Here is a 139,463-nt window from a genome sequence, read left to right as displayed (position 1 = left end):
AGATGCAGACAAGCCATCTGTAAGCAAGGGGCTTTGTCCTCCCAAATGATCCACTCATCATAAGATGAGTAGATGGTAGCTCTAATGCTTGGAACACCATACTTGGACTGTGGTAAGGCAAATTCTTTGTTCTATGCATGGCGATGCTGAAATAGCATTTCCTACTAATCCTTCAGACCCACGTGGACTCTACGCTTCCTCCACCCCCAATCTCCCCCAGCCAGACTCTGTGCTTATCTATTAGTCTCATTTGAATCTCTGCTTCACTTCCCAATCCAAGAACAACTAGTGTCGTTGACTTCTCTTCCTGGCTCTGTGCAAGAGTCCAGGTTCCTACAAGTCCAACCACACTTCCAGTAAGCCCTTGCTATTCATAGTGAAGTAGCTGTTGTGAAAATCTGTGTCCTTAACCAGTGTCTTTTCTTGTTTTCAGCTAAACAAGATGTTATCCAGTTATGAGAACTTTCTCAAAGCAAACATTCTCCAGTTTTTGTGAGTATCTTGCACAACACACACCAGGCCTCTGAGGAAGGCAACACCTGCCTCTGAGGAAGGCAACCCCTAGCTCTGAGAAATACTAGGCTTTTAAACATGCTGTGCATAGATTCTATTGCAGCTTGTATCTGTAAGCTATGCAGGGAAGAGGGTGAGCCTCAGGTGGGGAGTAACTCTATAGATAAAGTACTTCAGGTTGTCTTGCTTCCCTTCCCATCCAGATGGGATAACTTACCAAGTTACACAACAAACAGGTTGGGTACACCGTGATGGAAATTGTCTACTAGAACAGACAGTAGGTGGCTATTGGCTGACAAATGCCTTGGGGAATACCAAGTTCATGCTTTAAGCTGGTGTTCCTTTGGAATAGCCTCTCTAAAGCTATGTGACTTGTGTTTGCACAATACCTGATAGGATTGTATCATGCTACTAAACACTTCTAATCTAGCTGTCTCCCTGGCCTCTCACAGGAACGGCTCCATCATTGTTGAGAGTGAGGTTCTATTCCAGAGAGATGGCCCTGCTCCCACAAACTCTGACCTCATCCGTACAGTTGTCACAGAAGTGGAAAGGAAAATGGACACCTTTTTTGGCTGGAGAGTGGATGTCAATTCTGTCCGGTCAAATGGTAAGCACCTAGTCATTGTAACACAATACAGTGCCCAGCAGCAGGGTAGAGCTCCCACTACCACTCCTCCCCATTCCCAGATGGCCGCAGGAACAGTCAAGCCTGCCCTTCAATAACCAAGCCATGTGGCATGTGCCTCCCAGAGGTGGCTTCTGCAATCTCCACATTGATGGGAAGGGATGTTGTCTCTCAATTAGGCATAAGCCATATATTTGGAGACTACTGTACCATGTTTCTTTATAACCATCCAGTGTCATGTGTAAACGGCATTTGCTGCAGTAATAGTGATGGGGATGCTTTCACAGCACGCTGCATTTTGCTTCAAGGAAAATATCAGAGTAGCATGCCCTTCCTATGGGTTCTCCATCCCTGAGATGGAGCATGCCTCCTGCCACCTCAGATTTATTAGTACCCCATGCACTCTCCCCCTCTGGCCAAAACGTTACCTCCCCACAAATTAAAACAGTGGGTCTTCTAGTTTAGGCTTCAGGCCCAATCCCTGTGTACTGCTTGAAGATCGGCTCTCCAGCATTGGACAGACAAGGGGGAGGGTGGCAGAGTAATGGCCTGGTGTCCTGTCTAGGGAATGTTACTGCCCTTCTGCCTCCCTCTTCTCTAGGTTTCAGCCTTGAGAATCTAGAACCAGAAAAGCTGTTGGTCTCATTCACTGCTCTGAGACTTGGCTCGATTGCAGCATTCGGTGGTGTGGGTAGCCAGGGCCCTCTGGACCGACTAAACAATATGGTATGGTAACTCATATGTTGAATCATATGACAATGGACCAGTGTCTCCCTTTATCTCCTGTAAGGGAAGAATAACCTCCTCCTGGTTAAGGCATGGGAAATGTAGGCTCTTCTGTTACTTTGTGTATGTCCCTTGATATCTGCAAAGTGGGGATAATGCTTGACAATCTTGCAAGGCTGAGTGACTCACTAACTCTAGCAGAGGTCTTAGTGCCCTGCAAGTAGAGGCTAGTGAAGACCGTGCCACACAAATAAGAACCATATGGCTGTAGATAGTAAACAGACCACCAGAACTCCAATCTAGTTCCACTGGGGTGAAAGGAAACAGCAGCTCAATTGCATATCCAGGACTTCAAGAGACAAGAACAGATATTTAGGGGATGGAAACAGCAGCCTAAGTAACTGAATTAGGAATAAGGTTCCTGCTGAATAGTTGCTTTAGAAGATGGGTTGGGGAGGCTGGAGAAGCTGGGAAACAAATTGTCCCCTTTTCTTCTCTGTAGGTGGTTCAGTCTCTGGGGGCCCTGTACAAAGTGAAGAACTTCTCCTTTGTCAGATTCAGGTATGGAAAACTCAAGAGGTGATGGTTCCTTTCAGAGCTCTAGACCTTACTTGGAAGTGAAACATCCAGAAGCCGCCACTTAGCAGTGTGGGGGAGCCATGGGGGAGCTCTGGGCAGTGCTAGGTTAAGGGCAAAGGAGCCAAATAGCCTTCACTAGACTGCACAAGGCTAGACTGCTTTAGGGCACTGGTTTAGGGACCCTCTTCTGGGGTGAACCTAATAACCATTCAGCAGCTTCCAACTACCATTGACCACAGGCAGGGCCGGCACAACCCATTAGGCAACCTAGGCGGTTGCCTAGGGCACTACAATTTGGGAGGGGGGGGGAGGGTGGCAACTGCTGCAGTATTTTGGCAGCAGGACCTTCTGCTGCCTCTGTGGGGGGGCAGCATTTCGGGGCAGGACCTTCCGCCGCTTAGGGCGGCAGAAAAGCTGGCGGCGCTCCTGATCACAGGAGAGCAGGCCTGAGACTCCCTGAATTGTAGGGCATATAGAGAGCTTGCAATACATCTAGCTACCCATAAGATGTCACTAGTATTATCTCTCTGCCAAATACTCCTTCCCTAAGGAAGAGGCAATCCTGGGAGCTCAATGACTTGCTCCTGTTGCCACTTTTTGTAAGCTAAACACATCCTTGATGCGGGAGAGGGTGGAAGGAATGGAAGCAGCAAAGTGGAGGCAAGAATCCAACACTACATATAATTTCATTGTGTTCCATACATAGAACACTGAACCTTCAGGATAGCGGGAGTCATAAAATCATAGAATATCAGGGTTGGAAGGGACCTCAGGAGGTCACCTAGTCCAACCCCCTGCTCAAAGCAGGACCAATCCCCTAGACAGATTCCCCCCCCATCCCTAAATGGCCCCCTCAAGGATTGAACTCGCAGTCCTGGATTTAGCAGGCCAATGCTCAAACCACTGAGCTATCCCTTCCTGGATTGAAACAAACAGGTAGAAAGCAAAGGTCTCCATGCTGTGATGCTAACAGTACTCAGGAAAAGGTGCATCCTGTGAGAACTACCTTGTCACAATGCAACCTCCTGTAATGAAAGACATCTCAAATGCCTGAAGCAGCATGTTGGGCACTGGACTCATTCTAGTTCTAGCACTGGCTCCAACTTAGTCAATAGCGTCTGGCTCTATTGCAATAAAAATCCCTCCATACAAAAGCCAATTAAAGGATGAGTAGGGGCATGTATTAATCATCCAGTCTTGGATGCAACTGCTGTGAAATAGTCCCATGCAGGGCTCTTTTGTGTGTGTGTGTGTGTGTGTGTGTGTGTGTGTGTGTGTGTAATCCCACTCCCCAGATTCTCTCCCCCATGCTACTAAAAGTCCATAATATACACATGGAATTCAGACAATTTTTATCATTAAAAATAAAACCTTGCTTAAACCATGTAAAATACTTAACTCTCTCAAACAAAATTTAGCCATTTCCAAGATAGGCTAGTCTTGGTAAACTGACAAGAGATTTAGTGTTTTCCTGCAAATTACCCCAGTCTGTAAGTGTGGGGTTTTTGTTGTTCACGGGATCGAGTGGAAAAAGTACACTTTATGAGCTCCTGCTATTAGGGCAGCAGGTCCTGTGGGATCGCAGTCCTGCTGCGGGGCTCTATTGTGACTTCATAGCAATCCCTGCAGAGGCTATCAGACACTAGTGACTCTTCTGGGTGGCTGCAGTACTGTTCTAGTAACCAACTGAAATGTGGCAGCAAGTGTGCTGTCAAGCCTCCAAACCCTTGCTGGCTCTTACCTTTGTGCCCTGATAAAACTCTCTTCTCCTTTAGGGATATCAAAGGTGACCTGGAAATCCATGGTGAAGCCTACATTGACACACACGTCCATGCTGATGTCCACCAGGTTCTGCAAGCACTGAGGGGTCTTGTTAACTACTCTGTAGACTTGACAACTCTCTCTGTGGATGGTCAGTATCCTTCCCTCTGGTGCTGTTCCTCTTGGCTGGTAGAGGCCACTAAACATTTATCTAGCTCTGATCTCTTCTTCCAATTCCAGATTCAAGGCTTAGCTTGCAGGTTTTCCCCATTTCCTTCCTGATCAACAACAGGACAGTCAATGAGAAACTGCTGGATCACTCTTCTGTGGAACACCAGAACCTCACCAGGGACCTTGCTGATGTGGTAGGCATACCCAGTTTCCAGCCAGTGACCCCAGTGTAATCTGAGAGGCTTCTGGGGATGGAGAGGAGACCCTATAGAATCCCTCTTGAGATCTTTAGGGCAGAAAGGAGGAATCTAGAAAGCATTACTTCAAAGCTTCAGACTAATCCTAAATATAGGCCTTGGACTACTCCTCCTAGCAGATGGAGCACTCTTAACTTGGAATAAAATAGTTAGTGTTTTATCATAATGGGTGCTCCAAGCTTCTGGAAACACTAGTAATCCCCCAAGGTTCTCTAGTGAAACTTGTCCTCCTCAAGAGTCTGTCTGCTCTTTCTTGTTGCTCACTTAAATGATCACAAAAATCAAACAACTTTGTAAAATTCTATCACAACAAAAGCTTCAGCTGGAGGGTTGTGGTAGGGAAGGGGAGTTGCAATTAAACACAAGGTCAGCTACATGACTGCTTCTTAAGACTACACTATTGGAGCATGCTATGCTTAATCAGACTTTATAGTGTCTGAGCTTCAAAGCTTCCTAATGTGGTGTTCTGTAGGTGAGGATTTAGAATTCCAGGCTCAACCTAGAAGATTGACCTGGACTTAAGGCATCTGAGTTACTCCAGACATGTATGTCCTTGCTGGAGCTCCCACAACTCTAACTGGTGGGTGAAGCAACTCTTAAGCCTGGGTCTGACTCCAGCTGAGGAAAGTGGTCTGAATGGGGTTGAGCTGGAGACAGATGTTCTGAGTATCTTGTTGGCAGAGGCTTCACAATGGGACAAAATGCCTGTGGGAGGGGAACTAAATCAGTCTAACTCTGATCCACTCTTCCAGCTGATGCATGCCCTGAAGAAATACCAAGGCCTCCTGCAAGTGGTAATTCGAGACCTCCTGTGAGTAAACACTCTACTTTTGTGTAGGCTGGAAGGCCTCTTGTCTGCCTCCTACAAGATGCATTGATCCCCCTGGTGCCCCAGAAGTCTATCTGTATCGGATATACCCTACTAAGGTAGTGATTGGGAAGATGCCAGCTGAAAGTGGCTGACCAAAGCATTTATTTGTGGCACCTGTTTGTTTCTACATCCATTATTGAGATTCCCACCCTACAGTAATTGTGTTTCTGGATCCAAAAAGCATGCCTCCCTCTTCTACCTACTAAGTTCCCACCAACTTCAGTGAGCCTCTGGCTAGAAGGTAACCGTTCTCCATAAGAAGCAGTGGATCCTAATTCCCATGCTGCCTAGAGCCTGTGACAATTGGGTGTCTAAGACTGAATGATTCCAGGATGCAGCCCCTGGGTTAAAAGCCATGGGTCTGGCTTTCCTGTCCAGACAGCCTGTGGCTCTCTGGGTGACTGCTACTGTGCCTCACTGTAATCTATTGAAAGCAACAGAGGGTCCTGTGGCACCTTTGAGACTAACAGAAGTATGCTCCCTATACTTCTGTTAGTCTCAAAGGTGCCACAGGACCCTCTGTTGCTTTTTACAGATTCAGACTAACACAGCTACCCCTCTGATACTTGTAATCTATTGCTCTCTCCACAGAAGTGGCTCCCTGATCTGTCATGGCAATGTGGTATTCCAGCATCCTGCCCCAGCCAGTGCAGATGTTCTGCAGACTCTTGTTCTTTCAGTTGGTCCACATGATGTGTTGGCTGGGTCAGGCTTTCAGGTGGACCCATATTCCTTCACAGTGGCAGGTATGACAGCTTGGGGATCTAGCTGAAATACTAGATGTCTTCAGTGGGGTGTTGGTCAAGTTCTAAAGTCTTACCTAGCTGTTCTAACATGGCTGTAGAACAGACCTCCAGTCTGAAACTCCCATCTCCAAAGCACTAAACTTCAGGAGCAGAACCACAATCCACATGTGGATTGTATTATACTACTGTTTTACCTGGGGGGAAGCAGCAATTATTTCTTCCCCCTGCCACTCAAAACTAAGAGCTGGTCATGCTTCCTGTTGCCAATGGAGGCTCAAGCACCCTGCATAAGGTGGAACTCTAAATTGTTGGCTATGGCAGCTGGCCACACCACTGATTCAAACAGCCCACAGGGATTGGCTCCAAAGAACTATTGGCCTAATGTACCAGTTGAGACTCCTTTTCATGGAGAGGAAAGAGTACTAGACTGAGCTCCTGGTGGAAGGCAGGAGACTGGGGGAGGGTCTGTAGCAGAGAGACCAGTCTAGAAACTGCCCCTATAAGGGCTACATTCAAATAGCTTAGCTAAAAAGGCTGTGGTGATCACTAGATTGCAAGGGGGGGGTGAAGAGGTGCTACTAAAAAAGAATCTGACTTTCTTTGACAGGGCATTGCATAGTCGCTGTAGAACTAACGATCTCTCTTGACTCTAGATGATCAACTGGAACCTCCCTTTGTGTATCCAAGTTTCCCTGGATATGCTGTGCCAATTATTGTCATGTGTGGCCTTCTTATAATTGCCATTCCCATTGTGGCTCTGCTGGTAAGGTGGCAGTAATACTTAGTAAGCATAGCCTCTGGCAGAAGGCATGATATCTGAACTTTCTGTACGGTGGCTTTTTTCCCACCCTCTCCATTCACTTGTGGGTGAATACTCCTGTAACCAGGGATCTACCAACAGACATGGGGTATTAACCCCAAAACTCCTTGGAATGCAAAGGGATGGCAATCCCACAAATTGGCTTGAACAGTGGTGAGCATTTCTAGAGACCATCTTCTAACTGGCCCATGATGGTAATACTACATCTTGAACAACCATGAGGCACAAGCAGATGGCTGTAACTTGCTCTTGAGCAATGCAAGTGGAAACACATGTGTACTGGTCAACTTAACTTTAGTCTCCTCCTGGATAACTTTCAAATAGGGAATGAGGCCATCTTCAGATGTAGAAGCTAACTTAGCAGTAAAGCAGAGTTAACATGTACCACAGATTGCTCCATTTCTAGGTGGTAACTTTTTGCCTCTTGTACAAAAGTTGTATACTCAGACAGGCTTGTCCAGTAGCCTGGTCCACTGAGCCATTATGTGGGCTAGCCTACACAAGGGTGCATGTGGTTTAGAGCTCTCTATTCAGAGCAGCTGTCAGTCATTTCCTAGTCCCTGGTAATGCATCTCACTAGCCTGTTAACACCGATCTCTTCTTCTGACTAGTACCTGAATTCTGGGCTATTTGGCTGGCACGACAAGGCTATAATTCAGGGTGGGAGAGACCATGAAGCAGGGACACACACATTTGAACTGGATAACCAAGGATTCCGCTCTACCATTGAAGAGGCAAGTAACAATCCAGGGATGGGGGCATGTTTCCTTACTTAAATTCCGTGCCTAAGGTGAGCACAGACTATTATTGCTACCAGGCCCTAGAATACTCAAGTGGCACAAACAAGGGAGGTAACAGGTCTAGGGATGCCACAGTGTTGCTTCTTACTGGGCTTTCCAAAGTCCACTGCTCTTCGGAGCTTTCCTACCATGTCTCAGAGTTCAGCTTTGCAGATCTGTTAATACCCTCACTCATACAACTATTATCTGAATCTTCCTTTCCCCACTGAAGAGACTACTACCAAATCCCCATAGCTTCATACCTTTCCAATATTAAAATATGTGGTGATCCTTCCTTCCAAGCTGAGATAGCTGCTCCTTGCCTGGAGTAGGAATATGCTTTCTAGCATTGTGTGCTAACTCATTCCACATAATGCAATGTTAGACTTCTCCATATATGCCTTTCTCAAGAATAATGGAGTTCTCCCTCATGAGGTAGACTTGTCCCTCGGTAGCAAAAGGTCACTGAGTACAGGGTCCCAAAGAAAAGTCTCTTGGGGGCAGGAGAAAAGGATGCTATCTGGGGCACAGGCAGATCTCTAGGGGTGTGACTTAAACTCTCTCTTCTTTTGAACTGCAGGATGATGGCAGACATTCATACACACCTACAAAATACTCTGCCAGAGAGTGAAGATGCACCGTACAAGTTCTTCCTGGCTCATAGGCCTAAATTTCCAACCTGCTGTAGAAACAGGAAGGTTCCAAGCACTATCTCTGGGGGGTGGGGGTGTCAGCATTCCAAATGTAAATGATTCTAAAATCCCTTGGATGGTGCAAACTTTGTCATTTCATACAGCTGAGAATTCCTTGTCTGTATCCTGAATAAACTCCATCTACACTATAGAACTACAAAAGTAGCCACACTGGGTTCATTTTTCCACATTCTGGAGGGAGGTGGCAGCACCAGGTGCATCCTGGCTAACTTGTTGGTGGAAGAAGTGACACCACCTCCCTCCTTGAAGAGCATCAGTGCTGTAATAAAACAAAGGCCTGATCCCTCAGTGATGCTTAAATTGTGCACCACTCTCCTCTTCTTGAGGACTAGCTGCTCCTTCCAAGGGAACATGAGACAGACTTCTATCAACCCGAAATAACTCCTAGATGAAGGGCCTCTTGACCTAGCAAGAGTTCTGATTAGGTATTCAGTGTGAATAATGCCCCAGCTCTCCCTGACTTAAGCAGAAATCCCCCTGTGAGATAGGGAAGTTTTATTGTAAGCATGCATTTGACTTAATGTTTTAAGTTATGTTTTAAACTCTCCTACTTGTATCTTGGCTTGCTACTGAGTGTCTGTAGCTACAGTGCCAAAACATTGTCTTCTGATGGTTGCTGTGATTAAGAGGCTTAAGATACAGAAACCAGGTAACTCTGAACCAAGGGCAGTCTTGTGACTGCTTAAACTAGCTGAGCTCTCTGAGCAGGGAGGACGTCAGACCATCTCCCTCCCAGACTCTCTAGTAGCAGTACTAGTGCAGTCTCTAGGCAACTGCCTCTCAAACAGCTCCTTAAATGAGCTAAGATAAAGTTTCCCATCTCAGTTTCCTAGAAGCTTTGCTGTGGCACACAGACCTCCCTCCTTGGTCTGTCACTTCCTGCTTAGGCAAGCCCTCTAGAAGCTGCTAGCCTGCCCAAGTGAGGGCTCCTTTCCAGGCTCCCCTTTTAGCCAGAGGACACTCTTCCCTTTAAGAGCTACCCATGACTTTTCTCTGGAAGAGTTACTCTTCCAACTTGTAGGTCTGAGCAAATACAGAAGATCCAGCCCAGACTTGTTTTCATCTGCCAGGTAGACTCCTGCCCTAGTTAGCTTATTTGGTGGCAGTATCCCTGGGATGTGGAAATAGTGTCAGCTTGACTCACTATAAGGCCATGTCTCCTTAGCTGACATGTCCTTGAATGATAGGCACTTCCAACTGTCTGAGAAATGTCCCCTGTCAAACTAGGGTCACAGAAGCCAACAAGCATGTTCTGAGGAAGCAGAGAACTTCAGACTGGTGACCTAGATCAAGAGGGGTGATATTCCAGTACTTGGGATGCTTCCACTCTTAAAGGAATCTCCTCTTGTGCCCTTCAGAGAAACCACTTGATTACCTGGGTAATGTTGCAGTTACTTCTGCATCATGGACTGCTTGCATTTCAAACTCTCAGCCAAGCCTGTGCTTTCTTCTGAGAAACTACTTGGCTAAACATAATTATACAGAAGAATCTGCTTGCCCTTAGAAACTGACTCCTATTGTAGTCCTCCTTCTCCAGGCTGGGGGAAGGGGAAGAGTAGCAAACCATATGAGGCTGAATGTAGTAGGGTGACAGTCCACTCCTATTTCAAAGTGCCTGCTGCTGACATAACTTTCTCTGCCACCAGCAGGATTTCCCCCCCCCCTCACAGCAAAGTGGTTTAACTTGTGCCCCTTTTTTTATATGCGTATCTCTTATTTGTGGCAATAGTTTCAGAGAATGTGTGTACTTTGTGTGATTCTGAATAAACGGTCTAAGAATAAACTACTCTGTTGGCATGTGCTTATTGAGAGAGGTCTTAGAGTGGGTGAAGGGTAGCCCGAAGCTGACTGGCTAACAATGTTCCAGATTCACCTCCTTAAATGAGGGGCTGTCTATGGCAGCTCTTAACTAAAGGAGGCTTTATTAGCAGTGCTGTCTCCTTCCACAGAATCCTCTGCTCCCCACCATGGCAATGCACCCACCCCATACTACAGCAGAGGGGGCTGAAAGGAGCTTTGCAGCCAGGCATTCTATTCCTCCTTTAGCCAAGAATATCAAGCTCTGCAAAGCATTTGTTGGTCACTAAATCTTTAGCTGACTGTGGCCCTTTGCAGGGAAAACCTGTGGTGCTGGAAGTTTACAGTATTCCTGGTGACAAGTAGTCTAAGATGTCAGCACTTGAACAAACAGGGTACCTAAGAACCTTCTGGGGCACTGTAGCAAGGCGGTGGGATGCCCTGCTGACGGCCGAACCTCCCCTAATACCAATGTGGGCGGAGCCACCAGGTCCAGCGCCCGCCCCTCCAAGGTCACGGTCCCGACCTGGAAGTATAAAAGCCCGCCTGCAGAGCTCAGTGGAGGCCAGGCTGGCAGAGAGCAGACGTCCGTGGCCGAGCTCCCGCTTGGGAAACAGCCGCAGGCCGCGACCGGCCTGCTGGCTCACCGGGCCGGTCGAGCCTACCTCTCGCCCGGTACCCTGAGGAGGACAGGCCAAGCCTGCCCCGTGCCAGCTACCCCGAGGAGGAGCCGAGCTTGCCCTTCGCTACCTACCCAGAGGAGCCAATGCTGGTGGAGAGCACCGACGACACTAAGATGGCCCAGGTACCATACGAGGGGGAGAGTGGAAGTAGCCCAGGGGCAGCTGACCCCAGTCTGGCTGCTGCACTGCCAGAGCCAACGTCAGTGTGTTGCGGCCAGGATCCCCACTGACAGCAGCGAGTTTCTGCCGCTGCTGGGGCCCCAGGCTGGGACGCAGTGGAGTGGGAGGGCCTGCGTTCCCCCCCCCCCCCCCCCCCGCCACCCACTCCTTGGGTGGCAGACTCCCCCTGTTTCCCCTGGCCTAGAGAGGCTGGGTACCTGAGTGACTATTTGCTACTGACCCAGCCCCTGCTACAAGGCCTGGGCTGCTGTTTGACTATTTGTTTGCTGCCCTGCCCTGACCTAGGTCCTGGGCTGCTATAGACTTTGCCTCAGCCCTGGCTTAAGGGCCTGGGTTCTGACCTCTTGGCTCAGGCCCTGCTACGGGCCAGAGGCCCTAACTGTGTGCCTGTTGTCCCAGGCTGCCACTGGACCAGAGCAAGGTGGTGGGATACCCTACAGCCCCGCTGACGGCCAAACCTCGGCCGACCACTACTACAGGCACATATAAGGCTTATTGTAGTTGCACAAGGAAACATCTAGCAAGCAGCTCTACAGATGCCCCTTCCTGCTGAAGGGGCTGGTGGATATCTATCTCATAGAACTGGAAGGGACCCTGCAAGGTCATTGAGTCCAGCCCCCTGCCTTCACTAGCAGGACCAAGTACTGATTTTTTGCCCCAGATTCCTAAGTGGGCCCCCTCAAGGATTGAACTCACAACCCTGGGTTTAGCAGGCCTATGCTCAAACTACTTATCCCTCCGCCCAATGATACACCCAACTTTCCTCAGAGACAGAGGAAATCTGTACCCTCCTAGACCCAGTTATGAATCACACCCATGGCTGCCTGCATTCTGCCTGTTGCCCAGTAAAGCAGGAGAAATGCTAGTGTTGCTGAACTGTCCTTTTTAAAGATGGCTCTGGCTAGAGATGGAAGGTATTAAAGGAGAGGAGACACAGCACTTCAGTTCCCTTAACTGCTTTATTGAGTTGTCAGTTCCCTGGAACAGCCAGAGATCCAGGTGTTTTATACAGTGACTCCTAAGATCAGTGTGAAACCACAATCTTGCAGTAATATAGGGAGCGAGACTGGAGGGCACCAGCTTTAGCTGGCTGCTGCAAGTTGAGACAGCCAGGGGCATTTGGGGGATAGGAGAGAGTCTAGTGCCACCAGTGGGGCGGGCTGGGGGAATCTGGTGCTGTTTGGAACTGGCAGCAGGGAGACAGCTGGGAGCTGACAGCAGCAGGGTGAGCCTGGCACCATAGGTGCCAACTTCCCCTCTTCCCAGTGGATGCTTGACCCCCTGACCCTGCCTTTGCCCTGCCCCATTCCACCCCAAGTCCCTGCCCCTGCCTTGCCTCTTCTCCACCTCCTCCCCTGAGTGCAGTGTCCCTGCACCTCCCCCTCCCTCACAGAAAGTCTTAAGACCCACCAAACAGCTGTTGGCAGTGGTGTGGTGGGAAACACTGGAAGGGAGAGGGAGGAGCGGGGATACAGAGCACACAGGGACATTGGGGGGAGAAGGAGGCAAGGAGGAGGGAGCTTGGCTGCCAGTGGGTGCAGTGCACCCAATAATATTTCCCCATGGGTGCTCCAGCTCTGGAGCACCCACAGAATCAGCACCTATGCCTGGCACCATGCGTGAAGTCTGCTGGTGGGCTGTGGCCTGCAGGGGAGAACTCTAGCCTGGGTGTTTGAGTCCATTCCTGCTGTCTTTAGAACAGATCCAATTTGCAGAGGGGAAATATTGGGATGTTGCAGGGCTGGGGAAAAGGGGAGCTCCCTAGAACAGAGAAATCTATCACCCATCTCTGCTTAGGTCATCATCCTCTCTACCAGGCGTATGCTTTCTCAGGCTGTACTGGCCCAGATTAGCATCACAACCAAAGCACATTGGCTCGCCTTAGCCTCACTATACCTAGTAAAGAGAGGAATGGTGGGGAGGATGCTAGCAGCCCAAGGGGATCAGAGTAGCCCTGCCAGGCCTAACACACCTTCAGAGGGAATTCCAGGTCAGCCTCTGGGCATCCTTGGTTTTACCTGCCCTGAGCCCATGAGGCTGTGGGAGGTGCTGTTTGGGGACTAGCATCCCTCAGCATAGCCCAAATGAGGCAGAAGTATCATGGTTAAGCCTCATACACTGCCTCCAGTGCAGCTAATTGGGGCATGCTTGGCTTGGCTCCCAGGGCTTGTGCTGCTTCTGTGCACCTCTCTCCAGACCTTCCCTTGGTGATTTGCAGAAATCCTGCTTCCTCTTCCTTACCCTAAATAGTATCTGCAGGAGGGGAGGCAGGGCTGGCCCCTAGGCTGCTGGCCTGAGGTGGTCCAGCAGCCCAGGCAAATAAAACCTTCAAAGCAGAGGAAAGCCATCTAAGTATGGAAATATCTTCCTGCATCAGCTCTCTCTTCTTCCCCAATAGGCATGTGTCCAATAACCTTGGCACTGCCTTCTTTTTAAGCTGCATCTCTGGGGCCTGATTTCTGCTCTTCCACCACAGTAAAGCAAAAGACCACCTGGTTGTGAATCCATTCCTGTACCATTAATTGTCCAGTAAAGGCAGGGAAACCCCACCTGGCCTCTCTGCCCTGCCCCCAGCTTTGCTATGTACAGATCACTGGGACGTTGTGTGCTATCCTCCCACGTTGTGACAAAAGGTCAGTTTTGAAATTCCCATCGGGACTTGCAGGTGTAACAGCAACAGAGGAGAAGTCTGATTTCCTTCTCCTCTCACTTCTATGTAGTCACTGCATAAGGAAACCACCTGAGCATAACTCGCTCCCCAGCAGCTCCTGGGGCTGAGAGGCCCTGGGGTTTACCCTGAGAACAGAAGAGAGAAACATCCCGTCAGGTTCTGAGTCTAGACGGCTCCTTTGCATTTGCCTCTGAGCTCTAACTTTCCCTCGACAACAAGTTGTGTCCTTCCAGTGGGCAGGAAGCAGAGTCAAGAGCTCATCCCCACCCCAACCTCGGGGCAGAAGCCTCTCACTACAGAGAGATTAAGAGCAGGTGGATAAAATACTGGGACTCACCTCTGTTCTCCTCACCAAACCTTCTGGCCAAGGGCAGCCTGCCTTCCTCCTGCATCCTCTTTACCACCCCGACCGAGGTCTGCAGGAGGAGAGGCAGGGCTGGCCCATGGGCTGCTGGGCTCAGGTGAAGCAGCAGCCCAGGCCATAAAACCTGCAGAGCAGAGAAAAGCCATCTCCGTACGGAAATATCCTCTTCCTGCACCAGCTCTCTCTTTCCTACACTAGACAGGACCCCTGGCCTCGCCATCACCAGCCAGAACGCTCAGTTCCACCAGGAAGGTTTCAGGGGTAGGCTGGCATTCTACTGTGGTTTCCACAGTCATTACTTCGTACTGGGGGGAAGGGGGGGGGAAGGGTTGGTAAGGATTTTTGCTGGGTTTTGAAGGAATTACATTGGACTGCAATTATTCCAACAGGGGGAGGGACCTCCTCCCCCCTCCGAGTCTGTGAGCTGCTCCTGCAGAATGATAACCCTTTACCTTCCGCATGTCTTGCACGTGCGCCTTCCAGGATCCCCCTGAAAGGTCCCAGGCTGCCTCCTCCATCTGGATTAGGAGATCTGCTGTACCAACATGGATAGAGGCACTCAGCACCTGGGGAAACAAACATGGAGCCATGGATGCTGTCCTTCCTTCCAGGGTTAATGGTGGAGTGAGGGAGGGGGTTTGGGGCCCAGCTTGATGAGCAGCCCTTGCTTGGGGTTCGTAAGGGACCTAGACCAGTGCTCGCTCACCAGAAGCCGAGGCAGTTGTTCCTCAGGGGAAGTCATCACGTTCGTTTGATTTATTTACCGCCAGGCTCTCTCTTTGGAAGTGTCCTGGCATTGCCACCTATTACCTCAGTGACTGGCTGTGTCATTCCAGGGGGCAGGAAAGAGACCCCAGAGCCGAGCCCACCCCTCCTCCCGGAGCCACAGCTCTCTCCATCCAGAAGGGCTTAGCATGGCTGTATAACGTTACTGGCACGTGCCTACCTCTGTTGTCCTTGCCAGAGCTTATGGAGAAGGGCACCCAGCCTCGCTGTCGCTTCATCCTCCTGAGCAGTAGCAGTATCGTCAGAGCACGAGGCAGGCATGGAGGGTATTCTGCCGCCAAACTGCTCCGGCGCCGGGGCAACAAACTTTCCGAAGAGGAAGGTTGTCTCAGTACCGAGACGCCTCCTCCCTCACTTCCCTGTGCTGCGTAGTAAACCGGGTGTCACCTCCCGCACCCTGTGAGAGTGCCCCGGCCTTTCCCACCCACCAACCCTGCCCCAGCCGCAGGCAGGCCCCACTGGACGTGCTTCTGACACACATGCAGGGCTGGATTTATACCTTATGCGCCCCTAGGCACAGCATCTTCAGTGCCTCCCAGCATGGGCGGTGGGTATAATAGGCTTGGGAAAAGCTAAGCCTTCCCTGGAACAGCTGCTGCCACTTGCTGCCAAGACATCTGAGCCGTGGTGGCCCTGCCCCTTCCCCGAGGCCCCCACTGCCTGTTGCTGCTGTCTGCCGGTAAGTCCTCCACTCCATCACCACTCCCCCTCCGAAAATCCCCACTGCTTGCCCTGTCCCTCCTCCTCTAGAAGCCAGCAGCGGGCGGGTAGGGGTGTCTGGAGGGGGAGTGAGGCAGCTCAGGCGGGTGCTTGGGAGGCTGGCGACTTGGCCCAGCGCCAGCGGTCGGGGGGCCAATGGCTCTACTCGGGGGGCCGGTGCTCGGGGGGTTCCATGCCAGTTCTTAACTAAAGGAGGTTTTATTAGCAGCATTCTCCTCCCACAGAATCCTCTGCTCCTCACCATGGCAATGCCACCACCCCATACTACAGCAGAGGGGGCTGAAAGGAGCCATTTCATAGCTCTGCCCCAAGGCATTCTAGTCGTTCTTAAGCCAAGAATATCATGCTCTGCAAAGCATTTGCTGTCGGGAAAATCTGTAGCTGACTGTGGCCCTGCAAAGGGGAAACCTGTGATGCTGGGGGTTTATGGTATTCCTGCTGACAGATAGTGACTTAACATCTTAAACTACTTGTCAGCAGCTTGAACAGACAGTTTCCCTGAGAATCTTCTGGGGAACATCTAAGGCTTCTTGGAGTTGCTAGATGTTTGCTTGTGCCAAGCTGCGATAAAGATATCACTTCAGTAGGAGGGGGGATGGTGGAGGATACCTCCCCACACACAACTTTCCTCACCGCTATGGGAAATCTGGACCATCTTAGACCTGGTTATGATGATTCACAACTGTGGCTGGCTACATTCTGCCTATTGCCCAGTAAAGTAGGAGAAATGCGAGTGCTGCTGAGCTGTTCTTTCTAAAGATGAAACAGTCTAAGGATGAAAGGAGACAAGCAAGAGGAAACAAAGACACAAAGCAATTCAGTCCCTTTAACTGCTTTATTGAGCTGACGTTTCTATGGAGCAGACAGTGATCCAGGTGTGCTTTATACACAGTGACTCCTCCTAAGATCAGCGTGAAACCAGATTTTTGCAGTAGTACTTCTGAAAGTCCTCAAGGCATGTGAATGCTCTAGGCCACTCTCTCCATGCAGGTACTCTAGCAGGCAGTTCTGTAACACGGGCCAGCTATTCACACCAACAATGAGCAGAATCCCCAAGCAACTCAGCATCAAAGAAGGGTTTTGTTTGTTTAATAAAGTATGTGCTGAGATGGCCCCTGAGCTCTTGGCAGGCCCCCCTCCAGCTGCTGCTGTCCTGCAGGGAAGAGTGCCCAGTCAGAGGAGGCAAGACAGCTAATGGGATCAAAAGGGAGAGCAGCTGCTGACAGGAAGCGAGACTGTAGAGCACCAGCTGTAGCTGGCTGCTGCAAGTGGAGCCAGCCAGGGGTGGAGGGAGAGTCTGATGCTACCAGTGGGGCTGGCTGGGGGAATCTGGAGCTGGCTGCAGGGGTAGCCCAGTGTCACACATGGAGGCAGCTGGGGGATGACAGCAGCTGGGGGACCCTGGTGACATGTGTGAAACCTGCTGGGGGTTGTCATCCTCTCTCCCAGGCACATGCTTTCTCAGGCTCTCCTGCTTTAATGGTTCTGTCCAACAGGCCGTACTGGGCCAGATTGGCATCACAACCAAAGCTCCCCAGCTGGCCTTGGCCTCACTATGCCTAGTAGAGAGAGGAATGGTGGGCAGGGTGCTAGCAGCCCAAGGGGATCAGTGTGTGATGTAAGCACAGGTGCTCAGGGTAACCCTGCCAGGCCTAACACACCTTCAGAGGGAATTCCAGTTCAGCCTCTGGGCATCCTTGGTATTACCTGCCCTGAGCCCATGAGGCTGTGGGACATTCCAAGTGGGGCAGACACCCCATGAATGGGCCTCATACACTGCCTTCAGTGTAGCTAATTGGGGCATGCATGGCTCCCAGGGCTTGTGCTGCTTCTGTGCACCTCTTTTTACACTTTCCCTTGGTGATTTGCAGAAAACCTCTCTTTTCCTTGCCGGCCTCCTCTTCACTACTGTGAGAACTATCTGCAGGAGATAAGGCAGGGCTGGCCCCTAGGCTGCTGGCCTGAGGTGGTCCAGTAGCCCAGGCAAATAAAACCTTTAAAGAAGAGGAAAGCCATCTCAGTATGGAAATATCTTCCTGCATCAGCTCTTTCTTCTTCCCCTCTAGGCATGTGTCCAATGAACTTGTATGGGCACTGTTTTCTTTTTAAGCCTCATCTCTGGGGCCTGATTTCTGCTCTTCCACCACAGTAAAGCAAAAGACCACCTGGTTGTGAATCCATTCCTGTACCATTAATTGTCCAGTAAAGGCAGGGAAACCCCACCTGGCCTCTCTGCCCTGCCCCCAGCTTTGCTACGTACAGATCACTGGGACGTTGTGTGCTATCCTCCCACGTTGTGCCAAAAGGTCAGTTTTGAAACTCCCATCGGGACTTGCAGGTGTAACAGCAACAGAGGAGAAGTCGGATTTCCTTCTCCTCTCGCATCTCTGCAGTCACTGCATAAGGAAACCACCTGAGCATAACTCGCTCCCCAGCACCTCCTGGGGCTGAGGGGCCCTGGGGTTTATCCTGAGAACAGAAGAGAGAAACATCCCGTCAGGTTCTGAGTCTGGACGGCTCCTTTGCATTCGCCTCTGAACTCCAACTTTCCCTCGACAACAAGTTGTGTCCTTCCAGTGGGCAGGAAACAGAGTCAAGAGCTCATCCCCACCCCAACCTCGGGGCAGAAGCCTCTCGCTACAGCGAGATTAAGAGCAGGTGGATAAAATACTGGAAATCACCTCTGTTCTCCTCACCAAACCTTCTGGCAAAGGGCAGTCTGCCTTCCTCATGCATCATCTTTACCACCACAACTGATGTCTGCAGGAGGAGAGGCAGGGCTGGCCCATGGGCTGCTGGGCTGAGGTGAAGCAGCAGCCCAGGCCATAAAACCTGCAGAGCAGAGAAAAGCCATCTCAGTACAGAAATATCCTCTTCCTGCACCAGCTCTCTCTTTCCTACACTAGACAGGACCCCTGGCCTCGCCACCGCCAGCCAGAACGCTCAGTTCCACCAGGAAAGGGTCAGGGGTAGGCTGGCATTCTACTGTGGTTTTCATAGTCATTACTTTGTACTTGGGGGATTGGTAAAGATTTTTGCTGGGTTTTGAAGGAATTACTTTGGACTACAGCTGTTCCAGCAGGGTGAGGGCCCTCCTCCCCTCATCTGAGTCTGTGATCTGCTCCTGCAGCATGATAACCCTTTACCTTCCGCATGTCCTGCACGTGCGCCTTCCAGGATCCCCCTGAAAGGTCCCAGGCTGCCTTGCCCATCTGGTTTAGGAGATCTGCTGTTCCGACATGGATGGAGGCACTCAGCACCTGGGGAAACAAACAGTTCAGCCATGGATGCTGTCCTTCCTTCCAGAGTTAATGGTGTAGTGAGGGAGGGGGTTCGGGGCCCAAGTGGATGAGCAGCCCTTGCTCGGGGTGGGTAAGGGACCTAGACCAGTGCTCGCTCACCAGAAGCCGAGGCAGTTGTTCCTCAGGGAAAGTCATCGCGTTCGTTTGATTTATTTACCGCCAGGCTCTCTCTTTGGAGGTGTCCTGGCATTGCCACCTATTACCTCAGTGACTGGCTGTGTCATTCCAGGGGGCAGGAAGGAGACCCCAGAGCCAACCCCAACCCTTCTCCCGGAGCCACAGCTCTCTCCAGCCAGAAGGGCTTAGCATGGCTGTATAACGTTACTGGCACGTGCCTACCTCTGTTGTCCTTGCCAGAACTTATGGCCAAGGGCACCCAGCCTCGCTGTCGCTTCATCCTCCTGAGCAGTATCAGTATCTTCAGAGCACGAGGCAGGCATGGAGGGTATTCTGCCGCCAAACTGCTCCGGCGCCGGGGCCGCAAACCTTCCCGAAGGGGAAGGTTGACTCAGTACTGAGACGCCTCCTCCCTCCATCATCTCTCCCTTCCCTGTGCTGCATAGTAAACCGGGTGTCACCTCCCGCACCCTGTGAGAGTGCCCCGGCCTTTCCCACCCACCAACCCTGCCCCAGCCGCAGGCAGGCCCCACTGGATGTGCTTCTGACACATAGGCAGGGCCGGATTTGTACCTTACGAGAGAGCTGATCCCCACCCCAACCTCAGGACAAAAGCCTCTCGCTACTGAAAGATTAGGAGCAGGTAGATAAAATACTGGGACTCACCTCTGTTACCCTTGCCAAACCGCCTGGCCAAGTGCAGTCTGCCTTCCTCCCGCATCATCTTTACCACCCCAACTGATGTCTGCAGGAGGAGAGGCAGGGCTTGCCCATGAGCTGCTGGGCTGAGGTGAAGCAGCAGGCAAGACCATAAAACCTGCAGAGCAGAGAAAAGCCATCTCAGTACGGAAATATCCTCTTCCTGTACCAGCTCTCTCTTTCCTACACTAGACAGGACCCCTGGCCTCGCCACCGTCAGCCAGAACGCTCAGTCCCACCAGGAAAGGGTCAGGGGTAGGCTGGCATTCTACTGTGGTTCCATAGGCAGTGTCCAGGCATTGCCACCTATTACCAGTGGTTTCACCAGGAATTGAAATTAGGGGGGGTGTTCGAATTTACAGGGGGTGTGTGTCAGGGCCGATGAGGGGTGAGACTGTGAGGGTGAAGGTGGCATCATAGTAAAAACTGAAAAATGTTTCGTTACCATTTTATTAGATTTAACTCATGTTTTAAAATCATCGCACAAATTAAAGTTGGCTACTCAAGCCTTCTATGAAGCACTACGTCTACATCCTTCTTGGTTTCTTGTTATAATTTTGCACAACTCTGTTAATGAACTTCTTGAATGCAATGTGTTCATCTTCGGTGGCTTCTCGTGTGTCCGGTACTTCCATTCCTTCAATTGATATGCTCATTAGTTCATTCACATGATCAGGCAAAAGGCGACTTCTTTCAGAACACAAAATTCTATTCAATGATGAAAAAGAACGCTCAACTGTAGCTGTTGTGACTGGGAGTAGCAAGAGATGAATTCCTACTTCTTTCATCCCAGGAAACAGAACACAAAGATCGGGTCAAGCCACTAGTGATGATAAAAAAGAAGTTGAAGTCAAATCTTCATTCATTCGTCGTATGATATTCCACTCTGCGTTCAAATTCTCTATTCTGTCCTGATCACATGGCAGCCCCATTGCTGGTAGTGCCTCATTCCACTCAACTGTTGGTGTTTTATAGGACAGGCATCTGTAAAAGCTACGTAGAGGTTGAGTAGAATCTAGAAGTTGCTATTGTAGATTTTTAAGAATCAAGTCTGTGTACTTTTTCAGTTGTCTTAACAAACACTTCTTGTCTTCTTCACTTAAGGATTTAATATAAATGCCTTCATTAGTCAACTTCTGGACTGAAGTCTTTGCTTCTTCCAGTACTTTTTCAATGGATAGCTCTCTGATTGATCCAAATGTAGCTTCTATTGCTGGACAAAGATCTACTACTGTTGTAGCAGATGCCTGGATGGCATTGTTTAATGACCCAAGTGGTTTCAACAGTAGACTTACGAGAGAGAGAATGGCAATAGTCTTCTCTGAACGTAGTAGCAAAAGTAATCCACCAGCCTCACTACTTAGATCCATCCCATCTTGGTAGATACTTTCCAAAGCCAGTAATAACGGCTGGAGTAATTTTAAGACAACAGCCAAGGATCGCTCATGAGAAAGCCAGCGGGTTTTCCCAGGTTGGAGTAATTTGAACGTCAGTCCCAGTATATCTTCTATATTTTCCAAGATATTCAGTCTTTTTGGACTCTTGCTGAAAAAAGAATATAATGAAGACATTAAATTTATAGCTTTTTTAATGTCTTTTGAAGATTCTGCAGCTTGTACTAGTACTAGTTGGAGTAGATGGCCTCTGCAGTGTGTATAGGAGAGATTAGGGTTACACTTTTCTCTGAGCAAAGCTTGTACTCCACCATGTCTTCCAGAGAAGTTTGCAGCTCCATCAAATGCACAAGCAGCCATCTGTTTGGGGTCCAATTGACAAGCATTTAACTCTTCTAAGATGTGGGTTGTCAAGCCAATGTATCTTCTATAACTTGAACATCTAGAAATGCATCTACTGGCCTACCCCTGACATCAAGATAACGTACACAATGACTTAATACTTGATGCCCATTTGCATCGGTGCATTCATCAGCCATGTATGCAAATTTTTTGAATGTGGTGAGAGAGTTCTTCACTTTTTCAACTGTTGAGTCTTTCACTGTTGCACCGCATGCTTCTAGCCAGTCAGTTGAGTTTCTTGCAGAAAGATAGTGAGCATTTGCTAGTCTTGTTCGGAACCAGTGTTCCACTTCAGGATGAACAAGTGACAATGCACTTAACATTGGTCTCCAGTTTGTAGTGTGTGGTATCTCTTGCTTAATTAGAAAGTAGGATGCTACAGCCATGTTTGTTCACATGAACTGTGTTGTGTCTCCAGCATTCTTAACAGCCTCATTAAGTACTTCTAAAATTGGCTTTGAAAGTGGGCTTATAAGGCTTTCTGCATGTTGATGCACTCCAGCGGCCTGGTGTTTTGCAACCTTTTCACGTAGTTTGTCAGCATTGGCTTTGCTGATCGGTTTGACAAACCAAGCTCCTCCACTTTTACCAGTTATAGCATTGGGAAGCTTTCCTTCTTCGTAAGCTTTTTTGCAAGAGGTGCACCAGTAGCCATCTTTTGTAACTTCAATAAATGGGAACACTTTGACCAACAAACATCGGGAACTGCCTTTAGGTTTTGGAGACACTGTTTCTTCAGTAGGTAGCTGTATTTGTGCTGATAATAAGACAGAAAATATCATATTGACTCTATATAAATCCATGGTACGTGCACACCTTGAATATATGTGCAGATCTGGTTACCCCATCCCAAAAAAGATATATTGGAATTGGAAAAGGTACAGAGATGGGCAACTAAAATGATTAGGGGTATGAAACAGGATGAGAGATTAAAATGACTGGGAATTTTCAGCTTAGAAAAGAGACGACTAAGGGGGGATATGATAGAGGTCTATAAAATCTTGACTGGTGTGAAGAAAGTGAATAAGAAAATGTTATTTAATCCTTCACATAACACAAGAACGAGCAGTCACCCAATAAAATGAATAGGCAGCAGGTTTTAAAAAAACAAAAGGAAGCACTTCTTCACACAACATAAAGTCAACCCGTGGAACTCTTTGCCAGGGGATGCTGTGAAGACCAAAACTATAACAGGATTTAAAAAAGAACTAGATAAATTCCTGGAGAATAGGTCCATCAGTGGCTATTAGCCAGGATGGGGAGGGATGCAACACCATGCTCTGAGTGTCCCTAGCCTGTTTGCCAGAAGCTGGGAATGGGCAACAGGGGATGGATCACTTAATGATTACCTTTTTGTTCATTCCCTCTGAAGCACCTGGCCTTGACCACTGTCGGAAGACAGGATACTGGGCTATATGGACCATTGGTCTGACCCAGTATGACCATTCTTATGTAAAAATTAATTATAATAATAAAAATGTTTAGTACAGAAACTCCCCAACATAATGACCTCTCAAGATAGCAACAATGTGAGATAACAACCTTGGCAAATAATGTATTTAAAAAATCTTGGCCTACTAGGAAACATATTTATATAAGTTTCCATTCCCAGTCACAAATCTAGCATTCTGGAGCAAAGTCACTAAAATATAGTCCAACAAACAAATGTTTGTTTAATGTGCCCCTCACTTTTTCCTCCACCGCACCCCACTCACCGGTGTTGTCCTTGGTCAGTGGAGACTCAGAGTTCAGAGGTGCTTTCACGTGAGTTCACCTCCCAGGTGGGGGCAAGAAGGCACCTTCCTCGTTTCTCCAGCTGCTCACTGTTCGCTCTGGCCACTGCTGTTCGTTGTGCCACCGTTCACTCCACCACTCTGTTGCCAATGGCCCTGCGCAGTCACCTTCTGCTGCCACCTGCCACTGTGACCTCTGCGAGTTGGTCTCTTGAGGTTCCACCCAGCTCTCAGTGATTTCAGCTGAGCTTTCAGTGGGGGAACCTCGCTGCTAGTGCAGTCTGGGCCGTCTCTTCCACAAAAACACTGTACCCACAAAAACACTGTCCCCACAGCAGGACTAAGCACTTAGACCTGATTATCAGTGATTTCAGCTGCAGTGGTCACTTAACAGAACAAAAGACTATCTATGGAGCCTAATCAGCTCTGTCTTTAAACAGTGGAGAGGGACAGGTCCCCACCCTCTCTCTTGATGCCCTCAATCAGCACAGGCTAAGTACAGTTCTACTGCCCTTTACTCATACAATAAGAACAACAACATTTCATCCCCCCTCCCCCGCATTCAAGTGATTTGTAACCCAACCCCAGCCAAAATCACTTGGGCAACACAGCTCTGTTTGCTGGATACCTAGGTAGATTAGGTGTGAATGTAAATACAATCTGGTCCTGAAGCCTTTCCCCCCAGCTCATCACTAGCTGTCAGGGAGAGTTCATTTAGACTTCGCTTACAAATCATCATTTGAAATTATTAGGTTGGCCATCATCACCGAAATGAATGCACTGACATTGTCATAAAAAACAACAGCTGTATAAGAAAGCTAGTCTATGTTCATACTTTTCAAATCTATTATACTTTTTCAGATACATGTATTTTATCATACACTGTATATGCTTTAAAAGTGTGTATTAATGTTTCAATTTCAATTCAAATTTCCAAACAGTCACTAAATTGGCATGTAACTAGTTCACAAAACTGGGGGGGGGGGGGGTTGGGGAAATTCAGGGCGGGTGTAGGGAAATCACTGATTGCCCCAAAAGTGGTTGTGCGGGGTGGGGAACAAACTGCACCCTCATCCCATTCTCCCCACCACCCTGAGCCTCTTAACCTGCCACACCCCATCACTCCTGCTTCTGTCCCATCCTCCCCTCGCCCCCAAGATCCACCCCTGCTGTGCCCCTCTCCACGGTCCCATCCCTGCCTGGCCAGACTGCTTCAGAGCTGCACTTTGGGCCATGTGGGCTGGGGAGAGGGGCCCTGGGAGGAAGCTGCTCTGGCTCCAGACAAGTCACCACTGCACCCTTTTGCCAGCCCAGTCGGGAACAGAGTGGCCCTTTGGGGCTGGCGGGCGCACTGAGCCAATCAGCTGTGGCTGGTGCAGAGTTTGGCTGAGAGCTGCTAATTAAAGCAGGCGCATATACCCCCCTGTGTTCCCCATTATAACATGACATTGTCTTATCCTAAGAGGTTAAGAAGAACAATTTTTCTCCCTTCTCCTTGTAACAACCTTTTATGTACTTGAAAACTGTTATCATGTCACCTCTCAGTCTTCTTTTCCAGACTAAATAAGCCCAATTTTTTCAATCTTCCCTCATAGGTCATGTTTTCAAGACCTTTAATCATTTTTGTTGCTCTTCTCTGGACTTTCTCCAACTTGTCCACATCTTTCCTGAAATGTGGCACCCAGAACTGGACACAATACTCCAGTTGAGGCCTAATCAGAACAGAGTAGAGCGGAAGAATTACTTCTCGTGTCTTGCTTACAACACTCCTGCTAATACATCTCAGAATGATGTTCACTTTTTTTTGCAATAGTGTTACACTGTTGACTCATATTTAGCTTGTAATCCACTATCACCCCCAGATCCCTTTCCGCACTACTCCTTCCTATGCAGTCATTTCCCATTTTGTATGTGTGCAACTGATTGTTCCTTCCTAAGTGGAGTACTTTGCATTTGTCCTTATTGAATTTCATCCTATTTACTTCAGACCATTTCTCTAGTTTGTCCAGATCATTCTGAATTTTAATCCTATCCCCCAAAGCACTGGCAACCTCTCCCAGCTTGATATTGTCTGCAAACTTTATAAGTGTACTCTCTATGCCATTATCTAAATCATTGATGAAGATATTGAACAGAACCAGACCTAAAACTGATCCCTGTGGGACCTCACTCGTTATGCCCTTCCAGCAGGACTGTGAACCACTGATAACTACTCTCTGGGAATGGTTTTCCAACCAGTTTTGCACCCACCTTAGGCCTGGTCTACACTACGAGTTTAGGTCGACTTTAGCTGCGTTAAGTCGACTTAAGCCTGGACACGTTTACACGACGAAGCCCTTTCTTTCGACTTAAAGGGCCCTTTAAACCGGTTTCTTTACACCACCTCGACAAGGGGATTAGCGATAAAATCGGCCTTATGGGGGTCGGAATTGGGTAGTGAGGACGGAATTCGACATTAGTGGCCTCCGGGAGCTATCCCACAGTGCTTCATTGTGACCGCTCTGGACAGCACTCTCATCTCAGATGCACTGGCCAGGTAGACAGGAAAAGCCCCGCGAACGTTTGAATTTCATTTCCTGTTTGCTCAGCGTGGAGAGCACAGGTGACCATGCAGAGCTCATCAGCACAGGTAACCGTGATGGAGTCCCAGTCCCAGTCCCAGGATCGCAAAAGAGCTCCAGCCTGGACAGAACGGGAGGTACGGGATCTGATCGCCATCTGGGGAGATGAAGCAGTGCTGGCCGAACTCCGAAACAGTAAAAGAAATGGCAAAACATTAGAAAAGATCTCCAAGGCCATGAAGGACAGAGGCCATAACAGGGACGCACAGCAGTGCCGCGTGAAAATTAAGGAGCTAAGGCAAGCCTACCACAAAGCCAGAGACGCAAACGGAAGGTCCGGGGCTGAGCCGCAAACATGCCGCTACTACGAGGAGCTGCATGCCATTCTAGGGGGTGCAGCCACCAGTAGCCCAAGCGTGTGCTATCAGTCCCTCGCTGGAGACAGGGAAGCGGGTTCGGCGGACGAGGAAGATGAGGATGGAGAGAACATCATAGATAGCTCACAGCAGCAAGGAAGCGGAGAAACCAGTTTCCCCAACAGCCAGGATATGTTTGTCACCCTGGACCTGGAACCAGTAACCCCCGAACTCACCCAAGACCCTGTGGGCACACAGCGGACCTCTGATGAGTGTACCTTTGTAAATATTACACATGGTTTAAAAACAAGCGTGTTTAATGATTAATGATTAATTTGCCCTGGCAATCGCGGCCAGTACAGCTACTGGAAAAGTCTGTTAACGTGTATGGGGATGGAGCGGAAATCCTCCAGGGACATCTCCAGAAAGCTCTCCTTCATGTACTCCCAAAGCCTTTGCAAAAGGTTTCTGGGGAGGGCTGCCTTATCCCGTCCGCCATGGTAGGACACTTTACCACGCCAGGCCAGTAGCACGTAGTCTGGAATCATTGCATAACAAAGCATGGCAGCGTATGGTCCCGGTGTTTGCTGGCATGCAGACAACATCCATTCCTTATCGCTCTTTGTTATCCTCAGGAGAGTGATATCATTCACGGTCACCTGGTTGAAATGGGGCGATTTTATTAAGGGGACGTTCAGAGGTGCCCCTTCCTGCTCTGCTGAACAGAAATATTCCCCGCTGTTAACCACGCGGTGGGGGGGAGGGGTGAAGTGACCAACCCAGAGAATTGGGTGTGTGGGGGAGGGGAGTTAGTTGGGTTTGTGCTGCATGTTAAACCTGAAACCTCAGCCCCTCCTTTTACATTGCAAACCCATTTTAAATGGCCAACCCAACGGGTGCTTGGTATGGTTCATGAGAGCAGTACTGTTTTAAACCATCCCCACTTGTTAACAAGGTTAAAAAAGCCAAAAGACTGTGTCTTACCATGGCTGCCTGCAAGCTGAAATCTGTGGCCTGGCACTGCGTGAGTGATCTCTCACACCAAACCGGCAGGCCCTCAATATAAGAGGAAAAATGCGACCTTGTAACGAAAGCACATGTGCTGTGTGATGTGAACAGCAAAATCTAACGTGAAAGAGTGTACCCATTGTTCTCAAAAATGTATCTTTTTAAAACAACTCTCCCTTCTCCTCCACCAGCTGCAAATGTTTCACCTTCACAGAGGCTAGTGAATATTCGAAGAAGGAAGCGAAGGACGCGTGACGAAATGTTCACTGAACTACAGACTGCCTCCCACGCTGACAGAGCACAGCAGAATGCGTGGAGGCAGTCAATGACTGATTTTAAAAAAGCCCAATATGAGCGAGAGGAGAGGTGGCGGGCTGAAGAGCAGAGTTTGCGTGCTGAAACGCGGGCTGAAGAGGAGAAGTGGCGTCAGCTTGTACTCAGAAAGCAAGAGTCGATGCTCCGGCTGCTGGAGCATCAAAGTGATATGCTCCTGCGTATGGTTGAGCTGCAGGAAAGGCAGCAGGAGCAGAGACCGCCGCTACAGCCCCTCTGTAACCAACAGCAGGAGCAGAGACCGCCGCTACAGCCCCTCTGTAACCAACAGCAGGAGCAGAGACCGCCGCTACAGCCCCTCTGTAACCAACAGCAGGAGCAGAGACCGCCGCTACAGCCCCTCTGTAACCAACAGCAGGAGCAGAGACCGCCGCTACAGCCCCTCTGTAACCACCAGCCCTCCTCCCCAAGTCCCATTGCCTCCTCACCCAGACGCCCAAGAACACGGTGGGGGGGCCTCCGGCCACCCAATCACTCCACCCTAGATGATTTCCACAGCAATAAGTTTTAAAGTTTTAAAGTGCAGTGTGTCCTTTTCCTTCCTCCTCCTCCCCCACCCATCCCGGGCTACCTTTGCAATTATCCCCCTAGTTGTGTGCTGCTTCCCTCCTCCCCCACCCATCCCGGGCTACCTTTGCAATTATCCCCCTAGTTGTGTGCTCAATTAATAAAGAATGCATGAATGTGAAGTAACAATGACTTTATTGCCTCTGCAAGTGGTGCTTGAAGAGGGGAGGGTAGGGGAGGGTGGGGTGGTTGGTTTACAGGGTAGTAGAGTTAACCGGGTGCGTGGGGGGGCTGCGATTTCATCAAGGAGAAACAAACAGAAGTTTCACACCGTATCCTGGCCAGTCACAAAACTAGTTTTCAAAGCCTCTCTGATGCGCACCGCGCCCTGCTGTGCTGCTCTAACCGACCTGGTGTCTGGCTGCGCGTAATCAGCGGCCAGGCGATTTGCCTCTACCTCCCACCCCGCCATAAATGTCTCCCCCTTACTCTCACAGATATTGTGGAGCGCACAGCAAGCAGCAATAACAATGGGGATATTCTTTTCGCTGAGGTCACAGTGAGTCAGTAAGCTGCGCCAGCGCGCTTTTAAACGCCCAATTGCACATTCCACCACCATTCGGCACTTGCTCAGCCTGTAGTTGAACAGGTCCTGACTCCTGTCCAGGCTGCCTGTGTATGGCTTCATGAGCCATGGGATTAAGGGGTAGGCTGGGTCCCCAAGGATCACGATAGGCATTTCAACATCCCCAATGGTTATTTTCTGGTCCGGGAAGAAAGTCCCTTCCTCCAGCTTTCGAAACAGAAGAGAGTGCCTGAAGACGCGAGCATCATGTACCCTTCCCGGCCAGCCCACGTTGATGTCGGTGAAACGTCCCTTGTGATCCACCAGGGCTTGCAGCAGCATTGAAAAGTACCCCTTGCGGTTTATGTACTCGGTGGCTTGGTGCGCCGGTGCCAAGATAGGGATATGGGTTCCGTCTATCGCCCCACCACAGTTTGGGAATCCCATTGCAGCAAAGCCATCCACTATGTCCTGCACGTTTCCCAGAGTCACTACCCTTGATATCACCAGGTCTCTCATTGCCCTGGCAACTTGGATCACAGCAGCCCCCACAGTAGATTTGCCCACTCCAAATTGATTCCCGACTGACCGGTAGCTGTCTGGCGTTGCAAGCTTCCACAGGGCTATCGCCACTCGCTTCTCAACTGTCAGGGCTGCTCTCATCCTGGTATTCTGGCGCTTCAGGGCAGGGGAAAGCAAGTCACAAAGTTCCATGAAAGTGCCCTTACGCATGCGAAAGTTTCGCAGCCACTGGGAATCGTCCCAGACCTGCAACACGATGCGGTCCCACCAGTCTGTGCTTGTTTCCCGGGCCCAGAATCGGCGTTCCATGGCATGAACCTGCCCCAGTAACACCATGATTTCCACATTGCTGGGGCCTGTGCCTTGTGAGAGGTCCATGTCAATTTCCTCATCACTATCGTCGCCGCGCTGCAATCGCCTCCTCCTCCTCAGCTGGTCCTCCTGGTTTTGCTTTGGCATGTCCAGGCTCTGCATATACTCCAGGACAATGCGCGTGGTGTTCATAGTGCTCATAATTGCCGCGGTGATCTGAGCGGGCTCCATGATCCCAGTGCTAGCTATGGCGCCTGCTCTGAAAAAAGGCGCGAAACTAGTATCTAAAGACCAGGGGAAGAAGGGAGGGAGGGGCGGGCGACTGACGACATGGCGTACAGGTACAGGGAATTAAAATCAAGAAAGGTGGCTGTGCATTAGGGAGAAATACAAACAACTGTCACACAGAATGCCCCCCCCCCCCCCCCCAGAGATTGAACTCCTAAGCCTGGGTTTAGCGGGCCGTTGATTTGACGGAGGGAGGGGGGAAGGAAATGAATACAGAACAAATCTATTTTTTACATCTTAAGACGACAGTGCAGCATGACTGATAGCCCTCGGCATTTTCTGGGTGCTTGGCAGCAAATACTTGGCAGCAAATAGTATACTACGACTGGTAACCATCATTGTCCAACGAGGACGGTTAAAGGCAAGGGGTTGCTGCTGTGTAGCAATGTAGCCCCACGTGTGCCAGCCACATGTCTGCCAGCACCCAGATCGCCCTCGGCCTTTTCTGGGTGCTTAGCAGACAATACTTGGCAGCAAATAGTATACTACGACTGGTAACCATCATTGTCCAACGAGGACATCTATGAGCATTTCAGGCAACCTGTAAATTTACTTGCTTTCAGACCTGAGGAAAGCTCTTCTTGCAGTTCTGCTGAGCACCCAGATCGCCCTCGGCCTCTTCTGGATGCTCAGCAGACAATACTGACAGGACGGTTACCAGTCGTAATAAACCATCTACTGCCAAAAGGCAAGGGGCTGGTGCAATGCAGCCCTACGGCTGCCAGCCCCACAGCTACCAGCATCCCGAGCGCCGATGAAGGCTACTACTCATGCTGCACCGTCTACCGCCAAAAGGCAGTAAGCTGCTGCTGCTGTTTAGCAATGCAGTCCCACGTTTGCCGGCACCCGGAAGACATATGGTGACGGTGAGCTGAGCTGAGCGGGCTCCATGCTTGGCGTGGTATGTTGTCTGCACAGGTAACCCAGGTAAAAAGGCGCGAATCTATTGTCTGCCGTTGCTGTGACGGCGGGGGAGGGGCGTGACGCAATGTACCCAGAACCCCCCGCGGCACTGCTTTGCATCATTCGGGCATTGCGATCTCAACCCATAATTCCAATGGGCGCCGGAGACTCCGGGAACTGTGGGATAGGTACCCATAGGCACCCATAGTGCAATGCGCCGGAAGTCGACGCTAGCCTCGGTACTGTGGACGCGGTCCGCCGACTTCATGCACTTAGAGCATTTTATGTGGGGACACACACAGTCGGCTGCATAAAACCGGTTTCTATAAAACCGGCTTCTATAAATCCGACCTAATTTTGTAGTGTAGACAAGCCCTTATAGTAGCTCCATCTAGGTTGCATTTCCCTAGTTTGTTTATGAGAAGGTCATGCAAGACAGTATCAAAAGCTTTACTGAAGTCAAGATATACCACGTCTATCGCTTCCCCCCATGCACAAGGCTTGTTACCCTGTCAAAGAAAGCTATCAGATTGGTTTGACACAATTTGTTTTTGACAAATCCATGCTAACTGTTACTTATCATCTTATTATCTTCTAGATGTTTGCAAATTGATTGCTTAATTATTTGCTCCATTATCTTTCCGGGTACAGAAGTTAAGCTGACTGGTCTGTAATTCCCCGGGTTGTCCTTATTTCTCTTTTTATAGATTGGCACTATATTTGCCCCTTTCCAGTCTTCTGGAAACTCTCCCTTCTTCCATGACTTTTCAAAGATAATCACTAATGGCTGAGATAACTCCTCAGTCAGCTGCTTCTTTCTAATGCAGTTGGATAGTTTGCTCTTGTGCCCTTAATAATGTCTCTTTGAAAAACTGCCGACTGTCTTCAATTGCTTTTCTCCTTAGACTTGCTTCCCATGGGATCTTACCTATCAACTCCCTGAGTTTACTAGTCTGCCTTCTTGAAATCCATTGTCTTTATTTTGCTATTCTCCCTCCTACCATTCCTTAAAATCATGAACGCTACCATTTCATGATCATTTTCACCCAAGCTGCCTTCTACTTTCAAATTCTCAGCCAGTTCCTCCCTATTTGTGAAAATCAAATCTAGAACTGCCTCTCCCCTAGTAGCTTTCTCCATCTTCTGAAATAAAAAATGGTCTCCAATACATTCCAAGAATTTGTTGGATAACAGTGGTCTACAATTTTTGAGAAGTCGTCTGCTTCAGAGATAAAATGTGCTATTTATTATGTATTTTGATGTGCTGAATTCAGATATGACAATTAAAACAACTGATTGGCTACTGTTTCTAAGATATTTAAGTTTTTACATTTTATGTCTATGTATATTGTGTAGATAGTAGAGTTTTAATCATAAATTGTAAACCTAGGTCTTTTCATGTGTTTATGGTTGCTTTACATGATAATATTTCACCTGTCCTGTTTATGTAACACTTTAAAAATCAGCAAAAGGGTTATATAAATAAAATGTATTATGAAACAAAAGGCAAAAAACTATTATGTACATAGTTTAGTCCTATTCAGTGTCTACTCGGCGCTTCTTGGCTTGTCTCTTGTATTCATTAAATGGAGCATCTCTTGTCACTGTCCAGCAATAGTCTGCAAGCATTGATGGGCTCCATTTGCCCTGATAGCGTTTCTCCATTGTTGCAATGTCCTGGTGAAATCGCTCGCCGTGCTCGTCGCTCACTGCTCCGCAGTTCGGTGGAAAAAAAATCTAGATGAGAGTGCAAAAAATGTATCTTTAGTGACATGTTGCAACCAAGGCTTTTGTATGCCTTGAGGAGGTTTTCCACCAACAACCTGTAGTTGTCTGCCTTGTTTCCGAGAAAATTTATTGCCACTAACTGGAAGGCTTTCCATGCCGTCTTTTCCTTGCCACGCAGTGCATGGTCAAATGCATCATCTCGAAGAAGTTCACGAATCTGAGGACCAACAAAGACACCTTCCTTTATCTTAGCTTCACTTAACCTTGGAAATTTTCCACGGAGGTACTTGAAAGCTGCTTGTGTTTTGTCAATGGCCTTGACAAAGTTCTTCATCAGACCCAGCTTGATGTGTAAGGGTGGTAACAAAATCTTCCTTGATTCAACAAGTGGTGGATGCTGAACACTTTTCCTCCCAGGCTCCAATGACTGTCGGAGTGGCCAATCTTTCTTGATGTAGTAGGAATCTCTTGCACGACTATCCCATTCGCAGAGAAAGCAGCAGTACTTTGTGTATCCAGTCTGCAGACCAAGCAAGAGAGCAACAACCTTCAAATCGCCACAAAGCTGCCACTGATGTTGGTCATAGTTTATGCACCTCAAAAGTTGTTTCATGTTGTCATAGGTTTCCTTCATATGGACTGCATGACCAACTGGAATTGATGGCAAAACATTGCCATTATGCAGTAAAACAGCTTTAAGACTCGTCTTCGATGAATCAATGAACAGTCTCCACTCATCTGGATCGTGAACGATGTTGAGGGCTGCCATCACACCATCGATGTTGTTGCAGGCTACAAGATCACCTTCCATGAAGAAGAATGGGACAAGATCCTTTTGACGGTCACGGAACATGGAAACCCTAACATCACCTGCCAGGAGATTCCACTGCTGTAGTCTGGAGCCCAACAGCTCTGCCTTACTCTTGGGTAGTTCCAAATCCCTGACAAGGTCATTCAGTTCACCTTGTGTTATGAGGTGTGGTTCAGAGGAGGAGGATGGGAGAAAATGTGGGTCCTGTAACATTGATGGTTCAGGACCAGAAGTTTCATCCTCTTCCTCTTCCTCGTCTGACTCAAGTGAGAATGATTCTTGTGCATCAGGAACCGGCAGTCCTTCTCCGTGGGGTACTGGGTGTATAGCTGATGGAATGTTTGGATAATGCACAGTCCACTTTTTCTTCTTTGACACATCTTTCCCAACTGGAGGCACCATGCAGAAGTAACAATTGCTGGTATGATCTGTTGGCTCTCTCCAAATCATTGGCACTGGAAAAGGCATAGATTTCCTTTTCCTGTTCAACCACTGGTGAAGATTTGTTGCACAAGTGTTGCAGCATATGTGTGGGGCCCACCTCTTGTCCTGATCTCCAATTTTGCAGCCAAAATAAAGGTGATAGGCTTTCTTAACCATAGTGGTTATACTGCGCTTTTGTGATGCAAAAGTCACTTCACCACAAACATAGCAGAAGTTATCTGCACTGTTCACACAAGTACGAGGCATCTCTGCTCACTTTGGCTAAACAGAAATGTGTCCCTTTGCAAAATCAAACACTGACAAATAAGAGAGCACGACACTGTATGATTTCTAGAGCTGATATAGGGCAATTTGTTCAGCAGAGTGATGTAAGCTTCGTTATGATTGCATCATCCATGACTTCTAGGAATAACATGATGCAATTCATATCATGTATGACGCAATACCAGCTTCAAATTGCATCATTCATTGTTTTGCCTAAAAAGCAAGTACTGTCCAAACTCCCCAGTCATAGATTTATTCATAGATCCAGTCAAAGATGTATTTTAGTCATTTCTGGTTTAAATTGAGATCCCTTCCCTTTATAACTCACTTATCCTCCGCCATTCCCAAGTCAAGGGTCGTATATACTGACCCAATAACATATCTTGAAAACTAGAGCCAATCAACAATTTTAAGCATCATTTTCGTTCTCAGTGACCCAGAATTAGTAAAGTTTGACTACATTTATTTCAGAAGCATTTTGGCTGTAGAGCAGTGTAATCTGTGCCCTGCTATGTTATTTCCCCAACAGATATCTGGGTAGTTGAAGTCCCCCATCACCACCAAGTCCTGTACTTTGGATGATTTTGTTAGTTGTTTTTTAACCCTTTAATCCTTACCCGGAGACTTTCAACAAGTCTGTCTCCTATTTGCATCTCAACCTCAGTCGAAGTGTATACATTTTTAATATATAAGGCTTTAATATATAAGGTTAATGAGAGCTCATGGGCTCAGTCAGCCCTGCCCCTTTATACCTGACAGGTGTCAGACCTGGGGGGAGACATTAAAAGAGGAAAAAGCCCAGCTGAGTGGTGGATCTTTTGTGCTTGCCTCTTAAAGGAAGGCCTGGCTAGGACCAGAGGCTGCCTACATGAAGGCCTGGAGGAGGCCATCCTGAGACTGCTAGATGCCAGAGCTTTCCTGCAGCAGGTAGGACTGCTGTTAGGCCTTGACATTTGCTTTATTCCCCATAACTAATCTATTTTCCTTTTTGCTCTGTGGAGGAATGAGTCTGGGAAGATGCTGTGAGAAAAACCTAGAGACACACCAAGGCAGGAAGTAGTCCAGGGAGGAAACAATGGGTCTGAATGGACACACCTTAGCTGCTTACTGCAGGGTCCCTAAGCTGCAACCTAGAGTAGAGAGTGGGCTTAGGTTCCCCTGCTGGCCCACTGAGGACAGTGGTGCAAAGACCCCTGGAGACCAGGGTTGGAAGGCCAGGAAACCCTGAAGTTGGGCTGAAGGCCTGATATGAAGCCACCAGAGTATTTTGTTGGACTCAGTTTAAGCTGGGAAGGATGAAGTTATATGTGACCCAGCCAGAGGGACAAGTCATGTGCAGATGCAAAATACTGCAACTGCTGGCAGGTGGCACCAGAGGAGAAGACCATGTTATAGCATGCCCAGCTGTGAAGGGGTGTGCTGGCGGTGAATTACCCTTCTGCATCTTGTATAGGACACACACACCCTTGTCCTGTGCTGAGGTACCAGGCTAGGGTATAGAATCCATAGGGCTAAACGGTGCCACTAAACACAAGTCTATTGTGGGGCTGCATTACTAACCAGGGGCAGCTCCTTGAGCTCCCAGAGTGTGCAGCTATTGCTTGTCTCCTCATTTGAAGATGGTGCAGCATGCTCCCTGCTCCACATCTGGACAGTTCCCCTTTGGGGTGGTTTGCTCCCCAGGGGGCTCTGACATGGAGCAGTCCATGCACTCAGGAGACTGCAGGGTGGGACTGTAGCTATTCCCTGCGCTAAGGATGCAAGAGGTTGGAGTGCAGGAGAGGGAGAAGGTGCTTCCTTATGCCCACCACAATCTTGTATTTCTGTACCTGGGTCAGTCTCAATCTGGTCCAAAAGAAACTGAGACAGGATGATTTGGAGTTAAGAGATCCTTGATGGAGTTAGAATTTTGGAAAACTAGAACTAGGGCTAGTTCAGACCCAGGTTCTATTTTCTCCAAACCCTCACAATGTTCTGGAGTGGGGCGGTTCAGAGCAACTAGATTCATAGACTTTAAGGCAAAAAGAGCCATTATGATTATCGAGTCTGACCTGCATGTCATGGGTCATAGAGCCTCACCCAATTGTTTCTGCATAAAGCCCAGAACTTCTCTTTGAGCTGTAGCATATCTTTCAGAAAGGCAGCCAGTCCTGCCTTAAAGACACAAGTGATAGAGAATCCACCACATCCCTAGGAATTTTGTTCCAATGGTTAATTACCCTCACTGTTAAAAATGTGTACCTTAGAATCATAGAAGATTAGTATTGGAAGAGACCTCAGGAGGTCATCTAGTCCAACTCCCTGCTTAAAGCAGGACCAACCCCAACTAAATCAACCTTATTTCTAGTCTAAATTTGTCTAGCTTCAGCTTCCAACCATTAGATCTTGTAATGCCATTTTCTGCTAGATCAAAGAAATCTCTTCCCTATGTACTTTGTAAATCATGATCAAGTCACCTTTAACCTTCTCTTTGATAAACTAAATAGATTGAGCTTTTTCGATCTCTCAGCATAAGGCAGGTTTTCCAGACCTCAAATCTTTCTTGTAGCTCTTTTCGGAACCCTTTCCACCTCTTCAACATCTTTTTTGAAGCGTGAAACGGACACCAAAAATGGAAGTTGTTTTGGGCTCCATGTGATGTGTTAGCAGTTGTTCTAAAAAAATGACTTCTCAATGGAAGTCCAAGATTTTTGAGCCACCTATCGGAGCAAGAGTAGTTCTGTCAATTCAGAAGGGCTGCAGTTGACGGACTTGTTTTTCTTGTGTCTTGACCGACTCAATGCAGTCCGATAGCCACAATAACAAACATGCTACAAACTTCCATACCGTGGCCGTGTGTGTTTATTTGGAACCCCACAGTGCATGGCTGGGAAAATGGAGATGCACAGGACGGGCCCGTGGAGAGATAGGATCAAAGAACTAATGATTTCAGTGCCTGAGATATGGCGGCTCCACAGCAGAGTAACGTCACCTATAAACCATACGTGTCCGGCTCCGTTTGTAAAACCCAATCTGAATGATACATTAAGAATTAATTTAATATAAATACAGATTTTTAAAAAATCATCCTGTTTATCTAACATCACAATCGTCTACCTCCTTTCTGCTTTATTTCGTATTTGTTTTCTGTGACACAAATATTCTGTGTTTTCCTTTTTTCACATCAGACAGGAGTTATCTGCTATCTTAGACACAGCTGCCATCAGTTCACTGACTCTTTAGCAAATCTTCAGAAAAGACAGGAGCACCCTCATGGCTCTGCCAAAATACCAAGCAAATGAATCAAGGTGCCAGCTGCTCTTCAGCAGATGCAGCCAAAGCACCCTTTCCTGACTCACTCCAGGCACCAACCACCTCGCAGGACACCTGTGCATACCCCCAAATTGTATCCAGCTGACCATTGAGAACAGAGGAACCCAGCCCCAAAGAGTATGTTGGTTAGTCAGCAGACTGAGGTCTTTATTTTTTCCTTTATCCTTTGGCTCATCCTAATGCATCACCATAGCGTTTGGCCAGGCAATGCCCTCGAGCAGCAGGTTGGCATTTGTGGCCTTAAACAGCCCTAACCTAGAGGCCCAACGAGCAGGGAAAGAGCAGTATGCTGGTGGGAAGGAAGAGGGGAGATCTCACTTTGTAGTGTGAGGCTTTGCTGTGTATTTTGTAGGGTGATTTCAGGGTAGATGCACCAGCGAGCCTCCTACAGAGATCTGGTTTCTTTGCCTTGAAGTAACGGAGTGACACGTGCCAGGGGGTTTGGGAAACTAATGTAGCCTCCTCACTTCCATGTTCAGCTCTTCCTTCTCTTGGTCTGGAAAGCTCATCCTGCCCCCAAGGTCTGCAATGAAGGGAGCTCTCCCCCCTGATCAGAGCTGAGTAGGACAGTTCCTCGGGTTCAGGAGTGAGGTCAGTTCCTCCCACTCTCACCATCAGAAGCTGGAGTGTCTGGTCTCCCTAGTCTAGGAGGTGGGTCTCTTCAGGGGAGGATTTAGGAGGAAGCTAGCCCACCAGGGAAGAATGGTTAGGCTGGGTAGGTCAGGCTTGAAGCAGGGGACTCGGCTGGACTTTCTGCAGACAGGGATTGCCCCTCAGTTTCATTCTCCCAGAGAAGGAATTTGAACTCCCAGCTCAAGAAGCCACTAATTGCTGGCTGACCACTGCCGTGTGCTATGACTCACCTTGACAATCGTCATAGGAATCGCAACAATCAGCAGCATGCATATTACAGTGGTGGCTGTGGCATAGCTGGGGAAACGTCTCTCCTTTGAAGGACCAGTTGGTGAGATGGGAGCGTCTGTGTTAAAATAAGAAAACAGGATATAAATGCTGATAGGTGTAGTCCTTTCCTCCCCCCTTTGTTCCATGTCACCCATTAGAGCCTGGATTGAATCCAGCCAATATCGGGACGTCCAAACTCAATGTATGCCAAATGACTTTGCTTCATGGATAATAAGGACTCTTAGCTCTTACATAGTGCTCTTCATCAGCAGATCTCAAAGTACTTTACAAAGGAGGTTGGTATCATGAACCTTATTTTACAGCTGGGCAAACCAAGCATGGAGCAGTGATGTTACTTGCTCAAGGTCACCCAGCAGCCGAAGCAGGAATAGAACCCAGGTCACAGAGTCCCAATCAATGGGCTTTCCCCCCGCTTTATGGTTTGCAGTTACCAGCAATGCCATCTCATGGATTTTATAATGCTCTGGATAACTGCAGGGCTCTCTGGAGCCTGTTCTATACTACAGAACTGTACCACTACCAGGTTAAATGATACAGCTAAGCAGTGATTGAACCATTGCTCCTGAAACAGTTTAGTGTGTCAACAGTAGCCATCCCAGTTCAGTGCTGTGCCAGCGGTGCCAGAAGGGGGGGGGCAGGGAACCACGGCCCTCCCACTTTGGCCTGTCTACTTTTTGCCATGATGGACCCCGCCCCCTTCCCCTCCCCTTCCCCCCGAAACCCCACCCCCTGGCCTGGCCAGCAGCTGATGGAGCCTGGCTGGGGAACCCAGGCAGTTGTGGGAGCCGTGCAGGCCCTCCACCTGCCCATGGCTCTTACCATGGCCGGGCTGCGGCTCCAAGGCCCCACACCCCTGGCCAGATCCAGGTCAGGGTAATACCTGGGCCATGCAGGCAGCTGTGGGGAGCCTGGGTCCCTCTACCTGCCCTAGGCTGGAGGCCTGGGGGGTGGGAACACAGGCAGGGGGCTGCTTTCAGCATGGGGGGAGCCCCTCTCTGTCTTCCGGCTTGACCAGGGATGGGGCCTCTGGGGGAAGAGGAGGGGTATGGTCTTAGGAGAAGAGGAGAGGCAGGGGCAGCTCCTTGGGGGGAAGGGGACCCCGCCCCCCACCCCACTTTTGGAAAGGCTCAGCCACCCGTGGCTGGAGATATTTGTAGTTGATGATGACAGTGAAGCATTTGTAGGTGGTATGGTTGTTACCATGTCACCTGTGGAAGGCACTGATGTCCCAGGTATACATGTTAGTTTATCTGCAAAAATAAGATTTGGAAATAAACCCTAGTGATCACGTGAACATCTTTTTGTTGTTGTTGTTGTTCTGATGTCTCTGGTCTTTTACTTCTGATGTAATACCATTTTCCCATGGCATAGTCCATTCCTTATCTCATAAAAAAAAAAAGGCCAAAGTTGTTGTCAGTGTTGCAGTAAGGTCTGGTGAGAAAAAAGGTGTCCCCATTTAAGCATGTTTTGGCTGCATATCAACATAATTTCTGATAAGACTAAATAATGGTCTAGGTTTACTTGGTTTTCCCTCAGTGCACGGGCTGGACTTGATGACTGCTCGAAGTCCTGTCCAGCCTTATGTTTCTGTGGTTCTGTGATAATGTGTTCCTCAGTACACTGAGCGCTGTAGTTGGGATTTTCAAAAGGGAGTTAGACAATTTACAATAGACAATAGGAATTTCTATCAGATTTGGGCACCTAACTCCTTTAGACACCTTTGAAATTTCCAGCCTGTAAGTATAGAAAGTATTTTTTTATACCCATAAGTAACCATTCTGGTAACTTGTTTGTCTCCCAACAACACTCCGGGTGTACATGTTTCATGTCATGCTAGAAAGCAATAACGTACAAAGGATGAGATTACGAGAGGATGTTGAGTAAATCATTGTAATACGACACAAGTCAGACATTTCTGGTGTGACTGGAAGCCATCTAGATCAGTAACTTTGTTGCTACATGCAGGTCCTGAATCCATCATTACAGTGTGAAGTGGAATTCAAAAATGATTGATATTTTATTTTGGGCTGTGCTGCTTGTTACTGTATTAGTATGAACTGTTGTAAATGTTAAGAACGTTACTGTAGGTTGTTTCCTGACACAGACATGAATCTTAGTCTCATTGAAGTCAATGGCAACTCTCCCACTGATTGCAGTGGGACAATAAGTTGGCCCAGAGTTTCTCCCCTCTCCCCTGGGGGAAATTAGTGTCATCTGTAATGTTGGGTTTTACGATGTAGACATCTGCCTCCTGGGGACTGGGTTCAGACCACCAACTCAGAGACTGGCCAGTACGCCATCTAACAGCCATCAGATGCTAATGACTGTCAGTCAATAGTCGCAAAGCTCAGTCACAAACAGCATTGTCTTGCTCATTCTCTGTACCATCTGATCTCTCCAGTGACTATCGCTTGTAAACATCAGTGGGCATTTGTAAGTGACATCAAGTCTCATTAAAGGGAGCTATATCTTCTGGCCTAACTGGAAGTCTTAGCATCCCAACATGAAGAAAGCAGCTGTCAAACCATTACCTATTGTAGTGGTCAGAGGTGAATTTTCTTCAGAAGTTTCAATTCTTAGAAGACCTGTTAGATGGAGAACAGTTTAATCACAATTTCACATGGTCTAAACGGAATATTGTCTGGTTATCGCTTCTTTGGTATCAATGAATACAAGATGTCTTAATTTAAAGCTTGGGGTACAGATGCTCAGCTTGTGTAAATTGGCCTACTTCTAAGCACACTGTCTGGAGGGGAGCTGTTAATAAAAGTATATATACAGGTGCATCATTTCTATCCTGTTTGGAAAGCCCCACAGAAGCTGAAAGCCGAGGCTTACCTGTTCCAGTCCCTTCTTGTGCTTATATTTGAATATGAATCCTATTGCTTTTGGAAAGCCGCCTTCCTCTTAAAACCAACTGATGGATGTTCCAGGTTAATAGGGACTTAAATAGAAGGGGCAATGCAGGCAGGCAATGCAATGAATGTGCGATCGGCCAGATACCTGTGAGAGTAAATTTCCCAGCCCTGCCCTGCTCTGACAACTTCTGTGCCAGGGATTGTATCACCAGCACAGTGTGCAGAGTGTGAGCATATGAGCAGATGCACCTGCAGCTATCCAGGAGGGGTCAGATTTCGCTTATTTCATAAATATATTAGTCTAACTATCGGAAAGGAAACAATGTCATTGTTTACAGCACTTAACACAATGGCGTCCTACTCCACGGCTCCGGCTCCGAGGCATGACTGCAATACCAATAATACTTAGTAGTAGCAAAGGATCTTAAAGAGGAAGCAAATGATGTAAGGTGGAGATATCTTCCACTCCCAAAGGGATCCACAGGGAACCTCAAATGAGGTAGGATCCACCAAACACATTTTAAATATTCTGTAGATATCACCTGTCTTTGGGTTTATGGATTTTCCATGGAATTTCAATTCACAGTGACCTATTGATAGCCTCCTATATTAATTTTGATGGTCATCTCAAGAACTTTGCCAGGGAGATGCTACAGTCCCATGAACACTGGACTAGGATTAAGGAGTCCCAGGGCTAACTTCTCAGCTGTGCCTAGTAGCCACTTGCAGCTCTCTGATCCTAGGGCCAGTTCTATGCCAGCCCTGGCCATGGTGTATTTTAGAGCGGCCTCATGACTGCTGTAAAGTAAATATCTATGGTGCAATTAAACACCTATGTCTGGCCCATGTCAGCTGACTCTGGCTCACGGGCCTTGGGCTACGGGGCTGTTTAATTGCGGTGTAGACATTTGGACTTGGGTTGGAATCCAGGCTCTGGGACCCTCCCCTCTGGCAGAGAGGCTTTCCTTCTAAAAACTCTCTCCAGGGAAAGGGAACAAGGGATGTTGGACAAATGAAAGCATCACTTAATCCTTTACATTTCAGATGCTTTGACTGTTTTCCCTTCTTTTCTGTATCTTTAATAAAAGGTTCAAAGGATTTTTAATGATGTGTTTGCCATGGGATTAAGAGGTCTCTGGATACCAACCCCTAGACCTTGTTTAATGCTGTTTCAGATTGTACAGCGACTGCGTTGTGTTAACACCTTTGGCCCATGTATTCCATCTAAATTAATACAACAGACGTATTGGGAAGTTCACCCCGTATCAGATCCCTCTCTAAGAGCTGGATCCCAGGCCCATAGAAGTCAATGGGTGACTTTTAATTGGTTACAGTGGCCCCTGGATCTGGGCCCTGTAAGGTTTTTATTTTCTCACGGGTGTTACAGATGGGGTTTGATTTTGTGACTCAGTTCACTGCTTCTTGTTATCAGCACATCAATTCCAGTCTCTTCCTGTAAAGCTCTGCAGTGGATTTTCCGGCATGACAGCAGGAGAACCCAAATAAACACTTCATGGATGGATTGAAGGGCAGTTTGAGCTGCAAGCTCTGGGCCATCCCCACTCGTCCAGAACAGGCGAGAGCAGTGGATCACAGACTGGAATGAGCCCCAACAGGACAAAACTTGTTGGGCAGATTGGAAGAGAGAGAGGAGAGAGCGAAGCCAGGTGACAGACCGTGACAATGGACCAAATCCTGGGTTCATGTCAATGGACATAGCTCTATTAAAGTCAACGGCCCATTGACACCAGCTGAGGATCTGGCCCCCTCTGTCTGTGAGGCTTCAAGGCAGAAATTGTCTCTTGTTCTGAGGCTTACAGAGCCCCATGTATATCCTGGTGCTATTTAATAGGCATTAATAACAAGAATGTGAATAAAACTAGGAATGGCTCTTCCCCCAGGTAAATTGATTGGCACCAGTGCATGTCCACTAGGGGCTGGAGTGTGCCCATTGGGTCAGATTTTGCTCTCAGCCTCGCCAGTGCATTTCCCTTGGAGTCTAACCTGTAGTAGCCCTGTCCAAAGAATAATGACCTCTCTGAACATACATCAGAGCCCTCTTCAAAGCCAGTGCCAAGAGCTGTGTGAGTGACAGCCGCCCAGCAGCCGAAAGGCAGAGTCCAGGAGGCCAAAGGGGCCTCCACAAAGCAAGGAGCTTCTGTTGGTGCTGCCGTCCATAACAAACACAGATGTAGCTGAACGGCTATGAGAACCAACTGCTAGTCCTATGAAGTCACTGGCAATATTCCCGTTGACTGCACTGGGAGCAGAATTACACCCGGAGGGATAAAAGCTGTTAGCACGGTCAGGGAGGGATGTTGACCCAGAATTTTCTGTGCTGATTGGAAATAGCTTCTGCCAATACCGAAGAACTGTGCTAGTTGTGAACATGCATGAAACATGTATGTGCAGTCGCCTGCCTGCATTTACAGTGACTGGGGAAGGGGGTCGGCTGCAGATATAGAGGGCTAGTTATGGGCCTCTGCATGGGAAATTACCCAATTTGCATATGAAATTGGAATCAATAAGGATGCAAATTAGGCCTGGATTCTGTGGGCACTTTTGCCTGCCAAACCTATTTCAAAATCAGGCCCTGACATGGGGCACCAGCTGTTGAACTGAAGTGGGGGGGGGGAGGGCAGTTGGGGGAAATAAGGAGGGCAGAGAAGAGGAGGGGTAGAGGCTCTGGGTCCTCCAAGTCAATCCACTTCTGACCCTTGACTGAGGTTTATTTGGAGCATTTTAACATTCTAGAAGAGCCCACCAAGCCCTGGGGAGATGCAAATGGACGCTTTGTGTGTAAAATAATACATGAGCCCTGGAAAAACCTTTCTGCATCAATTGGCAACCAACAAATGGCAGTTCACCCTCCACAGCCAGACCAACCCCGGGTCAGTGCAGTAGTACTAGAGATTTGCCTCAAATCCAGGTGATTGGTGGCCCCCATCTCCAGGCCACAGATTGCTGCACTGGAAGCTTTAACTTACCCATACATCTGTCACACGCCCCATCTCTAGCAGCTCCTGAAGCCCACATTCTCTTGCTGCTCAGCAGGGTTATTAGTGAAAAGCAAATAATTTATTGAAAGCTATTAATTAAACTAACTGAGCTTTACATAGTCCCAGGAGGGACCTGGATTTCATTCCTAGCCCTGGTCCCTTGCTCCATGGCTCAGCAGGGGCAGGGAATGTGTGTTCTACTGTATGCCACAAGACACCTGCATTTGATGATCTCTGGCCAGCTGGAGCTGGGAGCACACCCTATTATCACACAGGAGACATAGCTTCAGCTGCTGGGTCTGGCTCCTGACTCCTTAAGCTTGTAGGACAACTGTATGCTAGAGGCGGCTTGCAGAAGATCCATGTTGAAGTTCTGCCACTGAGGTGAAGAGAGGTCGGGGAGTTCCCTGCCTCTGGTGAAGTCGTCCCCCTCTGGATTCTCTTAAATCACCCTTGCCAGACAGGAACGTAATCCACAAGGTTAATCAAAATACTTCTGCAGAGCAAGTGTTCTGCCATTGGAATGCACCAGGTTCTAGTCACTCTCAGGCATACTTGGAACATTTCCTGGGACCGGTGCACCCTGGTTCCCCACTCTGAGGCCTTCACTTACCCCCATCACTCCGTTTCCAATGGCACAGGTCTGAGCAGCATGTTGTTTAATCAACCTGCTCAGGAGAGTTTTCAGGAGCAAATGTTTCCAGTAACAGTGGGCACTGGGTGGATGCTTGTTTGCAATGTGGTTACGGTTCTACCAAAGTGGGAAAACAACGTAATAGATTCCCAATACCTCCCTTTATTCAGTGCCAATGCACCCCCCCCCCCAGCACAGAGGGTCAGGAGGAAGTCCAGGCTAATGGAGAAAAGGTTCATGGGTGCCCCTTGTCTGCACTTTGGCAGCACATCACTACTGCAGGGGCAGTGGGCGCTTGTCATTACTACACAAGAGGCCAAGGACCTGATTCGCAGCTTCACTTGGGCCAGAAACAGAGGGGAAGGCAAAGTTGGCTTTCAGCCACAGCTGCATATTTGGGGGCTGGCCTGGCCCTGGTGAAAGTTTGAGCAGCCTGTGCTAAGTTACGCTCTATTTCCTGGGACCCCAGCAAGCAGAAAAATAGCCACAGTAGAGTACCCCCCTCCCTACCTTGGGCTCACCCTTTCCTGCCGCCAGGATGACCCCCTGTAGTCAGGGCCGGGAGCAGGGCTAGTGTACAGCCATTACCCCAGCTCTGTAGCAGCCAGGGATGCCCCCTCCATGGGAGGTATTGTCAGGGGGTCATTGCCTTCCCCTTTAAAAACTCTTTATGCTGCACACAGGGGAATCTCAGGATTAGAATCAGGCGCCAAGAATCAGGGCCTGACTGTCCCCTTGTGTAGTCATTTATGCCTGTGCCAAGTGGGTGCAAAATGCTCCTGTTCTGACAAGGTGCCAGGCTGGGAGAAGCAGGCCCAGATCCTGCTGTGGGCCCAGATCCTCAAAGGTATTTAGGCATTTAGCTGGGAGGTAGGTGTCCAGATACTTTCAAGGGTTCGAGCCCTTGTCTTTACTACTGAATGAGAGCCCTGAGTTTGATCTCCACACATCAGGAGATGGATGGGGCACAGCTGTGCCCCCAAGAAATGAGCACCAGGATAATGCCTGAGCCCAGAGAGGATGGACCAAGTATGCGGCATGGGGGGCTAGGGTCAGACCAACCAACAGTGATGTCAAACTGTCTCCCATCCAATGGAGAACATGGGGTATCTCACCACCCAACAGGGAGGGGTGATAGGTAGGGCACTTCTCCACACCCAGCTGCAACACTGGACCCGCTACAATGGCTGTTTTGGTTCCGTTATCTGTCTCATACACCAAGGCACATCCTATTTGCTCGGGAGGGTGTAAGAGAGATGCACACAAAGGAGAAATCCTGCTGTTAAAGGAAGCTCTATTGTCTGGCAGGCAGGGAGGTGGGTGGAGTGCTGGGCCTGGGCTGCTCTGGCTTGCAGGCACTGAGCTCTGGGCTCACTTACTCTGGAAAATTTCAGGCCCAGATCCTCAAAGGGATTTAGGATTCCTTTGAGGATGTGTGGGCCAAGGAGCATTATGAGAAAGGCTGCTTCCAGGAACACAGCACTCTGCTAAACAGTCTGGGTTGGGGTTTTTTTCTTGATGTTCTTTGATCCATCTGCCCATGCAAGTCCTAATTTAATAATGCTCACATGAGCACACAGTGCATTCAGAGGCATTTTGATTGACTGTGCTTCCCAGGCAGCACACAACTGCTGTTCACGGCAAGACGTCCTTGAGATTCCAGTCCTGGATTCCTCAGGGATCTGCCAAAACACATCATTCCTGAGCTGCTCTTGTTTCAGTTGTGGGGCTCCATTTCCACTTTACCAGGGCTCTGCAGATCTGATGTGCATCACTCCCTTGCTATTCTTGTCCTGGGCCATTTGTGTTGTCTATGCAGTAAGGAGCATTTCTCACCCTGAGACAGCTTTCCAAACAGCATGGAGTCATATTTGCTCAGTTGCACTGTCCGGTAAGAGCACAAGGCGAAGACTAAAGCTAATAAATTTTTAAGACTGTGATTTAAACTATTTCATCAGCAAATCAGTTGGACTTAATGCTTCCCACTCATAGCACAAGATTCGTAACATACAAAAATTCCCTCTGGAATCCATTATCAGTATCACACGCTACATGGCTGATAGTTCCCATCAACATCAAAGTCTGTTAGCCATTAATTGGCTGAAACCACGTAGGGAGTTTCCTAAACACAAATGATAACAACTCCCAGGTGGCATTAATTCCCATTCATTATTTCCCTGCCCCAGGGTGTGGGCTTTGGGTGAGACTGGGGAATTAATTACCTGGGGCAGCTGTGAGCTGGCTTTAGGTCAGGGTATAAAGGGCCCACAGCAGTAGTTTCTCTCTATGCTGGGTTTGCTGCAGGCAGGCAGGATGGGATATAGCGGCAGCCTGAGCTTTGCTCTCCTGTGCTGGGTGGTCAGTGTGGTGACTGGTTACAATCCCTGGGATTTCTCTAGGAGAGACTCAGCCATCTGGAGACCCACCCCCAGGGCTGAGCCCCCTCATAGACGAGCCCATGTGCCCTCTCTTGCCCAGCCCTACCCCTGGGCTCAAGTTGATGCTTCCCAGCTCAGGGCTGTGTCCCCGCTGCAGCCTGTCACGGTGCAGTGTGAGGAGGCTCAGATGGTGATCACTGTGCACAGGGATCTGTTTGGGACAGGGCAACTGATCAAAGCTGCTGACCTGAGCCTTGGCCTGGCCGCCTGCCAGTACACATCCCTTAATGCTGCAGAGAACACAGTGACTTTTACGGCTGGGCTCCATGAATGTGGCAGCACCTTGCAGGTAAGGCAGCTTCATACAAGCCTGGTGCTCCAGTGGGTCAGATGAGTATCTTGATCCCTCCCATTGTGCAGGCCCCAGCTAACTTTCTGTGATGCATGGTGCTGTGTGTGGGTGATGGGCAGGTCTAGGCCAGTCTGATATTAACATCTAGGATGCCTAATGGCCTGGGTCCATAGCTAGAGTTATTGGCTTCCCCTGCTTGCAGTGCTAAAGAGGCAGCTGCTATCAGCTGTCAGAGCTTCCCCCTTTGAGTGACATCTTCTCTTGAGAGAACAGTTTGCTGAGCCATGCCCCTGCAATCTCCTCCTCCATTGGGAGTCACTATTTCAAGAAGCCACAACAGCTGCACTGCTCCCAGAGAGAGATGACTGACAGCAGAACTGGAGTGGCCAAAGGGTGCTAGATGTCCGCTGTCTTCCAGAATGCTTCCTTCCTGTAAGGGAAAACAGCTTATCCTACATAATGGTTGGACAGTGCTAGAAGCAGTAGCTGTGGTGACCACAGCTGTGCAGAACTAGGCCCTACAGTGCCCATCAGTAGTCCCCAGGCAGTCATTCTGGGGGAGTGAGCTCAAAAAGCTCTTATGCTTCTATTACCTTCCAGCGATGGTTGGTCCATAAGTTGTGCATGTGCTGAAAGACTTTCTGTTAATAGGAAATATCTGTCTAGGTCTTGCTGAACCTAGTACTGTAGTTTTGTATGTCAATTGTGTGCTGTTAACCCTTCCATGTCTGGTTCTTCTCAGATGACCCCAGACTCCCTAGTTTACAGCACAAGCCTGAACTATAACCCCACCCCTGCCAGCAACCCAGTGATCCTGAGAACCAGTCCAGCTGTGATTCCCATTGAGTGTCACTACCCCAGGTGAGTGTCTGAGATGCTCAGGTTCTCTCCCTCCCATTCAGTACCTGTTGTGGGATCTGGCTCAGTGACTGAGGTTTGCTCCTCTCACAGGAAGGACAACGTGAGCAGTAAAGCCATCAAGCCAACATGGGTTCCCTTCAGTTCCACCCTGTCTGCTGAGGAGAGGCTGGGTTTCTCCCTGCGCCTGATGAAGGGTAGGTGGGAGGTGCCTTCAGGGGAGCCGAGCCGAGCCCAGCCCTGCCTGCCTGTCCTGCTTACTGTGAGCTTGTCTTGCAGATGACTGGAGTGCTGAGAGACCCTCCAATGGATTCCAGCTGGGGGAGGTCATGCATATCCAAGCTGATGTCAGCACTGGGAACCATGTGGCTTTGAGGCTCTTTGTGGACAGCTGTGTGGCCACCCTGACCCCAGACAGGGACTCCTCTCCCCGCTATGCTGTCATTGACTTCAATGGGTAAGAGGTGGCAGCCCTTTCTAGTCTAGAATCTACCTTGAGTCTGTGGGGATCTTACTAACCAGAGTTCTTGTGTGTAGATGCCTGGTGGATGGGAGATCAGATGACAGCACCTCGGCCTTCATATTCCCCAGGCCCAGGCAGGACATGCTGCAGTTCATGGTGGATGTGTTCAGGTTTGCAGGAGATGCCAGGAACTTGGTGAGCTCCCAGATTTCTGCTCCAAATTGATTTTCCCCAGGCTAAGCAGGTGTTAGTTTCCCCTGGGATGGTCCTAACCCCTCTTCCCACTTCCCCTCCAGATCTACATCACCTGCCATCTGAAAGTCACTGCAGCTGAGCAAGCCCCAGATCCCTTGAACAAGGCTTGTTCCTTCAACAAAGCAGGCAACATGTGAGTAGCTGGAGTAGAACCCCATGGAGGTGGTGGTTTGAGGGCTGGTGGGATCAGCAGCATGGAGAGGACAAGTCTTACTGTGAGCAACCCTGCCCCTCCTTCTGTTCCAGCTGGTCTCCAGTGGAAGGCACCAGAGACATCTGCAGGTGCTGTGAGACTGGAAATTGTGCATTACTTGGAGGACATTCTAGGAGAGGCAGCCCTCTGGACAGATGGCCAGGCAGGCGCTTCCAGAGAGATGTGGCCTCCAGACATGGTAGGCTGTACATTGTATGTAGCTAATAGGAGGTTGAACCCAAAGTAATGGTTCTTTTAGCAAAACCCACTGTTCTTTGGCTGTCTTCCTTCTGAAATGAGGAGAAGAGCAGTAATGTTGATGGGTTCTCTGGTAACTCCTCTCTGCAATACAGGGGACTTCTCAGTGAGAGTAGAAGAGGCTGATGTTGTGGTAGGACCCCTAATCATCCTTGATGCCTACCAAGAATCCAGGGGTGTTGTAGAAGATCGAATGGAAGCAGGGAAGGCGGCTGCACCAGGTATTGTCTAGGTTATAAGAACCAGGCATGCACCCTGGGAGCATATGTTATGAATCTTTCAGGGGAGAGGGATGCCTTCCACCTCAAGGGAACCCTGAATAATGGCCCTTTCAAAGACCAGTCTTGGTGCTATCCAGCCTGTGGGCAGCAGCTGGCAAGCAAAAGAGCAAACTAAATCCAGGGGAGTTCTCTGCAGTGTCTGAAGGCAATTTCTAGACCAGGGGTAGGCAACCTATGGCACGTGTGCCAAAGGCAGCACGCGAGCTGATTTTCAGTGGCACTCACACTGCCCAGGTCCTGACCACCAGTCTGGGGGGCTCTGCATTTTAATGTAATTTTAAATGAAGCTTCTTAAACATACAACAATAGTTTAGTTATATATTAGACTTAGACTTTCTAAAAACATTAAAATGTATTACTAGCACACGAAACCTTAAATTAGAGTGAATAAATGAAGACTCGGCACATCACTTCTGAAAGGTTGCCGACCCCTGCTCTAGACTATCAGCAATGCAGCCCATCTTCTCCCCCCTCCTCCCCACAGGCTCAGCTGATTGATTGCACCAAAGGGTGGCCTAAAACCCACAACTCTGGAATCCAGATTCCTGTTTACTCCAGCTGGTCTTGACTAAAACACTAGTCAACAGAATCAATATGGAGGATCAAGTCCACAAAGCTGAGCAATAGCTGAACAGCACAAACAAGAACTTCCCACTTCATCTACCACAGCATTCCCTTATCTGTGGTGCACCCCCACCAGTAAGCACCAATTCTGGTTCTAACTACTGACCTTTTCCTGTAGGTGCAGAGGCGAATCCTAGGCTGGAGCTGGGACTGACCTTGGTGGCAGCTGCCATAGCTTTGGCCTCCATGATTCTGGCCATCTGCTTCATATACAAAAACCACCGCTGTGCCATTGCTGGAACTGTTGTGTGACTGGCACCTTCTAACATAAAATAAAACTACAAAATGTCTCATCTGGTCAGTGGTGATTTCCTAGTGGGTGAGGGAGGGATCTTCTGTTCTATGGGCAAGTGCGGAAGGAGACAAGTTGAGATGGCCAGTGCATGGAGCATAGAGCCATGGGGTTAGAAGGGACTGCAAGGGTCATCTAGTCTAACCTCCTACCAAGGTGCAGGAGTTGTGTTTAAACCAGTTGTTTTCAACCTATGGTCCATGGACCCCTGGGGGTCTGCAGATGATTCTGAAAGGGATCCACACCTCCACTAAAAATTTAAGGGCCTACAAATGGGAAGGCTGAAAACCACTGGTCTAAACCATCCAAGACAGATAGCTACAAAGGTGCTGTCTTTGATTTGCTGGCAGGTGCTTGACCCCCTGCTCTACCTTGGGCTCTACCCCTTCCCTTGTCCCTGAGCATGCCCCACCCTCACTGTACCCCAGTGCCTCTTGCATGCTGCTGCCCACCTGATTGTGGCAGGTGGGAGGTGCTGGGAGGGGAGGAGCTGATTGCTGGGGCCCACTGGTGGACAGGAGGTGCTGGAGGGACAGGCAGGAGTTGATCTGGGGGGGAGGGGCTGCTGGTGGGTGCTGAGCACCTACTTTTTTTTTTTTATGGGTGATCCAGCCCTGGAGTTGGCACCTGTGGATGGCTATCCAGTCTCCTTTTGAAAACCTCTGAAAAAGTTTCCATGACTTTCCTAGTCTGTTCCATTGTCCTACTGTTTTTAGTTAAGAATTTTTTTTTGGAGATTTAATTTAAATCTGCTCTGCTGTAATTTGAACCCATTGCCTCTTGTCCTGCCATCTGGGGCAAGAAAACAATTTTTCTCCATCCTCTTTTATGGCAGACTTTCAAGTATTTTGAAGACTGCTGTCATTTCTCTTCTCTTCCTCCCCCCCCCCCCCCCATCTCTCTTCCAAATAAAATGTACCCAGTTCCATAGGGGCTGACCCCATGGGTGTTCTGCACCCAGCGGCAGCCAAGCTTACTCTCTCTGCCTCTTCCCCTGAGCCCGCCACCTCCCCACTCCTCTATCTACCTCCCAGCACTTGCTGCCACCAAACAGCTGTTTGGCAGTGTAGCAAGCTCCAGGAGGGGGGAGAAGTGGGAACATAGCCCACTTGGGAAGAGGTGGGGCTGGGGATTTGGGGGGGGGGGGTGGAATGGGAGGAGGGGGCAGGGCTGGGGGCAGAGGGGATCAAGCACGCACTGGCCCAATCAGAAGTCAGGGCCAGCCTTTGCTCATATGGCTTGTATTTGTGGCACCTTAGAGACTAACAAATTTATTAGAGCATAAGCTTTCGTGGGCTACAACCCACTTCTTATTTTATTTTGCTTGTGACTTACTTTGTTCTGTCTGTTACTACTTTGAACCACTTAAATCCTACTGTCTGTATTTAATAAAATCACTTTTTATTTAGTAATTTACTCAGAGTATGTATTAATACCTGGGGGAGCAAACAACTGTGCATATCTCTCTATCAGTGTTAGAGAGGGCGAACAATTTATGAGTTTGCCCTGCATAAGCTTTATGCAGGGTAAAACGGATTTATCTGGGTTTAGACCCCATTGGGAGTTGGGCATCTGAGGGCTAAAGACAAGCACACTCCTGTGAGCTGGTTTCAGGTAAACTTGCAGCTTTGGGACAAGTGATTCAGACTCTGAGTCTTTGTTAGAGCAGACTGGAGTGTCTGGCTCAGCAAAACAGGGTGCTGGAGTCCTGAGCTGGCAGGGAAAACAGAAGCAGGGGTAGTCTTTGCACATTGGGTGGCAGCTCCCAAGGGGGTTTCTGTGATCCAACCCGTCACAGTTTGTAGATAAGTTTTATATAAGTTTTTGTGGGTTGTAGCCCACGAAAGCTTATGCTCTAATAAATTTGTTAGTCTCTAAGGTGCCACAAGTACTCCTGTTATTTTTGAGGATACAGACTAACACGGCTGCTACTCTGAAACATGGCTTGTATTCTATCCCTTTTTTTTTTTTTTTTTTTCCTTTTCTTGCCTCTGGATCCTTTTCAGTTTCTCTACATCCTTTCTAGACCGCTCTGCCCAAAATGGGACACAGTACTCCAGCTTAGGCCTAACCAGCCATGAGTAGTGGTACTTGTATGATCGGTTAATGCAACCCAAAATTGCATTTGTTCTGGGGGGGGCACAACGGTATTGCTTGGTTGACTCCTGCTGAGGTTGTGATCCACCACAACTCCCCAGTTCTTCTCAGCAGCGCTGACAAGCCAGTTATCTCCCAATCTGTGTTTGTGCATTTGGTTTGTCTTCCCTAAGTGTAGCATCTTAAACTTCTCTTAATTGAATTTCATTTTGTCTATTGCCTAGTTCTCCAATTTATCAAGATTCCCTCTAAATTTTAGTTCTTATCCTCCACCATGTTTATACCCAGTGCTTAACTTGTGCCAGCACTAAGCCCTGGCACCTCTAGACTTGGCAGTTTGGAGCCCCAATATCTCTAGGATTGCTGCATCTGGTTATGGAATTTTTTTTTTTTATTTTATTTTATTTTTTTTAAAGGGGGGGGGGGGCTTTAGCCCTGGTATCTTTCATTACACATTCGGCACTGTTTACAACCCCCAGCCTCGTGTCATCTGCAAATTTGATCAGTAGCTCTACTCCTACATTCAGCTCCTTAATGTTAAATAACACTAGCCCCAGAACAGAGCCTTAGGGAACCCTACTCAAGACCTTCCACACTGATGTCATTCCATAAATAGTTCCTCTGTTTTGCAGTTGTTTAACCATTATGTATCCACTTAATGGTAGTTCTACTGAGCCTACGTTTCTCCAGCTTGCTTATGAGAATGTCATGTGGGACTGTGTCAAAAGTTTTGTAAAGTCCAGGTATCTTATGTCCACTGCATTCCCCCTATCCATCAAACCAGTTACCTTGTCAAAGAAGGAAATCAAGCTGGTTTGACATGATTTGTTCTTGGTAAATCCATGCTGGCTGCTAGTCTTGCCCCTTCATCCTCTAGCTACATGCAAATGGAATGTTTTATGCATTGCTCTAGTAGCTTCCCAGGTATCAAGGTCAGGCTCAGTGATCTATATAGTTCCTTAGCTACTCCTTTTTAAAGAGGAACCATGTTAGCTCTTCTGTCAGCCCTGAGTGGACAAATATCACTGGTGGCTCTGGGATTTCTTTCACAACCTGGGGCGCATAACATCAGACCCTACTCAAATTTGTCAGATCTCTGATGTGTTCTTTACTTAGCCAGATATGCATTTCTTCAACTTTATTGTCTATGGTAACTTTGCTAGTCATCTGATCATGTTATTTTTTTGTGTGAAGACTGAAGAAAGGCAGCAGTGAGCAGCTCTGCCTTCCTATCTTCTATTACCAGCTCACCCCCTTCAGTGAGCAGCAGGCCCAGGTCCCTGATCTTCCTTTTTTGGCTAGTATATTTGTAGAACCCCTTCTTGTCACTAATATTTTTTGCCAGTTTTAACTCAGGCCTTGCCTGACTTTGTCCCTGGGGGGCATTTTAATGAGATTTTTTTCCAGAGCGCACAGGGGCTGTATGTGGCATTATCCTCCATCTATATGAAGAGTTGAACTGCTGGGCATACCATGTAATGGACAAATGTTAAAGGAGACTTCCTCCTGTCGATGAGCTTCTACCTGCCAGTTGCAAGAACCTAGAGCCCTTTCCCCAGACTAGTGGGGAAAACGCTCCCAGCCACTATTCCCCTTTCAAACAGGGCCCAAGGCTGAGTATTGACAACACACTGTATCTATTCACAGCACTCTGAGGGCAGGTCTTCACTACAGGGGGGGGGTTGATTTAAGATACGCAAATTCAGCTACGCGAATAGCGTAGCTGAATTCGACGTATCGCAGGCGACTTACCCCGCTGTAAGGACGGTGGCAAAATCGACCTCCGCGGCTTCCCATAGACGGCGCTTACTCCCACCTCCGCTGGTGGAGTAAAAGCGTCGATTCAGGGATCGATTGTCGCGTCCCAACGAGACGCGATAATTCGATCCCCGAGAGGTCGATTTCTACCCGCCGATTCAGGCGGGTAGTGTAGACCTAGCCTGAGTTGTGGCAACAATGACACCAGGTTAATAATGGCCCAGGCTCATTCCTGGTATGACTTCAGTAGGCGGGTGTTTGTGATGAATGTAGCTCTGTGCTCACTGATATGCCTTGGCTTGTCTACGTATTGGTCTAGCGCAGGGGTCGGCAACCTTTCAGAAGTGGTGTGCCGAGTCTTCATTTATTCACTCTAATTTAAGGTTTCGCGTGTCAGTAATACATTTTAACGTTTTTAGATGGTCTCTTTCTTTGTCTATAATATATAACTAAATTATTGTTGTATGTAAAGTAAATAAGGTTTTAAAAATGTTTAAGAAGCTTCATTTAAAATTACATTAAAATGCAGAGCCCCCCGGACTGATGGCCAGGACCTGGGCACTGAAAGTACCACCTTCAGCACGCGTGCCATAGGTTGCCTACCCCTGGTCTAGCGTAAACTACTTAAACCACCTTCTGCGCTAGAGCCTGATTAGGTTAAAATGCCATTGGTGAAAGAGGTCTGTCCCCAGGTCAGCAAGCTGCCTAACTAGGTGTAAGGGGACTGTTATCCCCTTACTAACATTCAATGGGGGTGTTTTGGTTGGCTAGCTCCCAGTACCAAAAGGGGAAGGGTCGATGGGAAATCAGGACCCTGAGACTGACAGTCCCCAGGAACAGTGGGGAGAGGCCAATGCTCCAGGTCAGCCTCATTGACAGAGCGGGCAAGCTAATCAGGGAGTCAGGAGGCCAGGGGGGTCCCGTCCTCCGTGTGAACTGGAATGGCCTGAGTCAGACAGAGTGGGGCCGAGCTAAGGAGAGAACAGGGGCCCGAGCTAAGCTGCTGGGAGCAGAGTTGCAGCCCCAAAGCCAGAGCACAGCCCAGAGAGAGCAGACCTGCCCTAGGAGGAGAGCTGTAGCAACCAGAGCCAGAGAGGCCAGAGAAGCAGCCCAGGGAGCTGAAGGCAGAGCAGCAGCAGCAGCAGAGCTGAGGCAGTGTGAAGCTGGAGCTGGGGCTGGAGCAGTCCGGAGCTGGGTGCGGTGAGCAGCTGGGGCGAGGAGGGGGACCCTGGGCAGTGGGCCCAGCACAGGGAGACGCCTCAGCTAAGAGGCCCTGCAGGCCGGACTTGGAGGGGGATCGTAACCCTGACAGGGCGGGGGCGATGCTGGGAAGAAGGGTCCTGCCACCTAGAGCCTGAGAGCGTGTGGCCACCGCCAGAGCAAGTGTCCGACCCGCAGCATCTCTGCAGCACAGCCAGGGCCTGAGGAGGAGGCCTGGGACCTACAAGGAAACTGTGAACTGCCCTGACCTTCCAGAGACACTGTTTGTAATGTATCAGAGGGGTAGTCCTGTTAGTCTGGATCTGTAAAAAGCAACAGAGAGTCCTGTGGCACCTTTAAGCCTAACAGATGTATTGGAGCATAAGCTTTCGTGGGTGAATGCATCCGAAGAAGTGGGCATTCACCCACGAAAGCTTATGCTCCAATACATCTGTTAGTCTTAAAGGTGCCATAGGACTCTCTGTTACTGTTTGTAATGTTCCCTGCCACATCACCCTGGGGTGATGTGTTTCCTTTAACCTTTCCCATTTTTCCTTATTCCTTTTTAAACTAATTGTTAATTAAATAAACTGTATTGCTTTAAATCGTATGTAATGATCAGTGGGTCAGGAAAGCATCCAGTGCAGAGAGAGTACCCCGGAGTGGGGACACCCTGACCTAGGTGACCACAGCAAGGTTGGGGGTCGAGCCCCCAGGAATCCTGGGCCCAGCCTTGTTGGGGTTACAAGGACTCTGCCAGACAGGAGAGTGGAAGGGGAGTCCTTGAGGGCAGGGAAACCTCTGGGTAAAGGAAGTGGGAGTGAGGACTCAGATCCTTCCGCTAGCCCATTTCACCGGGATAGTGCAGAAGCCAGGAAAGTTCCCCACAATAGCAGGACCATTCCCCTGCTTACATAGGCACTGCTCACACATCCAGAGAAGAACTCTGCTCTCTGGGCTGACTAAAACTTGCTCTCTACAGGGGCCAATCTTCACTTCTTTAGAAAACTGTTCTGTTACAGCGACAACCCGCTTCCATTAACATGTTCTTCGGCCACCTGAGCAGGTGCTGGCAGAGCTAGTGCAGGGGGGAGGAGGGGGAAACATCGCTAGCTGTGCCATACAGCTCTGAAAGTAGAAACAGTGGGCCTGGGCCATTCTGCTCTTTGCCTGGTCTTTTCAAAAAGAAAGAAAAATGAGGTGTGCTGCTCTACCCTCAACTGTGTGTTCTCTCCAGGGCCCAGAGTTCTTCCATAACCTGGGGAGAGTAAGGAAGATTAGCAGTTCCTACATGGGGAGGAGACTGCAGACACAGGGGCCTTCTTAACAGATGAAGACATAAGAGATGTGGGAGCTGAAGTAACCAACTTGAAACTGAACAGAAGATGCCAATATTTACAGGGGGGGATGAACAACCCTTGGTACAGCTTAGCAGGAGCACTGGAAGATTTGCTAGCACCTGGAGTCCTTAAATTCAAACTAACACCTCTACCCTTTGACTGCTTAGGCCTGTCCCTGAGGATAGCTGCCAAGGTGTTCACTATTTAAGACTGGTTTCAGAGGGTTAGCCGTGGTAGTCCATAGCAGCAAAAACAACGAGGAGTCCTTGTGGCACCTTAGAGACTAACACATTTATTTGGACATAAGCTTTCGTGGTTTATTTTGCATCTGATGAAGTGAGTTATAGCCCACAAAAGCTTATGCCCAAATAAATGTGTTAGTCTCTAAGGCAGAGGTGGGCAAACTACAGCCCGTGGGCCACATCCGGCCTATGGGACCGTCCTGCCCGGCCCCTGAGCTCCTGCTCTGGGAAGCTAGCCCCTGGCCCCTCCCCTACTGTTCCCCCTTCCCCGCAGCCTCAGCTTGCTCACTCCGCTGCCAGCGCAATGCTCTGGGCGCCGGGGCTGTGAGCTCCTGGGGCAGCGCAGCTGCAGAGCCTGGCCTGACCCGGTCTCTGTGTTGCGTGGTGGCGGCGGCGGCATGGCCTGGCTCCAGCTGGGTAGCACGGCTGTAGCGCCACCAGCCACCAGTTCTCCAGGCAGCGCGGTAAGGAGGCAGGGAGCGGGAGGGTTGGATAGAGGGCAGGGGAGTTTGGGGTGTGTGGATAGGGGTTGGGGGGAAACGGGGTTGAATGGGGGCAAGGATCCTGGGGGACAGTCAGGAAGGAGGGGGTGTTGGATGGGGTGGCAGGGGGAAGTCGGGACAGGGAGAATGGGTGGTTGGATGGGGCAGGAGTCCCAGGGGGGCCGTCAGGAATGAGAGGAGGGGTTGGATGGGGCGGTGGAGGTCCGGGGGGTGGTCAGGGGACAGGGAGCGGGGGTGTGTGGATGGGGCAGGGGTCCCAGAGGGGCCGTCAGGGAACAGGAGGGTTTGGATGGGGCAGGAGTCCTGGGGGGGCAGATAGGAGGTGGGGGCTGGTGTGACCCTCAGGCCAAAAAGTTTGCCCGCCCCTGCTCTAAGGTGCCATAATGTTTCCTCGTTGTTTCTGTTTAAGACTGGTGCCCCTTACCTAGCCTCTCAAGGGTTAGAAGGGCTGTCCAGACTCTCCATGAGTCTAACACTGGAGGTGGCGCCTGAGAGCAGCCACTGATGGCTCCAGCGAGGTGCTTACGTAGCCCCATCACTATACTATCTGAACACTGCTAATATTAGTGAAGATACCCTGACAGTGTTGCGGGAGTGAGGAACTATTATCTCTATTTCACACATGTGGAAACTGAGGCAGAATGACTTGGGCAAGGTCACAGAAGAAGAGAGTGGCAGAACCAGGGCTGGACCCTGCTCTGGTGAATCTGAAGCCAGTGCCTGATCTGTACAAGTCTCTGACCCTCTTTCATCCCTGGGGTCCCCTGGCCACATTCCCAACAGCCCCTTGATCCCTCTGTTCTCCCAGCCCTCCTCCACCCTACACAGCAGATGGGGTCCCCACGCTAACCGCTGCCCCGGCAGAACTCCAACCCTCTAACACAGACCAACGTTCCCCACATGACTATCCTGACCTAGAAAGCTCCGAGCCCCTGACATCTGTCCACTCTTCTTCGCAAACACCCCTGAATTTATCTACCCAAAGCTGCAGTGGCTGAGGGGAATACGATCATCCCCATTCCACACAGGGAAACTGAGGCACGTAGCTAAAGGGCCAAAATGAATGGCCACCTAGCAAAATTCTAGTGTGATTGATTTTGAAGAAAGTGCAACATTTGGTTTCAAAGAGAAATTTAGCTGCAACCTTCCCAAAACCCCCAAAGAGAAATTCCTTCATTTAGAACCACAGAGCTCACAATGTAGCTCAACAGAAGGATTTGCTCACTGACCCTTCAAAACCACCCCATGGTCCCTCACCCCGGAGGTAACTTGCTCTGTAAGTAGGGCTGTTAGACAGCAGCAGATGCAGGCGTCCTGGCTTCCGCGCCTGTCTCTGGGCTGCAAGTGTGCTCTAGAGGTTAGAGCTGAGGCTGCAGACAAGAGAACCCACCATAGACATTTGGGGTGAGCATTTCAAATGCCAGTATGGATCAATGGATGACCCTGAGGTCTGTCATATTAATGGCCTGGATTTTATTCTGAGCTCTCCCAGAAGGAGCCTTGTGCAGCCTCAAAGTTACCTGATCTGTAAAATGGGGGAGAATGAGAGATGTGTCCCCCCCAATGTAGGATAGGAAGCTCTAGTCAATTATCAGAGCTGAGTGATACACATCAATATTAACAGCCAGCAGTAGAAGAGGACTCTTGAATTTATGTCCTTCTGGGTCCCAGCCAAGTACAACTTCCCCAAACTACAGGGCCTTCTGTCTATCTTCAGCTATGGACTGGCCTGGCACGCAGAGCTCCCAGCAAGCCCTGGACTGCTCTCCAGGGCCAGCAATAAAGTTGAATGGATGGGACCAGTTTAGGAACTTGCACTTTGGGGCTGGACACTAGCCCTTAGCAGGGGTATCCCAATGATCTCGGCTTCAGGTGGACCTTCCCTCCCCCTCAAGCAGTACCTATCTCTGTGCACATAAGAGTGCAGGCTGGGGAGTTCGCTGTATCGTAAATTTTGATTTTCAGTAAGTGTTGGAGCACTGGGAGGTTCAGAAGACTAGAATAAAACTAATGTGCCAATTTTTATAAAGGGTAAATGGGATGACCTGGCTAATTATAGGACTGTCAGCAATTCTGGGCAAGCTAATGGAGCAGCTGATGTGGGACTCAATTAAAAAAGAATTAAAGGAGAGTAATGTAATTAATGCCAATCAACATGGCCTTATGGAAAATAGATCCTGTCAAACTAACTTGATATCTTTTTTGATGAGATTGCAAGTTTGGTTGAGAAAGGTAACAGTATTGACATAGTAGACTTGGACTTCTGTAAGGCATTTGACTTGGTACTACATGACATTTTGATTAAAAAACTAGAACGATCTAAAATGAGCACGTCACATTCAATGGATTAAAAACTGGCTAACTGATAGGTCTCAAAATATAACTGTAAACGTGGAATCGTCATTGAGCAGTGATGTTTCCAGTGGGGTCCTGCAGGGATTGGTTCATGGCCCTATGCTATTTAACATTTTCATCAATGAGCTGGAGGAAAACATAAAATCATCACTGATAACTTTTGCAGATAATACAGAAATTGGGGAAGTGGTAAATAATGAAGAGGACAGGCCACTGATACAGAGCAATATGGATCGCTTGGTAAACTGGGTGCAAGCAAACAATATGCATTTTAATATGTCTAAATGTAAATATATACATCTAGAAACAAAGAGTGTAGGCCATACTTACAGAATGGGGGACTCTATTCTGGACAGCAGTGACTCTGGAAAAGATTTGGGGATGAGCTCCCAGTGTGACACTGCAGCCAAATGTGATCCTGAGATATATAAACAGGGAAATCTCGAATTGGAGCAGAGATTTCATTTTACCTCTATATTTGGCATTGGTACGACTGCTGCTGGAATCCTGTATCCAGTTCAAGGAGGATATTGATAAATTGGAGAGGGTTCAGAGAAGAGCCATGAGAAGGAGTAACAGATTAGAAAACATGTCTTATGGGGATAGTCTCAAAGAGCTCCATTTATTTGTCTTAACAAAGAGAAGGTGAAGGGGTGACTTGATTACAGTGTATAAATATCCACCTGGGCAACAAATATTTAATAATGGGCTCTTCAACCTAGCAGACAAAGGTCTAACACCATCCAATGGCTGGAGGTTGAAGCTAGACAAATTCAGACTGGAAATAAGGTGTAAATCTTTCACAGTGAGAGTAATTAACAATGGGATCAATTTACTACCTGGGCGGGGAGGGGGGGGGGGGATGGGATTCTCCATCACTGGCAATTTTAAAATCCAGATTGGATGTTTTTCTGAGAGATCAGCTCTAGGAATTATTTGGGGGAAGTTCTCTGGCCTGTGCTGATCAGGACATCAGACAAGATTTTGTGTGTAGTCTCTTCTGGCCTTGGAATCAATGACTCTCATGATAAGAATGTTCACATTTAAAAACAGGTCCTTTGGCAGAGCTGTCTCTGGAGAAGATGCCTTTGGTCAAATGAACTCAACTTTGCATCACAATCTCCACCCCAGCCATTGACCCAGAAGCTGATCTGCCTGTGTATGTGGATTTCAGAGAGGATGCAAATTTCAGCTTTAAACAGAACCCATGTTTAAAGCTGGGTTAAACATGTTGCAAGTTTAACGCTGGTGCAGCTATCACTGCCCCAGGATGGAAAGCCCCCTGGAATCCCTCATTCCCAAAGCAGACTGTACGGCTGGCACTTCCATCATATCACAATCTTTTAAACTTTAATTGAATAAAACATAGTAGGAATCTCCCAAAATACAACTGATGAACTGACCAACAGGTGGGACTGATTCCCATTGTTCCTCCCACTTCCCTGCTCCAGGGTGTGGGCAGTGGGTGTGATTGGGCTCCAGCTGCCTGCTGTCTAGGTGAGGGTGTTAATTACCTGGGGCAACTGTGAGCTGGCTTTAGGTGCAGGGTATAAAGGGCCCCAGAGCTAGAGTTTCATTCTATGCTGGGTTTGCTGCAGGCAGGCAGGCAGAATGGGGTACAGAGGTGGCCTGGGTTTTTTTGTTCTGTGCTGGGCAGTCAGTGGGGTGACCTGTTACAATCCCTGGGATTTCTCTAGGAGTGACTCAGCCATCTGGAGACCCAACCTCAGGGTTGAGCCCCCTCAGAGACAACCCCATGTACCTTCTCTTGCCCAGCCCTACCCCTGGGCTCGGGTTGATGCTTCCCAGCTCCGGGCTGTGTCCCCGCTGCAGCCTGTCACGGTGCAGTGTGAGGAAGCTCAGCTGGTGATCACTGTGCACAGGGATCTGTTTGGGACGGGGAGACTGATCAAAGCTGCTGACCTGAGCCTTGGCCTGGCCGCCTGCCAGTACACGTCCCTTAATGCTGTGGAGAACACCGTGACCTTTGAAGCTGGGCTCCATGAATGTGGCAGCACCTTGCAGGTAAGGCAGCTTCATACAAGCTAGAGCACCTGTGTATAAGGTGAGCCACATACCCTCTGTCCCATCTGTGCTTTGTTGGGTGGGATAAATGGGGAGTAAAGGCAATCTTGGGTTAAAGGCACCAAAGGGTGGGATTAACTCTGGTCCTCCCTTGTGGATGCTGCATCATAATCCCTAATGTCACCTGTCCCACAACAATCCTGAGCGCTGCTTTTAAAGCAGTGCCCAAAAATAGGGTGGGGAGGGATGCTTGGTAGCACAATGTGACTTCCCCTCTGGACACAGGCTGTAAATTTTGCTTAGGCTGGAGTAGGCCTGGTCCTGTGAGACACCAGAAAACCCAAGCAAATGCACTGATAGGTTGTGATCCCTGGTGCCCCATAAGGAACAGGGGTAAGTGAGTGACTCCTCCATGCCTGGCCAGGCCTGAGTTGGAGACCAGGAACCTGGCACATGTCACTCTATTAGCTTGAGGTTTCCTTGTCTAACACTTGCCTCACAATAGTGACCTTGTAGAGGGGTTGATCTAGTGTCTGTCTAAACTCACAGAAGTTCTTACTTGGCATTGGCATCTTGAGGGGTCAAACAGCACTGAAGACACAGCAACTTGCTTTTTAACTTCGTATTAGCAGCTCAGCTAAGCTTGTAGAGGAGCCTGGGGTTGAATCTGACCTGCAACCTGGATTAAAATCAGATGTGCCAGGTCTTCTCTGCTATTTGAACCCCAGTTAGCTCACCCGAGTTAAGAACACTGCTTTTATTTGTAGTTTTAGCTGTACCTTTAGAGAAGTACATGGCGGTGTGGACAGGAGCACCTGGATCCCACTTAACTTTCTGCCACATCTTTGATGCCCAGTGCTGTGGGAGGCTGTAGGCCAGTGTATTATTGGCTAGGAAACCTAAGTCTCTGGGTCATCTCTTGAGGTACCACCACGTTGATCAGCTTTCCCTGCTTGCAATGCTAAGAGATGGTTGCAACCAGCTGTTGGACCTTCACCCTCTGTGAACGGATCTTCCCCACCCCTCCCCCAACATTTTCACAATATGTGACTTGCTATGGGAGAGTCCCTATAACAATAGGCCAGGACAGCTGGATTAATCCTCCTTGCCCAGGGAAAGATGGCTGATAGCATAAGGGAGTGCCCAATAGGAGCTAGATTCTTGCTAACTTCCAAAGTGAATTCATCTTCACTGTAGGAGAAAAGATGATTACCTGTAGGAAAGACAGTGCTAGAAGCAGATACTGCAATGACCAGAGATGTGTAGAACTAGGGCCTATGGTACCCATCAGTACTGACCTGTCCGGTATTCTATGGAATGAACTCTAAAAACAAATGTAAAAACCTTACAACTATGGTTGTACATGTGTTGAAAGACTTTCCATTAATAGGAAATGTCTCTCTAGGTCTTGCTGAACCTAGTGGTTTTGAATGTTTGTATGCTGCTAACACTTCCATGTCTGATTCTTCCCAGATGACCTCAGACTCCCTAGTTTACAGCACAAGCCTGAACTATAACCCTACCCCTGCTAGCAACCCAGTGATCCTGAGAACCAATCCAGCTGTGATTCCCATTGAGTGTCACTACCCCAGGTGAGTGTCTGAGATACTTGGATCCCTCCCTCCCATTCAGTTCTTGTTGTTGGATCTGGCTCAGTGACTGAGGTTTGCTCCTCTCACAGGAAGGACAATGTGAGCAGTAAAGCCATCAAGCCCACGTGGGTTCCCTTCAGCTCTACCCTGTCTGCAGAGGAAAGGCTGGGTTTCTCCCTGCACCTGATGAATGGTAGGTGGGAGGAGACTTCAGGGGAGCCCTGCCCTGCCTGCTTGTCTGTCCTGCTCACTGTGAGCTTGCCTTGCAGATGACTGGAGTGCTGAGAGACCCTCCAATGGATTCCAGCTGGGGGAGGTCATGCATATCCAAGCTGATGTCAGCACTGGGAACCATGTGGCTTTGAGGCTCTTTGTGGACAGCTGTGTGGCCACCTTGACCCCAGACAGGGACTCCTCTCCCCGCTATGCTGTCATTGACTTCAATGGGTAAGAGGTGGCAGCCCTTTCTAGTCTAGCATCTACCTTGAGTCTGTGGGGATCTTACTAACCAGAGTTCTTGTGTGTAGATGCCTGGTGGATGGGAGATCAGATGACACCACCTCAGCCTTCATATCCCCCAGGCCCAGGCAGGACACACTGCAGTTCATGGTGGATGTGTTCAGGTTTGCAGGAGATGCCAGGAACTTGGTGAGCTCCTAGATTTCTGCTCCAAGTCGATTTCCCCCCTAGGCTAAGCAGGTGTTAGTGTCCCCTGGGATGGTCCTAACCCTTCTTCCCACTTCCCCTCCAGATCTACATCACCTGCCATCTGAAAGTCACTGCAGCTGAGCAAGCCCCAGATCCCTTGAACAAGGCTTGTTCCTTCAACAAAGCAGGCAACATGTGAGTAGACTAGAACCCCACCAGGGGAGTGATAGGCAGCCTAGAACAAAACACTTCACTGTAGATGATTATTCCTGTTCTGTTGCAGCTGGTCTCCAGTGGAAGGCACCAGAGACATCTGCAGGTGCTGTGAGACTGGGAACTGTGGGCTGGCTGGACAGTCTGGGAGAGTCAGACCTCTGGATAGATGGCCAGGGAGGCGCTTCCAGAGAGATGTGGCCTCCAGGAATGGTAGGATCTATATAATTGTAGTTAATAGGTGCCTATGTGTGGTGGTTAGGTCTTTCCCAATAAAAAGGGGGGTCTGCTAGCTGAGCTGAAGGTCCATGGGTTGTCTTTATCCACATTGTGAGAATGAAAAGCCACACAGATGTAATTTCTTTCCTCAATACAGGTGACTCCTCAGTGAGGGAAGCTGAGGCTGATGTTGTGGTAGGACCCCTATTCATCACTTATGCCTATCAGGGATCCAGGAATCTTGTGGAAGAACAAATGGAAGTAGGGAAGGCAGCATCACCAGGTACCTAACTTGTACAGCAATAGTCTATGCACCTTCAGGGCATTGGGCCTGTTGTAAAAGGTGAAAACTCTCTCCAACCACAAGGCTCAGCCCTGCAACCCACCTCTTCAAGGGAACACCGAGTAAACAGATTTGCCAGGACAAACCTATGGGCCCGCCAAACCAGTGGGGAGGACAGGAAAGGAGCTAACTAGAATCCAGGGGAGTTCTCCACCCTCCACTCCTGACTCCACCCCCAGCTGGGTTGAACCACTAAATTGGTCAAGACCAATTTATAATCTGGGTGGCTTGTAGGAGACAGGTACTTCCTGCTAAACTCCAGGAAGTTATGACACCACATAACCAATACAGTGACCTTAACAGAGGGCTAGAATTAGGAGGGAACATGTTAATCCTATGACCCTATTATAATTTTCCAAGGTGGGAATCTGATCCATGTCTTGGATGTCAATACACAAATACAAGGAGTAGGGGGAATAAACAGAACTGGTAGCATAAGTACATAAACTAAACCATGATTTAATTGTCACAGACTTGATGGGATAAATCTCATGACTGGAACAGAGCTATATCCATCTATAGCTATTTCAGGAAGGACAGGATTAAAAAAGGAGACCTTGTCTATTGATGTACATGTGTCCTAATATCCAGAAGGAGATGAGGCAGATCCATTTAAAGTCTCTGCTAAAGATCATATCATTGGGCTGGGGGGGGGGGGTCTATTGTAGACCCCTAAATCAGGAAGAGGTGGATGAGGCATTTCTAGGACATATAGAAATATCAAAACATAACCCCTGGTGGCAATGGGGGGACTCTTCTAAGATCTATTGGACTACCCAGACAGCAAAACCTAATTCTTCCAACAAGTTCTTGGAATGTAGTGGGGACAACTCTTCTGTTTTGGAAAGTAGAGGAAGTAACTGGGGGAGAGCCATCTGAAACTTGATCCTGACCAACAGGGAGGCATTAGTAACACATCAGAAGGTGGAAGGCAATTGGGGTGGAAGTGATCATGCAGTGATCTTTTGCAATCCTAAGGCAAGAGCAGTAAAATCAAGACAATGGGCTTCAAAAAAGCAGACTTTAACAGATGGGTAGGGAAAGGTCCCAAGGGAAGAGAATTTAAGGGGAAAAGTAATTCAGGTGAGCTTGATATTTATCAAGGAGAAATATTACAAGCACAACTGCAAACTATCCCAATTTAAAGGAAAGATAGAGTAAGGCCAAGATGGCTCCATCAAGAGCTCTTCAATTACCTGAATTAAAAATGCTGAGTACAAAAGAATAGCACAAGCATGTAGGGACAAAATCAGACTGTCACAAAATGAGTTACACCTACCAAGGGACATAAAAGGCAATAAGCAGTTCTGCAAATACACTAGGAGCAAGAGACTAAGGAAAGGGTAGGTCCTTTCCTTAGTGGGGAGGAGATCTAATAATGGATGACATCAAGAAGGCTGAGGTGTCTAGTGCCTATTTTGCTTCAGTCACCATTTAAAATGGTTAACAGTGACCAGATACTCAACACAACTATTAAGGTGGAAGGAACACAAGCCAAAGTAGTTAAAGAACAGAATAAAGAGCATTTAGATGTATTCCAGTTGGGAGGGCCTCGTATCATCCTAAGGAACTAGCTGAAGCAATCTCTGAACTGTCAGTGATCATCTCCTGAGAACACAGAAGAGTGAGGTCCCAGAGGACTAGAGAGGTGCAAACGTAGTACCTAGCTTTAAAAAGCAGAACAGAATGCCTGGGAAATCAGACCAGTCAGTCTCACTTCCTTACCTGGAAAGGTATCAAACAATCAGTTTGTAAGCACCTAGAAGACACTAGGGTTATAGGGAGTAGGCAGCACAAATTTATCAAGAACAAATCATGTCAAACCAATAACAGTTTAAAAAAAAAAAAAAAAAAAAAAAGGAAATTACTGGCCTAGTGGTGCCAGAGGTGGGGGAAGCAGACATGTTGGGAGTGGATACACTTTTTAGTAATCCTTTGACAGGTCCAATGAGTCTCATAAGTAAACTAAGGAAATGCATGTAGATGAAACTACTATAACTGGGTTCACAACTGGTTGAAAGATGGTACTTAGAGTAATTATCTATGGTCTGCTGTGAGACTGAGGGTGTATTTAGGGGGTCAGTCCCTGGGTCTGGTACTACTCAATATTTTCATTCTCACTTTAGATGAGGGATGAGTGTATTTATAAAATTTGTGGCTGACACCTTGAAACTCCTCCAGAGTGCAAGCTGAGAGGATAGGATAAGAATTCAAAATTGACTGGAGAACTCAAGATGAAGGTCAATAAAGAAGTGCTAAGCACTACACTTAAGAAGGAAAAATCAAATGCCTGACTACAAAAGAAGGGGAATAACTGGCTTGCTTATGAATGATGCAAACACCCACCAATATTGACTTCACTAAAGCTGGAAAAACATCTAGTTCCCATTCTAACCACAGATCTTTCCTACAGGCATGGAAGAGACTCCTGGGCTGGTGTTTGGGCTGAGCTTGGTGGCTGCTGCTATTGGTTTGGCCTCCATGACTCTGACCATCTGCTTCATCTACAAAAACCACAGCCGTGCAATGGCTGGTGCTGTCATGTGACTTGTACCTTGTCATATAAAATAAACCCATAAATGGACTTGAGTCTGGTCAGTGCTGACATCTTAATGGGTGAGTGATGCTGTCTATTCTGTGGGGGTAACTCAACCAGCTGGTCCTCTCATGAACTGAGACTGCAGTGCTTGTGAATAGTCAGTGGGGGTTGAGTGCAGAGTTAGCCTCTCCTGGCAATGGAGTTGAAGGACATAAATTCACACTGTGGAGAGGTCAAGCATAGGAGTTTATTGCACACAGCACTGGTGGAGTGTCACTTTGCTTATTAGGCTCAGACACTGTCAATCAGTTGATTACAATAGAATATAGAGATTTTTTCCATGGGCAGGGGAAAGTGACAGGGTACACAGTTCCACACCCCGGGATAGGTTTTGCAGCAAGACAAGATAGCACATTAGCCAATGGTTAAAAGGTTACATAATGTCTCGGCCCATGGTCTCAAGTTAGCGAGTTAACATTTAATACTTTGCTAAAATGTTGTTAGTATAAAATATGTGAATTCTGATTTGGGGTCCATAGGAATGGAGCAACTCCTTTGATTGTCCAATAGGTACATTCCTAGGGGTTAAAGCAAAGAAACAGTGAAAGTACATGACAATACCGATGTCTTAAGGCAGGGCATTGGTCTCAGGGCATCCTTCCACCTCCTTCCCAATCTTTATACTGACATGTGCCAACTTTTTCATAAACTCAAGGTTGGATCTGTGGGAAGAACATTCCCTACAGAAGAGACTAACACAATAGGAACAGGGATCCTTTGTTCAATCTGAAACATTGGATGAAACATAATTATTCAGTTATTGCTTCAACATCTGGCATTTCTACTGACCAAGCATATCTTAGCAAAGGCAATGTTACCTTTTTTTTACCCCAGCTTTCTCTTAGCTGATCACTATTAGCTAGGCCTCTGGTCTCTTGACCATACTCTGTGCCAGCTCTTTTCCAGACCCAAAGTCCAATCTATATACCAGGTTGTTATATAAAATGCACATGGATTTTAACCCTTCAGGAGTTGAGGTGTTGGCAATGTGAAATGTTGGAGGTATTGTTCTGAGCTTCTTGGAATCTAACACCTGCCACCTGTAGCCAAAAGCAGTCTCCCAGCCATGACTCCCTCTGCAAACAGGCCAGTGCTGAAGGCTGAGTCACCAGTGACAACAGCCAGAGTGCTGAGAACAGATCTAACATCATGCCTATCCTAGATATCAAGATGTAAATTCCACCTTGAGGGGCGATACCCATGCTAAAAATAGTGTGGCTATGGGATGGGAGGGGCTCACTGCCTCACTATGTACCAAGGTATCACTGTGGGCAACTAGCACCTCACAGTACCCCACTAAACAATTTTATTTTCAAGTTGGCAAGATCAGACTAGTGCAGACAAGTCTCCATCAGCTGGAATTGACACCTTGTAAAGTCTAGTGTAGCATGGAGGCTATTGCTAATGAGAACAGCTACCAATGGACCAAACTCATCCCTGGTGTAACTTCAGTGGCCAGGCATTAGTCATAATCCTGGCCCTGGGGTGGTTCAGTAGGGCTTGGCTTGTTTATACAGTGGCCTAGCAAACATCACTTAAACAACCTCCTGCACACTCTCTGGATTGATAAGAAAACTCTGCTGCTTGACACCCCTTGCAGTGTGGGAAGGGACTCTGCAGCTGTGCTCTGATGACCTCTGTAGGTTGAACCAATATATGGTTCACTCTATATGCATCCGAAGAAGTGGGCTGTAGCCCACGAAAGCTTATGCTCTAATAAATTTGTTAGTCTCTAAGGTGCCACAAGTACTCCTGTTATTTCTGTAGGTTGGAAAGTCATGTTACAGTGAAAACTGCCAATGTAGGGGACAGAGCTGGCCCTAAGTGGGTGCATAGAGAGCAGGAGCACTGATGGCACCAATAGTGTTGGGGTGAAGGATGCCAGCAGCTATGAGGTGTTGCTATTGGGGAGATGTGGAATAGAAAATAAGCCTGTGTGCCTTCTAAACATCTTCATAGGGCTGTGCTGCTGTGGGGAACACTATGGCCTTGTCTACATTGAACAGTTTTGTTGACGACAAATCCGCTTTTGCTGAAGTGTTCTTCCTGCCAATGTAACTCCCCTGCAATGGCAACATAAAACCACCTCAATGAGTGGCATAGTGCTTCTGTCAGTGTAGTTAGGGTGATGAAGTGACAGTGTAGATACTGTTCCTTACATCAGCTGACTGTCATTCTTGTCAATTTCATGGCTCCACTGAAGTCATGTAATTAACAAGAAAGCCAGTTTCCCCAGCCTGGCTGCTGCCAGGTCTCCACTCCAAGCCAGGCTGCCATCCTGGCTTGGGCTGCTACCTGGGCTCCCCATTGGGAGCCCTACGGCCCCCCCAGACTCCCTGCCAGGAGTGTGGCAGCCAGCTAGACTCCAAGTGTGGATCTCTCTTCTAGAAGCAAGAAGCCCCAGGCAGCCACCCTCCTGGCTGGGAGCACAGAGGTGAGAAGCCCTGGCTCTGTCCCCAATGTGGGCCCCTCTCCAGTTGGTAAAAGTGATCCTGGTGAGGACATGTACCACCAACAGGAGGAGGATAATGTGAACAGCGGCCACCGTGGTAATTAATGCAGTGGCTGTAAGTTGACCTAACATAGGTCCACTTAGGCTGTCTACACTACAATCTTAAGTTAGTGAAGCAGCAAATGTGGTGGTGTGTGCAAAGGGTGGAGTTCTTCCATAAACTAGGGCAATTGAGAAGACTGATTTGGCCCAAGAGGGGGAGGAGATAGCAGACACAAATCATGTAATCTGCCAGGCAAAGGCATAACTAGATCCAAGGGCTGGGAGGGGAACTAACCAAATTCACACTGGGCAGACGCACTCTCTCTTACTGGGGTGAGTGAAGAATCATTGGTAAAGCTTAGCAAGGGCTGCTGTGGCTCTGCTCTCATGTGGGGTCCTTACATCAAGACTAACACCACTGCCTTTGGCCTGGAGCTGATGAGGCTTTCACTACACAAGGCTGTTGCCCTTAGTCTCAAGAGGCTGCCAAGTGTCTAGTCTACACTGGCAGTGCTTTAATGTGGCTTGTGTGTCATGGCACAGCACTGGGAGAGAGTTCTCCCCGTGCTCCAAATCACCTCCACAAGGTGCGAAGCTACCAGTGCTGGTGCACTGTCTACACTGGTGCTTTACAGCATTGAAACTTGCAGCGCTCAAGGGGGTGTCTTTTTTTTTTTTTTTTTTCTTTTCACACCCCTGAACAAGAAAGTTGCAGTGCTGTACAGTGCCAGTGTAGACAAGCCTTTAGAAGGGCTGATGTGCTCCAGTGAACCTAAAACTGGAGGTGGTTTTTATGCATGCATACACAGGCACCGACTTTCCAAAGTGCTGGGGGATGCTTGATGCCATTCCACCCCTTCCCCCAAGGCCCCATCCCCACCCCCGCCCTGCCTCTTCCTGCCCAGTTCCACCCCTTTCCCTGAGCATGCTGTATTCTCACACCTCCCTCCTGCATGCTGCAGGACAGCTGTTCATGGGAGGTGCAGGGTGAGAGGGGGAGGCACTGATCCATGGGGTGTGCTGGTGGGCAGGAGGCACTGGGTGCTTAGCCCCCACCATTTTTTTCCTGTGGGTGTTCCAGCCCCAGAGCACCCACGGAGTGGGTGCCTCTGCTGACACAAGATGTGGGGAAGAAATTTTATCCCTAGCTTACAGCTGTGGGATAAAATGAGGCATAGAGAGGCTGTGACATGGTTGTGGTCACGCAAGAATATGGTGGCAGAACTAGGAATTTAACCATCAGCTGGTGAGTCCAAAGCCAGTGCTTCAACCACAAGAACATCTAACTACCCTGCTGAAGGTCATGAGCAGGGTTCTGTGCACACACTGCCCTCAAAAGAGCAGAGCTGGCTCTATCCCCTGACTGTATTCCTGACAGCCCCTCTGTTCTCCCAGCCTTTCCACACCCGGTGCTGCCGAGATACTGACTGCTCAGGTTTCAGAGTAGCAGCCGTGTTAGTCTGTATCCGCAAAAAGAACAGGAGTGCTTGTGGCACCTTAGAGACTAATAAATTTATTTGAGTATAAGCTTTTGTGGGCTACAGCCCACTGCTCAGCTGCCTCCAGGACAACTTTAACCTTCCCACCATTCCTTACGCTTTCAGCACAGCCCTATGTTCCACTCTAGACAGCTCCCAGCCCCTGACATCCCTCCATTCTGCTTCCTAAACATGACTGCATTTATCTACCCAAAACTGAAGTTAAGGAGGGGGTGTGTAATCATCCCCATCTCACACAGGGGAACTAAGGCATGGTGACAAAGGGCCAAAATTAGTGACCACCTACCTAAAGTCCCATGTAAGTGATTTTGGAGAAAAAAAGGAAGCAACATTTGGTTTTAAAGAGAAATTTAGCTGTGGCCTTCATGAAACTGGCCACAGCAAAATTCCGTCATGTGGAACCATAAAATGCCCAATCGTGATCGGCATCCACTTTAATGCAGGCCCTTTAGAACCAGCCCATGGCCCTCTGCCCAATCAGCTAATCTGCTGTGTAAGTGGACTGTTCAATGGTTTGTTAGACAGCAGTAGATTCAGGCTGCCTGGGTTCTGTGCCTGTGTCGGGAATGGAAGTGTCCTCTAGTGGTTAGAGCTGTGGCTACTGACAGAACAACCAACCACATGCTTCAGATGTTCGCTTCAACAGACAGCCTGGCTCAGTGGATGACACTCAGGTCTGCCATATTAATGACCTAGATATTAATGTGACCTTTTCCAAGAGGACCATTGTGCAGCCTCTTGGTGACCTTACCTGTAAAATAGGGGAGAATGAGACCTGTCTCCCCTAGTGCATGCAGAGGAAGCTACAGTCAAGTGTAAATACACATAAATATGAACAGCCATCACTGGAAGCAACAACTCTTGAATTTACAGTCTCCTGGGCCCAGTTCTTCCAAGGTATTTAGGCTCCTAACTTCCATTGAGCCTAACTACCTTTGAGGAGTTGGGTCATGGTTCCCAGCCCCGTGCACTGTCCCCTGGTTGAAAGAGGAGTCCTGGGTTTATCTGTGTATACGGGCACGGCCTGCGGGGCTCACAGAAAACCCCTGGGCCTTTCCACAGGACCAGAAACAAAACAGAATGATTTTGGATAGGCTAAGTTTTGGAACTTGTTCTTCGGACTGGACATTAGCCCTCAGCAGGGGTAGCCCAACGATCTCCATTTCACATGGATCCCACCCCAATCATTTCCTAGCGGTGCAAAAATATCATGATAAGGCTGTTCAAACAGGATGCTCAACATTTAAAACCAGGCCACTTGGGAGAGCTGTGACTGGAAAACCCTTTGGTCAAATGAACTCAAGTTTGCATCCCAAAATGCATCTCAGCCACTGAACTAGAATGCTAGTTTGGGAGCTGATCTGACTATCTAGGCCAAGTTCAGATCCTATTGGGATCCAGGAAGCCTGCCCACTACTAAAGGACCTCCCCCCAGCCTGAGGGGAGGATCCACAGGACCTGGAAGCCAAATGATTCCAGGGGACAACTAATGAGATAACAGGGACGGGAGAGGGGTCAAACAAAGGGAACCTGATGGGGACACCGAGCAGATAACCCAACCAAGTTCAGATAAGAGGCAAAATTCAGAGACCAGGAATTTAAACAGAGATTGTGTTACAAACTTAACCATGATGCAGCGATCACTGCTCCATGGTAAAAATCCCCTTTGGCATTGAGCATCAGCACTGCAGACTCTGCACAGCTGATATTTCACATCCACATCAAAATGTTTCAGCCTTTAATTGAATGAAACATCACAGGAATCTCCCAGAATACAACTGATGAACTGACCAACAGGTGGGGCTGATTCCCATTGGTCCTCCCATTTCCTTGCTCCAGTGATGGGTCGTGGATGTGATTGAGCTCCAGCTGCCTGCAGGCTAGGGGAGGGTGATAATTACTGGGGCAGCTGTGAGCTGGCTGTAGCTGCAGGGTATAAAGGGCCCAGAGCAGCAATTTTTCTCCATGCTAGGTTTCCTGCAGGCAGGCAGGATGGGATATAGAGGCAGCCTGGGCTTTGCTCTTCTGTGCTGGGTGGTCAGTGGGGTGACCTGTTACAATCCCTGGGATTTCTCTAGGAGAGACTCAGCCATCTGGAGACCCACCCCCGGGGCTGAGCCCCCTCGCAGAAGAGCCCATGTGCCCTCTCTTGCCCAGCCCTACCCCTGGGCTCGAGTTGATGCTTCCCAGTTCAGGGCTGTGTCCCCACTGCAGCCTGTCACGGTGCAGTGTGAGGAGGCTCAGATGGTGATCACTGTGCACAGGGATCTGTTTGGGACGGGGCGACTGATCAAAACTGCTGACCTGAGCCTTGGCCCAGCTGCCTGCCAGTACACGTCCCTTAATGCTGCAGAGAACACAGTGACCTTTGAAGCTGGGCTCCATGAATGTGGCAGCACCTTGCAGGTAAGGCAGCTTCATATAAGCCAGGAGCTTCCTATTTGTGTGGATTAAAAAGGGTAACAGTACTGTGCAGGGCCTTGGCTCAGTTACTGACCAACTGGCTATTTCTTTTTTTGGGGGGGGTCTCCAGTCTCCTGTCTCCTTATAGTTGAGAATTATTACATGTGTTCCAAAAGCAGGCTTAAGAGCACGCATGGGGAGGGAGCTGTGGTGGCTCTGTCTGATTTCACCACTGGACACTTGTGCCTAGTCCAAGCCAGGGAATTTTACTGCCAGTAAAGCAGAGTTTGGCACCCTGAATTCCCTGAGCTCTGCAAAGACGGTAGATGGGAAGGGGGCAACTGAATGTGTTTCTGTACTCTGGTAGCTCAATTTGAGTAGTGGTGTGAGTATGTTGTACCTGGGGGTTACTCTATGGCACTTGCCTTAGAATAGGCACAGAGGAAACCAGTCAGCAGAGTCATGCAAAAGAGGGCACTATGGTAGCTCCAGTATTCGGATGGCCGCTCCAGCAGAATGAGTGCAGGAACCACTTATTGAAAGACATGCCCACTTCCTGTGAGCTGGAGAACAGTCTTCAGCTGAGAGCTGTTAAGCTCAATATTAACTACTTCCCCTTAATCTGTCCAATGTCCCCTCCTTCCAGATGACCCCAGACTCCCTGGTTTACAGCACAAGCCTGAACTATAACCCCACCCCTGCCAGCAACCCAGTGATCCTGAGAACCAATCCAGCTGTGATTCCCATTGAGTGTCACTATCCCAGGTGAGTGACTGAGATGCTCAGGTCCCCTCCCTCCCATTCAGTCCCTCTTGTGGGATCTGGTTCAGTGACTGAGGTTTGCTCCTTTCACAGGAAGGACAATGTGAGCAGCAAAGCCATCAAGCCAACATGGGTTCCCTTCAGCTCCACCCTGTCTGCTGAGGAGAGGCTGGGTTTCTCCCTGCACCTGATGAATGGTAGGTGGGAGGAGACTTCATGGGAGCTGAGCCCAGCCCTGCCTGTTTGTCCTGCTCACTGTGGACTTGCCTTCCAGATGACTGGAGTGCTAAGAGACCCTCCAATGGATTCCAGCTGGGGGAGGTCATGCATATCCAAGCTGATGTCAGCACTGGGAACCATGTGGCTCTGAGGCTCTTTGTGGACAGCTGTGTGGCCACCCTGACCCCAGACAGGGACTCCTCTCCCCGCTATGCTGTCATTGACTTCAATGGGTAAGAGGTGGCAACCCTTTCTAGTCTAAAACAAGACTGATCAGGGACTCTCACTGACCCTTGGTTCTTGTGTGTAGATGCCTGGTGGATGGGAGATCAGATGACACCACCTCAGCATTCATATCCCCCAGGCCCAGGCAGGACACACTGCAGTTCATGGTGGATGTGTTCAGGTTTGCAGGAGATGCCAGGAACTTGGTGAGCTCCTAGATTTCTGCTCCAAGTCGATTTCCCCCCTAGGCTAAGCAGGTGTTAGTGTCCCCTGGGATGGTCCTAACCCCTCTTCACACTTCCCCTCCAGATCTACGTCACCTGCCATCTGAAAGTCACTGCAGCTGAGCAAGCCCCAGATCCCTTGAACAAGGCTTGTTCCTTCAACAAAGCAGGCAACATGTGAGTAGACTAGAACCCCACCAGGGGAGTGATTGGCAGCCTAGAACAGAACACTTCACTGTAGATTGTTCCTGTTCTGTTGCAGCTGGTCTCCAGTGGAAGGCACCAGAGACATCTGCAGGTGCTGTGAGACTGGAAACTGTGGGCTGGCTGGACAGTCTGGGAGAGTCAGGCCTCTGGACAGATGGCCAGGGAGGCGCTTCCAGAGAGATGTGGCCTCCAGGCATGGTAGGGTCTGTCCCACTTCACCTGGGAAGATGTTTGGCTTATTCCAACAGACTGTTCCTAGGGGATCTTCCACCCGAAATGGGATGGATGAGACTAACCTGACATGTATTGGTGCTCTAGCAGTGCTTCTCTTCCCCAATACAGGTTACCCCTTGGTGAGGGAAGCTGATGTTGTGGTAGGACCCCTAGTCCTCTTTGATACTTATCGAGGATCAAGGGATCTCTCAACTGATCAAATGGAAGCAGAGAAGGCCGCCTCAGAGGGTAACTAGAACTAGTGGAAAAACAAGTCACATGGTGCCTCTATTGTCACTTATTAATCTACATTAGGTTGGCTTGGAAAAGCTGATCTAAAGGATGGAAGAAATGGGTCTTGCAAAGTCAGCTGTAAGAATCCCTTAGTCCAAGGAGGGGGTGTTAGGAATGAGTCAACAAGACTCAAGGAGGGCTCCTCATTGAAATGGTCCAACCAGAGCCAGTCAAACATAAGTCTGCCAGCCATTGCAGCCTGGGCTTATCTGCTGGGACACCAGTTGTGGCCTGAGATCTGCAACCTGTTATCTAGTGGGGTTTATAAACAGGTGCTGATCTCCTATTCCAGCCACTTCTAATAGACAGACTCCAGGTATGGCTTAAAAACCACTTCAAAAAACACAACCCTTCAATATAGCTCAAATAAAAACACCAACTTTATTAACTGTGCCTTTCACTAATGTACCCAGCAAGTCCATGGTGGATGGTTTTTTTTTTTTTTTTTTTTTTTTTTTTTTTTTTTTTTGGAGAGGTAGCTAGAAAAGCAACTACTTGCAGTTTTAACTGCCTGTTCTTCCTTTTTGTAGGATTCTCTTCTACAGCTGGGCTGATCTCCATGGCAGCTGCCATTGCACTGGCCTTTATTACTCTGGGGATGCTTGTATACAGAAGATGCAGCCGTTCTAGTGCCTGAGCAGTCACCTGCCTTGTACCTTCTGTATAAATAAATCCAATGACTTGAGTCTGGTCTATGACTTATTCTCTATGGGCAAGGGAGGTGTATGCCCTCCCCACCTTCTTTGGGGGAAGGAAATGGTGTGGTTGATGCATCACACACTAATGGGCTGAATGAGGCGAGATCATGGGGAAGGTGAAGACAGCAGAGCTTGCTGCCTTCAGGTTCCCAGAGTCAAAAGGCTGGTATCCCTCATGGGCAAAGGGCAAGGGAATTTCCCTCCTTCTGGACTGTCCAGCTGGCACCGATAACTATTACAGGGCTCTAGCAGTAGAGGGAACACCACTCCCCCAGCCACTGTGCCCTCTGAGTGAAACAGACTCCAGGAGGGAGTTCCTGCTGACTCTCTGGCTTTAGGCAATGCTCTAGGAGAGGGGTTCTCAAACTTCATTGGACCACAACCCCCTTCTGACAATTACTGCCCCAGCCCAGGGGGGTCAAACCCCAAGAGCTTCAGCCCTGGGGAGCAGGGGCTGTAACCTGAGCCCCCCCTGTGTTGGGCAAAAGCCTGAGCCCTGCCACACAGGGCTGAAGCCCTTGGGCTTTGGCCTGGGGCACCAGGGCTCAGTCTGCAACTCTGGCCCCAGGCAGCCTACCCCAGCCCTGGCAAACTCATTAAAAGGGGGTGGTGATGTACTTTGGGGTCCCAACCCACAGTTTGAGAACTGCTGCTCTAGGGTAACTGCCCCAATCCTTCTCTCAGGTGAGGGGGCTAGCTAAGTTCTTCTCCCCAGGGACTGAAATCCCCTCTGGGGTGAATTCCTTTGGCTGAGGCTAGATTTAGTTGTGCAGGCCAGTCCTATTCTCATGCAACAGGGCCTAGGCAAAAAGGATCTAAAAAAAATCTTCCAGTTTCTGCTCATGCTCTAGGCCAGGACCTGCAGACCAGTGAGGGCTGCTCCAACCTGATCACGCACCCAGGGCAGCTTCTACTCAAACCCAAGTCTAAAGGGCTCTGCTACCTTGCTCTCTACCACTGTAGAGAGCACAGCCCACCCTGCTAGGTGACAGAATGTCATTTGTTCAAACATCTGTCCTTTAGCCAGGTGGGAAACAGATCTTGCTCAGGGTTGCACAAACAAACCTTGTCAGCAGGGCTGAGGAGAGCAAAGGGAGCAGCATAGTGTATTTTCCCAGAACAAGCTCCCTGCAGCAGTGGTTATTCAGCCTCTCGCATGTGATGCTGCAGTGGGGCACTGAAGCTGGCAGGCAAGATAGTGGGACAGGAGCAGCACCTTTTTCCTCCAACAGATACAGCTCTCTGAGCAGTGGCCCTTGGAGGTTTACTGTGCACCTGCAAGTGGAAGGGACTCTGAGCTAGCAAGGTGCTGACAGGGGCTGTCCTAGGTCAGAGCACCTCATGTACAGTATCGAATGATTCTCTGGACCCTGGGAGGCAGGGGAGTGCTGACACCCTCTCATACAAGGGTGGAAAGAGACACAGGATCATTAAGTGAGCTTGCCCAGGAAGGCATTGGCACAATGTGGAACTTAACCTTCATCTCTTGCATGCCAAGGTGGTATCTCAACCATCAGACCATTGTTCTCAATGCTTTCCAGCCCATATTTCCATGGTCCCTCTGTTCTTCTCCCCCTCGCCCAGCTGAGCTCCAGCCCCTCTGTTGTGGGTAAATTTCCCCTGCCTCTGGCATAATTCCAGCCCTGCCACGATTACCCCAGCAAACTCTGGGTCCCTCACTTGGGAAGCTCCAAGGCCCTGACATCCCTTGAATCCCCCTTCTTTCTTCACACACAGCTTGTTTCTCTCCCTCCCAAATGTTGTTGGCTGTATGTAGACAAACAGCAGGAATCATTACTGTCCTTGTTTCATGGAGAGGAGACTGAGGTTCAGTGCCGCTAAGCCAAAATTAGTGGCCAGTTCCCAAACAAAGAGTTTTGTGCTGCATGAGGGGTGTGGATTCACTGCCTGGAGGTACTGCAGCTGGTAGAGCTGTCAGCTGCCTGACCTGCCAATTTTCTGGTTTTCTAGGGTGCCTTGAAGAGAGGATGCAAAATTTGGTTTTTAAATAGAAATTTAGCTGCAACCTTCACTAAACTGGGAAAAGAGCAATTCCATCATGAGGAGCCAAAATTACACCCCTGGGAGTCACCTGGTTTGGACACAGTCCTCTGCCCCTTGACCTGACCTTTCTGTAAGTGGGCTTCACAGCTGCTTGGCAGAGAATCAGGATTCCTGGGTTCTCTACCCAGCTGTGGGAGGAGACTGGTCTCAAGCTTAGCACAGGGAGGGTAACCAACCACATTAACTCCATGCATTCATTTCAGAGAGCAGCATGGCTGTGACTGGGGTCAGCTGGAGACACCTGGTTTTTATTCCTAGCTTTCCCAGGAGGAACATGATGTAACCTCTCAAGTGGCTTAGCTCTAAGATGCCAGACCATGAGAGCTGCCTTGCCTTAGTATAGGGCTATGAAGCTTTAATCAGTTATTAGTGCTGTAGGTACAAATACATATTAAGAGCCAGCAGTGGAATGGAACAGTTGCATGCCATCCCATAGGCTCCCCACAGGTATGGTGTTGAGAACAGGTGTCTGTCTCTCTCTGGGCACACTGTCATTCTATGCAGGGCGTGCAGCAGTCCCATTGGTTGCTCCATCAAACCAAAGATAAACCTGAATAACTTCAAATGGACTTGCTTTTGGAGTTTGCCCTTGATGCAGGTCACTAGTTTGCCGCAGGGGTACCTGTGACCAAAAATCTCATGATGCCAACTGGCAGAGGGCACTGGCGGGTACAGGGATCCCCTGGGTTCACCAAGAGAACGTCATGTAAGGTCTCTAATGAAACCCCGGGTCACACTGGTCATCATAACCATTGTGAGATGTAGGTATGGGAAATATGCAAGGAGCACTGAAAATTAGGCTCTGTGGGCCATGTAGATAAAGCAGGCCTCTCAAAGGCAGTGGATCTTGAGACAAAGTCCTGCAGACAGGAGTGGTGGGCGATGCTTATCTCCATGGTGACCATTGTGTATTGTATGCCATACAACATCTAAGTCAAATGCTAATGAGGAGCTGGCAGAGACTTCAGAAAAAAACTAACAGGAAGAAGTCAACATTGGAGGGGGAACCCTAGCTAGAGGTAAACATCAAAGGGACATTCTGGTATATTTGAGGAGCAAAAAGACACCTTGACATCAGGTGCCTAGGAAGTAAACTGACAGCGAGTTGGCATCATGAAAAAGGGGTCTCGCCACGCTTGGCTGAAAATGCTGGGGAGAACTTGGGTGAGAGAGACTTTTCTAGACTGGAGGATAACTTGTTAGTTAAGTGTAGGCTCTAGAATGCGAGTTATGATTTTGTTTCATAGCTAGCCATTTGTTTCCAGCTCTCACACAGGTTTCTAGTTGACTCTCTGATCTGTCTTAAATAAATCTCCTTTTGCTTTAGAATTGAGCTGAAGTGCTGTGTGTGATACAAGAGCGGTGAGCTAAGGCCATACTGGTAAATGGGGATGCGCTCTTCCTCTGGAAACAGGATCTGGGATTTCTGTGGGTATCCAGTGATCGGGGCTGGACCCCACTTTGAAGGGACTTGAAGTCAGGGGTGCATTGATTGTCAACCTGCAAGGCAAAAGACAGGGCTGGGCTAGCCCAGAGAAGAATGCTTGAGGGGCTGATGGGCTGGTTGCACTGGGGAGCTAACACCCAGCTGGCACAGAACATAAGAATGTCCATACTGGGTCAAACCAAAGGTCCATCCAGCCCAGTATCCTGTCTACTGACAGCCAGGTGCCCCAGAGGGAGTGAACCTAACAGGTAATGATCAACTGATCTCTCTCCTGCCATCCATCTCCATCCTCTGACAAACAGAGACTAGAGACACCATTCCTTACCCATCCTGGCTAATAGCCATTAATGGACTTAACCTCCATGAATTTATCTAGTTCTCTTTTAAACCCTGTTATAGTCCTAGCCTTCACAACCTCCTCAGGCAAGGAGTTCCACAGGTTGACTGTGCACAGTGTGAAGAACTTCCTTTTATTTGTTTTAAACCTGCTGCCCATTAATTTCATTTGGTGGCCCCTAATTCTTATATTATGGGAACAAGTAAATAACTTTTCCTTATTCCCTTTCTCCACACCACTCATGATTTTATATACCTCTATCATATCCCCCCTTAGTCTCCTCTTTTCCAGGTTGAAAAATCCTAGCCTCTTTAATCTCTCCTCATATGGGACCCATTCCAACCCCCTAATCATTTTAGTTGCCCTTCTCTGAACCTTTCCTAATGCCAGTATAACTTTTTTGAGATGAGGAGACCACATCTGTCGGCAGTATTCAAGATGTGGGCGTACCATGGATTTATATAAGGGCAATAAAATATTTTCTGTCTTATTCTCTATCCCCTTTTTAATAAGTCCTAACATCCTGTTTGCTTTTTTGACTGCCGCTGCACACTGTGTGGAAAGCAAGGCTCCTTCATACAGGAGGCAGGTGGCAACTAGGGTGACGCACAACCCTGGCTCCCTTCAGAAGTGTCACAGTCCCTATCCCAGGAATCTCATTTTCACATGGATCCTTCCCCCAGGACAGGCCCTCTCTTGGCTTTGAAAAACAAACCATTCTGGGGGAGGGGAGAAATGGGGGCGGATGTGGGGAACACGTTGGGGAAAACAACTCAACCCACAAACTCCACCCCAACCCTGGAACGAGAACACCAGTTTTGGAACTCATCTGGCTAGTTACGTGGATATTAGAGAGGACACAAATTTCCCCTTGAACAGATTTCAGTTTCGCACTTATCCACAGTGGAACAGTCGTTGGGCCAGACTGAGAGAGCAAGTGGCCGGGAATGCTGCTGTAGCCCAGTGGGAGGTGGGAGCACTGGGGTCTGGTCCCTCTTTCATTATTTATCCACAACAGAACAGCTTGAATGGGAGAGCAGGAGGAAGCCCAGCATCAGAATGCCCCCTAGCTCAGAGGTTCAAGCATTCTTCTGAGAGATGGGAGACCCCTGTTCATATCCTTTCTCTCCCCCGCAGTAGAGAGGGGGAATCAAACCTGGGTCTCCCACATTCCAGGTGAATGCTCTAACCACTGGGCTAAAAGTTCTGAGGTGGAAACCACGTCCTGCTCCATTGTGAATGGGTCCCACGCTGGTAAGCAGCACAACTAGTGGATTGGGCCCCGCATGTGACTTAGGCAACTAAATGCCTAACGTCTCTGGCTCATGGATTGTTCTTGGCTTAGGTGGGAGATAGATGCCCAGACTCCTAGAGGGAGGCAGCTGTGTACGAGCCCAGAGGCTGAAACACGGGCAAAAAGGGAAATTTATACTGTAGAAACTTAAGTGCTGCTGAGTGAATTTAGGTGCCTACGGAGTTCGCTGTGCGGTTTATGGATCACAGTGGAGCCAAACCCAGGATTTACAGGCCTAAATCTGGGATTGAAGGGCCTGGGTCCCTTTGTAGTGGAGCCCACCCTTAGCCTTCCATTGAATGAAACAGAGCAGGAATTTCCCAAACTGCAGCTGATGAACTGACCAACAGGTGGGGCTGATACCCATTGGACTGCCCATTTCCTTGCTCCAGGGTGTGGGCAGAGGGTGTGATTGGGCCCTGGTTACCTCCAGAGTAGGGGAGGGCATTAATTACCTGGGGCAGCTGTCAGCTGGCTCTAGGTCAGGATATAAAGGTCCCAGAGTAGCAATTTCCCTCTATGCTTTTGGTTGCTCTAGGTAAGCAGGATGGGACAAAGAAGCAGCCTGGGCTTTGCTCTCCTGTGCTGGGTGGTCAGTGGGGTGACTGGTTACAATCCCTGGGATTTCTCTAGGAGAGACTCAGCCATCTGGAGACCCACCCCCAGGGCTGAGCCCCCTCGCAGAAGAGCCCATGTACCCTCTCTTGCCCAGTCCTACCCCTGGGCTCGGGTTGATGCTTCCCAGCTCAGGGCTGTGTCCCCGCTGCAGCCTGTCACGGTGCAGTGTGAGGAGGCTCAGATGGTGATCACTGTGCACAGGGATCTGTTTGGGACGGGGCGACTGATCAAAGCTGCTGACCTGAGCCTTGGCCCGGCTGCCTGCCGGTTCACGTCCCTTAATGCTGCAAAGAACACAGTGACTTTTACAGCTGGGCTCCATGAATGTGGCAGCACCTTGCAGGTAAGGATTCATGCACACCAGGAGCCCCTACTGATCCCTAGCATCACTACCCCTGTCTTGTCTGATGGGGTTAAAAATGGGGTGTGGTAGGGAACAGTAGGCAATTTTTGTTCCTGTCATTGACAAACTCCCTGTTTTTCCTGGGTTGTTCTTCCTAGCCTCCAATCTCATGCACCAGTCACCGAATTCTGCCCAGCTTGGCTCTGAAAGCAGGCTCATGAGTGAAGCCTGAAGCGGGTGGTCTGGTGGCTCAGACAGACTTTACTTCTGGACCCCCCGCCCCTGTTGAAAGCTTGTCTGGAGACTCTACAGACAGGACCACTCAACTGAATACACTGGTTGGTTGGTGTTAGCCTGAGCTCCACATAAGCTGTAGGAGGGAAAGGGACAGACAATTGGCTTCCTTAATCCCTGGTCAAAATTCACCTAAAGAAGCTAATAGGTTAAACCTGGGGGTTTTACTGTCTGATATTCCTTCACAACCTGCACAGAGGAACCTAGTGAGTAGAGCTGTGTAAAATGGCACTACAGTGGCTCTAGTATTCCTATGGCTGCTCTAGCAGACTGAGCTCTGCAATCCCCCTGCTTCTAGTGTCCAGCCCTTCCAAAGGCAGTTGACTGGGCACTTGTTTGAAGACTTGAGCTCTTGTTTCCATCTGACTGAGGCTTGTTCTTGGGGCTTATCTGAATGACTTTTTAAATGTCATGTAGACTGGTGTTAACCCTTCCATGTTTCGCTCTTCCCAGATGTCCCCAGATTCCCTGGTTTACAGCACAAGCCTGAACTATAACCCCACCCCTGCCAGCAACCCAGTGATCCTGAGAACCAATCCGGCTGTGATTCCCATTGAGTGTCACTACCCCAGGTGAGTGTCTGAGATGCTCAGGTCCCCTCCCGCCCATTCAGACCCTGTTGTGGGATCTGGCTCAGTGACTGAGGTTTGCTCCTCTCACAGGAAGAACAATGTGAGCAGCAACGCCATCAAGCCCACATGGGTTCCCTTCCGCTCCACCCTGTCTGCTGAGGAGAGGCTGGGTTTCTCCCTGCACCTGATGAATGGTAGGTGGGTGGGAGGAGCCTTAAGGGGAGCCCTGCCTTGCCTGCCTGTCTATCCTGCTCACTGTGAGCTTGCCTTGCAGATGACTGGAGTGCTGAGAGACCCTCCAATGGATTCCAGCTGGGGGAGGTCATGCATATCCAAGCTGATGTCAGTACTGGGAACCATGTGGCTCTGAGGCTCTTTGTGGACAGCTGTGTGGCCACCCTGACCCCAGACAGGGACTCCTCTCCCCGCTATGCTGTCATTGACTTCAATGGGTAAGAGGTGGCAACCCTTTCTAGTCTAAAACAAGACTGATCAGGGACTCTCACTGACCCTTGGTTCTTGTGTGTAGATGCCTGGTGGATGGGAGATCAGATGACACCACCTCAGCCTTCATATCCCCCAGGCCCAGGCAGGACAGGCTGCAGTTCATGGTGGATGTGTTCAGGTTTGCAGGAGATGCTAGGAACTTGGTGAGCTCCATATTTCTGCTCCAAGTCTATTTCTCCCCCTTCCCCCCAGGCTAAGCAGGTGTTAGTGTCCCCTGGGATGGTACTAACCCCTCTTCGCACTTCCCCTCCAGATCTACATCACCTGCCATCTGAAAGTCACTGCAGCTGAGCAAGCCCCAGATCCCTTGAACAAGGCTTGTTCCTTCAACAAAGCAGGCAACATGTGAGTAGACTAGAACCCCACCAGGGGAGTGATAGGCAGCCTAGAACAGAACACTTCACTGTAGATGATTATTCCTGTTCTGTTGCAGCTGGTCTCCAGTGGAAGGCACCAGAGACATCTGCAGGTGCTGTGAGACTGGGAACTGTGGGCTGGCTGGACAGTCTGGGAGAGTCAGGCCTCTGGACAGATGGCCAGGGAGGCGCTTCCAGAGAGATGTGGCCTCCAGGCATGGTAGGTTCTGCGCCCACTTCACCTGGGAATACGTCTGGCTTACTCCAACAGACTGTTCCTAGGGGATCTTCCACCCAAAATGGGATGGATGAGACTAACCTGACATGTATTGGTTCTCTAGTAGTGCTTCTCTCCCCAATACAGGTGACCCCTTCGTGAGGGAAGCTGATGTTGTGGTAGGACCCTTAGTCATCTTTGATGCTTATCGAGGATCAAGGGATCTCTCAACTGATCAAATGGAAGCAGAGAAGGCCGCCTCGGAGGGTAACTAGTTCTAGTGATGAACAAGTCACACAGTGCCTCTATTGTCACTTATTAATCTACATTAGGTTGGCTTGGAAAAGCTGATCTAAAGGATGGAAGAAATGGGTCTTACAAAGTCAGCTGTAAGAATTCCTTACTCCGGGTGGGGGGTGTGTTAAGAATGAGTCAACAAGACTCAAGGAGGGCTCCTCATTGAAATGGTCCAACCAGAGCCAGCCAAACATAGGACTGTCACCCATTGCAGCCTGGGCTTATCTGCTGGGACACCAGTTGTGGCCTGAGACCTGCAACCTATTATCTAGTAGGATTTATAGACAGGTGCTGATGTCCTACTCTAGCCATGTCTAGTAAACATTACCCAATTGGTATGGCTAAAAACTACTTCAAAAAACAAAACCCTTCAATATAGCTCAAATAAAATCCCCAACTTTATTAACTGTGCCTTTCACTAACATACCCAGCAAGTCCATGGTGGATTTTTGGAGAGGTAGCTGGAAAAGCAACTATTTGCAATTTTAACCACTTGTTCTTCCTTTTTATAGGATTCTCTTCTACAGCTGGGCTGATCTCCATGGCAGCTGCCATTGCCCTGGCCTTCGTTACTCTGGGGATACTTGTATACAGAAGATGCAGCTGTTCTAGTGCCTGAGCAGTCACCTGCCTTGTACCTTCTGAATTTATTTACATTAAACAGTGAATTGAGTCTGGTCCATGACTTATTCTTAATGGGCAAGGGAGATGCCTTCCCTTCTGTAGGGAAGGAAATGGTGTGGTTGATGCACTATACCACATCATGGACACACCAATGGGCTCCACAAGGAGTGATCATGTGAGGGTGAAGAGAGCAGAGCTTCCTGCCTTCAGGTTCCAAGAGTTGAATGGCTGATATCTTTCATAGGCAAATAGCAGGGGATTTCCCTCCTTCTGAACTGTCCAGCTGGAATCATTACAGGGCTCTAGCAGTAGAGAGAACACACATTTCCCCCAGCCACTGTGCCCTCTGAGTTAAACAGACTCCATGACTGGCTTTAGGTGATGCTCTAGGACAGTAGTTCTCAAACTTCATTGTACCACAACCCCCTTCTGATGACAATTACTGTCCCAGCCCAGGGGCTCAAACCCCAAGGGCTTCAGCCCTGGGGATGGGGGGACTGAAGCCCTTGGGCTTTGGCCCTGGGCAGTAGGGCTCAGTCTGTGGCTTCAGCCCCAGCCACTCTACCACAGCTCTAGCAACCCCATTAAAATGAGGTCATGACCTACTTGGGGTCCTAACCCACAGTTTGAGAACTGCTGCTCTAGGATAACTTCCCCCTGATCCTTGTGTGTAAGGTGAGCAGGCTCGCCAAGTTCTTCTCACCATGGACTGAAATCACCTCCTCAGGGGCAGTACCAGGGACTCCTAGGGGCCCCGCTGGCAGTGACACCAATAGCTGGGATGGATGTGGCCCTTGGGTTGTTGTGAGAGTCTGGAGGGTGGTATCCTGTGATGCTGCTGGTCTTGATCATTGGCTAGTTTGGGCAGAGGCTGGCGCTGTGGGGATAGGGTGCCCTGCCATGTAGGGGCAGGGTTCTGATTCTGGAAACAGCACAGTGAAGTCTGGGTAAGCAATGCTAGTTGCGCCTGTGCAGTGTGACTGCGTGCAGGAAGATAGTGCTCATCAAGGAGTTTTGAGTTGGGGGTTGGGGATCACTGGGTGGGCAGAGCAAGCCCCCAACCCTGCTCCCCAGCAAGAGCTCAAGGCCTGGATTAAAAGGTCTGATGGGCCGGATGTGGCCTGCAGGCCTTTGTTTGCCCACCCCGGTCTAAGAAAATCTTCTAGTTTCTGCTCATGCTCTGGGCCATGACCTGCAGATCAGTGAGGCCTGCTCCAAACTGATCATGCACCTGGGGCGACTCTGCTCAAACTGAAGTCTAAAGGGCTCTACTATCTTGATCTCTCTACCACTGTAGAGAACACAGCCCACCCTGCTATGTGACAGGACATCATTTGTTCAAATAACCTCTCTCCTATAACTGTCTGGGGAGCAGATCTCGCCCAGGGCTGCACAAACAAGACGTGCTATCAGCAAGCCCAGGGAGGGCATAGGGAGCAGCATGGTATGTTCCCAGAACTAGCTCTCTGCAGCAGTGGTTATTCAGTCTTTCTGCCATATGATGCTGTAGTGGGGCATTGAAGCTGGTGGGCAAGATAGTGGGGAAGGAGCAGCCCCTTTTTCCTCAACCAAATGTAGCACTCTCAGAGCAATGGCCCTTGTAGGCTTGCTGTGCACGTAGACTTGGAAGGGACTCTGAGCTATAAAGGTAGTGATGGGGGCTGATTAATGTCAGCACCTTGCACACAGTATAAAAATGCCCCTAACAGCACCTCTGGGTGGTAGGGGAGTGCTGACCGCCTTTCACACAAGCGGGGAAAAGACTAACACGCAGGATGATTACATGAGATTGCCCAGGATGGCTTTGGCACAGTGTGGAACTTAACCTTGGTCTCTTGCATGCCAAGGTGGTGTCTCAACCATCAGACCACTTCTCTCAATGCTTTTCAGCTCATATTCCCTTGTCCCCTCTCTGACTAGCTGAGATCCAGCCCCCATGCTGTAGGTACATTTCCCCTGCCTCTGGCACAATTCCAGCCCTTCCACCAAAATCTGGGTCCTCCAGTTGGGAAGCTCCAAGGCCCTGACATCCCTCGAATCCACCTTCTTTCTCTGCACTCAACTTGTTTCTCTCCCTCCCAAATGTTGTTGGCTGTATCTAGACAAACAGCAGGAATCATTACTGTTCTCATTTCATGGAGGAGACTCTGAGGTTCAGTGCGGCTAAGTCAAAATTAGTGACCAGTTACAAACCCAGGAAGGGTAACCAACCACATTACCTGCATGCATTCATTTCAGACAGCAGCACAGCTGTGACTGAGGTCATCTGGAGAGACCTGGGTTTTATTCCTAGCTTTCCCAGGAGGAACATGATGTAACCTCTCAGGTAGCTTAGCTCTAAGATGCTGGAGCATGAGAGCTGCCTTGCACTAGTATAGGGCTATGAAGCCTTGATCAGTTATTAGCACTGTAGGTACAAATACATATTAAGAGCCAGCAGTGGAATGGAACAGTTGCATGCCATCCCATGGGCTCCACACAGGTATGGTGTTGAGAACAGGTGTCTGTCTCTCTCTGGGCACACTGTCATTCTATGCAGGGCACGCAGCAGTCCCATTGGTTGCTCTATCAAACCAGAAATAAACCTGAATAACTTCATATGGACTAGCTTTTGGAGCTTGCCCTTGATGCAGGCCACTAGATCGTTCTAGTGCCTGAGCAGTCACCGGTCTTTGATTTCATGACCCAAGAACCTCATGATGCCAACTGGCAGAGGGCACTGGGAGACACAGGGGCACAGGGACCCCCTGGGTTCACCAAGAGAACGTCATGTAAGGTCTCTAATGAAACCCCGGGTCACACTGGTCATCATAACCATTGTGAGATGTAGGTATGGGACATATGCAAGGAGCACTGAAAATTAGGCTCTGTGGGCCATGTAGATAAAGCAGGCCTCTCAAAGGTAGTGGGTCTTGAGACAAAGTCCTGCAGACAGGAGTGGTGGGTGATGCTTATCTCCATGATGGCCATTGTGTATTATATGCCATACAACATCTAAGTCAAATGCTAATGAGGAGCTGGCAGAGACTTCAGAAAGAAACTAACAGGAAGAAGTCAACATTGGAGGGGGAACCCTAGCTAGAGGCAAACATCAAAGGTGCATTCTGGTATATTTGAAGGGCAAAAAGACACCTTGACATCAAGTGCCTAGGAAGTAAACTGACAGCGAGTTGGCATCATGAAAAAGGGGTCACAGCCACGCTTGGCTGAAAATGCTAGAGGGAACTTGGATGACGACACTTTTCTAGACTGGAGAATAAATCTCCTTTTGCTTTAGAATTGAGCTGAAGTGCTGTGTGTGATACAAAAGCAGTGAGCTAAGGCCAAACTGGTAAACAAGGGTGCGCTGTTCCTTTGGGTATCTGTGGATATCCAGTGATCGGGGCTGAACCCCACAGGGGGCCACTTTGAAGGAACTTGAAGCCCGGGGTGCATTGCTTGTCAACCTGCAAGGCAAAAGACAGGGCTGGGCTAGCCCAGAGAAGAATGCTGTAGGGGCTGAGGGGCTGGTTGCATTGGGGAGCTAACACAGGCAAGGCTCCCTCATACTGGAGACAGATGGCAACTAGGGTGACGCACAGCCCTGGCTGCCCTGAGAAGTGTGTCAGTCCCTGTCCCAGGAATCTCAGTTTCACATGGATTTTCCCCCCAGGACAGGCCCTCTCTTGGCTTTGAAAAACAAACCTCATGGATTGCTCTGGGCTTAGGTGGGAGATAGGTGCCCAGACTCTTAGAGGGAGGCAGCTGTGCACGTGCCCAGAGGCTGAAACACGGGCACCTAAGGAACTTTATACTGTAAAAATGTAGGTGCTGCTGAGTGAATTTAGGCACCTATGGAGTTAGATATACCTATCTCATAGAACTGGAAAGGACCCTGAAAGGTCATTGAGTCCAGCCCCCTGCCTTCACTAGCAGGACTGATTTTGCCCCAGATCCCTAAGTGGCCCCCTCAAGGATTGAGCTCATAACCCTGGGTTTAACAGGCCAATGCTCAAACCACTGAGCTATCCCTCCCCCCTGAGTATGGTTTGCTAATCACGGTGGAACCAAACCCAGGATTTACAGGTCTAAATCTGGGATTGAGGGGCCTGGGTCCCTTTGTGGTGGAGCCCACCCTTAGCCTTCCATTGAATGAAACAGGGCAGGAATTTCCTAAACTGCAGCTGATGAACTGAACAACAGGTGGGGCTGATTCCCATTGGTCCTCCTATTTCCCTGGTCCAGAGTGTGGGCAGTGGGTGTGATTGGGCCCCAGCTGACTGCAGATCAGGGGAGGGTGTTAATTACCTGGGGCAGCTGTCACCTGGCTCTAGGTCAGGGTATAAAGGCCCCAGAGCAGCAGTTTCCCTCTATACTGGGTTTGCTACAAGCAGGCAGGATGGGACAAAGAAGCAGCCTGGGCTTTGCTCTCCTGTGCTGGGTGGTCAGTGGGGTGGCTGGTTACAATCCCTGGGATTTCTCTAGGAGAGACTCAGCCATGTGGAGACCCACCCCCAGGGCTAAACCCCCTCGCAGAAGAGCCCATGTACCCTCTCTTGCCCAGTCCTACCCCTGGGCTCAGGTTGATTCTTCCCAGCTCAGGGCTGTGTCCCCGCTGCAGCCTGTCACGGTGCAGTGTGAGGAGGCTCAGCTGGTGATCACTGTGCACAGGGATCTGTTTGGGACGGGGCGACTGATCGAAGCTTCTGACCTGAGCCTTGGCCCGGCCGCCTGCCAGTACATGTCCCTTAATGCTGTGGAGAACACAGTGACTTTTACAGCTGGGCTCCCTGAATGTGGCAGCGCCTTGCAGGTAAGGATTCATGCACACCAGGAGCCCCTACTGATCCCTAGCATCACTACCCCTGTCTTGTCTGATGGGGTTAAAAATGGGGTGGGGGAGAAAACAGTGGGTGGCATTTTGTTCCTGTCATTGACAAGCTCCCTGTTTTTCCTGGGTTCTTCTTCCTAGCCTCCAATCTCATGCACCAGTCATAGAATTCTGCCCAGCTTGGCTCCTAAAGCAGGCTCATGAGTGAAGCCTGAAGCGGGTGGTCTGGTGGCTCAGACAGACTTTACTTCTGGACCCCCCCCCCCCCGGTTGAAAGCTTGTCTGGAGACTCTACAGACAGGACCACTCAACTGAATACACTGGTTGGTTGGTGTTAGCCTGAGCTCCACATAAGCTGTAGGAGGGAAAGTGACAGACAATTGGCTTCCTTAATCCCTGGTCAAAATTCACCTAAAAGAAGCTGATAGAAACTTGGGGGTTTTACTGTCTGATATTCCTTCACAACCTGCACAGAGGAACCTAGTGAGTAGAGCTGTGTGAAATGGCACTACAGTGGCTCTAGTATTCCTAAGGCTGCTCTAGCAGATTGAGCTCTGCAATCCTCCTGCTTCTAGTGTCCAGCCCTTCCAAAGGCAGTTGACTGGGCACTTGTTGGAAAACTTGAGCTCTTGTTTCCATCTGGCTGAGGCTTGTTCTTGGGGCTTATCTGAATGACTTTTTAAATGCCATGTAGACTGGTGTTAACCCTTCCATGTTTGGCTCTTCCCAGATGTCCCCAGACTCCCTGGCTTACAGCACAAGCCTGAACTATAACCCCACCCCTGCCAGCAACCCAGTGATCCTGAGAACCAATCCGGCTGTGATTCCCATTGAGTGTCACTATCCCAGGTGAGAGTGTGAGATACTCGGATCCCTCCCTCCCGTTCAGTTCCTGTTGTGGGATCTGGCTCAGTGACTGAGGTTTGCTCCTCTCACAGGAAGGACAATGTGAGCAGTAAAGCCATCAAGCCCACATGGGTTCCCTTCAGTTCCACCCTGTCTGCTGAGGAGAGGCCGGGTTTCTCCCTGCACTTGATGAATGGTAGGTGGGTGGGAGGAGCCTTAAGGGGAGCCCCGCCCTGCCTGCCTGTCTGTCTGTCCTGCTCACTGTGAACTTGCCTTGCAGATAACTGGAGTGCTGAGAGACCCTCCAATGGATTCCAGCTGGGGGAGGTCATGCATATCCAAGCTGATGTCAGCACTGGGAACCATGTGGCTCTGAGGCTCTTTGTGGACTGCTGTGTGGCCACCCTGACCCCAGACAGGGACTCCTCTCCCCGCTATGCTGTCATTGACTTCAATGGGTAAGAGGTGGCAGCCCTTTCTAGTCTAAAACAAGACTGATCAGGGACTCTCACTGACCCTTGACTCTTGTGTGTAGATGCCTGGTGGATGGGAGATCAGATGACACCACCTCAGCCTTCATATCCCCCAGGCAGGACACGCTGCAGTTCATGGTGGATGTGTTCAGGTTTGCAGGAGATGCCAGGAACTTGGAGCAGAAATCTGGGAGCTCACCAAGTTGACTTTCCCCTGAGGCTAAGCTGGTGTTAGTGTCCCCTGGGATGATCCTAACCCCTCTTCCCACTTCCCCTCAGATCTACATCACCTGCCATCTGAAAGTCACTGCAGCTGAGCAAGCCCCAGATCCCTTGAACAAGGCTTGTTCCTTCAACAAAGCAGGCAACATGTGAGTAGACTAGAACCCCACCAGGGGAGTGATTGGCAGCCTAGAACAAAACACTTCACTGTAGATTGTTCCTGTTCTGTTGCAGCTGGTCTCCAGTGGAAGGCACCAGAGACATCTGCAGGTGCTGTGAGACTGGAAACTGTGGGCTGGCTGGACAGTCTGGGAGAGTCAGGCCTCTGGACAGATGGCCAGGGAGGCGCTTCCAGAGAGATGTGGCCTCCAGGCAGGGTAGGTTCTGCGCCCACTTCACCTGGGAATACGTCTGGCTTACTCCAACAGACTGTTCCTAGGGGATCTTCCACTCAAAATGGGATGGATGAGACTAACATGACATGTATTGGTGCTCTAGCAGTGCTTCTCTTCCCCAATACAGGTGACCCCTTCGTGAGGGAAGCTGAGGCTGATGTTGTGGTAGGACCCCTATTCATCTTTGATGCTTATCGAGGATCCAGGGATGTCTCAACTGATCAAATGGAAGCAGAGAACGCCACCTCAGAGGGTAACTAGTTCTACTGAACAAGTCACATGGTGCCTCTTGTCACTTACTAATTTACATTAGCTTGGAAAAGTTGATCTAAAGGATGGAAGAAATGGGTCTTGCAAATTCAGCTGTAAGACTCCCTTAGCCCAAGGAGGGGGTGTTAGTCAACAAGGCTCAAGGAGGGCTCCTTGTTGAGATGGTCCAACCAGAGCCAGTCAAACATTGCAGCCTGGGCTTATCTGCTGGGAAACCAGTTGTGCCTGAGACCTGCAACCACTTCAAAAAACCCTTCAATATAGCTCAAATATATTTCCCCCCCTCCCCCCAATTTTATTAACTGTGGCCTTCACTAATGTACCCAGCAAGTCTGTGGTGGATTTTTGGAGAGGTAGCTGGAAAAGCAACTACTTGCAGTTTTAACGATGTGTTCTTCCTCTTGTAGGATTCTCTTCTACAGCTGGGCTGATCTCTGTGGCAGCTGCCATTGCACTGGCCTTCATTACTCTGGGGATACTTGTATACAGAAGATGCAGCCGTTCTAGTGCCTGAGCAGTCACCGGTCTTGTACCTTCTGTAAATTCAGTAAATTGAGTCTGGTCCATGACTTATTCTTAAGGGGCAAGGGAGATGCCTTCCCTTCTGTGGGGAAGGAAATGGTGTGGTTGGTGCATCAACCACATCATGGACACACCAATGGGCTCCACAAGGAGAGATCATGTGAAGGTGAAGAGAGCAGAGTTTGCTGCCTTCAGGTTCCAAGAGTCAAATGGCTGGTATCTCTCATAAGCAAATGGCAGAGGCATTTCCCTCCTTCTGACCTGGCAGCTGTAACCATTACAGGGCTCTAGCACTAGAGAGAACACACATTTTCCCCCCAGCCACTGTGCCCTCTGAGTGAAACAGACTCAATGAGAGTTCCTACTGATTCCATTACTAGACTTGGGTGATGCTCTAGGATAACTTCCCCCTGATACTTCTGTTTAAAGTGAGAAGCCAAGTTCTTTTTACCACAGACTAAAATCACCTCTGCTGTGAATTCTTTGGGCTTAAGTTAGATATGGTGGTGTAGGCCACCCTTCTACTGGTACCACAGGGCCTAGGCAAAGATGGTCTAAAAAAATCTTCCAGTTTCTGCTCATGCTCTGGGGCATGACCTTTAGATCAATGAACCCTGTTCCACACTGATCATACACCCAGGGCAGCCTCTACTCAAACCCAAGTCTAAAGGGCTTTGCTCTCTCTACCACTGTATATAACACATCCCACCCTGCTGCATGACACCATGTTTGAACAAACATCTCTCCTGTAGCTGTGTGTGGATCAGATCTGGGCCCAGGGCTGCACACACAAGAAGCACTATCACCAGGACCAGGAATGGCATACGGAGCAGCTTAGTGTATGTTCCCAGAAAAAGCTCTCTGCAGCAGTGCTTATTCAGCCTCTCCCATGTGATGCTGCAGTGGGGCACTGAAGCTGGTGGGCAAGATAGTGGGGCAGGAGCAGCCCCTCTTTCCTCCAACACACACAGCTTTTTGTGTGGCCCTTGTAGGCTTGCTGTGAACCTGCAAGTGGAAGGGACTCTGAGCTAGCAAGGTGCTGACAGGGGCTGTCCAAGGTCAGAGCACCTCATGTACAGTATCAAATGACTCAGCACCCTGGGAGGCAGGAGAGTGCTGACCCCTGTTCATACAAGGATGGAAAGAGACAGAGGATCATTAAGTGAGATTGCCCAGGAAGGCTTTGGCACAGTGTGGTACTTAACCTTGATCTCTTGCAAGCCAAGGTGATGTTTCAAACATCTCACCATTGTTCTCAATGCTTTCCAGCCCATATTTCCATGGTCCCTCTGTTCTTCTCCCCCCACCCAGCTGAGCTCCAGCCCCTCTGTTGTGGGTAAATTTCCCCTGCCTCTGGCATAATTCCAGCCCTGCCACGATTACCCCAGCAAACTCTGGGTCCCTCACTTGGGAAGCTCCAAGGCCCTGACATCCCTCGAATCCCCCTTCTACTCAGCTTGTTTCTCTCCCTCCCAAATGTTGTTGGCTGTATCTAGACAAACAGCAGGAATCATTACTGTCCTTGTTTCATGGAGGAGACTCTGAGGTTCAGTGCCGCTAAGCCAAAATTAGTGGCCAGTTCCCAAACAAAGAGTTTTGTGCTGCATGAGGGGTGTGGATTCACTGCCTGGAGGTACTGCCGCTGGTAGAGCTGTCAGCTGCCTGACCTGCCAATTTTCTGGCTTTCTAGGGTGCTTTGAAGAGAGGATGCAAAATTTGGTTTTTAAATAGAAATTTAGCTGCAACCTTCACTAAACTGGGAAAAGAGCAATTCCATCATGAGGAGCCAAAATTACACCCGTGGGAGTCACCTGGTTTGGACACAGTCCTCTGCCCCTTGACCTGACCTTTCTGTAAGTGGGCTTCACAGCTGCTTGGCAGAGAATCAGGATTCCTGGGTTCTCTACCCAGCTGTAGGAGGAGACTGTGGTCTCTTGCTTAGCCCCAGGAGGGTAACCAACCACATTAACTCCATGCATTCATTTCAGAGAGCAGCATGGCTGTGACTGGGGTCATCTGGAGACACCTGGGTTTTATTCCTAGCTTTCCTAGGAGGAACATGATTTACAGTAACTCCTCACTTAAAGTCATCCAGGTTAACCTTGTTACATTGCTGATCAATTAGAGAACATGCTCGTTTAAAGTTGTGCAATGCTCCCTTATAACGTTGTTTGGCAGCTGCCTGCTTTTTCCACTGCTTGCAGAAAGAGCAGCCCATTGGTGCTAGCTGGTGGGGGCTTGGAACCAGGGTGGACCGGCAGCCTCCCATCAGCTCCCCGCTCCCCTAAGTTCCCTGTGCAGCAGCTGCCCAGCAGGTTCTCAATGGCCGGGCAGTTCAGCTGTCCTGCCCCCCCAATGCCGTGTGCTGCTCTTGCCCTCTGCCTTGGAGCTGCTCCTGGGAGCCTCCTGCTTCCTGTGCAGATGGGGGCTAATGTCAGGCTGACCCCTCCCCTTCTCCACAGAGCAGGGGGGGCACAACAGGGCTCAGGACAGAGGGAGCTTGCTGGCAGCAGCTGGTGTCTCAATTTGCTAATCTACGTAAAAAGGCAATGTACTTAGAGTGGGGTCAGCATACTTAAAGGGGCAATGTGCGTCTCTCTCTCTCTCTCACACACATGGTGTGTGTCTCTGTCTCTCTCTGCCATGCTGTCTCCCCTCCCTCCATTGGTGCTGCTTTGTAGAGTGTGAGGCTACATTAGCAACAAGGTGTTAACCCTTGAGGGCTCAGCCAAGTGCTAGTTCATCATTTAGCAGCAAGGCATTCCCTGGGAAATATCCCTCCCTCTGACTCCACCACCTCAACTAAGCTTCACAATCATCATTGCTGTGTAAAGTATTAAATTGTTTGTTTAAAACTTATACTGTGTGTGTGTATATATATAATGTCTTTTGTCTGGTGAAAATTTCCCCCCGGGAACCTAACCCTCCCTATTTACATTAATTCTCATGGGGAAATTGGATTCACTTAACATCGTTTCGCTTAAAGTAGCACTTTTTAGGAACATAACTACAACATTAAGTGAGGAGTTACTGTAACCTCTCAGTTAGCTTAGGTCTAAGATGCTGGAGCATGAGAGCTGCCTTGCACTAGTATAGGGCTATGAAGCCTTAATCATTATTAGGGATGCAGGTACAAATACCTATTAAGAGCCGTCAGTGGAATGGAACAGTTGCATGCCATCCCATGGGCTCCCCACAGGTATGGTGTTGAGAACAGGTGTCTGTCTATCTCTGGGCACACTGTCATTCCATGCAGGGCTCATAGCAGTCCATTGGTTGCTCCATCAAACCAGAGATAAACCTGAATAACTTTATATGGACTTTTGGAGCTTGCCCTTGATGCAGGCCACTAGATTGTCACAGGGGTACCTGTGACCCAAGAACCTCATGATGCCAACTGGCAGAGGGCACTGGGAGACACAGGGGCACAGGGACCCCCTGGGTTCACCAAGAGAACGTCATGTAAGTTCTCTAATGAAACCCGGGGTCACACTGGTCATCATAACCATTGTGAGATGTAGGTATGGGACATATGCAAGGAGCACTGAAAATTAGGCTCTGTGGGCCATGTAGATAAAGCAGGCCTCTCAAAGGTAGTGGGTCTTGAGACAAAGTCCTGCAGACAGGAGTGGTGGGTGATGCTTATCTCCATGATGGCCATTGTGTATTATATGCCATACAACATCTAAGTCAAATGCTAATGAGGAGCTGGCAGAGACTTCAGAAAGAAACTAACAGGAAGAAGTCAACATTGGAGGGGGAACCCTAGCTAGAGGCAAACATCAAAGGTGCATTCTGGTATATTTGAAGGGCAAAAAGACACCTTGACATCAAGTGCCTAGGAAGTAAACTGACAGCGAGTTGGCATCATGAAAAAGGGGTCACAGCCACGCTTGGCTGAAAATGCTAGAGGGAACTTGGGTGAAAGACACTTTTCTAGACTGGAGGATAACTTGTTAGTTAAGTGTAGGCTCTGGAATGTGAGTTATGATTTTGTTTCATAGCTAGCCATTTGTTTCCAGCTCTCACACAGGTTTCTATTTGACTCTCTGTTCTGTCTTTTGCTTTAGAATTGAGCTGAAGTGCTGTGTGTGATACAAGAGCGGTGAGCTAAGGCCATACTGGTAAATGGGGATGCGCTGTTCCTCTGGAAACAGAGGATCTGGGATTTCTGTGGGTATTCAGTGATCGGGGCTGGACCCCACAGGGGGCCACTTTGAAGGGACTTGAAGCCTGGGGTGCATTGATTGTCAACCTGCAAGGCAAAAGACAGGGCTGGGCTAGCCCAGAGAAGAATGCTTGAGGGGCTGATGGGCTGGTTGCATTGGGGAGTTAACACCCAGCTGGCACAGGCAAGGATCCCTCATACCTGAGGCAGCCTAAGGGGAGGATCCACAAGGTCCGGGATCTCAAGTAATTACAGGGGACAACTAAAGATATAACAGGGATGGGTGTGAGGTCACAGGGCTAAATGAGGGAAACCTGATGGGGACACCGAGCAGAGAACCCCGGACAGCGCCCACTGCTCCTCGAAAGTGTCAAGGAGCCAGCGGACGCCGCTCAGAGGAACTCTGCCCGGATACATGAGTGGACAGAGGATTGGAAATAAACCCTACAGTCCCAGAAAACCCCGTCAGCCAACCTCCTCTCTCTGGTCTTGTAGATGGCCATTTTGGCCAGCGCTAGGAGGAGGCTGACAAGGAGGTCCCGCGACTTTGTGGGGCTGCAGATAGGGAGTGCGTAGATAAAGAGGTGAGGGAAAAAGTGCAGCCAAAAATGCAATAGGATATCTAAGAGGAGCCGGAATAGGGGCTGCAACCTGGAGCACTCCAGATACACGTGTGCCAGGGTCTCCCTCACGCCACAAAAGGGGCAGGTGTCCAGGAGGGGGGCGAACCGCGCCAAGAACATGCCCAGGCTCACGGCTCCATGAAGGAGCCGCCAACTGACATCCCCGGCAGGCCTCGGGACCAGGGTGGAGTATAGGCTGGCCCACCGGGGTTCCTCACCCTTCAAAGATGGTAGGAGGTCTTGCCACTTCATGTCAGAGCGGGACACAAGGGTGAGGATGTGAAGAGTGTGGAGCACGAGCATGTACAGCTATTTCCTTGACGCGGTCTGGAAGTGAACAGGCTGCAAGTTGTGCAGCCGGCTCTCGGTGAAGGGGTGGGATGGCCAGGTAGATCCACGGGGCAGAGGCCTAGTGAAAAGGTCCGGAGGACCTGGGGTGTAGGGTGGGCGGGGAGCGCCCTCCTGCAGGACCCTGTCGAGGTAAGCCCGAGCAGTGGGCGGTAGAGCAGCCCTCACCTCCTGAAGTATGCGCCGGGAAGTATGAGGGCTAGAGAGCCCCACGCGCTGGGTGAGCATCAGGGGATCCAGACAGTCTCCCCAGTCATAGTACAGGAGGTCTCCGACTCTGGTGACTTCTGCCAGGACCAGCCTCTGTCGCACCGAGGGGGACTCTGCCACCTGCACATGGAGCTGGGGGTCGTGTAGCAGGGGCACTGTGAGGAGATCCGCCCGCTCGGTGGCCGCCATGGACCTGGTCACCGAGACCAGTTTCCAGGTCTAGAGGAGGTCCTAGTAGAAGACCGGCAGCCCAGAGAGGTCTCACGGAAGACCTCTCAGATGGAGATAAAGGAGCTGCTGGTCATATTGGAGCCCTCGGAAGCGGCGCAGGAAGGCGTGCGCCAGTATGCTCCACCCCAGGCTACCTGCACCATAAAGGAGCCTCTGCAGGGCCTAGAGGCGGAAGACGTGGACCTGAGGACTTTAGGCCCTGTCCTCCCTCCTCCAGGGGAAGGTGGAGAACCTGTGCAAAGACCCAGTGCAGTCCTGGCCAAAAGAACTCCAGAACCAGCTTCCGGAGGTTGGCCAGGAAACTCAGGGCCGGGACCAGGGTGTTGAGCCAGTGCCAGAGCATGGACAGTACTAGTTGGTTCAATACCAGTGCCTTCCCTTGGAGTAGTTCCATCCACCTCTGCAGCCGCTCTGATACCCTGCCCTCTAAACCTTGCCAGTTCTCCAGCAGAGACGGATGCGTGGCAGAAAGGTAAACGCTGAGATAGAGCAGCGGATCCGTGCCCTACCGGATGGCCTGAAGCGCAGTGGGGCGAAGCTTGCCTGCCACCTGTCCCCAACCACTAGACCAGAGCTCTTGACTCAGTTGACCCGGGCAGAGGAGGCTGCCAAGTAGATGGCCTGGCAAACCTCCACCCGCACCAGGTCGCCCGGGTCCTGGACTGTGAGGAGCACGTTGTCGGCGTATGCCAACAAGACCAGCCGCAACTCTGGCTCTCGCTGCACCAACCCCTTCAACTTCCGGTGGAGCAGACAAAGGAAGAGCTCGATCACCAGGGCATACAGCTGATCCGACAGTGGACACCCCTGGCGCACCCCTCGCCCGAAGCTGACCGGCTCAGTCAGGGTCCAGTTGAGCTTGACCAGACACTCCGAGGAAGCATACAGCACCTGAAGAAACCCCACAAACTGGGGCCTGAAACCGAAGGCTCGCAGAGTGCCCAGGAGATACCTGTGGTCCATCCGGTCGAACACCCTCTCCTGGTCTAGAAACAGGAGGTCGAACGACAGACCATCCCTACGCCCGAGCTCCAAGAGGTCCCGGACCAAGTACAGGTTATCGAGGATGGTCCAGCTCAGGATGGTGTATGTCTCGTCAGGGTGGACCAGATCCGCCAGCACGGGACCCCAGCCACAGTGAGATGGCCTTTGCTACGACTTTCTAGTCCATGCTGAGGAGCGAGATGGGATGCCAATTCCTAAGGTTGCGGGGATCCCCCTTCTTGGGAAACAAGGCGAGCACAGGTCGCCCAGGCCTTCTCTTGGCTTTGAAAAACAAACCATTCTGGGGGAGGGGAGAAATGGGGGCAGATGTGAGGAACACATTGGGGAAAACAACTCAACCCCGCAAACTCCACCCCAACCCTGGAACGAGAACACCAGTTTTGGAACTCATCTGGCTAGTTATGTGGATATTAGAGAGGACACAAATTTCCCCTTGAACAGATTTCAGTTTCGCACTTATCCACAGTGGAACAGTCGTTGGGCCAGACTGAGAGAGCAAGTGTCCGGGAATGCTGCTGTAGCCCAGTGGGAGGTGGGAGCACTGGGGTCTGGTCCCTCTTTCATTATTTATCCACAACAGAACAGCTTGAATGGGAGAGCAGGAGGAAGCCCAGCATCAGAATGCCCCCTAGCTCAGAGGTTCAAGCATTCTTCTGAGAGATGGGAGACCCCTGTTCATATCCTTTCTCTCCCCCACAGAAGAGAGGGGGAATCAAACCTGGGTCTCCTACATTCCAGGTAAATGCTCTAACCACTGGGCTAAAAGCTCTGAGGTGGACACCATGTTCTGCTCTAGTGGAATTGTGAGTGGGGCCCAAGCCAGTAGGCAGCACACCCAGTGGATTGGGGCCAACATGCGACTTAGGCAGCCAAACGACTAACTTCCCCTGGCTCATGGATCACTCTGGGCTTAGGTGGGAGATAGATGCCCAGACTCCTAGAGGGAGGCAGCTGTGCACGTACCCAGAGGCTGAAACACGGGCAAAAAGGGAACTTTATACTGTAAAAACTTAGGTGCTGCTGAGTGAATTTAGGCACCTACGAAGTTCACTGTGTAGTTTGTGGATCACAGTGGAGCCAAACCCAGGATTTACAGGCCTAAATCTGGGATTGAGGGGCCTGGTTCCCTTTGTGGTGGAGCCCACCCTTAGCCTTCCATTGAATGAAACAGGGCAGGAATTTCCTAAACTGCAGCTGATGAACTGACCAACAGGTGGGGCAGATTCCCATTGGTCCTCCCATTTCCTTGCTCCAGGGTGTGAGCAGCAGGTGTGATTGGGCCCCAGCTGCCTGCAGATTAGGGGAGCGTGTTAATTACCTGGGGCAGCTGTGGGCTGCCTTTAGCTGCAGGGTATAAAGGGCCCAGAGCAGCAGTTTTCATCCATGTAGGGTTTGCTGCAAGCAGGCAGGATGGGGTATAGAAGCAGTCTGGGCTTTGCTCTCCTGTGCTGGGTGGTCAGTGGGGTGACTGGTTACAATCCCTGGGATTTGTCTAGGAGAGACTCAGCCATGTGGAGACCCACCCCCAGGGCTGAGCCCCCTCACAGAAATGCCCATGTGCCCTCTCTTGCCCAGCCCTATCCCTGGGCTTGGGTTGATGCTTCCCAGCCCAGGGCTGTGTCCCCACTGCAGCCTGTCATGCTGCAGTGTGAGGAGGCTCAGATGGTGATCACTGTGCACAGGGATCTGTTTGGGACGGGGAGACTGATCAAAGCTGCTGACCTGAGCCTTGGTCTGGCCGCCTGCCAGTACACGTCCCTTAATGCTGTGGAGAACACAGTGATCTTTGTAGCTGGGCTTCATGAATGTGGCAGCACCTTGCAGGTAAGGATTCAGGCAAGCAAGATGCCCATACTGATCCCTAGCATCACTGCCCCTGTCTTGTCTAATGGGGTTAAAAATGCAGGGGGGGGGGAGGGAACAGTGGGTGCAATGTTTGTTCCTGTCATTGACAAGCTCCTGGTTTTTCCTGGGTGCTTCTTCCTAGCCTCCAATTTCATGCACCAATCAAAGAATTCTGCCCTGCTCAGCTCCTGGAGCAGGCTCACGAGTGGTGCCTGAAGAGTGTGGTCTGGTGTCCAGAAGTAAAGTCTGACTGAGCCACCCCTGTTCAAAGTCTGTCTGGAGACTCTACAGACTGGGCCACTCAACTGAATACATTGATTGGTGTTTGGCTAAGCTCTACATAGGCTGTAAGGGAGAGAGAGGGATAGACACCTGGCTTCCTGAAACAGTGGTCAAAACTTACCTGAATGCAGTTAACAGATTATACTTGGTGGGGGGGGGGGGGTGTTATTGTCTGATTCTTTCACAATGTGCACAGAGGAAACTTGTGAGTAGTTGTACAAAATGGCACTACTGTGGCTCTAGTATTCTGATGGTTGCTCTAGCAGACTGAGCTCTGAAGTTCCCAGTTGACTAGGCACTTGTTGGAAAACTTAGGTCTTGTTTCTTTCGGGCTGAGGCTTGTTCTCAAGCTCCTCTCAATGGCTTTTCCAATGCCATGTATACTAGTGTTAACCCTTCCATGTCTGGTTCTTCCCAGATGACCCCAGACTCCCTAGTTTACAGCACAAGCCTGAACTATAACCCCACCCCTGCCAGCAACCCAGTGATCCTGAGAACCAATCCGGCTGTGATTCCTATTGGGTGTCACTACCCCAGGTGAGTGTCTGAGATGCTCAGGTCCCCTCCCTCCCATTCAGACCCTGTTGTGGGATCTGGCTCAGTGACTGAGGTTTGCTCCTCTCACAGGAAGGACAATGTGAGCAGTAAAGCCATCAAGCCCACGTGGGTTCCCTTCAGCTCTACCCTGTCTGCAGAGGAAAGGCTGGGTTTCTCCCTGCACCTGATGAATGGTAGGTGGGAGGAGACTTCAGGGGAGCCCTGCCCTGCCTGCTTGTCTGTCCTGCTCACTGTGAGCTTGCCTTGCAGATGACTGGAGTGCTGAGAGATCCTCCAATGGATTCCAGCTGGGGGAGGTCATGCATATCCAAGCTGATGTCAGCATTGGGAACCATGTGGCTTTGAGGCTCTTTGTGGACAGCTGTGTGGCCACCCTGACCCCAGACAGGGACTCCTCTCCCCGCTATGCTGTCATTGACTTCAATGGGTAAGAGGTGGCAGCCCTTTCTAGTCTAAAACAAGACTGATCAGGGACTCTCACTGACCCTTGACTCTTGTGTGTAGATGCCTGGTGGATGGGAGATCAGATGACACCACCTCAGCCTTCATATCCCCCAGGCCCAGGCAGGACACACTGCAGTTCATGGTGGATGTGTTCAGGTTTGCAGGAGATGCCAGGAACTTGGTGAGCTCCTAGATTTCTGCTCCAAGTCGATTTCCCCCCTAGGCTAAGCAGGTGTTAGTGTCCCCTGGGATGGTCCTAACCCCTCTTCACACTTCCCCTCCAGATCTACGTCACCTGCCATCTGAAAGTCACTGCAGCTGAGCAAGCCCCAGATCCCTTGAACAAGGCTTGTTCCTTCAACAAAGCAGGCAACATGTGAGTAGACTAGAACCCCACCAGGGAGTGATTGGAAAGGCAGCTTAGAACAGAGAACTCTTCCCTGTAGCTGATTGTTCCTGTTCTGTTGCAGCTGGTCTCCAGTGGAAGGCACCAGAGACATCTGCAGGTGCTGTGAGACTGGGAACTGTGGGTTGCTTGGAAGACAGTCCAGGAGAGCAAAGCCTTTGAATAGATGGCCAGGAGAGCACTTCCAAAGACATGTGGTTTCCAGACACGGTAAGTTCTATTTCAGCCACTCCACCTGGAAAGGTGTCTGGCTAGCTCTAACAGTCTCACTTTGGGATGAACACCCAAAGACCAGCCAAATCGAAAACTTAATTGGTTCTTGCTTATGCCTCTCTCCCCCCCCCCCCCCCCCATACAGGTACTCTTTCCAGGAGGGAAGCAGAAGCTGATGTTGTAGTAGGACCCCTATTCATCATGGATGCCTATAAAGGATCCAAGGATATCGTAGCAGATCCAGTGGAAGCGGGGAAGGCAGCCTCCCACAGGAGATGGCATCAGAGGGTATCTATTTCCTAGCTTATAGGAGGTCCCTAATGTCTTCAAGTTGCTTATAACTATGTTTCAGCTGGCTGTCTTGGTCTGTCAGGAAGTGCAGCACTGGCTCAGCTGCTGGGTTGAAGCACCCAGTGGTGGTCTGAGAAGCAGAGGTTGATTCGGGATTTACAACAGAGGTGCCTGTCTTGTCATGCAGGCTAAAACTCCAGTTTGGTATGAATAGCAGCAGCATTTGCTCAATGGAGTACGCAGAATGCTTCCAAACTGCTGCACTCTGTGAATTGGCCAAGTCATCTTGCTGGACTTGACAGGGTAATGGAGGTGGACAAATTCCTAGTCCTGATTCTAACTACCTGTATCTCTCTCATGGGCAGGAGAGAAGGCTTGGCTGAGCCTGACCATCGTGGCTGCATAGGTTTGTACCTACTTTTAGGGGGCCTCCTCCATATCAAACTGCCGCAGTTTCATTGTGGGAGCTGTTGTGTGAGCTGTACCTTCTGTATAATGTAAAATAAAACCCATTGGAAGCTGAGGCTGGTCTGTACTGACTCTGTAACAGGGGCAGTCCTTCAGCTCAATGGGCACATTAGGGGAAGGATAGGGAGGAAGAGGGAGGCTCCAAGGTGATGCTAGCTACCTCTGAGTGGGGAGGGGAAATTTCACCTCACCTAAACAGAATTGTCCATTGACAAAACAAATATTAAATGAGCCCCCCCCCACCCCCCAGTGCAGCCCCATCACTTCAGAAAAATGGGGAGGGGTGTAGATATGTCCCCATGTAGAACATGAGATGGGATGAGATTTAGATTATACCCGGAAAAGCTCGGAGATGTGTAAAATAGTGTGCTGGGGCCATAACCCCCTCTTCCTTCATAGCAAACAATCCCCCTTCTTTTCCCCCCCTCCAAGGTGCAAGTCAGAGTCCTACAGGGCCCTATAAATGGGGTGTTCTCCCTCTCCCAGCCACCATTCCTCTGCATGAAATGGCTTCCAAGGCTCTGACTTTGGCAGGGTAGCTTTACAAAGCCCTCTAAGCTATATTTAGGGCCACAAGTGTGTCTCAACAGCTTAGCTCAGTGGTGGTTGCTTTAGTTAACCACAATGGCCAAAGTTATGCCCAGTGCCCCATCTGGGCTATTGGTTGACCTGACCTGGTGGCAGCTCACAGGGGAAGTCTCAGTGATAGAAAGAGAGAGCTGGTGTTTGGAGGCCCAAGCCAGGGCCTGAACCCCTCCTTTCAGGGGGTTTTAGAGACAAACCTCAGAAGGGCAAAACCAGCCCCATCCACTGCCTCCTCAGTCCCTGTGGCAGAGATCCAGCCTCCCCTAAACATATAGTTTCCCCTCCCATTGCTTCCTGATATACCTAATATACACATAGGTCCTCCACCTGTTTCTTCCTCACCTGAGAGCTCCCAGCTGCTGACTCCCCTCTCTGCAGGGTGATAAGTTCAGTTGTGTTCTTGGAAATGCATCTCTAGGACCTCTGTGTGAGGTAGAGAAGCCTCCCTGGCCCTGTTTCACACAGGGGCAACAGAGGGTCCCGGATGTAAGGCAAAACTGAGAGGCCAGCACCACACATCCTTTAAGTGATTTTTCTTTTCTTGGGGTCCTGCATCCCACAAGAAATCTGGCCAAGATGGCATAGATCCTTTTCCCTGGGCCCTAGTTTAGCGTCCTCAGCACAGAACCATAATCTGTCCTCCTGTAATTCCTCCAGCATTGCCAAGCAGTGATGTCAGGTACAGTTGTTTACTAGGCAAATTTATCTTTGTGTCCTAGTGCTTTTTAGGAATCAGTCTAGAGGATTTTAGCCCTGTTGTACAGCCCGTGTTTTGGCTTAATCTTTCTGAGAGGCAGTGAGACTCAACTGCAACTCCAACCCCCTCCTCCCCCCCCCCCCCCCACAAGGGGCCCCTGGGTCTATTCCTGCCCCTGCTGGAAGTGACCCTGTGGAACCGCTCTCATACCCTCATCTGCTGATAGTCAGGCTCATCTGACTCTTCCCCCCCCCCCCCCAGTTCTTAGAGCAGATGCACTATTCATTTTAAAGAAAAACTTACTTGCAGCCTTCACTAAACTGGTAAAACAAAAGTTCCAGTGTGTGATGCTATTAACACACTCTCTCTCTCTCTTCTCTTCTCCTCCCCCCCCCCCCCCCTTAGGTCAGCAGCAGGGTTTGAATACTGGACTCTCAGAATTCCCCTACAGCCAATACCCCAGGAGCTAACACATGCTGCACAGCTGTTTGTAAAACAGCAGTGGGACTCTGACTTTTGTCCCTGGAGTTGGGACAAAAGGGGGGGCGGGGGGCTAGTGTCTAGAGTCCTGAAGAGGCTAGCCAAGCACATATATTGATTTTAAAAGGCTGGGTGGCTGAGACTTGGGTCTGTTTATATTAGAGGGCTGGGTTCTAGTCTCAGGACTGTGCTTGTATAGTCTATTAGCTATGATTGACCTGAATTTTACGGGTTGTTAATTATGGCTTGCCACTGATTGTATCTGACCAGAAGATTTATAGGTTCTTGTCCAATTCAGACTCCAGGGTCTAATAATTCAGCGAGCTCTATAACAGGAGAGGAATCTCAGGATGCTTGGAAAAAACCTTACATCTAGGACAATACCAAATTGATGCTAAACTTTATTGAGATTAACAAAAGAATAATAAATGCTATGAAACTTATGACTGTAAAACAGTAAAAATTCCAAAACCCATGGGCCTAACACTCCTATTAAGTACCTTAACCTAACATGCACACCCTTCCTTGAGGACCTAGTAATAGGAGGTGAAGGACCAGCCTTACTCGTGGCATGCCCAATAACACAATGGTTCTGGCTTCTTCATTAGTTAGGAGTGTTGAGTAGTTGTACTATACTGCACAAGCTGAGCTGATAGCATGATGGAAGATAAAAAAAAAATCCTATAGGAGAACAAAGAAAAGGAAAAAAGCTCTCTAAGATGTCCATACATGGTATTTTATAGGATCCTCATGCTCTGTAATTCAGGCCCAACCTATTGTCCCCAGATCTTATTTCCATACCCTAAGAAATTTATGGGCACCCTTATTCTATAGCAGGGGTCAGCAACCTTTCAGAAGTGGTGTGCCGAGTTTTCACTTATTCACTCTAACTTAAGGTTTCGCGTGCCCGTAATACATTTTAATGTTTTTTAGACGGTCTCTCTATAAGTCTATATTATATAACTAAACTATTGTTGTATATAAAGTAAACAAGGTTTTCAAAATGTTTAAGAATCTTAATTTAAAATTAAATTAAAATGATGATCTTATGCTGCCAGCCCGCTGCCGGCCTGGGGTTCCGTTCACCTAGTTTGGCAGCGGGTTGACCGGGGCCTGCAGGACGCCAGCTGGCAAGGGCCTGGCAGCCGGGACCCAAGACTGGGGGTGCAGGAGGTCCTGTTTGGTGCTCGGGTGGGGATGTGGGGGGGGGGTGCAGGAGTCAGGGCATGGGGTGTGTGAGGGGGTGCTGGGTGTGGGGAGGGGTCAGAGCTGGGGTGCTTGGCTCATGGGGTGCTCACGGCAGGGGGCTGGAGGGGACATGTCTCCTCCCCACCTCTTCTCTGCCTCCTCCCCGGAGCAGCGAGCACGCTGCGGCTTGGCTCCCCCTCCCAAGGGCGATCAGCTGATCGGCGGCAGGGAGGGGAAGGAAAACACCACACTGGGGGAAGAAGCGGGGGAGGGGGGAGCTCGGCTGCTGGCATGACCAAGCTTCTGCCCCCGCAGGAGAAATCGGTGGGTGGGGGGGCTGAGTGGGGCCAGGACCCCAGTAGGCAGCAGTGTGCCATCAAAAATTGGCTCGCGTGCTCTCTTTGGCACGTGTCCCGCAGGTTGCCAACCCCTGTCCTATAGGTTAGTGGATTATGACACTTACTCTCTACGTATTAATAAGGATTGTCTCACTCCAAAAACTGCCAACCTAGGCTCTCTGTGTGACTTCTAGGTTTGTGGTGTACCCCGCAGTTACCAACCACTTGCAGACACTGGATAAACCTATTCAGTGTTGGGTGTAGTTCCTCCTTTCAGTTCCACAAAGTTCAGGGATCATTTCTATCTGTGCCAAAGGTTGCCAGCCTTTATGCTGACTTACTCTTAGCTGATCTTACTAGATACAGGCTGGTAGGTTTCTTGCATTTCAGCAAAACTTATTCTATGTATAATTATTAGGAAACACATATCATATGCCTCAACACAGCCTCATTTCATAGGCATTAATACTGAAAATATAAGAATCAAATATGAAATAGATTAATTTAGCAAGAGAAACATTATTTGATATGGCTGGCCAGATTAGTTACAGGATATAATAGCTAGCGAAGTAATCCAATGGGCTACATTATTTTACCATTACAGTGGGAGGGAATGATAGTTGCTTTCTTCTACAGGAGGGGTATGAGGCCTTGATCAATAATGAAGGTTGTGAAGTACACTTTGCATTCATAGCTGTTGGGGGAAGATGAGAACTGAATGCATGGGGCCCTGGCTCTCAGCCAAGCACACCTATTCCTAGAGGAAGGGGTATTTTGTATGGATGTCTTTCTTCCTCTCTCTGCATATAGAGTTCCATGTAAGGGCTCATAGCATTCCCATGGACTGCTTCACTGGTCCAGAAATAAAGTTGAACAACTTTCTGTGGATGAGTTTCTAGAGCTTGCTTTTGGTGCAGGACATTAAATCTCCACAGGCATATCCCAGTGATCTCAGTTTTATTTTGATCCATGCCATACTCCATCCCTATCTCTGTGTAAAAATAGCATTATACTATTTAAGAAGCCATTGTGGGTGAAGTGGAGTACCTAGGGCCCCAAACAAGCTCAAGTTTGCATCACAGTCTCCACCCCAACCCTGGAGCTAGAATACCTGTGTAGGTGGATTTCAGAGAGGATTCACACATTCAGATATAAAGAGAGACCATATTGCAACTTCAACTCTGGTGCAGCTGTCACTGCCCATAATGGAAAGTCCCTCTAGAACCCCTCGTCTCTTATAAAGACTGTACAGCCAATATGTTACAGCCATATCAGAGTTTCAGCCTTTAATTAAATTAAACATGACCCGAATCTCCCAAAATACAACTGATGAATTGACCACCAGCTGAGGCCGATTCCCATTGGTCCTCCCATTTCCCTGCTCCAGGGATGGGGCAGTGGGTGTGATTGGGCCCTGGCTACCTGTAGTGCAGGGGAGGGTGTTCATTACCTGAGGCAGCAGGGAACTGGCTTTAGGTCAGGGTACAAAGGATCTGAAGCAGCAGTTTCCCTCTAGGCTGGGTTTGCTGCAGGCAGGCAGGATGGGGCATAAAGGTAGCCTGGGCTTTGCTATTCTGTGCTGGGTGGTCAGTGGGGTGACCTGTTACAATCCCTGGGATTTCTCTAGGAGTGACTCAGCCATCTGGAGACCCGCCCCCTTGCCGATGAGCCCATGTGCCCTCTCTTGCCTAGCCCTACCCCTGGGCTTGGGTTGATGCTTCCCAGCTCAGGGCTGTGTCCCTGCTACAGCCTGTCACGGTGCAGTGTGAGGAGGCTCAGCTGGTGATCACTGTGCACAGGGATCTGTTTGGGACGGGGAGACTGATCAAAGCTGCTGACCTGAGCCTTGGCCTGGCCACCTGCTGGTACACATCCCTTAATGCTACCAAGAACACACTTACTATTCAGTCCCCAAATGGGTCTTGCTTCATGCCTCCATGTACTCTGAAAGAGCTGTGAGTATCTCTTCTACTAGCACAGACTCAAAGCTAAGGGGGTGGAGGAATTCTTGGTGTGGTAATAAGGCTTCACCTTTGGACACATGGGTTTAAATCCAGTCTGGGGACTACAATAGAAACTAGTACCCAGACCAGAGCCACCAAGGTAGCTAGGCTTCTAACTTCCATTGACATTAGGAGCCTGAATACCTTTGTAGCTCTGAGCCCCAGTGAACAGTTGGCTTGAACTTCCCAAGGCCATGCAGGTGATCAGCCTGGTGTAATGAGTTCTCCCATCTGAGCTAAATGCAGGGCACACTTGTCTGGCACTGGCCTCCTAAAATATGCCTTGTACGTGGGTTGAGTTATCAACTTGCATGGGATACGCCCTAGATCAGAGGAACTCGTATAAGAGCTAGTTCGGTCCTATTTAACTCTCTGCCATATGTGTAGTGGCAGGTACCTTTGGCAGACCCTACCACCCCTTAGCCAGTCTGATCTCTCTATGGGCCGTCCATGACCTCCAAAGTCTAATGCCCTAGGTCCTGATCCCAATCTCCCTTGCAGTGATAAAACCACTGCTGGTACGAAGGATCTCTCAGCTTCGTATCCCTGTTGGGAGTGACTCCTTTCCCAGGAGCCTCTCTACACTAACTGGGCCTTCTGCCCCACATGCAGATGTGAACCGCAGAGTCGGGGGGTCTCCTCCAGCTCGCACTGCAGCTGCACTGAATCTCCTAAATAGCCCTCCTGTGCAGCATTTCTCCCTCTTCAGGTAGCAATGGCAGCTGGGCTTAAGTTGTGCTGTTCCCGCTGGGAGATGGTGACTCTCTTCCAAGGTGACTCCATCAGCCCTGCAAACAGCTGATCCCGGCACAATCTCTCCCTCTGTAGAAAGAGGAAACTAGTAACTAAACTGAGCAAGCTGAGATCCTACTGTGGCCCAGCATGCCCTGGGGTACTTCTGTGGCATGTCCTAGGACTGGGGCACTTGTCAGAAGTATTTGAGCTGAACGCTTCCTCTTGGCTGAACTAAATCTCAAGAGCTCTTCAGAAGAACTACTTGCTCTTAACCCTTCAATGTCTCCTTCTTCCAGCTGACCTCTGACTGCCTGGTATACTGTACAAGCTGAGTGCTGGAGCCCTAGATATAACTAACAGTATGAACTAAAGGCAGTGAACCACCAGAGTAGGCCTGACCTTGGCAAATACCACCACACTAGGTATTGCTGAATACCATGTAAGCACATTCCTGAGTGGAGAGGATGGTACAGAAACACCCAGATCTCTCAAGTAACTACATAAATGCATTCCTAAGAGATGGTACAAGAACACACTGACCCCTTGTAAGATAACGAGGGGATGACAGGATAACAGATAAGGATGTTTTGTGCAAACTAGCAGGAACGAGGATAAGGGTGGTAACTAATAACATCTGGAGTGTAATATGAAACTTGTTTGTATCAGTGTGTAAAAGGAGAAGTGCTAGGTAGGGCATCTGTGTATTGGCTGTGGGGACAGGACCCTGGTGTCCTGACCTGAGTCTTTATCTTGTCATGGGCATGGATGTCCGTGTCCCTGTGACCTGTTAGACTGGGCACTAGTACCGTGCTTTGCTGACAATACACCTGGCCAAGCACCTTCACCACCCAACTGAGCCTGGGGTCTTTGGTTATGAATAACATCGAGGTCTGCTGAATCGGTAAGCGGCGTTCTCTGCTAATGCAGCTGGCATAGGAGCGCCAAGAACAGCAATGCTGGCAGCAGTAATTCTGCAGCATCAGCAAATCTCTGCAGCACTAACCTTGGCAACCCCCACGTTGCTTACTTGGTGTTAGCTAATATCTAGTGTGGTGTTTTGCCAAGGCCAGGCCTACTCTGGTTCACACTGTTACACCTAGGGCTCCAGCAAGGCCTGACACCAGACAGGGACTCCTCTCCCTGCTATACTGTTATTGACTACAATGGGTAAGAGCTGGGAGCCCTTTCTAGTCTAAAACAAGACTGATCAGAGATTCTTACTGTCCCTTGGTTCTTCTCTAGGTGCCTGCTGGATGGGAGATCAGATGACACCATTTCAGCCTTCATATCCCCCAGGCCCAGGCAAGACACGCTGCAGTTCATCAGGTTTGCCGGAGATGCCAGGAACTTGATGAGCTTTCAGCTTTCTGCTCCAAGTTGATTCCCCAGGCTAAGCAGGGGTTGGTGAGTGTCTCCTGGGATGGTCCTAGTCCCTCTCCCACTTCCCCTCCAGATCTATATCACCTGCTATCGGAAAGTCACTGCAGCTGAGCAAGTCCCAGATCCCTTGAACAAGGCTTGTTCCGTCAACAAACAGGTGACATGTGAGTAGCTGGAGTAGGACCCCATGGAGGTGAGGTTGGTGGGAAGGGCAGCCCGGAGAGGAAAAGTCTTACTTTAAGTGACTCTACCCCTTCTTCTGGTCCATTTGGTCTCCGGGGGAAGGTTTCACTGTCTGGAGTGGCTCAGGACTATGAGTGCCTATCTCAGGGCAGACTGTCAAAAACAGGGCAGACACCCCAAACTGATGGTGTGTTCTAGAATTAGATTTCACCAAGCCAGTAACAAATGTGAGCTCCTTGATCACTATAACAGCCTTGCCCTGGAGTCACAGACTCTCCAGTCTCTCTTGCCACCCAGACAAACTGGACTTGGTGATAAATAGTCGCTTACACCAAAAATCACACCCTATTCAAGTTGCTTCCAGTCCTGAGAAACCTATCAGTTACCCCCAGATCAATTGGTACCCTAGATCTTACACCAAGGACAGCACCTGTAACCAATCCTGTAACAAACTATTTAAAGGAATGTTATTTACAGGCTGTCAAGGCTGATTCCCCACTCTGGCATTTTGAGTGCAGAAGGTGGGGGCCCGCAAGGATTCTAAAAAATAATACTGGCCACTCCAGGCTTGTATTAAACTCCCAAGGTTACAGCTTTACTCTGACCTTGGATGGGTAGATGCTGCCACCACCCAAGTGCAAAACCCCTTTGAGAATCCAGGAAGGCACACTTGGAAATTCCTTCCTGTGCATACCCTCAAGCCCTGGCATTCCCCCCTTCCAGGGAAGAGCTGAGAAAGAAAAACAAAGGAAATCAGCTGTTGCCACCAGCTAATTAAACAACATATGCACAAACCCCTTAGGACACAAAAATCAAATCCTGTTCTTAAAAAAGGTAAATGTTATTAAAAACAAAAAGAAAGAAAATACAGTAACTCCTCACTTAACGTTGTAGTTATGTTCCTGAAAAATGCAACTTTAAATGAAACGATGTTAAACGAATCCAATTTTCCCATAAGATTTAATGTAAATGTGGGGGGTTAGGTTCCAAGGAAATTTTGGGGGGGGGCAGACAAAAGGCATTATATACTGTACAGTACTGTACTGCGGTGGGGAGGTGCCCCTGGCGTACCCCTGGGGCTGGGGGTGCAGGGTCTGGGAGGGAGTTAGGGTGCAGGAGGGTGCTCAGGGCTGGGGCAGGCAGGAGGTGCAGAGCACTTACCTGGGGAAGCTCCTGTTTGGTGCAGGGGGTGTGCAGGTGGCTCTGCGCAGCATGGCACTGCCCCCATGGCCGCGATTCTGGGAGCTGCCCCCTCCCCCTCCCCACAGGCAGGGCCACCCGGAACGCAGGGGCTTTAGGGGCTGCAGGGCCCTGGGCTAAGGGGGCCCTGGCCTGCAGCTGTAAAGCCCCTTTCGGAATGCGGCCCTGAGAACACGGGCCGGAGGACTCAGGAGGAGCAGGGGCAGCCAGCGGCTGGAGAGAAGCAGCGCTCCCCCCCCCCCCTTCATTTATCATACAGGCTACAGCAAACAAACAGATACACACAAATGAGTTACCATCTAAATCCTAAGAGTGACAGAGTTATAAATATTTGGAGATATACCTATCTCCTAGAGCTGGAAGGGACCCTGAAAGGTTATCAAGTCCAGCCCTCTGCCTTCACTAGCAGGACCAAGTACTGATTTTGCCCCAGATCCCTAAGTGGCCCCCTCACGGGTTGAACTCACAATTCTCCGTTTAGGAGGCCAATGCTTAAACCACTGAGCTATTCCTCGAAACCTCTGTCAAGTCAAAGTGCTTTTCAGGGCAGATCCAGGAGAGCTCTGGCTTAAATTTAGAGTTTCTAGCCCTTCTGAATTCAAACAGCCAAAAGTTGGAAAAATTTCCTGTGGCTTTATTTTATTTCTTTCATTCAGCTTCCAAGCCCACAGGATGAGCTTCCTTGCATGTAGCATTTCCCAGGTGCGATAGGGCCATTGACCTGTCCTTTGTATTATGATGTGATGGCCCATCTGATTTTGATAGCCCTTGGGGGGGGGAGGGAAAGGAAGGGGCGATTCCTGTGCCTGAGTTCACAAGTTCAAAGCAAAGATTTTCAGTTACTTAGGCCTTGGCTACACTTGCAGCTGTACAGCGCTGTGAGGTAAACCTGTCTTCGTACAGCTGAGTAGGGAAAAGCGCTGTAGTCTGTCCACACTGACAGCTGACAGTGCAGTGCCCTGGCCACACTTGCAACATTTGCAGCCATGTTGGGAGCGGTGCATTATGGGCAGCTATCCCAGCATTCATGTGGCTGCAACGTGCTTTTCAAAACGGGGGGGCGGTGGGGTGGAGTGTGACAGGGAGTGTGGGGGGAGAGAGAGTGCTTTTTGGAGCGTGTCAGCACTCTATTTTGCAAGTTCTGAACTCCCGGCCCCCTGCTCATTCATTCACTCACTCAAAGGAAACAGCAAACTATTTGCTTTTCTCTGTGGTACGAGCTTTGAAACTGGCACTTCCGCATTCCTGCAGCCGGTCACAACAATGGAGAGGATTGGCCACTTGACAAGGTGATTAGTACAGCGCTGCAAGCGTTTACACTCACACCTGTGAGTCGTAGCCACTCCGCTGTATCTCTTATGCTTCTCGGGGAGGTGGAGTACCTGCAGCGGTGTACCCAGGGAGATACAGCACTGTAAGTGCCCCGCCAGTGTGGACAGGGAGTGAGTTACAGCGCTGGGGGAGGCTTTACAGCGCTGTAACTCGCAAGTGTAGCCAAGGCCAAAGCAAAACTTGCATGTTTTCTTATAGCACCAAATGCAGACATTGCAAGTGAGACTAATGCATGCAGCCGCTTACAGGCATTTCAGAGTCTAATACCTATTCTGAGCAAAACTAACCTACAGCTGACCTGGTCTGGTCTCCAGCTACAAGGTTGTCAGTTCTTAGCTAATGTCTGCAGCCTGGGCAAGAACTGGCATCTGGCCTGCTAACATCACAGATGGTACCAGAGACATCTGCAGCTGCTGTGAGACTGGGGAACTGTGGGTTGCTTAAGGACAGTCCGGGAGAGTCAGGCCTCTGGACAGAGGGCCAGGGAGGTGTTTCCAGAGAGATGTGTCCCCCAGGCATGGTAGGTTCTGTGATCCCCACCCAACTTATGTAGGGGGGCAGGATGTACACCTTTGACCAATCCAGCCTCTCTTCTTCAGGTCAAACTGACCCCCTCCAATCTAAAGGGTTCTCATCCCAAAGTGAGTGGGGGAGGGTGTATCTAATGAAATATTAATGGGCTCTTGGTAACACTTGTATCCCAACACATGTGACTCCTCAGTGAGGGTAGCAGAGGCTCGTGTTGTGGTAGGACCCCTATTCATCCTTGATGCCTAGCAAGGGTCCAAGGATCTCGTAGAAGACCAACAGGAAGCAATGCAGGCCTGGGAGCTTCCACCCACCTGGGAAAAATCCTGAAGTCTCATCCTGGGGCAGGGTGGGGGAATTATTCATAACAGTGGGGGTTGAAGAGGGAAGTAGCAAAACCAGAATAAATGGGGGAGTTCTCCACTGAATACCTCCTCCAGATCATCACAGCTCGGCTGTGAAGAGCCTTGATAGCTAGGTTGATGCACCAAACCCGTGGTCTATGATCAACAGCTGGAATTATAAAGCAATTGCTGCCCATCATACTAGGCAGCACCGCCCCAGGGCCCTCCAAAAGCCATGCTGAACAAACACAACTCCCACTGCTCCAGCCAGGGCCGCCCGGGGGGGGAGGGGAGGCAAGTGGGGCAATTTGCCCCGGGCCCTGCAGGGGCCCCCACGAGAGTTTTTTGGGGCCCCTGGAGTGGGGTCCTTCACTCGCTCCACCGCAGTTTGGGAATCCCATCGCGGCGAAGCCATCTATGATGACCTGCACGTTTCCCAGGGTCACTACCTTTGAGAGCAGTAGCTCAACGATTGCGTTGGCTACTTGCATCACAGCAACCCCCACGGTAGATTTGCCCACGCCAAAGTGGTTCGCGACTGACCGGTAGCTGTCTGGCGTTGCAAGCTTCCAGAGGGCTATGGCCACTCACTTCTGGACAGTCAGGGCTGCTCGCATCCGGGTGTCCTTGCGCTTCAGGGCAGGGGACAGCAACTCACAAAGTTCCAGGAAAGTTCCCTTACGCATGCGAAAGTTTTGCAGCCACTGTGATTCATCCCAGACCTGCAGCACTATGCGGTCCCACCAGTCCATGCTTGTTTCCCAGGCCCAGAATCGCCGTTCCACAGCATCAACATGACCCATTGCCACCATGATGTCCACGGCGCGGGGTCCCGTGCTTTGCGAGAGATCTGTGCCTCTCTCAGACTTAATGTCCTCACCACGCTGCCGTAGCCTCCTCGCCCGATTTCTCAGCATCTGCCTCTGAAAAAGGTGGATGATAAGGTGCGAGGTGTTGACAACGGCCATAACTGCAGCGATGATCGCAGCGGGGGGCTCCATGCTCGCAGTGCTGTGGCGTCCGCGCTGTCACTCACCAGAAAAGTGCGCGAACTGATTGCCCACCGGCGCTTTCAGGGAGGGAGGGCGGAAGTGACGGTTGGATGACGACAGTTACCCAAAACCACCCTCAACACATTTTTTTCCCCAGCAGGCATTGGGGGCTCGATCCAGAATTCCAATGGGCAGCGGGGACTGCGGGAACTGTGGGATAGCTGCCCACAGTGCACCGCTTCCAATGTCGACGCTTGCCCCGTTAGTGTGGACTCACAAAGTCGAATTACTGTTCGTAGTGTGGATACACACATTCGACTTTGTAATATCGGTTCCACTAATTCGATTTAAGTAAAATCGAACTACTCTCGTAGTGTAGACATACCCTTAGCTACTCAGCATTTGACTCTTCAGCTCTATTATTCACCATCATTGAGGAAGCTGGACCATCGGGCTCACTTGGCATGCCAGAAGCGAGGCTGGTCCTTTGTCTCTTCCCACTGGGTACCCCAGGAAGGGCGTGAGTGTGCTAATCTAGGAGCGTGGTAAGGAATGATACCACAGGTACCCCCGGTGCTGTACTATTCCCTTTAGAGGAGCCACACTGGGAGGAGAAGCCTGGACCCTGGCAGAAGATGTGGGGTTGAAGTCCCCATCTCGGGAGCCCCAGCCACCCTAGTGGCAAAAGTTGCAGGGCTGAAGCCCTGACCCCACTCTGTATGGAGCTGGCCTGAGGCCCTCTGTCTCCCATCCCACCTGTGGAGCTGGGGCTGCGGGCTTCTGCGGGGCAGTGTTTGGCTCTGTGGGGAGGCTAGGACCCTCATCTCATGGTAAGGGGTCCAGGGCCAGGGGGGTTGGATAAGGGGTGGGGGCAGTCAGGGGACAGGAAGCAGGGTGGGTTGGATAGGGGGTGGGATCCCGGGGGGGGTGGTTAGGGGCAGGGGGTCTCTGGAGGGGGCAGTCAGGGAGCAGGGGGGTTGGATGGGGCATGGGAGTCCCACAGTCTGTCAGGGGGCAGGGGGTGGATAGGGGTCAGGGCAGTCAGGGGACAGGGAGCAAGGAAGGTCCTGGGAGGGCAATTGGGGGGGGGGGGGGTCTTTGGAGGCGGTGGTCAGGGGACAAGGAGCTGGGGGGGGTTGGATGAGTCAGGAGTTCTGGGGGGGCTGTCAGGAGGCAGGGGTTGGAAAGGGGTTAGGGGAGGCAGGGAGCAGAGGGGGTTGTATGGGTCAGGAGTTCTGGGGGGGGCCTGTCAGGGGATGGGGAGCGGTTGGATAGGCATGGCAGTCCTGGGGGTCTGTCTAGGGGCAGGGATGTGGATAAGGGTCGGGGCAGTCAGGGGACAGGTAGGGGGTAGGGTCCTAGGGGGGCAGTCAGGGGACAAGGAACAGGAAGGCTTAGATAGGGGGATGGGTTCTGGGGGGCAGTTAAGGGCAGGGGTCCCAGGAGATGGTAGTCAGGGGACAAGGAGCAGGGAGGCTTAGATAGGGGGAGGGGTTCTGGGGGGCAGTTAAGGGCAGGGGTCCCAGGAGGTGGTAGTCAGGGGACAAGGAGCAGGGGGGGTTGGGGATTCTGAGGGGGGCAGTCAGGGGGTGGGAAGTAGGAGGGAGTGGATGGGGGCAGGATGGGGGTGGGGCTAGGGCAGGGTGGGGCTCCCTGGGTGCACACCCTAATGAAATGGGCTGCACACGCCTATGTTCCAGGACAAGAACCTTATCTTCTGGTCAGATCGATGCGGGAGCCTATAATATACTAACCTCTACAATCAGGCAACAAGTTCTAACCCAGCAGCCGTAGAGCCTACCGTGCTGGTGGGGTTAAGCGCGGCAGCTGCTACCCCAGCTTTGGCCTGTCTTACTCTGGGACCTTTTCTTGTAGGCACAAACTGCAGCCAGTCCCTGCACGAGCTGCCAAGTGACTCTGCCATCAGTGCAGAGTAAATGAAGAGCACTGAGCAGCCTGAGGCGGCTGCTGCCTTCCTGAGGGGGATGTTCCCGCTAGTGAATGGGCGAGGAAGGAGGTGATCCAGGGCTAGATTAAGACCTTTAGAGGCCTAAGCACTGAAAAGATTATGGTGCCCCCCCATATGTAATTCAAAATAAAAACAATACTATACCGTAAAATAAAATTTATTTTTCGAAATGACACAAAACTTACATGTATGCTGAAATTAAAATAGCTTCTTTCTAGATTTTCTGATTGCAAAATTCTGGATAAGTTCATCGAAGCTGACTCGACAAAGCATGTCCACTTCCATACACAATAGGGAAAGTGAATCAAGTCTGTCCTGACACATTGTTGTTCTCTGAGAGTTTTTTATTCTTTCAGCTGAGAAAAAGAGCGTTCTGCGGAGCAGTTAGTAATCATCAATGTTAGAAAAATACGTAATGCGATCTCTACATTTGGAAATACACATTGTATTCCGTCTTTCAATATTGTGTCATAAAGATCAATGTGACTGAATTTCATTTTTCCTGTTTCATTAATCTTTGCGCGCATATAACAGTGGAACTGCCGTACTTCTCCACAGAGATTCATGTTCAAGTCAACAGGGTCTGAGTCAACTAGCTTTTGGGAACCTTGTGAATATTGTTCATCAGATAAGTCCATATCGTTTAGAAAAGAAAATCTACTTGATACTTCTTTGTACACTTCACCTCTCCTCTTCATATGAGCTTCAAGTGTATCAGTTATAGCGTAGTAAGTAGATACGTGAAATTTGTCTCTAGGATTCAATGCTGTTTCTGTTGCACTGCTATCATTTGCTTGTTTTTTCCTGATGCGCTTGCGGGACTGGGCTTCTTTGTAGTTAGTATCAGGCGAGATATCTTTTGATATGTCTTCACATCTTTCAAAATCATTCCTTAAAGTGTGTAAGTGGTCTGCTAATGATTGACAGAGGTCTGCACATGTTTTCAAATCCAATTCTTTTTCTTGGAGAGCTTGACTTGTGTGGTAAAAGTGTTGTAAAATGTCATTCCACATGGTCAACATGAATACAAACGCTAGTTCTTGCATCTTGTTTGCAATGTTTTCTGCCTCTCGTATAGTTTCTCCCTTTTGTGATTAGTCTTCAGCTATACTTTCTAATGCATCCACAATCTTTGAGTAGGACTCCAGAATTGCACTTGTTGCCACTGCATGTGCCTCCCAGCGAGTATTAGAAAGAGATTTCAACACACGATCATTGCCCAAATATGTTTTAAGAACTGCCCAGCGGTGAGTTGAGGCAGAGAAAAATGTATAAAGTAACTGGACTGTTGAGAAAAACCTTTCTGCCACCGGACAACAATCAACAGCACAGCAGCCAACAAGATTGAGAGAGTGTGCAGCACATGGTATGAATATGGCATATTTGTTCTGTTCTAAAAGATTCTTCTGCATTCCTTGATAATGCCCTGACGTTGGCAGCATTGTCATAAGATTGACCTCTGCACTTTGAGAAATGTGTTTTGCAAACTTGGCACAGATAATGCAGTACTTGATTTGCCATTTCTTCACCAGTATGGCTTTTCAAATTGAGGAATGTTAAAAATCATTCAACTGGTTTTCCATCTGTGGGAGACACATATCTTAATTACACGTATCTCAATTGATCAATATGTGAAAGATCAGGTGTAGAGTCGACAGATAAACTGAAGTACCCAGCAGTACTTATTTCATCCACAATAGCTGAATGAACGTTGTCACTCATTAGACCAATGAGTTCATCACATATTGTCTTGGATAAGTATGATGTTGCTTCTGATGGATTCTCTTTGAAAAATGATGTCAGCGTTGGAAGATTTTGGAAAATTTCACTAGTTTTTTGTTTCTTTTCTTCCGCCAGTTTACGTTTCTGTGCTTCACTCAGTTGGTTATGTTTCATCCTGCCCCTTATCTCAGTTATCTGAACTTTTAAAAAAAAACCAAATTACACAATGTACACTATTTTTATGTGTGTATATATAATATATATAAGGAAAAAAACGAATCAAGTACGTATAACTCAGAAGAATATATCAATAATAAAACATAAATTTATTGCAATACATGACAGGATCTGATTTCCTCACATTATTTCGATCTACGTTAATAGGACACCCTCCTGGTTTAGGTGGGGATAAGTAATAAAAAGAGAACAGAAAAACGGGGGAAGAGTGTATAGTGGAGTGTAAGGAAGTCTAACAAAGTTCTGATTTTTCCCATGATGACTACTTTGGTGCTTTTTTTGAAATATCAAATATCAATTTTTTTCCAAAAAAAATGAGATTTTTTTTGGTGCCCCCTGCTTTGCTGGTGCCCTAAGCACATGCTTAGTCTGCCTATTGGGTAATCCAACCCTGAGGTGACCCCTTTAGCTGTGTCTCAGACTCTCCCACGAGAAGCTCCTCCCTGGGGCTGGCTGGAGTGGGGGTGACCCCTGTATTGCCTGGAATGCTGCTGTGAACGCTGTTAATGAGCAAGGGGGGCGGGAGGTCAGATCCGTGGGCTCTTTGGATAACACCTTTATTCCCCTTCGGGAGCCTCCCTGGGAGAGGCAGGGTGCGCAGCAGGGAGCTGCATTTCAGAGTGGGGCTTTGTTTCCCAGGAGCGAGCCCCATGTTGCTACTGTTGGGGGGGGGGGGGGAGAAAACCTTGTGTGGCGCTGCCACAGAGCTAGCTGCCTTATGATAAAGGTGAGGTCAGCAGCACCCCATGTGTTCCTGTTCTGCCCTGGAGCTGCGGCTAGGTGCTGTGCCTTTGCCCTCTTACTCAGCCCTGCTGCTGTCTGTTCCTTGTCGCTGGGGGAAGGTAGGAGTCCCCCAAACCCACTGGCCTTCATGGATTTGGGATCTGAAGGTGTCAACTTAAATCTGCCTCTAGCTCTCCATTGAAATTACCCTGAGAGCCTCCAGCTAGGAGCCACTCCAGCGCCTCTCCCCACGTAGTGTGCTCATGAATACCATGGAGACCACAGCCCCTGCTCAGCTGGGATAACTGTCCAGCTCTGTTCCTGCCCCATTGCCCATCAGAGCCCCACTACTTGGGGTGGGAGGCTCAGGGGGTGGGAGCAGGGACTCCCCAGGCCCCAGGCTCAGTCCCCTCCCCAGGCCTCTGGTCCTGGCTAAGTGGATTTGGAGAGGAGTTAGCGGGGGAGGGTCCCTCCTTTCCCACCCTGATTCTAGTAACCGACATTCCATGCTAAGCCATTTCCAGGAGCCAGGCACGAGTTAATGCTCTCGGGCTGGCATGGCAAGGTCCTGTGCATGGCTCTGCTGCTTGGGGGTCTTGGGTGTGGCATGACTGAGCCCACCTGCTCGGAACAGTTGGTGTCCAGCTGGTGTCGTCTGAGGTCAAAAGGCCAACTCCAGCCTCCCCTGGTGAGAGTTTGGGCTGGATTTTGGTGCAGCTGGGTGTCCTTTGTCCCGGGCGGTCCTGGACCCCCAGGCTCAGCCCCAGGGCTTGTTCCTCTAGCACAGGGTGCAGGGAGAGAAGAACAGGCCCCTCCCTTCAACCACCCTTCCAGTGCTGCTCTGTGCCCAGTGGCCATTGGCTAATTACAATAGTGAACAGGTGCAGCCAAACTTTCAAGGCTCAGAACTGAGGTGGGTGCAGGGCTGTAAGAATGACCCCGGGGGCAGGGCATGGGGTGGGGACTCGGGTGCCAGGGTTGTAAGAATGGCCCCGGGGGCAGGGCACGGGGTAGGGACTTGGGTGCCAGGGCACTGGATGGGAACTCGGGTGCCAGGACTGTAAGAATGACCCCAGGGGCAGGGCATGGTGTGGGGATGCAGGTGTCAGCGCTGTAAGAATGGCCCCGGGGGCAGGGCACTGGGTAGGGAATCGGGTGCCAGGACTGTAAGAATGGCTCCGGGGGCAAGGGACGGGGTGGGGACTTGGGTGCCAGGACTGTAAGAATGGCCCCGGGGGCAGAGCACGGGCTGGGGACTCAGGTGCCAGGGCTGTAAGAATGGCCCCGGCAGCAAGGCACGGGGTGGGGACTCGGGTGCCAGGACTGTAAGAATGGCCCCGGGGGCAGAGCACGGGGTGGGGACTCGGGTGCCAGGACTGTAAGAATGGCCCCGGTGGCAAGGGACGGGGTGGGGACTCGGGTGCCAGGACTGTAAGAATGGCCCCGGCGACAAGGGACGGGGTGGGGACTCGGGTGCCAGGACTGTAAGAATGGCCCCGGGGGCAGGGCATGGGGTGGGGACTCGGGTGCCAGGACTGTAAGAATGGCCCCGGGGGCAGGGCATGGGGTGGGGACTCGGGTGCCAGGACTGTAAGAATGGCCCCGGGGGCAGGGCACGGGGTGGGGACTCGGGTGCCAGGACTGTAAGAATGGCCCCGGGGGCAGAGCACGGGGTGGGGACTCGGGTGCCAGGACTGTAAGAATGGCCCCGGTGGCAAGGGACGGGGTGGGGACTCGGGTGCCAGGACTGTAAGAATGGCCCCGGCGACAAGGGACGGGGTGGGGACTCGGGTGCCAGGACTGTAAGAATGGCCCCGGGGGCAGGGCATGGGGTGGGGACTCGGGTGCCAGGACTGTAAGAATGGCCCCGGGGGCAGGGCATGGGGTGGGGACTCGGGTGCCAGGACTGTAAGAATGGCCCCGGGGGCAGGGCATGGGGTGGGGACTCGGGTGCCAGGACTGTAAGAATGGCCCCGGGGGTAAGGCACGGGGTGGGGACGCGGGTGTCAGCGCTGTAAGAATGGCCCCGGGGACAGGGCACGGGGTGGGGACTCAGGAGGCTGGGCTCAATTCCCCTCTTGGCTCCAGGCTTCCTGTGGGACCTTGGGCAAGTCATTTCCCTGATCCTGGGCCTCCATTCCCCACCCCCCACATGGGGATAGCATGTCCCTGCCTGGAGGCATGTGGGGAGGGGAGTATCCATTAGTGACTGTGAGGCACTGGGTTCCTATGGTGACAAAAGTCAGATAAGCAGGGCCAGACTTTCAGTACAGCTCAGCATCCACCTGCTCTGCTCCTAACACAGTGAGCTGAGCTCTTCTCAGCTGCGTCCAGAGTGGGGCTGGGGAGTTCTCCAGGGAAAGGTGGCCCATGGAATGGTTTTTCTGCTGCCTCTTGTTCCAAGCCCAGCTTGCTGCCTCGGGACAGCCCTGGCAGACACTGGCTTCCAGAGCAGATGTGCCCTTCCTCCAAGGGGCTCTGCTGTGCGGGGCCGGGGGGTCCCATCCCGTCCCGTCCCTGCGCTGCCTTGGACAAGTCACTTAGTCCCAGATCCTCAAAGATATTTAGACTCCCAACTTCCATTGAATTTAAATCAAGGGAAGGGAGGAGCCTAAGTACCTTTGAGGATCTGGGCCTTAGTCTGTCTGCCTCAGTTCCCCTTCTGTGATATGCACTTCCCTCCCTTCCAGGAATGTTGTGAGGACAAATACATTAAGAGCATCAGGTGCTCACAGCCTATGCAGCTGAGGGCCCTAGCTGTACCTTAGCTAGCGGTTAACAGGCCAGTGGACATCCAGTTGCTCAGTCATTGATCTCCCTTTCAGAGTAGCCCTGGGGGCAGAGGCAAGGTACAGTGTTTGCTTTGCAGCTGGAAATAGAAGTCCGGAGAACCAGATCTGAAGGCCTTTGCCGCCCCCTGCTGGCAGCAGAGAATTATAGTGTTGCCACCTGGTGCACCTTACTTAGGTGGTGCCTGGCTTTTAGTGTGTGATAGTTTGTCACACTGGGAGTGGTAAGAGCTCCTTGACTCTCAGTGGTCGCACTTTTATCTGTTCCCTTCCTTCCTGGCTTCTCCATTGTTAGTGGTTTACATTGAGTTTATTATAGTTTTGCTGCCATGGCCCTTCCTAGACTCTAGTACCTGGAGCTGCCGGTCTCTGCTCTGCTGGGAAGGAAGCAGAGAGAGGGAGGGACAGGGAATTAGGGAATGGCAGAAGAAGGAACCAAAATAAGGGAAAGGAGCAGGGATTTGTTTCTCCCCTTTTACTCCTAATGGCGCTAAATCTAACATGGCTTTTACTTATTTTGCATCAGAACCAATAGCACAGTTCTCAGAACAGGCGTTGAGAGGTAGCATAGGCCTGGGGCTAGACTAGAGCATTGGACTGGGCCTCAGAAGATCTGGGTCCTGCTCCTGGCTTAGGGTTGCCAACTTTCTAATCGCAGAAAACCAAACAGCCCTGCCCCTTCTCCGAGGCCCTGCTCGCTCCATTCCCCTCCCTCCGTCACTCGCTCTCCCCCAGCCTCACTTACTCATCCATTTTCACCAGGATGGGGCAGAGGGTTGGGGTAGGGCATGAGGGCTCTGGCTGGGGCTGCAGGCTCTGGGGTGGGGCCAGGAATGAGGGGTTTGGGGCGCAGGAGGGGACTCTGGGCTGGGGCAGAGGGTTGGGGTGCAAGAGGGGGTGAGGGGTGTAGGCTCCCAGTGGCACTTACCTCAGGCGGCTCCCGGGAAGTGGCTAATGTCCCTCTGTTAGGCCTAGGGGTGGCCACGGGGGCTCTGCGCACTGCTCCCATCTGCAGGTGCCGCCCCCGCAGCTCCCATTGGTCACAGTTCCCACGGAGTCCCCGTGGCCGCCCCTCCACCAAGGAGCCAGAGGGACATGCTGGCCGCTTCCCAGGAGCCGTGCAGGAAGTCTACCAGCCTCGTGCCAACTGGACTTTTAACGGCCTGGTCAGTGGTGCTGACCGGAACTGCCAGGATCCCTTTTTGACCAGGTGTTCCGGTCAAAAACCAGACACCTGGCAACACTATCCTGGCTTGGCCACTCACCTGCTGTGTGATCTTGAGCAAGTCACTACCTCTGGCCCTGTCATGCCTAGTTAGATTGTGACCTGTTCAGGGTAGGGACTTTGTGTATGCACAGCACCAAGTACAATGGGGCCCTGATTTCAGCTGGAGCCTCTAGATCAGTGGTTCCCAAACTGGGGTTCGTGAACCCCTGGGGGTTCGCAAAATGTTACAGGGAGTTCTTGGGGAAAAATTCCCTAGTGGCGGACAGAGCTGTCCCTAGGGACGCTGGGCAGCACGGGGCCAGCAGCCCGGAGCCCCTGGACTTCCAAGAGCTAAGCAGATCAAAGCAACCATATCTATCACACTGAGGAGATTTAAACTTCAAGACTCCTTATAAGAAATGGAAAGGGAGGTGGATATTTTTTGCTGTTTTTAAAATTAAATAGGCAGCTAGTATTGTTTTTAAAATTATTATGAAGAACAAGTTTAAGCTTTGTTGTAACATGTGTTGTTTTCCTGGACTGCTCAAGACCTGAATGCTTGTGTACGAAGAACTCTTTGAGTTGGCTTCATGCTGTTTCTCATCTGTTTCTTATCTGATACTCCTTGATGAAACATAGGAGCCTTGTCTTATAACAGGCTTATTCAAAGTGACACAAGCTACGAAAGTGAGAGCTTGGAAGAGTGTTACTGTTTTCATAATGTAATAAAAATACTGTAATGATAAATAATACTTAATAATAAATAGTGTGTAATAAGCTTGTCATAAAAAATATATATTTCCAACATCACTGCTTTTATAATTTATACTCAGGTAAAGGAGAAAATCCCTGGAAATATTCATTTTTAGGAGCAGGTTCACGAGACTCGATATTTTAGTGAAAGGGGTTCACAGGTTGTTAAAGTTTGGGAACCACTGCTCTAGATGCTGCTGTAATCATAGGCAGCGAGTTATATGGCCCATGGTGCCCGTGCTCCACCAATATTTAGGAACGTGGGCCTGGCTCCACCAATGTTTGGGCTTACCGCGCTTTCGGGGGGCTCCGCTCTTTGGGGGGACGTGGGGTCCAGGGCAGCCTGTGGGGTTAGCGGGGTGCCTGGCGCTGGCAGCAGCGAGCGACCCGGCCCCAGCCCACCCTGATCCACTCTGCCCCACAGGCTCCTGGCGTCACTCGGGGGAGAGGGCGGAAGCTGGAAAGAGGTGGGGGTTTGGGGGAAGGCGTGGAATGGGGGTGGAGCAGGGGAGGGCTGGGGCCAGGTTGCTTGCTGCTGCTGGCCCCAGGCCCCCCACTAACCCCCCAGGACACCCTGGACCCTGTGTCCTCCTGAAGCATGGGGCCCCCCAAAGCGCGGGGCCCAGGGCGGTTGCCCCGGTCTGTCCTATGGACAGGACAGCTCTGCCTGGACCCCACGTTCCCCTGAAGCATGGGACCCCCAAAGCGCGGGGCCCGGGGCGGTTGCTCCAGAGATGGCTCTGCTTGGACCCATTCTGGGCACCACCAAAATTATACAAACCTGGCGCCCATGACTGTAATATAAATAATAATAGGCATGTTAAATGCAGTTGCACAAAAGATTAATGTTTAAGTCCTATATAAACATTGGCTTTTAACAAAAACCCTACAGTTTGAGAAATGGAACACAATAGCTATTTAAAAGCATCCCCGTTTTCTCTGCTAGCGTGCAATCCCTTGATGTGATCTCGGGTGAGTCACTTAAACTCCCTGACCCTCAGTTTCCCCATTTGCTGTGAAAGGATGTGTGAGATCAGGATGAAGACAAGGTCTCTGTTCCACACACTTTACAGGCTAACTATCCAGATGAAGGGTGGGGCAAAGGATGCAGCAAAAACAAGCGATGGAGCAGTGACATTAGCTCGGGCCTTGTCAGCCCCAAGATTAGTGTTTCAATATTTTTATGGCCATTTTGCTCCCGCTGCTTTGAACAGGAGCCCTGGGGCCAAGGGTAGAGAGGTCTCCTGGGAGAGTGTTTTAAGGGGGAGAGGCAAGAGGTTGGGTCCATGTGGGAGAGGAAATGCTACCAGTGAAATCCTATTGAAGCCAATGGGGGTTTTGCTACTGCCTTCGCCAGGGCCAGGATTTCACCCTACAAGGTTCAGCTTGCAACATTCTCATCATTTTGGGGGACTGTGTGGGAGGGGGACTAGTCACCCCAGCAGAAGAGGCAGGGGAGTTGGTGCCTAATCCACTGGATGTACCTGGCAGCTGCATAGCTCTCCCCAGCTCCTCTGTGCAAGGTGTGGTGCCAGGAGCGCTGCCAGCTTTTTGGCTGCCCTAGGCAGCGAAAGGTCCCGCCCCCGAAATACCGCCCCTGACAAAGGCGGCGGAAGGTCCCGCCCCCGAAATACCGCCAACGACCGGGGAGGCCGAAGATCCGGCTGCTGCCCCCCAAATGTTAGTGCCCTAGGTGACCGCCTAGGTCGCCTAATGGGTTGCGCCGGCCCTGTGTGGTGCTGGCAGGGAGCTGACACTCCTCCCTCATCCCCCCACCCCTCGGTATGCCCAGGCTGGTTCCTTCCCATGTGCAGCCACAGAGGGAACGATCTTTCTATTGACCTAAATCCTGGGTGTGTGCAAAACGCTACGCCCTAAACCCTGCCTCTCAGTGGCCTCTTTACTTTTAGACCCAGCTTCACCTCCTTCTGCAGAGCTGCTCTTAATTCCCTACAGCTGTGGGAGACTGCATCAGGAACACAGGAAGGGGACCAGTGTCCCAGTGCAGCGTGGGGAGATTCCTGGCCAGTTAGTGAAAGGGAGCTGGAGAGGGGAAAGGCGTGTGGGCCGAGGCTGGAAAGCCAATAGGTGGGCAGGGAGATAGGAAAAGGCTGTGATCAGGAGCCAGTCCACAGTCAAAGCCTGGCTGACCTGACCCTCCCCTGCCCATCTAAGCTGTTAACCCTTCCTGCAGGCACTGATGCTCTCTCACCCCATCCCCAATCCCTCCTGCATTCCCCACAGCAATGTTAAGGAAAGCGTCAAGCTGTTCTGAAAGTGAATGCATCTCAGTAATGACACAGAACTACCCCATCCCCTAAAGCTTCCTCTTCTTCCCCCCTCCCTCAGGCGGTGTGTCATAGGCACATTTTTGGAAGAGTTTGGACCAAACCTGCTCCGGATTCAGATCAAACGCTGAACTCCCCCTAAGACCAAACATGTTTGGATTTAGGGCTCTAGTCTGGCCCATCATAGAGAGAAACCCAAGCAATAACATTTGGATCAGAACTTCCCTAGAATTTGGGGGGGTGGGAGTTGGGCTCCCATTCTTTGGCCTTTGTGATGATTACCCAATAAAACTGATCATTCACTGCTTTAATTTAGCAACAAAGCAGGCTGCTGGATTTACTCTTACTCAGTTCACTTTATCATCTGTCTCACTCATGACAATTGGTGCTTTGCCTTAAAGCCCCAACTCATGGAGTCATGAGATTATGTGAGAATCTCAGCTTCCATTTAAAAACCCCATCATTTTCCAGCACCCAGCATTGCATAGAAAAAGCTTCAAAACATAAGACCTGAAGCCTCAAAAACCAGACACCAAATGAAAACGGTAGTAGCAGTTTTTAAAAAACTCATGATTTTTGGATGCAGTGTTATTCGAGCCGTGTTGGTCCCACGATGTTAGCGAGACAAGGTGGGGGAGGTGATCGCTTTTATTGGACCAGCTTCTGTTGGTGAGAGAGACACGCGTACACAGCCTGGCCCGAAGAAGAGCTCGGTGTGGCTCGGAAGCTCGTCTGTCCCACCAACAGAAGCTGGCCCCATAACAGACATCGCCTCCCCCACCTTGTCTCAGGACTTGGTAACAGCCTGGCAGCTGCCGCCGACTGACCCTCAGTCTGTGCAATAAGCCAGCAGGCTCCATGGCTGAAGCGTCACTAAATCTGCGGTCAGCTGACTCAGCTCAGAGCGCGGCTGACAGGCTGCAGCGTAGGGAAGTCTGTGGTCAGCTGACTGCGCTCCGAGATCAGCTGATGGGTTCCAGCTCTCCTGTGGTTGAGGGGTCGCCTGCCAGGCGTTGCAGGGACAGCAGGAAACCATGGTGAGCGCAGGCGCTGTGCATGGCTGGGGGGTGTTAGTGCTTTGCTGGGATTTGGGGGCCTGGGGCGATGCAGAGCTGTGTCCCCGGGGCAGCAGGGACTCTGGGTAACAGCTGGAGCCATGCCTGAGGACTCCCCGTTGCTAGCCCAGTGCTTGGGATTAGCCAGGCCAGTGTCACCAGCTGCCTAACACGTGCATCGGGGTGGGGGTTGGGTTAAATATTGTGAAGGGTCTGGCTTAAAAAGTGCTCCCTCCCTCCAGTGACCTGAGATCAGTGGGGGCCCGGGAAGGAGCTGGAGCAAATAGAAAGAGCTGCCCCTTTGCACAGTAGGTAATTGGCACGGGGAACCCACAGTGGCAGCCCTTTGAGTTCTAATACCTCTCCTAGTTAAGTGTGCTCAGGATAAATGAATCTCATGCTTCAGGATGCAGGCCAGTAGCCTGCAGGGGTCAGGAAGGAAACGCTGCCTTCCCTGCCTCACCCCCACCCCCCAAAGTGCTGGATTGCAGGATGGGGCAAGTGAAAACGCCTTGTAATGCATCTTTCCTCTGAAGCAGCCAGCTCTGGCCAGGGCTGGGGGCAGGATGCCGGACGTGATGGGCTGTTGCTGTAGCAGCACCTGTGTTTCTAAAGCAGGGAGTAATAAAGGCATCAGCACTGGATGTGCAGGGGAACAAGTGGGCATGGAAAGGATAATTTCAGAGCCATGATAATGTTAAACACCCGGGGAGTGGGGAATCAGTTGTCCTCCTCCCCTTGACCCAGACATCTGCCCCCTGCTCTGAGAGGCTTATGCCTGGTTCTGTAGCCTGTGGACCTGTATACATGAGACGCCAGAGACTTGTCCCCTTGCTCTCGCTGTGTAACTGCAGCCGGTATAAAGCAGCTGCTCCAGGATGCAGGCTCATGGTCTGTACCAGCATTTGCTGGGTTAAACTGCTGAAGCCGCAGCTTAACTGGTAGCTATTAGGAACAGGAAGGGGCCATCTGCCCTGCCCCACCTTCACCCCACCCCTTCATCAGACTGATCCCTCTGGGCACACCCCAGCCCCGTCCATCTCTTTCCTTCTCCCGGGATGAGTGTCTCTCTTTCAGACTCTGGGCCCAGTTCAGCCTGGGGCCATTGAATTCAGGGCACTTGCATCCCCTCGTGTCAGGGCTGAGCTTGGCCAGCTGTGTCCAGTCGTTCTCCCCAGGAGCTTGCTCCAAAAGCTGATGACCTCCGTGCATGGAGCCGCTGTGCCTGAGTTTGCAGGGGCATTATACAGTGGGGACCCAGGGCCTGGGGGGGAGAGTTATTTGTACAGCTCCGGATCGACCCAGCTGCCGTCCGACTCTGCAGCAGGCTCAGCCAGAGCAGAGACCGGAGATGAGGGCAGCCAAGTACCCAGAGAGGAGAGAAATCTAGGGACGGCTTTTCTGGTGCAGTGAGGGCAGGGCAGCAATAACGGGGGGAAATGAGGGTTCCCCTGCTCTGGCAAGAATAGCTGGGCTGCCCTGCAAAGGACACTCTGCCGCTGACGTCCCCTGGCCCAAAGGCCGCCTGGGTCCTAATTGCCCCCGATCTCCTTCCAGAGGTTCCGGTTCTGCGGAGACTTGGACTGTCCTGACTGGGTCCTGGCCGAAATCAGCACCTTGGCTAAAATAGTTAAGTGGAAGCTTTCTCTTTCTCTGTTTTCTTCTGGAGCTTACCCGGTGCCCTGCACCCTGGGGTCTGAGCAATTTTTGCTCTTAAACCCCCCCCAGAGATGGTATCGGGTGCTGTGAAACCAGACAATCAGCACGAAGCCTTGGCCGTCGAGAGGGGTATCGACGGCCTGGGGGAGCAATGGGAATATCTGAGTGATGCATCCTGATCTGAGCTCTGGGACTCGGGGTATCTGGTGAAGGGGAAGAGCTCAGGTCCCTGAGCAACCAGCATGAACTCTGTGCCTGTCTCTGGCTGACTGGGCTTCCCTAAGAGAGCAGGGAGAGGCTCGGGAGGTACGTAGAACAGGCTTTGATTGAGGGCTTGAGCAATACACTCAGTGGAGCACAAGAGTTGGCTGGGGCTTTAGCCTGACCGTTGCATCCAAAACTCAGGGAGTCTCTTTGTGGAATCCAAACCATGATGTTCCCCAAAGTGGCAGAGAAGTGAGTTTTTAAACAACCCAAACCAGTGGCTGTTTGGCTGGGGCAGGGCAAGGTTGAAATGGGTCCCCCTGATGTGGCAGAGAGCGTGTGTTTTGAGGGGAGCTCAGACTCCTGCCAGGCAGTGCCTGCCGGGCCCAGCGCTGCCGTGGGGTTTTATTTTCTTGCGCTCTCCTTTCCAGTCCTCGGTGAAGCTGAAGCTCATCTGTGGCCAGGTGCTCAAGGACCTGCAGGGAGAGGGGATTGATGTAAGTGAAGGGCGTTCTTCTCCCACGTTCAGCCCCACTGAGCAGGGATCCAGCAATCAATCGCAGAGACTCAAGTCTCCCCTCCCCCTGGCTGAGTGGTGTGGGCCATGTCGAGCTGGCCAGCCTCAGGGCAGGCAGTGCGGTGGAGTGGGGGTGGGAGGGATCAGATTGGGAGTCAGGACACCTGGGTTTTATTCCCAGCTCTGCCACTGATCTTGGGCAGGGTGCCTAAAGCCTGTGTCCCTATCTGTAAAATAAGGCCAGTGACACTCCCCCATCGGGGAGATTTGCTGGTGGAAAGGGCCGTACGGCTGCTAAGTACTTACTAGTAAGTATTAGTGTCTGTTTCTCTAAGGGTACTGTGTGGTCTGCTTCACCTCATCCACCCCTTGGCCCTGCCATCGCTAGGGGAATGGCCGGTGGTTGACAACACGGATTCCCTTGAGGTCTCCCAGCAAGGGGGTTTGGCCGCTTGGGGACATGGGGCTGAGCCATTTGTAACACCCATCACAGACAGCAGCTGACCCGCTGTTTGGATTGTGGAGGTTCCCTGTAGGACATGCCTGGAGCACTAGTGGCCAGTGGGAACGGCCCATCCTGTACCCCCCCATTGTGAAGGCAGCTTGGGCTAGTGGGAGCCAGGAACCCAGGAGTCCTAGTTCCCGATCACCCATGTGACCTTGGGCAGGTTACTTAGGCTAAATCCAGCAGCTTCTAATAATTTGGGTCCCCCCTTGAGACACCTCAGCCCCGTTACTCAGAAGTGCTGAGCCCCCACTGCTCCTATTGACTCCAAGTGCACCCGAAACCAGACGCCCCTTGTGGAAGTGTTGGCCTTACCCTGGCTCTGCTTGCCCCAGGGGGGATCTGCTCAGCGAGGGCTCAGTGATCATTCTGCACCGTGCCGTGTGCTCCGGGAGCAGGCTCCCCTGGGGCTGATGGACCTGGGTGTTGCTCTTCTCTTGCAGTATGAAAAGATCCTGAAGCTAACGTCGGATGCCAAGTTTGGTGAGTGTTGTTCCTTTCCAGAGCCGTTGGGTGTCCGTAGCCTGGGCTCCTCTAGTGCTGTCCGTGAGGCCATCACAGTGGATTTGGCTCTTTGCCTCATCCACCTTCCAAGGAGCTTTGCTGGCTTCATTACTAGAACTGACATTCCTCTGTCTGTGCTTACGGCAGGGAGGCTGTGGCAAGCCGGTGGCTTTGGGATGCTAGGCCAGGCTTTGTCTGACTCTTACCTCCCCTCCGGCCCATTCCACACCCCAGTGCCCTGGCCTGAGAACATTTTACCTGCAGCGTTTATGGGCGCCAGGCTCGGCTTTGTTAGCCACATTGCCTGAAAAGTGTCGCTGGCTGGGGTCACGAGTGGAGAGGCACGTCCTGAAGCAGTGAAGGCCTGAAGAGTTAATGCACAGCCATTGGAAACCAACCGCACGCTCTGCTCATGAGCAAGCACAGGAGCCCTGCTAATCTCCCAGGGTCCTTGCCCCTGTTCCGTTTGGGGGAGATGCTGCTAATCGGCAGCCTGATGAGTTCCCCCTTCTTACCCCAAACACTGCCCTGGCTTTATATTTTTGGGTGGTTCTGGGCCTTGTGTCGGGGGGGGGGGGGAACACCATTTCTCGAGTGTGTGGAAGTGCCCCTGGCCTGGTGGTTGTGGTGATCACAGTAGCAATCAAAACTTCCCAGGCGCTGCCCAAACAGCTGAACAGCCCCTGTCCCTGTCCTGCAGAACTTGCTGTCTTACTGTGGCGATGGGGAGGGGAGGGGAGGGGAGGGGTCCCAGGAACTCAGCCAGGTTAGTGTCACAAAGAGAAGGTTAAGGGGTGACTCGATGGGAGCCTGTAAGTACCTACACGGGGAACAAACAGCTGATAATGGGCTCTTCAGTCTAGCAGACTAACGTCTAACATGAGCCAATGGCTGGAAGTTGAAGCTAGACAAACTCAGAGTGGAAATAAGGTGTTTTAACAGGGTCATTAACCGATGGAACAACTGCCCAAGTGCTCTCCATCACTGGCAATTTCTAAATCCAGATCTGCTCTGGTTCAAACAGACATTAATTCAGGGGTGCCCAATGGGCTGTGTTACACAGGTCAGACTGGACAATCGAGGCCAGATGGGACCATGATGTAAGCTGTGAAATGTCTGGTTTGGTTTTTATGAATGATCTAACCCCGGCTGAGTTGCTGTGCTGTGGCTTGGCCCTGTCCTACCGCCACTGGCCTGGTTATTGTGCAGTGTTAACCTTAGGCTTTGGCTGTACGAATGGTTAGTTTCAGCAAGCCAGGGTGTAAATCTGCCACGCGCTAGGTGGCCGGGTGCACCCTGCTCCACACCCCGAGTTCTGCAGTGCGCCTGGAAGCTGCCCTGCTTGGAAACAGTCGGGGAAAGTGCCCTAGGGAGCTGTTAGTCCGCGGCAGCAGGGTCCTCACGGACAGTGCGCAGCTCGCTAGGGCAGGGTAGCTTTACACCCCAGCTTGCCACGAGCTACGTGTTCGCTTGTACAGGTCCTTGGCCATTATTAGTATTTGGATCCCTAGCATCAATTGATTCTAGTTAGACTTAACCCCTGCCTGTCCCAGGCTTGTTTAAATCCTAACCTGTTTTGAGCCCTGCCGGTTGCATTGACTCCCCTTCCCCAACACACACATAGTCCCCTGCCCATCACTGCTTCTTACCCAGGTTGGTGACAATGAGCCCAGCTCTTTCTGCCTGTTTCCCTGCTGCCCCTCGTGGCCCAGTGCGAGGTGGCGTCTGTCCGTGCACCCTCTCTAGTCTCTTGCAGATGATGAACTGCAAAGGACAGGCCACGTCAAGGGCTGTTGGATCCTACGTCAATTGTATGGGTCTGTCAAAGCTGCCTCCCTGCAGGGAAGAGCCCTGCTGCCATACAGAGTCCCAAAGGTTTCTCCTCCTCTCTCCAGAGTCCGGGGATGTGAAGGCCACTATTGCTGTGCTCAGCTTCATCCTCTCCAGTGCAGCCAAACACAGCGTAGACAGCGACTCTCTGTCCAGCGAGCTGCAACAGCTGGGGCTGCCCAAAGGTAGGGGAAGTGCCAGGGGATGGGTCCCTCGGAGAGGGCTGCAGCGCACTGGGGAGCCTTGGGATCAGTAGCAGCAGCCCGACTGTCTTGTGCGACGTCAGCCAGAGGAGGGCGCTGGGGAGCGGAGCAGAGTCTGTCTACCCCATGCACTAGGCTGTAACCCTGGATAACTGTATCCTTCCACCCTTGCTCCAGCACTGTGTGGAGTTCAGTACGTTGGCTCTCTGGGGGAGGAGGCGATCGCTGCTGGGTTGCGTGTCTCCCGCATTCTCCCATCAGCGAGAAGTTAGAACTCGCTGTGTCAACCAGCAGGAAAGACTTCAGAGCAGTAGCTGGGCCATCTTCTGACTGAAATGCCCTATGGTACCATCGTCCCCCCGTTATCCCACGTGTGCCCCAGTGTCAGCATCCTGCTAGAGTCCCCCTGCTAAACAGCCCAGCTCAGCAGTTTGCAGCCAGGGTCCCTTCTGAGCTTGTTGGAACCAAAGTCGCGTTGTGCAGGGACCCATCTGATGCTCATTGGTGGGTGGTTTCTTGGTCTCCTTGTTTTGTAGAACATGCCACAGGATTGTGCCGGTCCTATGAGGAGAAACAGAGCCCCCTGCAGGACAGCCTGAGGACACGCAGCCTGAGATGTAAGTGTTCTCCCTCTGGCTGTGCAAACCTGACACTGCTCCAGGCAGCGGATGGGAGATGCCCCTTCAGCAGGGGTACAGGCTGGCACCCACTGCCCCCACCCCTCTAGCTCTTCCCCTGTGTCCATGGAGGGAAGTTCAATAGGACTTTCCCAGCCATTCTCCTCTGGGACTTCCTGGGAAGAACTTGCTCCTGAGGACTGTGGGATAGGATCAGAGTTTGCTGAGGGCAGATGGGTTTTCAGCAGCAACCGAGGGGATGACCAGGAGCTGGGACCAGAACCCTGTTGTCTGACCCCCTTGGGCTGTGACCTTGTCAGCCCGACAGGTTAGGATCTGGTCAGGTTAGTTCACCTCCGGGACAATCCAAGTGCAGCAGGGAGTGGTGCAGGTGATGCACTAGGTGGTGCACTGCCTTCTGCGTTATCTTTCTTGGCCATAAAGAGAGACAGAGCTGAGGCGGTGCTAACCGCTTGGACTCATGGGAATCTTTGCAACGAGGGGTGTTAGCTGCGTTATCCCAGCCACACCCCATCTCGGAGGGCTCCACTCCACGGACCTAAACTCCCTTGTTATTTCAACTGGAGACATTTCCTTCCTGTAATGTCTTACATTGTCGCTGTGGGCTGGTAAGACAGTTGCTGTGTTGCACACACCAGAGGTGGCTGCATTTCAGGGGTGGGTGGAGCCGCTTAATGCTTTTGAAAAATGCTTCCTAAATCCATATCGCCAGCTTCTGCATAGAGAGTGTTTTACACTGACAGTGCAAACCTGAGACTGGCTCTGCCTCTGTCCTCAGTGAACCGTCTGGACTCTGTGTCCTGGAGGGTGGATCACACGCTCAGCTCCAGCGAGCTCCAGCCGGTCTATGAGCCCCTTGTGCACCTGAAGTTCACCGTGCGAAACGGAGACCGAGGCGTGACGGAGCCCTTTGCCATGACCGTGTCGGCAGAGAAGTTCCGGGTCTTACTGGCAGGTGAGTAGATGACAGACGGGCAACTTGGAATCGCTCGCCTCGTCCCCGCCCTGCCAGCTGGTGCTTCCTCTCCTGTGTCCCCACTGCTCTCCCTACTGGCCGGGGCAGAGATCGGCTGTCTCCATGTCGTGTCATTTCTCTGTTCCTGCTCACAGCGCAGAGGTTATTCTCTGCCCTGCTGTGACTGGTGAATTGGGAACTGGCTGCAGCGCCCCTGCTGAGATCCAGGTCACTCTGCCCCCATTGGCTGTTTGCGTCTCCTCTTCCACTTTCAGAGCTGAGACAGGCCCACGCCATGATGAAAACTCTCAGCTGAGGAGCCGGGAGGACGGCAGCGAGCGTGGAAGGAGCCGGCTGATTGCTCTGCAGCTCGTCGGAGAGGCTGGTGGGTGCGGTTCCTCCGCTGGGGAAGCCCCTCGCTGCACACAGCCGCAGACACCGCCTGGGCAGAGGTTGGACTGGGATCTCCTCCCTTCTCAGACCCCTGCAGCTGAAACTGATGACTGCTCTTCCCACTCTTCCTGGCTACTGCCCCCCCGCCCAGCTCTCTTGCTGTGGAGCCTCCTGCCCGCCCCTCCTCCATCCTGCCCACAAGCCCTTGTGCTTCCAGGAGCCCCACCCCAGGATCCGTCCCCAGAGCAATGGTGGATGGGAGCTTGGTGGCTTCTGCATCTGCTAACGAGATCTCCACCTCAAGACCAGCTTCAGCTCGGAGTTCCCATAACAAAGGCATCCAAACCCATGGGCCGTGCCGCCGTGTAACAAACACGCCTCCGGAGAATACCCAGGCCTGCCGGCTGGAGGCTACTTTAACAGTGAAAGACCCTGAAATCCCCTGCCCAGCCCTTTGTTGGTGGCTCTGTTCCTGAACAGCTGCAGGGAGCTGATCTGCCCTTTTGCTTCTGCTTGAATTGTCTCCTGTGACTACTCCAGGGCAGGCGCTTGGTCTCCTCTGGAGACTAGCGCGCTGCAGCCCAGCAAATGCTGCGGCTAGGCCAGATCCACATCACCCGTTGACTGAACTCCTGCAGCAATCCAGGATGCCTGTGGCTGGGGCGACTCTGCCAGTCGTACATAAGAGGTTGGAAAGTTTCATCAGCCGAAGCACGATGGAGCGTTCTCTAGTCCCTTCTTGCTCCCCCGCATCCCTCCCCTTAAAAGCACTTTGCCTCTGTTCTTTCCACTTCCTTTAAAGGAGCCCCTTACCTGGGAGACAAATGCAGCTTGTCTGTCTTTCCTTCCCCCCATGCTCCTTCCACCTTTTCCAGGGCAGCTCAGTGCATGGAATAAAGGATCAGCAGGAACGTGCGTCTGTGAATTTCTCCATGCGTTTCCGGTTGGCCTTGGCACATGAAGCCAGTTATTTGTAATGTTTCCTATTTTGCCAGTGGGATCCAATAAAGCCACGAGGAGCGGTTTTAATTTGCATTGCTGCCTCCCTTGTCACCCCTGCAGCCTCATTTCTGACACCCTCAGACCGGGAGCAGAGATGTGTCTTTAAATAACTGGAGTAAATCTTTCGTATTTGAAAGGAGGGATTGATGCCACAGGCAAAATTCATCATACCAGCAGGTGCTCTATAACCTATTCCCACCCCCTGCAGCTCTGTCAATGTCTCTCCATCCCACATACACCCTTCCTGCTCCTTCAGTCCTGACCTCTGCAGAAACCAGAGCCAGGATAGGCAAAGTCCGTAAACTATTCGCTCACCCCAGCCTTGTCTTGTAACAACCCTGGCTAGTCCAGCCCTTGCCCCAGGCACAGCTCTGGTAACAGCCATCGAGGGACCAGTTGGGTTTTGCTAACTTCATTTAAGCTGTGCTCAGTTTAGATTGGCCCCTGCCACTGGTGCCCTGTTGTGCTAACCCCCTTTCCCGGCTATAGCTCAGGGCTCTGATTTACAGGAACTTCACAGCTTGGGGATGATGCAGTTGCTCCTTTAGAGCAAAGCCAGCACAGCCCGAAGGCAGTGAAGTGGGAAACCATTTTAACTGCAGACTCCGAAATAATTTGGTAAATTGCTGCTAAACAGCAAAAGACCAGGGCAGCCCTGTATTTTTAAGAACAAGGCTGTGCTCCATTGAATTGAAAGGCAATACAATTAAAATGGTACAAACAATAGTTTAATAATAATACCTAACTCTTCTATCACACTTTCAGAAGTAAATCTCAACACACTTTAAAAAGGTGGTCAGTATCATTATTCCTAATTTACAGGTGGGGAAACTGAGGCAGTGGGCAGGAAGTGACTTGCCCAAGGTCAGCCAGCAGCAGAGCTGGGACTGGAAACCAGTTCTGAGTCCTAGTCCAGAGGTCTGTCACCTCAGCCACACTGCCTAGGTTACACAACAGGTAACTAACCAGTGGAACTGCCTGCTGTAAGATATTGTGGCAAATGGCTTGGTAAGATTTACCTTAGTGTTATACATGGATAAGAGTAGCTTGGGTGGTAGAAGATAAAGTAAATGTTACAACAGCTACCACACATCAGTGTGCTTCATTCTGTCGGTCTCTGAAGCTACTGCTGGAGGCAAAATTAGATGGTGCTGGGGAGGGAAGAGAGAGGGATCATCTCTATGAGTGAAGCTCGGGCATGTTGTGACATTGTGCCCAGCAAGTAGGTTATGAATAACTGCTCCGCAGGCAGGCTCTGGTAAATCTAACTGCGGGGCAGGGAGGTGACCCATCTGCACGGGGAAGCCGGCAGCATTGCTGCTGAGGTGGTAGCTGCTTTAGGTGGGTGCAGGACAGTGGGATGCAGAGGTGTCCGTGCAGCAGATGGTTGGGTGTGGGTGCAGGATGATGGGGTGTAGGGGTGTCCATGTGGTATCTGCTCTGGGTGGGCACAGGACAGTGGGGTGCAGGGGTGTCCGTGTGGTAGCTGCTCTGGGTGGGTGCAGGATGGTGGGGTGCAGGGGTGTCCGTGTGGTAGCTGCTCTGGGTGGGCACAGGGTGTAGGGGTGTCCATGTGGTAGCTGCTCTGCGTGCAGGATGATGTGATGCGGGGGTGTCTATGTGGTAGGTGCTCTGGGTGAGGGCAGGACGGTGGGGTG

The 139,463-nt window shown here is 50.3% G+C and overlaps 6 protein-coding genes and 2 pseudogenes across 7 annotated transcripts; all 8 read left to right on the top strand.

Moving 5' to 3' along the window:
- The first annotated feature begins 47,027 nt into the window (after window positions 1-47,027).
- LOC135884516 (zona pellucida sperm-binding protein 3-like) lies at window positions 47,028-50,655 on the top strand. Its single transcript, XM_065411931.1, has 9 exons — window positions 47,028-47,468; window positions 48,214-48,332; window positions 48,423-48,526; window positions 48,609-48,786; window positions 48,867-48,987; window positions 49,089-49,180; window positions 49,294-49,439; window positions 49,594-49,719; window positions 50,522-50,655. Exons 1-9 carry the CDS (start codon window positions 47,028-47,030, stop codon window positions 50,653-50,655), a joined length of 1,461 nt encoding a protein of 486 aa, XP_065268003.1.
- An 11,146-nt stretch (window positions 50,656-61,801) lies between these two features.
- On the top strand, window positions 61,802-67,777 carry LOC135884511 (zona pellucida sperm-binding protein 3-like). The gene is made up of 9 exons (XM_065411925.1): window positions 61,802-62,215; window positions 63,689-63,807; window positions 63,897-64,000; window positions 64,077-64,254; window positions 64,335-64,455; window positions 64,559-64,650; window positions 64,739-64,881; window positions 65,045-65,170; window positions 67,644-67,777. The coding sequence occupies exons 1-9, from the start codon at window positions 61,802-61,804 to the stop codon at window positions 67,775-67,777; spliced, it is 1,431 nt and encodes a 476-aa protein (XP_065267997.1).
- Window positions 67,778-73,787: 6,010 nt separating this feature from the next.
- On the top strand, window positions 73,788-77,006 carry LOC135884499 (zona pellucida sperm-binding protein 3-like). The gene is made up of 9 exons (XM_065411909.1): window positions 73,788-74,228; window positions 74,872-74,990; window positions 75,081-75,184; window positions 75,262-75,439; window positions 75,517-75,637; window positions 75,741-75,832; window positions 75,918-76,060; window positions 76,205-76,324; window positions 76,900-77,006. The coding sequence occupies exons 1-9, from the start codon at window positions 73,788-73,790 to the stop codon at window positions 77,004-77,006; spliced, it is 1,425 nt and encodes a 474-aa protein (XP_065267981.1).
- A 5,750-nt stretch (window positions 77,007-82,756) lies between these two features.
- On the top strand, window positions 82,757-86,032 carry LOC135884489 (zona pellucida sperm-binding protein 3-like). The gene is made up of 9 exons (XM_065411893.1): window positions 82,757-83,170; window positions 83,918-84,036; window positions 84,127-84,230; window positions 84,311-84,488; window positions 84,566-84,686; window positions 84,797-84,888; window positions 84,977-85,119; window positions 85,264-85,383; window positions 85,926-86,032. Exons 1-9 carry the CDS (start codon window positions 82,757-82,759, stop codon window positions 86,030-86,032), a joined length of 1,398 nt encoding a protein of 465 aa, XP_065267965.1.
- Window positions 86,033-90,394: 4,362 nt separating this feature from the next.
- LOC135884500 (zona pellucida sperm-binding protein 3-like) lies at window positions 90,395-93,567 on the top strand. The gene is made up of 9 exons (XM_065411910.1): window positions 90,395-90,829; window positions 91,578-91,696; window positions 91,786-91,889; window positions 91,974-92,151; window positions 92,229-92,342; window positions 92,445-92,537; window positions 92,623-92,765; window positions 92,911-93,036; window positions 93,461-93,567. The coding sequence occupies exons 1-9, from the start codon at window positions 90,416-90,418 to the stop codon at window positions 93,565-93,567; spliced, it is 1,398 nt and encodes a 465-aa protein (XP_065267982.1). The 5' UTR covers window positions 90,395-90,415.
- A 7,976-nt stretch (window positions 93,568-101,543) lies between these two features.
- On the top strand, window positions 101,544-104,582 carry LOC135884513 (zona pellucida sperm-binding protein 3-like; annotated as a pseudogene).
- A 6,091-nt stretch (window positions 104,583-110,673) lies between these two features.
- Window positions 110,674-115,646, top strand: LOC135885065 (zona pellucida sperm-binding protein 3-like; annotated as a pseudogene).
- Window positions 115,647-129,294: 13,648 nt separating this feature from the next.
- On the top strand, window positions 129,295-137,403 carry COMMD4 (COMM domain containing 4). 2 transcript variants are annotated; one of them, XM_065412609.1, is made up of 8 exons: window positions 129,295-129,377; window positions 130,953-131,024; window positions 131,690-131,755; window positions 132,724-132,763; window positions 134,680-134,799; window positions 135,354-135,434; window positions 136,234-136,410; window positions 136,686-137,403. In XM_065412609.1, the coding sequence occupies exons 1-8, from the start codon at window positions 129,375-129,377 to the stop codon at window positions 136,724-136,726; spliced, it is 600 nt and encodes a 199-aa protein (XP_065268681.1). In that variant the 5' UTR covers window positions 129,295-129,374; the 3' UTR covers window positions 136,727-137,403. The 2 variants fall into 2 exon arrangements, with proteins under 2 accessions (XP_065268681.1, XP_065268680.1); XM_065412608.1 differs by lacking the exons at window positions 129,295-129,377; window positions 130,953-131,024; window positions 131,690-131,755; window positions 132,724-132,763 and having other exon boundaries at window positions 134,448-134,799.
- Window positions 137,404-139,463: the final 2,060 nt, after the last annotated feature.

This window comes from Emys orbicularis, chromosome 10, assembly GCF_028017835.1.
Source record: "Emys orbicularis isolate rEmyOrb1 chromosome 10, rEmyOrb1.hap1, whole genome shotgun sequence".
NCBI classification, from domain to species: Eukaryota; Metazoa; Chordata; order Testudines; family Emydidae; genus Emys; species Emys orbicularis.
The sequence above is the reverse complement of the archived record's forward strand: the minus strand, read 5'-3'. Positions and strand labels throughout refer to the sequence as shown.

Bases quoted from the DNA above. Each gene is read 5' to 3' on its own strand.
- LOC135884516 (XM_065411931.1), top strand. From the start codon at position 47,028: ATGCTGGGTTTGCTGCAGGCAGGCAGGATGGGATATAGCGGCAGCCTG. The intron at 48,333-48,422 runs GTGAGTGTCTGA...CTCCTCTCACAG, and splicing joins ATTGAGTGTCACTACCCCAG to GAAGGACAACGTGAGCAGTA. The intron at 48,988-49,088 runs GTGAGCTCCCAG...CTTCCCCTCCAG, and splicing joins CAGGAGATGCCAGGAACTTG to ATCTACATCACCTGCCATCT.
- LOC135884511 (XM_065411925.1), top strand. From the start codon at position 61,802: ATGGGGTACAGAGGTGGCCTGGGTTTTTTTGTTCTGTGCTGGGCAGTC. The intron at 64,456-64,558 runs GTGAGCTCCTAG...CTTCCCCTCCAG, and splicing joins CAGGAGATGCCAGGAACTTG to ATCTACATCACCTGCCATCT. The intron at 65,171-67,643 runs GTACCTAACTTG...TCTTTCCTACAG, and splicing joins AGGGAAGGCAGCATCACCAG to GCATGGAAGAGACTCCTGGG.
- LOC135884499 (XM_065411909.1), top strand. From the start codon at position 73,788: ATGCTAGGTTTCCTGCAGGCAGGCAGGATGGGATATAGAGGCAGCCTG. The intron at 75,185-75,261 runs GTAGGTGGGAGG...CTTGCCTTCCAG, and splicing joins CTCCCTGCACCTGATGAATG to ATGACTGGAGTGCTAAGAGA. The intron at 75,833-75,917 runs GTGAGTAGACTA...GTTCTGTTGCAG, and splicing joins TTCAACAAAGCAGGCAACAT to CTGGTCTCCAGTGGAAGGCA.
- LOC135884489 (XM_065411893.1), top strand. From the start codon at position 82,757: ATGGGACAAAGAAGCAGCCTGGGCTTTGCTCTCCTGTGCTGGGTGGTC. The intron at 84,489-84,565 runs GTAAGAGGTGGC...TCTTGTGTGTAG, and splicing joins GCTGTCATTGACTTCAATGG to ATGCCTGGTGGATGGGAGAT. The intron at 85,384-85,925 runs GTAACTAGTTCT...TCCTTTTTATAG, and splicing joins AGAGAAGGCCGCCTCGGAGG to GATTCTCTTCTACAGCTGGG.
- LOC135884500 (XM_065411910.1), top strand. From the start codon at position 90,416: ATGGGACAAAGAAGCAGCCTGGGCTTTGCTCTCCTGTGCTGGGTGGTC. The intron at 90,830-91,577 runs GTAAGGATTCAT...GGCTCTTCCCAG, and splicing joins AATGTGGCAGCGCCTTGCAG to ATGTCCCCAGACTCCCTGGC. The intron at 92,152-92,228 runs GTAAGAGGTGGC...TCTTGTGTGTAG, and splicing joins GCTGTCATTGACTTCAATGG to ATGCCTGGTGGATGGGAGAT.
- COMMD4 (XM_065412608.1), top strand. From the start codon at position 134,448: ATGAGCCCAGCTCTTTCTGCCTGTTTCCCTGCTGCCCCTCGTGGCCCA. The intron at 135,435-136,233 runs GTAAGTGTTCTC...CTCTGTCCTCAG, and splicing joins GAGGACACGCAGCCTGAGAT to TGAACCGTCTGGACTCTGTG. The intron at 136,411-136,685 runs GTGAGTAGATGA...TTCCACTTTCAG, and splicing joins GTTCCGGGTCTTACTGGCAG to AGCTGAGACAGGCCCACGCC.